The following is a 144,179-nucleotide window of genomic DNA, read 5'->3' on the forward strand; positions in this document are numbered from 1 at the left end:
TGCTCCTTTGGAGCCCTCAATGGATTGGATGATGACCACCGTCATTGGAGAGGGCCACCTGCTTTACTCATTCCACCAATTCAAATGCTAATCTCTTCCAGAGACACCCTTACAGACACATTCAGAAAAGCTGTTTAACCAGCTGACCATCCCATGCTTGGTCAGTTGGGTTCACACATAAAATCAACCATCACAAGTTACCTTAGATAAGTCATGTAAATTCTTGAGCCTTGGCTTTCCTGTCTATAATAAAAGGATATTGTTCCTTAGAAGCTTGATTCCTTCTGCATGGCTGGTATGTAAATAAAGATGAACATGTATTTGTCTAATATCAAAAGTACTTGTTCAATGTAGGAAGTATGAAAAACCAAGAGAAACACCGCATCTTGCTCCCTTTACTTTCATCTGTGCCCTTCAGAGAGAATCACTGTCAGTATTTTGGTGTGTGTTCTTCACATTACACTCTGAGCATGACTATATTTTTACATTCAAATGTCTTCTAAGTTGACAATTAGATGTACAAAAATCTGTTAATTTGAGAAAATGGTAGGCATTGCAATTTTCCTTCCTTGGTATTAGGCATATTTAAATAGCAATCTATCAGAAACAATGATATATTCTTTGATGGCTAACTTTCCAAAAAGTAAACCTAATGTGGGAATTTCTGAATAGATTAAAGGTTCACACTTGCAATAGGAAAGAATATTTTTGGAAAGGAGGTTCTTGGGAGAAGACCACTTACCCAACCACAAATGGGGACTTTCCTTGATAGGGTTAAGTTGTAACATGCTCACCAAAGGTTAGGCAAGTTCCACTAGGTGGTAGCCTTGCCATGTAGCCCAACAAGGCAAGCTGCAAGAAACTGGCTGAAAATTATGTGACCATTAAAGACAGAAATTTGGATATGAATACTAAGCCTGCTGAGGGCTGAGCAATATGACTATTTAAAAAAATATTTTTAAAATTTATTTTCAGAGAAATAAGAAGGGAGAGGGAGAGAGAAACATCAGTGTGAGAGTGAAACATGTGTCCTGACCAGGAATCAAACCAGCAACCTTTCGTATACAAAATGATGTCTAACCAACTGAGCCACACCGGCCAGAGCAAGCAATATGACTTTTGACCTGTCCTACTTGAGAGCCAGCTGAAGGCTTGTCTGGAAGACCACCACATCTATCACATGTAAGCTTTCAGATATATTTGTAAACACACACACACACACACACACACATACACACAAGCGCACACACTAGAACTAGGGAATTGTGCCATCTGGTAACCAAACTAAAAGAGCAAATTTCCCTCAAGGAGGTAAAAAAATATAACATATAATATGATAATTACATAGTGCACACAAGATGTGTTTTGAACTTTACGGAAATAAACCTTTCAGGCTCAAGTTCTGGTGCCAAATAATAATAATAGCCAGAAGAGAACTATGTCTTGTGGTTTTCCTATAATCCTTTCCAGTTCCTAACATACACCAAATTTGCTCAGAGAAGTAGGGACAACACATACTTTTTCGGGGGAAGTTCAGTAAATTGAACTCTTTGGATCAAAACACTTGCAAAACAACGTTGAAAAATCACAATATTTAACTTTCCTTTCAGAGTACATACAAACATTACAAAAGAATGAAGATCCCCTCACTTAAAAATTATTTTAAAAGTTCCATGTTTGAAATAACAGTTGGAGTTTGGCTTTCTCAGACTTTGTGGATTTTATTTTCAGGCAAGTCTTTTTTTATGGGTTATTCAATGCTCTAGTATCTTTTTTATTCTCTACATATCAACAACATTTTGTTTTTCATTATCATCAGATCTTTCTCCACAATGATATTTATTTTCCCCTTTGTACTGGAAATAAGGTAGGTGGAAAGGGATGAATTTTTTTATGATTTGATTTGGTCATATTTCTCCACAATAAAAAGATAATGGAATTAATTTAACACAAAACTCAAAATGAAATTAAAACATGCAACATAAATCCAAATGACATTGTATGTTGACCCCTAGAAACTGTGTAGTAAGTATTTAGAGTTAGAATGAGAACCTTTAATTTCCTTCTACTAGCCTTACCCCCACTTGGCTTCTGTGGATGGAATATGCCCCTGTGGATGGATGGAATTTGCCCTAATATTTGTGACTCCTTACAAGCAACTCAAATTTGTGAGTCATAGATTGTTGACTTCCCTGGACCTTGGCTGACTGCTCTGACCCTGGGACATTCCCAGGTTAAAGGATGCCTTGGAATTTAGGTGGTGGCCTTACTGAGTCCAGAATTTTATACCTGCAGTGAGGAAAAAAACAACAACAGGAATAAAGATCTGTCAAAAATTTGGAGATCACTTTGGAAGCAGCCAAGAGCCTAAATATTGTCCTTTCGGATTAAGGCCAAAGCAGGTGCAAATTGTAGCCATGCCTTTGTGAAGTCAGCTCTGGATGACAGGAGTGGTATTTGCTCAAAGTGAGCTTCAGTGGCCCCAGCTCTCAGTGTGTATCTATGTGTACATGGAGACTTAATCAAGAAGCTAGGATTGTGGCAGTAATTTCTCTTGAGTCTTCATCCTATATAATAAATCAACCAAAGGACTTGTATGCATGCATAAAAGCCTAACCATTGGACAAAGACAACAGGGGGATGAGGGCATGAGTAGGGGGGTTTGGATAGGTATTGGAAGGATGAGGACAAATATGTAATACCTCAATCAATAAAGAAATTAAGATGAAAAATAACAAAATAAAACCCTAATATGCAAATCAACCAAATGACGGAACAACCGGTTGCTATGATGCACACTGACCACCAGGGGGCAGACGCTCAACACAGGAGCTGTCCCCTCGTGGTCAGTGCACTCCCACAAGGGGAGCACTGCTCAGCCAGAAGCTGGGCTCATGGCTGGCGAGTGCAATAGCAGTGACGGGAGCCTCTCCTGCCTCTGAGGCAGTGCTAAGGAGCAGCAGGCGAACATCCCCCAAGGGGTCCCCAACTGCGAGACCTGGGCTGAGGCTGGGCTGAGGGACAGCCCCCGCCCCCCCAGTGCACGAATGTCGTGCACTGGGCCTCTAGTTTAAGGTGTCACATATGATGTTAAATGCTATTAACTTCTGAGGTGAGGAAAGGAAGAAAGGAAGTAGAAGGCTAATTTCTGGTATAGACACATATGAAGGTGGTTCTGTGAGAAAATTTGAGAGTCACTTTTAGATCCAGATGTGATCTGAATTATCTTCTTGGCCATTTTCCTTCTTGTATTGCAAAACTTTTCGATTATAGTCTGTATCTTGCTTTTGTAGAAATTAAAAAAATTCCCCACCTTGATTAACTTCAGCAGAGGCATTTGAAACCTACCTGAGATATCATAGACTCATCTGCGCTTGTTTCTTTTGGAGCTAAACCAAATATAAATAAATAAACACAGGTATAAAATATTTCTGGTCATATTTAACTTATTTGATTGTTCAGGTAAGGAAAAAATTTCAAGATGGCAAATATCATTTTACTCTGCCATAAATTAAGAAGATAATTACAATCCTTTGTCTATGGATTTTTGCATTTTTAAGAGAATGAGAGAACTGTATTATATATTTGCAATCACGGTGGTCTCTTTTTCTTTAAATTCTGAGAAGGATGACTTAGCTGCCAATGGATAAAATTTCTTCTGGGAGTAGAGATAGGCTTCCACACAGGATTACCTTGCAGTAAAGTCAAATGTGAAGCACACGAATTAAATGGTTAAGCAGTGCTTGCAAGCTGTGATATCAGAGGAAATAACTGCTATTAAGTGAAAGCTGAACAGCAGTGTAGAGAGGAAAAAAATTTCTTCATTTTCATCAGCTAATAATCAAAACAGTTTGACACTAGCCAGAGAGAGCCCAAAAATATGGAAACAATTATTGAGTTAAATGAAATATCACAAAATTATATGTTATTTTGCATTTTTGGTTTTTAGGTAAAAGCATTTCATGAAGATTCTGTTATGTATTGACCAAATAAAACAAAAAGGTTAAAAGTGGGTTTAGGGAAACAAAAACCATATAGGTTCCACAATGCTAATAAAATATGTTGATGAAAAAAAATAAGTGAGTTTAAAGGTAAAAGTAGGAAATGTGATACCTTAAGATACCAGTGGAAAAATGTATGGATTACTCTTACTTCCACATGCACAATTCTACTTTAAATCCCACTGCCGACTGCCTTTATTATTAGGTTAGAATAATCCATTCTACGATGGAGTAAAAATGGTTTTCTGACAAGAAAAAGATGCCTTACAAGTCTGGCTGGGGGTTTGATCAAATGCATATAGTTACTTGTCTTAAACAAAAATGTAAAGGTGATTGTCATTAAATTTCAAGCTCTGTTTTTACTTTTATGAGACTATTACACACCCTAACTGCATTAACACTACAATAACAAAATCACGTTTCCTTCTATTTTGAGAAACCTGAAATGGTGATGAAAGACATTTCCTACCAATGATGTCAGTGGTTACTTAATTGCCATTAGGAGGTAATGAAACTCTTTCTTGTCACTTACCCATGATGAAGTGTTCTTGATCAGATCGTGTTGAACAAAATGGCTGCCATTATACTCGATGTTCTTTCTGTAAACGAGGCTTTCATTACCCTAATAATGTTAGCAGAGCAGGCTGAATTATGTTTGGCATTAGCTCGTTGAGTTATTGCCTCTAAATAGTATTTTTTTAAAAAATGGGATTACCTTAGTTTTCCATATTAAAGGTAACATATTTTTTAATATTAAGAAAAAGCCCACTTTTTATTATTTGAGATAAAAATAAATTGCCTACCCTAGATCTCAAATTTTTCTGTTTTGTTAATTTTAACTACTAGTATCATTTTTTCCCCCCTCTGAAAACCAGACCCTGGACTTAGGTCACATCCATGGGACATAATGCAAATTAGATATTTTTAGGTGCTTCTTGCTTTTTGGCTTGAGATATATAAATAAAGGGATACATTTGGTTTTGTCTTTTCTCACATTAATATTGATGTTTCCCATTACCTGGTTAACTGCTCTCTTCACTAAATATACACATATATTCTGGGGATGGTTGGGAGACAAAGAATAAATTAAGACTATAAAACAAGAAGAAATATTACTCCATCAATTCAGAAGTTAAGAACCCGCATTAACATTGGAATAAGAACAATTTCCCTATACCTCAGATCCTAAACAAAGATATTGATTCTTAAAGTTGAAGATATTGTAGTCAGTTGAAAAATAGAAGTCACAAATACATCAAAGTTGAGTCTACTTTCTTTACCCTTGAATCTAGTGTTGATAATGTGACTTAATCTTGGTTAACTGAACTCTGGGAAATTTGATTCAAGTAGAGCAAGCAAATCAAACTCAAAGACTAACACGGGCCAGATAAACAAGGTTTGAGTTTATGTGGGCTGAAAAAAAACAAAAGTTTCAATTTTCATAGAAACGTAGGTTTATTTCGATAGAGACATGCTGAATACAAAGGGCTGAAATAAATGAGTAATTGTTAACAAAAAATAATAGAACACTTTAATAAAAATTAATATTTTTTCTTGAACATTAACTTACCAGACACCAAAAAAACTGCGCAAATTAATAAGCATAACACAAATAAACCTATTTTTCTTGTTCTCCGAAAGCGAAATATTTCCTGTTGCACACACCAAACAAGTCAGTACAAGACTAATGACGTGGCAATCGGCTGCTAAAATATTCGCTGCTAGTGTTAGTGGAGGGAAATGGTGCACCTGCGAATAAAGTGCGTAAGGGAAATGAATGCAACACGTTTATAGTGATCAGTCATTAGCAAATGTTGTAGTTCATTATTGATAATTATGTATAACAGGATATTGTAAAAATTAAGTTACAAAATTTTTATTAAAACGTTTCTTACATACCGTTATATTGGCTGGGCCACAAAAATATTTGTTGGGGGCCACATGGGGCCCACGGTCCCAGAGTTTGCCATGCTTGAAGTAGAGGTTTGAGGCACACTTGCATGTTGGAGCTTACCCTACCTCGCTGTTCATCGAAACCTTGAGACTGCTGTGTAAAGAAACTCTGACTATCCCATTGAAGGATGAGATACCGCATGGAGCAGATATAAGCTGTTCTAGCTCTGGTCTTTCCAGACCAACAAGCCACCCAACTTCTGACATGGGAGTGAGCCATCATAGATTATTCAGTGCTAGCCAAGCTGATGTAGGCCAGAGGATTTGCTCATCCACCCCACAGAATCATAAAGAAATAAAAATGCTTGTTACGTCAAACATTTGGGGTAATTCTATATGTAAGCAAAAGCGAATCAATTCAAATATAAAAAATAAAACATTTGCTTTTAGATGAAAAGTATTATTCTAACTTTTTTTTTTTTGCTGCTTTTAAATTTATTTTTGAAAAAGATGTTTCAATGGAGAATTTAGTTTCAAGTTTTATGAGCTCACTAAGGATTGGGAAGATCTCTTTAAAAAGACTTCAACTTGAGTCATTCTAGTTGAAAAGTACACATTTCTCTCGAATTCCTTGGTGCTTTAGTTAGCTTTGTAAGAACTGGTTGCAATAATCTGTCAAGATATCATCACATTTTCTATTAGTCTTCTCATTTCAATTTAGCCATTATGTTTTTATACCATTTTTTAAATGTACACTTGAGAACTTTTGGGAACCAGACACATTAGCTACTGATAATTTAATGTGACACATAGTAGATGTAAGTAACATTAGCACTAACATATTTTTCACATTTCCGTTGGAATTTGTAGCAAACACTTAAAACTATCCAAGAAGGACGTAAGCTGTATTTACTGTCAATAAGAATTATATATCAGGTGTGTGTATAGAGTACATCTTCTTTCTATCGACTGGGGAATATCAGGATGACAAAAATTCATTTATATTAAAATATGCTCCCTGTTTTTTAAAATAATTAATTGATTGACATAAATTGTTGACTGAATGTGAGACTATTGTGGTGCTTAGAAATTGTAAGTAGTCATCTTATCCTAGGGCTTTTTTTTTTTTTTTTAAACCCATCGGTTGCAAATTTTCCTGAAATTTTGGTCAAGTATATGAACTAGGTTCCTTTTGCATAGGTTGATTTGAGGCTCAGATTATTTAGGGATGACCAGAATGACTTTTTTTTTTGGTCCAAGATGTTCAGAGTTGCAATCTGTTCTTTTGGACACAAGTTTTACCAGATGATCCATATCATTGTAACCAGCTTGCTCTGTAATGTTCCTTGTTAGAGAACAAGTTTTAATATTGTCATTCAAAATTAAGAAGAATTACCCGTCCAAATCAGTAACAACTTTGCATTTTCAAAGACTAAGTATAACTCTTGCTGCAAGTCATTATTTTGGGGAAAAGTATAGAATGCAAAGAGAATTCTTCCTTCAGAAATGAGAAATAAGAAACATAAACTTTCATATGTCCAGGTTTTATTGATAGTAATTTCAGATTAAATTCTTTAGTTGTATATCAAGGTACGTGAGGGACCAAACAGCCTCAAGTATAGAGACTGTCTCAGTATGGAGAAAGCAGGTCCACTTAGGTCTGGTTTCATGTTAATGACTTTATCATTCTATTGTAACACATTCTTGTCAGTTTTGTATGAAGCAAGGTGATATTTTCTCTATAGTAGGTTTAGACTAATTCTGTTGCCTTTTTATTAAAAAGAAAGAACGTTTTTCCTTTGTTTTTGGTGGAGGAAAGGATGATCTGTGGTCATTCTTTGGATAAGAATGAATTATTGGCCAATGAGTACATCATACAATTCTTCTAGTATTGATGTAACAAATCCAAGAGAACTGTGCTTTTTTTTTTTTACAGTGGAATTTAGAACTAGGTAATTTGGACCCAATCTGCTGATTTGTTGGGTAGCCTTTGAAAATCACTTAACCTCAGTTACAACATGCTTTGAAATATTTAGATAAAAGTCCCTGTGTTTAAAACAGAATATTAGACTGGATTCTTATTTTATATAATACTCAGGGGAAATTTTGAGAGTGTTACATAAAATGAGAATTTGGTACAATAGTATTATGGATTTGGGAACTAAGTGAGCATGTTCAATATATATGATTCTTAATTATTGCCAGGCTCCAAATGCATAGAAAAACATTCATTTTTTTGCAGACTTTTTTGACTTCTGGAGAAACTACATGCCATAGAGAGAAATGAATAAAGCTCCTTAGCAGTCTGACAATGAAAAGAGTAGCTTATGTGGTGATTTTTCAGCTTGTATCTCCAATGAGTGACTTGGAGATAGTAAGATGCATGAAACTATCATGTAAAGTGTCTCCTTTTATGGATACCCTGCTTTGGCTATGTCTGATTCTGGAGGAAGTGCACTGAAGTGGCACTTGTCTTCCCATTGTCAGACACATGAGGCCTGGAAACCTGAGGCAGATGCAGAGGTGCTTGAGGCTTTCAGGGAGCCCTTTGGAAAGAGGGACACTTTTGAGAGCTGTAACATGTCTTTGGCTGTTGTAAATTATCTCTTAGATTCTCAAACCAAGGTGTGATGATAGACAGGATAAAATTAGGTTGACATTAGATTAGACATTCATACAGGGCTGTGACCAGAAATGTGTAAATGATAATTCCGAGGCAGAGGCCTGACACTAAACTGTTCATGGAGTTAGCCTGGTTGTTCTGGAAGCCTGGACATAATTTCATTCCGATCATATAGAAGAAGCTCAGTGGACAGAACTGAAAACATTTCGAAGTTGAGTCCATCCCGCAAATGAAACTGTGCACCTGTGCACCTGTTCTGTGGCAGGCACTCCGCCTGGTTTGGGGGGATGTGCTGGTTCAGTGGACAGATGCTTAATGGTACTGCGGCTACAGTGGGCAGCTGCCCTTCTGAGTAATCGTTGTTTTCAATAAATGCATTTCATGTAAATGTAAGCATTCTACATATTGTGCTTCATTTAAAATGCTTTATTTTACTTTTTTAAAGTTTTCTTTTATTTATTTATTTTTTAATATTTGTTATTGAAAGTATTATTATGTCCCTTTTCCCTTCCATTGACCCCTTCTAGCTCACCCCTGCTCCCCACCCCAGGCCTTCACCACCCTATTGTCTGTGTCCATGGGTTATGCATATCCTATATAATAAAAGTCTAATATGCAAATTGTCCCCTCGGGAAAGTTGACCGGAATTTGACTGCTCACTATGATGTGCGCTGACCACCAGGGGGCAGTGCAGAACATGGCTGGGATCTGTGATGTGCTGTGACCTTTCACTGGCTGCCTGGGGGCAGGGGTGACGGGGACGAAGATGTGGTGAGAATATGGGTGTCTGACAAGCTTGCTCTCACTCCCCCTACTGCCCTCCCCCGGGATGCCAGGGCTCGCACGCCAGGGAAGACCCCACCCCCCTATGCTCAGGTGCTGGGTGCCTGTGAGGAGCCCGCCCTGCACCCACACAGCCTCTTCCGGGTTAGCTGTCCTCTTCCGGGTTACCTGGGCTGCAGCCACTGGGACCACAGGAGCTGGTCGGGCCCCCCATGGGTTTGCACAGGAGCCCATCTGCAAGGTTGGCTGGGAGAGAGCGTTGCTGCTCACCTGGCTTCTGTGTGGCGCCACTGGGCGGCCAGAGGCCCATGCTGCTCCCCGGCCTGTGCCATCCGGCCACACTCACCACATCTCCGTTTGGGGACTTGGGTGCCATGACTCAGGCGGCGGAGAGTATGCTGGGACCTGGGGGCCCAGGTGCTGCCTGGGGCCCAGAGGTCAGCTGGGACTTGCCCTTCCACGCCAGATGCTCACGCTTTGATTGCCGGCCAGGGCTAGGGACCACACCTGTGCATGAATTTCATGCACTGGGCCTCTAGTATGCATACAAGTTTATTAGTTGACCTTTTCCCACCCACCTACCCTCCCCTGCCTTTCCTCTGAGGTTTGACAGTCTGTTTGATGCTTCTATGTCTCTGGATCTGTTTTTGTATTTTACTTCACCAAATATTGCAATCTGAGGTGTCCCTAAAAAAAAAAACCTCATGAAATCAACTTATTTTTGGTGTTCAATAAGTGTTCATTTAATTAACCTTTATTTTGAGCCCATTTTTAAGTGCTAGGCACTTTTCCACTGAGTTCAACTTGCAGACATCCTTGGATTAGCGCCTGTACCTGCTCCCCCAATTGTGAGGCTGCTCCTGAAACTTGTGACCAGCCTGAAGAATTTGGTTTTACCTGTTCTTGTTGGTTTGTCAACATTTATGTCTTGCCTGGCATTCAGTATCTGCTTTGGTTCTATGTATTGTTCATTATTTTTCCATACTCTGTCCAACAGAGCCATCTTGCTGTAGACAACAAATTCACCCAGGGTTTTATTGTGCACCTGACATGCTCTGCTCTGGGAAAACCCAGTGCCTGCCTTGAAGGTGCCTGCAATCTAGAGAAGGGACAGATAAGTAAACATTTACAATAGAAGATGATAAATGACACAGCAGATATAAACATGAGATATTGGGGAAACACAGGAGGCTCACTTAACTCAGACTGTAGAATCATCAAGATAGAAAGGATAAAACCCACTTGTATTAATTACTTATTACTGTGTGACAAGTTGCCATCAACATGGCTCAAAGTAGCAAGAAGCATTTCTCTTTCTCTCTGTTTCTCTGGGTCAGGAGTTGGGGAGCATTTAGCTGGGCAGTTCTCGCTCAGGTGTCCCTCAGGTAGTAGTTGAGATTTTTCCCAGGCTGATGTCCTTTGAAAACTTGACTGGAGCTGGAGGGTTTACTTTCGAGGGGGTTCACTCACATGGCTTATACATAGCTTGAGCTGTTGGTGGGAGACCTCAATTCCTTCTTAAGGAGAACTTACCACAGGATGGTATGAGTGTTTCCATGACATGGAAGCTGGCTTCTCTCAGGGTGGTCCAAGAGAGACCAAGGAAGAAACCCCAATGTCTGCTGTGACCCAGTCTAGGAACTCTCCCAACCATCTTCCCTAGTGTCCTGTTAGTGTCACAGGCCAGCAATTCTGTAGCATGGGAGGAGGCTACACACAGTGTGAACACTAGGAAGTGAGGGTCATTGGGCCCCTCTTGGGGGCTGTCTTCCACACTAGTCTTCAGGAATGGTTAGTGTCTGTGATTTGATGCTAGTCCCTGGAGCATTAACGTACTTGGGCTTTGACAACCACCACTGATAATGTGGGTTATTGAATTTCATATGTTATACAGGTTTCTGTTACTCTTCCTCTTACTCCAACCATGTGGAGTTACAACAAAACACTGGATACAAATGCCTCTTAATTCAATGCCACTGAAGAATTAGTTGTGTCACTGACAGTTAATAGGTTTCAGACAACATCACAGAAAAAACATATTTGCTGCTAAACGTGGGGATTACAGAATAATTAGTTTTCCTGATAGTGTTGCTGAGACATTATCATGGGGCTCCACGTGGGACTTTCCCTGGAGGCTAGAAATTAGCCATTTGCATAGGTGGGCCCATTTTGTTTGTAGCTCTAATGTGAGTTTCAAGCACATCATGCAATGGACCATTTATAATAAGTAAGCATTCTCTGGGTCCTGTCTCAGAGAAGTGATGAAGCCCATATGTATTTGGGATTGGAGGCCTGAAACCTTTCTTCAATTGAGTAGGGGATGTGGATATAGATGATTAAAAATTGATCTTCATTATATTTACTAGATAATAGTATTTGCTAATGCTGTTTCCAGTTCCGTGGTTGTATCAAAAGGTCATTTAGAAAGGGGCTTCAACTCTTTTTAATCCTAATTAGTCCAAAAATGCCATCTCATCGAAGTACAATGTGCTTTTTAAAATTCCACTTCAAGATTTTGGATTCAGTGTTTTAATCCCCTTGTATATAACAACCTAAGGCTGCCACTATTCCACTCAAACCACTGCCTGCCTGTGTTACCATAGCTCAAGCTTGTATAGCTCAGACTTTGCAGCTTGTTGGGTTTTATCATCTGCATTTAACCACGTAGTATCTGGCTCCCCTTTTTCCAATTTGTCATAATGGGTGAGCACTGAATTGATTGTGATTACAGAGCATTTTCTGCCTGTGTCTTGCTTGCAGCACAAATTGGTTATTAGCCTTCCCATTTAAAGCAAGACTTCCTGCTTTACAGCTACTCTGACATGCCAAGGGAGTCTACAATTTCAGTACCAAGCTTATTAGGCTCAAATGACCTTATTATAGTATTTTCATAGTTTGTCATTTGATGGAAGCAGAACTGCATTCACACACAAGGTCCAAGATGCAGAGATTGCTGTGTGTGTGTGTGTGTGTGTGTGTGTGTGTGTGTGTGTGTGTGTGTAAATATTCTTCCTATAACTCATCTTCCCTTAATCTGTATAGGCACCCACACTTATACCCCTTTGTATATAGCCATAATGGTCTCTTCTTTATTCTGTTTTTAACACAGGCCGGGGGACACGTGCTCATCAACTTGAATTTGTTGTGTAATATTGACAATGTTCAATTTCATCTCCTCATAGTCCTCCCAATATGATTCTTCCATTCTTTCCTATCAAAGACCATATTCCCTCTTCCTGGGGATACTACTTTTTTCTATTTCATTCCTCTTAACTGCTTTCATATCTGTTAAACTTCTGTCTTAAGCAATTTTGAGAAAATGAGTGGGGCATACAAGGAAAAAATGGGGTACCCTTTTGATATTGGGGGTCTGAAGACTCTGAAAAGGGGGATGCTGAGAACTCTGAAAGTTAGAAATAGGATATTAAGGAAGTCAAAAGCTCTTAAGAAAGCTTGAGAATTTTGATATGGATTACATCCATAAACTTCTTCAGCTCTTTCACACCCCTAAGATATGTGTTCCCTCTTTTCCAAATTCTCTGAACTGCCTGCACCTCCTCCTCCTTTTACCCTCTACTCATTTGTACTTTCTCAGGTCCCTCTGAGATCCCTCAATCTTGGGCAGTCTGACCCTCTCAGGTATTTCCCCTCAGTCTATATAGCAGCCTAACAATATTAGCCAGGAAGCCAAACTCTAACATCAGGTACTTAGTGCCCCTGGCCATGTGCAGGATCCTTTCTCTGCTGGTGAAAGAGAGGGAACTACTGGGGGTATCTCAGAATTATCCTGTGTTCCTCACTGGCCTGTTCACTCTCAGGTAGCTCTGGGGCCCTTTCGGATGCCCTGAATTACCTAGCCAAGTCTCTGATTTACCTATTAGGTGTTGCTCAAATAATATTTTATGACTGGGTCACTAGTCTTTCCTTTGCCTATAGCAGTCTTCCTTAAAGCATGATCTCTATTTCCAATAGCTGGCTTATTTTCAAAGTTTACCGAGGTTTTTGGTACATGATATTCCATCTTCTCCACCCCTATATCTTAGTTTCTTAGTGCAACGGGAAAATATCTTGAAATGATAAGGTTTGGAGTCACACAGATTCCCTATTTTTCTCCTGAGTTACATTCCAAACTGCCTGATCTGCACTCAGAAAATTTGAGGCATGATCCCAGTTGTCACGAGTCCCCTGAAGGTCCTATCCCACCACCACTCCAATCCCATCAGTAGCTTTCATGGAGGTTTACACTCAGATTCACCACTCCTTTATACCTGTAATCACACAGTCACCTGCATCTGTACTGATGCTTTTCTCCTGTTTGGAGCAAGGGGGAGTGCAGTGTACACTATGTGGTTTGGCACCATGCAGACAAACCTTGAAACATGGCCCTGCAACTTCCTAGCTAAGGAACCATGGGTGAATTATTCATAGTCTGAAAAGTATCCTCATGTGCAAATTGAGGATAATACCAATTTGATGTGGATGATTAAATTAGATAATATATTTATATTCCTAACTGAATGCTTGCAATCCAGTGTACAGTCAATAAATAGCTTTGTTCCTCACTCCTCAACGCTTTCCAACTGAGACTCTTATCTCTTCTGGGGTCTTGTTCCATTAATCCTAGCACTTAAAACCTTACCCCTCAACTATAGCCTCTTTCATCTTAGAAAGTTCTTTCTCTACCCTGATTTTCCATTTAGCTAGTGCTCCAATTCCCTCTTCTTCATGTCCTAGCTTATTGAAAAGATTGCCTATATTTTATCATGTCCCATTTACTACTGCATGGATCCATGATTGTTTGCCTTTCACCTTCCTCTGACCATTGAAGTTGCTCACACTGTAGTTTCTGGTACCTGCTGAATTGCCAAATATAATGGATACTCTTCAGTCTTTACCGTCCTTGATTTATTTATAGCGTATTATAACTTTTATTATTCTTTACAATTCTTTCTTGTTTTAGATTCTTCTTTACCTCTCTGAATGTTGCTATATCTCCTTATAAACTTTATCTTCCTATTTGCCATTTTAATATTAGTATGCCGATCTCTTGTCTTCTTCCTTCTCTCTCTTCTCTATCCCTCTCCTTCTCCCTCCCTCCTGTCTTCCCTCTCTTTATTTTACTTCTCATTGGATTTTTTTTTCTGACCAACAAATGCAGAATACCAAGTACATGTGGACTGTCCATCAAAATAGACAAAAAGAGCCTGACCAGTGTGGCTCAGTGGTTGAGTGTCGACCTATGAGCCAGGAGGTCCCGGTTCCATTCTCAGTCAGGGCACATGCCCAGGTTGTGGGCTTGATCCCCAGTGTGGGGCATGCAGGAGGCAGCCAATCAATGATTCTCTCTCATCATTGATATTTCTATCTCTCACCCCCTCTCCCTTCCTCTCTGAAATCAATAAAAATATATTAAACAATAGATAGAACAAACTATGATTACATAAAACTGTATGGATGAATCTCAAAAACACTGTTTTGAACAAAAGAAGCCAGACATTACCAAAGACTAAATACTATATGATTCCATATATATGAGATTCATAAATTGATAGAATTAATGTATGGTGTTAGAAATCAGAACAATGGTTGACTCTGGGGTCTGGGGATTGACTGGAATGGTTCCTTGGTAACTTTCTGAGGTTGATGGACATGTTTTATATTTTGGGGTGTTGGTCTACATATTTTTCAATATTTATTGAATTATGTACTTGAGACCTGGGCATTTCATTGTATGGTCATTGAAAAAAGTCATTGAGAGAGATAGAGATGGTGGTAGAAAGCAAATGTTATCCTCTCGCCTCCACATTCTCCCCCACCTCCCACAGGAATTTCAAAGTATTCTGTGTGAAGTAGGGCAGCTCTGCTTCACCTGAGGCTGTTTTTGACGATAACACAGATTTTGTAGTTTAGAAGGTTCACCATCAGGGTATGTCCCAGAACCGAAGATGTATGAAGGAAAGATACTTCCATGTGGTAGTCCTGAGAACTGACACAATGTCAGATATTTAATTTCATAAAGGGAAAACTATTTTCTAGCTTTTTATGCAGTGAACTGTGTGCTTGAAGTACTTAGTTTTTATATTTTCATAATACTAGGGGTAGTAGAGGGTTGGAAAGGGAAATATACCAGCCTGCCAGATTCTATAAACACAATTATTTGAGAAAATCCTAGTAAAAATGCACTAATGTATGAGTGCATTTACTGACATAATTATAATGCCAATAAGCTCTGATCTAAACCAGGCAAAGTAAATACATCCTTACCCAAATGGGAAAAATTTATTTGCATCTTTCAGTAATCAAAGCACATTTCCTGAAAGTCAAGATACCTTAAATTGTATGCATCGGTTCAGTATCCTCAGTTCAAGTCTGATGTCATGAGACAAAGCATGCTGACTGGCTCTGATGGAGTCTCTCCCCATGAGGGTGTGGACTCAGGTCTCTAAGTGGCCTTTGCCATACTCTCAATATTGACTGTTTTTTTTTTTTTTCTGGAAAGAGGAGCCTTTGAGTGTGAAAAAAATGCTATTTTTTTTCACACTCAAAAGTGACAAGTAGTTACATATGTGTATTTATATATTTTTAAAACTATACATTGTGATTCTGAAAAATTCACTTATTTATGTTTCCTGACAAAAGAGGGTTCATTTTCTTTAAATTTCATGGAGTAATTTAATTCATTTATATTTTATGAAGACACTCTTGATTATTTCATTGGTTAGCAGAAGTAGGGACCAGATTATTTCTGTCAAGATGCCATATAGGTCCAGGAAAACAAGGAGAATGAGAAACAATTTTCTGGTTCAATCCTTTCCTCCCTTTATTCTAGTTGTCTTACTGAAAGATGTGTATCCAGGTTGAGCTGTCTTCCTTGCTGTGCTGTTTTTGTCTTCTCATAATGTGACCTCACTATGCTCTGTTTAGGGCAACATTGTCCTTTCAATTGCTATGGGAATGCTTTCAAAGTCAGAGATCTGGCAATTGGCTACACTTATTTACCAACAGGCAAGGTGTTTCTGCTTAATCGTAAACCCACATGGCCATCTCTAAAACGAGGAAGGTATTGTAGAGACAGGGGCCTCAGAGGGACACTTTAAACTTCTAGTTTACTCCATGATGAATATTTGTAACATATAAGGTTTTCTCATAATGATTAATTTCAAATAAATCAATAATACACTTTGAGAACTTTTACTTGTTATGATTGAGATTTATAAGGTCATTTTTATACCACACAGCATAGTTAATGGTGACTTATAAATACCTGCTGCGTGTCTCTCTCTCCCTAATGTGCCATGGCCTTAGACATGTGTACACGAAAATCAATGGGTCATGTACAGTTGTTTGGAAGGGCCTCTTTTGTGCATGTTTTCTTGGCCTCTCTCTTTCTCTCTCTCCCCACCCCCCGACATTTTATGTGCAGATGTGATATATGAATGTGACCTAAAAAATAGATTGATTACACAGCAGCCTCAGTATTTTATTGCTTCCCCCCTTCCTTTCTTGTCTGTGTCCTTCCCTTCCCTTGCCTCACTTTTTTCCCCCCATCCATCCTTCTGGAAGAAATTTAGTGAGTAAATATGAAGAATTGGTGTGATCATCACCACCATTAAGCTTAATGAGTTTTTGGCTCTGTCCTTCCACACGGCTGTTTTACACTTCTGCAGAGCTGGTGCTGTGCGTGCAGATGGGCACTTGGCGAGCAGGAGTACACCCGACGTGCTTTGCTTCGCATACCTGTGTATTCGCATTGCACACAGAGACGTGGTTCCCAGCTCCCCGTCACAGGAAATGTCCTGCAACATATTAATCATAAACATCCTAAAAATTGGAACTGATCTCCTTAATATCCTATTTACTACTGCAATGGAAATATTTCCTAATAAACGTATTCAAGTCTGCCAAACCAATGTACTGATCTCCAGTGTAACGTATTACTTTCCAAGTACTCTACAATTTTACGATACTAATGTCATGTCGCCAAACTTGGCCACCAAGCTTGCTCCAAAATGTTGAACTCCTAGCAAAAGTGCTTTTATAATAACTCCCATTCCCTTGCCCAGACGAACTCTGAAATCTATGAACGTTTCCAAATTTATTATTAACTTTTTTTGTTGCTTCTCATTGAGTGTTCTAATATAGAATTATCCATGTTAAGTCTCCTCATCTTTTTAGTCTGTTTTGTTTTGATTCATTGTCTTCTGCTTATTTTGTTCTTTGCAAATTATTTTGAGTCCAGTGGAAAGGCAAGTTAAGGATTCATATTCACAGTCCTTTTTTCTGACCACTGTTTGTATTTTCTTAGCACAGTGAGTCAGTGTTTATGGGGATGGCATGTTTTTGCTTTACTGAGTGGATGTTTTGGTCATGCACGTGTAAGACATTGATTTGCGGTGCTGATGCCTATTATTCCTCCTTTGTTTTTAATGCTCTGTATCCTAATTTAAATATAATTTTCTCCAGCTTATTATGAACATAGTTGTAAGTGAAAGCAGCCCCAAACACACAAAATCCCTAGAAGCAAAATGGTGGTGTTTATAGGGAGCAGATATATGAATTTTTAAGTGTTTTGGCGACTGAGGTGGAGGAAAATTAAAGAATGGAGGGAAGGCGAAAGAGAGAATTAAACTGTTTTTGTTAAAATTAAAGTTTTATGATTTCTCTTCACTATTGGAGTTTATTGTAAATATGTACAGAGGCATATAATAAAATGTGCCATTTTCCTACTCAAAAAATAGAGGTGCTGCTCCCCCTGCAGCACTGAAATTTCTGACCATGAGCATCACTCCCTCTAATCTCAGAGAGGCTGCATGCTTGGGAAAGACCACAAACAACTGTTTTGGTCTGAAATCACTTTGGGGTATTGCAGTGTCTCCATGCTTATTTGTTACACTTACTTGGAATTATTCACTGGAATAGTTCAAGGACAAGAAGTTTGATGAGAAAAAGGGTGACGCAAAGGGTTGGCTGGTGCAGGTGGGTGTAGCTGGGGATCGGCTGAGGCACTGACAACTGTTGGGAGTCCTCAAAGAGGAGGGACCTAGAGAGGAAACAAGGACAAACTGCCTCACTCAAGATTTTGCCAGAGGCCAATTTTTCATGAATTTATATTCTTTTATATATCTTGCATAGTGTTGAGTTGGCCCATTAGTCTATGTAAGACAGTGTGGAACTGAGTTTTTCTGACATCAATGTAGAGATGCATTGCAAATTTTCAGTTTTAAAATTATCATTTATGAATTGATATAAACCTTCCTTGAAATTATCTATATTTTTGGTCCTTACCTATTCTGGTGATTTTACTACTTACTGAGAGAAACTTTCTCTTATTGATCCCCACATTACTTATTGCTGTGCCAAAGAAGCACTTCTTGGCTTCAGTGTTCAACATGATGGATCTGCATTCACCCTCGCTAGACTTGTTTGTAACATTAACAGTTTGATAGAGTGTTATGCTTATGGATATGTGGCAACAAAGAAAACATGGACCACCTCAGTCTAAGAGACTACCTCACAATGAGGGAGACAACATCTAGGAATAGAATATGAGCAAGGCATTGGATACTGATAACAAGTGCATGGTACAGGGAATCACTGGAATGAATTCAGGAAGGGAGAAATCCTGGTGGATTAGGCAGAAGAGGAAGGAGTCCTGGGGAAGTCAGCCCTGGGTTTGCCTCAAATGTGCTCCTGACAGTTTCAGAAATAAAGGCTTTCATCTCAGCACAGTGTAATAATTCTTCTCTCTCGATGCAGCTGAGGTATACCCTTTCTTTTTGCTCAGATAACTTCCTTCATCCTGGTAACACATTTAACTCAAGTCTCTTTTAAGATTTTATCTCTCCTGGATGGAATTCAGTTTTCAAGTCTTTATCAGCCACTTCATCTCTTCAATCATTTGTTATATTTAGGAAGACTCTCTCCCTGTTGCTTTTTCTTGAAGTATGGTGTCAACAGAGGTGAATAATAAATATTATATGGGTTTTTGTATAGAAGAACATGATATGTTCTGTTTTATTTCAAATGCTCCTCTTTGATTATATCTTGAACTTTGATGTACTTTTTTTTTAATATAAAGAAATATTGAGTTTATTCTCAGGTTCTTTCCTGGGACTGCAAATTCTATCTCAGAATGTAGTATCTATTAAATATAGATTAGATTTGGCTTCTTACTTTTCTAAGTTTCAAAGTAGCGCAGTGTCATCTGAAATCTTAGAGCTTCCTTTGTGCACATTCTTTTGAGATTATTTGTAACTAAGATCAATTCAGGATGTCTTCTTGCAGACCCTATTGATTACCCCCCCCTTTTTTTCTATTCAAAGAAATAGACAGGTCTTTGGCCAAAACAAGAAAGGTAACCATTTATCTTCTTGTTAACTTCTCTTTAAGCCAGTTCCCTATCCATGACAAATCAGTCCTCTTCACAACCCTTCCCTCAAAATTAATTAAAAAGTATTCTTTGGTGTGTAAATTGGTCAAAGACGTTTCGAAAATCATCATTAAACATAGTACAGTGTGTCTAATAGTAAAATTGTGGTAAATATGAATAGTACTTAAGCCTGACTGGAGAGACATCTCAGCAGTTCTCAAGCGAAGGGGGCTTTTCATTAGGATAAGAGCTGGATAATGCCAAATAAGTCAGTGTTCTATCCTGACAATCTCTAAAAGTTGACTGACCAAGACAACTATATTCCACACTTGTGACTGGGAAAGAAATGAGGAGAAAGGAATGCTGAAAAGATAAAATACCAGCTAAGAAAGGCCAAAAGCTCTCGGAAACGGATAGAGAAGGGATAGATGAGTATTATAAGACTGAAGGTATCGTAAAAGAGAAGCAAAATTTAGAAATATGTAGTACTTATCTCTTAAAGTATGCATTTATTTTTGTTGATCATTTAGTTTATTAATTTTGAGTTTTAAAACTGTGGGTCAATTTTTTTTAAAGGGTTTAGAATGACAGTTTAAAGTTCAAGTCACAATGTGAACCTATTCTGAATGGACCCATTTGGCATTCCCTGTACAGTGAAGCCATCAAGAAAATGAAGATAAAATAAGAGGACTGAACAGTGGAGAGTGGGGTACCACAAAATTTACTGAGAAAACCTGCCTGTCCTTGCTATCTCTACGTGCTTAACCCATACTCACTTCACAGCATCAGAGACTCTGTCTTTACTACCCCTTTCAAGGTAGTTTTGCTGTGGTTAACAAGAGTGCCCTCTCTGTAACCTATGTTGATCCAGTTCAGTTCTACCTGACAGTGTATAGATGTGGGGGTTAGAATAAAGTTAAAGTGACAGTCACAAATTAGTATTTCGGCCCTGAAATTGAAGGACATCTAAAAGTCCATCAAGATCATCTGGGCCCAAACACTAGACCCCCTCTACCCTTCTCTGTGGTGGAAGGAGATGTGACTTTGGGTGGTAGGCACACATTGCAGTATACAGGTGATGTGTCAGAATGGAACACTTGAAACCTATATTATCTTATTAATAGATGTCATCCCAGTAAATTTAATAAAAAAGATCATCCTGGGAGCAGTGCTTCCTGTGTGCTCTGTTGGACCATTCAGGACTACCTGTGGTATCTGCTGTTTTCCTCCTTTGCTGCTAAGAACAGTCACCAGGCCTGGAGGAGGACATAGTCATCCTTGCCACCTACCCAGAGGCCCCTGTTTCAGCCTGCTTATGTCTCCCTGTGTCAGGTGTGATAGGAACCATGCTAATTAGCTGCTGCTAACTGTTGTTGCCAAAGCAGAGGGTTGTTGTTTTAGTCCCTGTGTAAGTTGCTGACACTTTCAAATATATATGAAAATTATCATGAAACTGGGCATGAATCCTTAGGGATTGGATCTGGGAACAATCCTGAGTCATCGCTCATTAGCAAAATACAGCTTTATTGAGATACTAAAAGCCTGATGCATGCAATTTGTGCAAGTGTAGGCCTTCCTTCCCCTGGCTGCCTGCACTGGCTTCCCTCTGGCACCCAGACCCGGGCTTCCCTCATAGCCCTGGCTTTGTCTGGAAGGTTGTCTGGTCTAATTAGCATGTTATGCTTTTATTATTATAGACTAGAGGCCTGGTGCACAAATTCATGCACGGCTGGGGTCCCTAGGCCTGGCTGGTGATCAGGGCTGTCTTGCCCAGTCCCGATCAGGGTCTGCTGGCCAGGGGAAGGGCTGCAGTAGGTTTGCCAGCCACAGGAGGTTGGCTGTGGGAGCGCACTGACCACCAGGGGCAGCTCTTGCATTGAGCGTCTGCCCCTTGGTGGTCAGTGTGCGTCACAGTGACTGGTTGACTGGTCATTCTGGTTGTAATGGTCACTTAGGCTTTTATATATATAGACTAGAGGCCTGGTGCACGAAATTCGTACACTGGGGTGTGTGTGTGTGTGTGTGTGTGTGTGTCCCTCAGCCTAGCCTGCACCCTCTCCAATCTGGGACCCCTCAGGGGATGTTTGAATGCTGGTTTAGGCCCGATCATGGCAGTCGGACATCCCTCTCACAATCTGAGATTGCTGGCTCCTAACCACTCACCTGCCTGCCTGCCTGCCTGATTGCCCCTAACTGCTTCTGCCTGCCAGCTTGATCGCCCCCTAACAGCTCTCTTGCCAGCCTGATTGACACCTAACTGCTCCCCTGTTGGCCTGATTGCCCCCAACTGCCCTCCCCTGCGGGCCTGATCACTCCCAACTGCCCTCCCCTGCTGGCCTAATCACCCCCAACTGCCCTCCCCTGCCGGCCTGATCGTCCACAACTGCTCTCCCCTGCAGGCCTGATCACCTCCAACTGCCCTTGCCTGCTGGCCTGGTCACCCCAAACTGCCCTCCCCTGCTGGCCTAATTTCACCCCCAACTACCCTCCCCTGCCAGCCTGATTGCCCACAACTGCCCTCCCATGCCATCTTCTGGTGGCCATCTTGTGATGACTATCTTGTAATGATGTGAGTGTGTCACGCGAGGGTGCAAGGGTGTGAGGGTGTGAGGGTGCGAGGGTGCGAGAGTCTCCTAGGCTTTTATTGTATAGATAATTCATATACCACACATTTCACCCATTTAAAATATAGCATTCTAGTCTTTCCATCTCAATTTACCTTGGCTCCTTTCTCACTAGTATATTCACAGAGTTGTACAACAGTGTAAACACTCAATTTCAGATTGTGTCAGCATCCCAAAATGAAATCTTGCACCTATTAGCCATCACTTCCTATTTCTCCTTGATTCACAGACCTAGGCAATCACTGATTTACTTTTTATCTCTATAGATTTGCCCATTTTGGACATTTCATATAAATAGAATCATGCAATATGTGTTCTTTTGTGACTGGCTTTTTTCTTTAGAATAATGTTTTCAAGTTCACCTGTGTTGTAGAATATATCAATACTTCATTCTTTTTTATTGCTGAATAGTATTCCATTGTATAGATATACCACATTTCTTTTATCCATAAATTAATGAACATTTTGGTTGTTTTCACTTTTTGGTTATTATGAACTAGAGGCCTGGTGCATGAAATTCATGCATGGGGGGATGGTGTCCCTCAGCCCAGCCTGCACCCTCTCCAATCTAGGACCCCTCTCATAATCTAGGATTGCTGGCTCCCAACTGCTCACCTGCCTGCCTGCCTGATTGCCCCTAATTGCTTCTGCCTGCCAGCCTGATCACCCCTAACCACTCCCCTGCCAGCCTGATTGATGCCTAACTGCTCCCCTGCCAGCCCGATTGCCCCTAACTGCCCTCCCCTGCCAGCCTGGTCACCCCAACTGCCCTCCCCTGCAGGCCTGGTCACCCCCAACTGCTCTCCCCTGCTGGTCATCTTGTGTCCACATGGGGGCAGCCATCTTTCACCACATGGGGGCGACCATCTTGTGTGTTGGAGTGATGGTCAATTTGCATATTATCTCTTTATTATATAGGATAATGTTGTAAACATTTGTGTACATGTTTTTGTGTGGTCATATGTTTCAGACTCTCTTGGTAATATACCTAGAAATGGAATTTCTGAGTTATATGGTAGCCATAGGGTTAACTTTTTGAGGAACTGCCTGATGGTTTTACAAAGTGGCTGCACATTTTACATTCCCACTAGCAATGTAAGAAGGTTTCACTTTCTCCATATCCTCATTCACACTTGTTTATTGTCTGCCTTCTATTACAGCCATCTGAGTGGCTGTGAAATGGTATCTCATTGTGGCTTTGATTTGCATTCCACTGATGACTAATGATGATGAGCATCTTTTCATGGGTTTGTTGCCTATTTCTATATCTTTTTTGGAGAATTATCTATTCAGAAACTTTGCCCATTTATCAGTTGTAAGAGTTCTTTTAATTATTGAGTTGTAAGAGTTCTCTATATATTTTAAGTACAAGTCTCTTATCAGATGTATGATTTAAAAATATTTTTTCCTGTTTGTGAGTAGCCTTTTCAATTTCTTGATGGTATCCTTTGAAGCACAAAAGCTTTTCATTTTTTATGAAGTCCAACTTACATATTTTTTCTTTGTCGCTTGTTTTTTTTCCATGTCATAGCCAAGAAGGCTTTAACTAACCCAAGGTCACCAATATTTAATCCTATATTTTCTTCTAAGAGTCTTTTAGTTTTAGTTCTTAAATTTAGGTTTATGATACATTTTGAATTAATTTTTGTGTATGGTATGAGGAAGGAGTTTAACTTCATTTTTTTTTTTTTGCATGTATCTATCCAGTTGTTAGCACCATTTATTGAAAAGGCCATTTTTTACCCATTAAAATGCCTTGGCATCCATGTTGAAAATTCCCAATCCATTATTCTTACGCCAAACTTCTGTGCCTCTAGTCTCTTGCTTAAGGATGAGGGTCTTCCTCCTCACTCTTCCCCCCAACCCCCACCCTAAGGAGGCTTCTCATTCCTCCTCTAAATACTAGATTCCTCATCAATCTACACTGGAAGGTCTCCAGATACTCAGATTTCCATATTACCTTCTAGCAAACACTTCCAGATACATCCTGGTTAAAAATGCTGTGTTCCTTACCCCCTAGCACACTGATCATTTTTTCTCTTGGTTCTCTAGTCTTTCCTTCTCAGTTTACCTTGGCTCCTTTCTCACTGTGCACACAATTCAGTTCACTTCCTGATTTCTGTGCTGGCTCCCAAATCTGTAATTTCAGTCCAGACATTTATTCTGAGTTCCAGACCCATATTTCCTGGATGCCCAGGGTTGAAATCAAAGCCAACACAAATAAACCTGAACTCATTGTTATCTCTTCTCCCCCAAAGCTGCTTCATCTCTTTAATACTCTATTTTGATTAATGTCACCACTATCCATGTAGTCCTCACCTTGGAAATCCTGGGGTTATTATAGTCACATCTCTGTTTCATCTGCTAGTCATCAAGTTCTGTTGATTCTACCTTGGGACTCTACTATCTGCTCCCTACTGTCCATCTTATGCCTTCCTTATATCTTGATCATTTTCATTTTCATTTTTCATTGGCCTACTTAACCTTCTTGCTCCTAGCTTTACATTTTCCAGCCCCTTCTTCATGATGGTACAGAGTTATTTTTCTTAACATAAATCTTATTAATTTGTTCTTCCCACAAACACTAAACTTTCATGGGTTCTTATTGCCTTTCCAGCCAATTTCCTGCCACTTTCCTCCCTAATCTATAGCCTCTAGCCATATTAAGCTATTGAAATTTGCTGAATAGATTCTTCTATTTTTGTGCCTCTATTTTTTTGTATATGCTATCCGTGCTATCTAAACTACTTTGAATCCTTAAAGATGAGGTATCATGTTTTTCCTAACTTTTCCAGGTAGTTAATTACTCTCTCTTTTTGTACATTTCCCTGAGTGCTTACTGATATTATAGCAATTACTCCATTGAACAATTGTTTGATCATTCCTAAGAGATAGAATATAAATCAGTTTTGAATCAATATCTATTGCTTTAAGTATATGATAAATAATTTAATTATTGATGAATAATGAATTCTATGTCAGATTTTCCTATGATTTAGTTTATGAGAGAACTGTTTTTTCAATCTCACACATTTTATAGAAATTTGCTGAAAACACAAATTCAAGGGAATTATAATTTATTAGACAGATTTCTATCAAAGAAAAAGTGTTCTAGTGGGATTTTTTTCTCTCTCCCTTTATAATGTGAGGTTTGGACTTTTTCTTTTTTTAAAAATTTACAATACAATGAAATCTGCAGAATTTAAAATAAGACAGAAGCTGACTAAAGAAAAAATTTTAAGTGTATATAAAAATTTATTCAAGTTTTCAAAGGCCCACCCTGAGCTGAAATTCTACCTCAGATGTTCTATATAAGTAGTTTCATGACTTTTCCCTTCGTGCTGTTTAAAGTGTCATATAAAAGTGGCTCTTTAGGTTTGTTTCCTGATTTAGCATTGGCCATGATTTCTGAATGAGTCCCCTATGGTCTGACATGTCTGAAGCTGAATGTCCCTGGAAATCTTGAGCTGTCTTCCTCACATTTGGCATTGAAATGGAAGTAGATTATAAAGATAGGGCGTAGTACTGACAGTAATAACTGTAAAAACTCTTCATGGCAATCCATGATGAAAAGTAATTGAATTTACACTAAATCTACCTAGAATTTATTCTCAGATGCTAACTGCCATACTTTGATTAACTATAGTTTATCTTTTTCTAGTGTTTTAGTTCAGAGCATTTTATGCCTATGGAGAAATGATATAATTTTATTGCTTGTTTCATGGAATTTTTGGCAAATACCAGGCTCATATTTAGCAATCAAATTTTCTTGAGGAAGAAGATCAGTATTTAGTATCCTGAGTGATTGAGGGTAGTTTTATTGGATTAACTTTCTCTTACATGCTGCATAAAATTTGGTTATCAGCTCTCAGAGTAGAAGAAATTATACTAAGCGAAATAAGACAATCAGAGAAAGATAAATATCACATGATCTCACTCATTTGTGGAATATAATGAACAACATAAACTGATGAACAAAAACAGATCCAGAGACAGAGAAACATGGATAAGACAGTCAAACCTCAGAGGGAAGGTAGGGGAAGGTGGGGGTAAGGGAGAGAGATCAACCAAAGGACTGTATGCATGCATAGAAGCCTAACCAATGGACACAGACACCAGGGGTGTCAGGGCATGAGTGGGGGGTGGAGGGTGGGAGGGCAATAGTGGGATAAAGACACATATGTAATACCTTAATCAATAAAGAGGGGAAAAAATAGACTAGCCATTTTTAGGCTTCATCAAAATAAACAAACAAAAAAGAAAATAATACACACTTAATTTTTAATTTTGACATGTATTAATAATAAATTTTACTATGTGTCTGACCTGTGCCAGGCATTATGGTAGGAGTAAGGAGTAGTACATGAACTTAATAATTCACACACCAGAGAGTAAGAAAAGGGCATTAAGCAAATGAATTCTAGCATAAAGTGGTGAATGCTATAAAATTATTTTTAAGAAGAGCTTCCAGGTAGTTGGATAGGACCTCAAGTTAAAGAAGACTCTACAGAGAAGGTGTCTTTGAGCTTATTTTAAAGGATGAATTGGAATTTGTCAGGTCACAAAAGAGGAAGGTTATTTTATGCAGAGCGAACAGCATGCTCATAAGCTTGGATTTCTTATGAAATAAAGAGATTGTTGAGGGTGCAAAATGTTAAATTACTACAGTGACTCCTTGTTTGTTGGAGCAAATCTAAATACTTCAACAAGGCATTCAAGAATATTCTATTTAACATCCTCAGCAAATGTGTATCCATTATTAATTCTGCTCGCTTCCTACTGTAGTCCCTGAGTTTCAATGGCATGGTTTCCTTAATGTATTCCACATGTGTTTGGAGACTTTCTTGACAAATCTAACACTATTCTGAGTCTTCCCTTACTTTGGATACCCCCTCATAGTTCTATAATTTCTTGACATGTGTACTTAACAATATGAGCTTCTGTGGGCAAAGACTATGTACCTTCTATTCCTATCATTTATACTGCTCAGCAAAGGGCCATTAACCACAGGAAATGTATAAATCCTTGAGGACTGCTATTGTAGCTCTAAACACATTTTTATAGATTTAAGCTCTACATTAATTTAAAAAATTGCATTTATTGTTGAAAGTATTACAGATGTCCCCCTTACTCCCACCCCCCACTGACCTCCTCCACCCTCCTCCCTCATCCTCCTCAGGCCTTCACTATACTGTTGTCTGTGTCCATGGGTTATGCATATATGCATACAAATTATTTGGTTAATCTCTTCCTGCCCCTCCCCCCTCTACATTACTTTTATTTGGTTTAATTTTCAAGGGAATTTGTGCTTTGTATATACACATGTAGGGAAGAGTTGTGATGCCTACCTTTGAGACTTGTCCCTGCTGCTCATTTATTGCATGATGTACAATTAAATGTCATGGAATGGACTAAGTGATATATAGAATTCCTTCTAGTTCAGAATATTCTTGTGGAATAGGGTAAGGAGAACTGTGAATGATTTTCATAAAGGTATATATTTATATTCTGTGCCCCCCAACTCCCATGCCCCCCATTTAGGATGATTCCTATATTCACTTTTGTGATTGGTTTTCCAATATCTGTAATGATCTTAAAGAGTGCCATGAAATTCTCAAATCAATGTTGCAGTTAATTCATTTAGATCTTTCAAGAAATATTCCCCACAGTGCACTCCATATATATAAAACCCAGGAAAAAAAGATCCAATAGACAAAGTTACAAGAAGAGTTGGGGAATCAGCATTCTAGGTTCTAGAGAGCAAAGTAAGATGCATGTGGCAGGTGCCAGTTTTGGTTTTGATTCTGGTCATCCATTGTTGCATAACAACCCTCCCCGCTCCAACTTAGGTACTTAGAAAAGAACAACTATTATTTAGCTTTCAAATTTGCAGGCGTCAGTGGGGAAGGCTCATGTTTTTGCTCCACAGAGTGTTAGCTGAGATGACTTGATGGGGGGGCTGGAGGATCACTTCCAAGATGAGTCACTTATATGGCTTTGACTCAAGTTGGCGGGGAGCTCAGCTGGGGCCAAAGGCCAGGCACCTTAATTCCTTCCCATGTGGGCCTCTCTGTCGGGTACTTGAACTTCCTCACAGAATGGTGGCTGAGTTCCAAGAAAGAGTGTCCCAAGAGCTGGGAAGTGGAAGCTGCCAATTTTTTAAAGTCCTGGTATGGAAACCGGCACTGCATTAGTTCTGGTGTCTTCTATTGGTCCATCAGTCACAGAGTCCAGGTTTGAGGGGAGGGAATGTGGACTTCATCTCTGGATGGGAGGCCAGCAAAGTTATTCAAAAGAACGAAAACTGACATAGGATTCTTCATTGAAAACAGTCTGACTGTTTTTATTCTGATATTTATTTTTATTGTAAAAAAGTAAAAAAAAAATACAGGAAAACTTCAGGGCTCATTTGATATGAGATTTGGGAAAACTCTAGATCTACTTTAGTAAACTTTATCCTGTGTCTAGTCATCTGTCTAGTCACATCTACCTTAATGCAGCCTTGAATTAGCTAACCACAATTTGTGTTTTATGAGCAAAATATTTATATTTGAGATTTAGCATATTATTCTTCATGCTTCCATTCAAGGCTTTTTGTTAATTTCAGGTTAGGCTTGGTAGTGAATGTGTGTGTGTTTGTGTGTGAACACACATGTGCACGCTGATCTTTATGGATCACTTTCATTCTTGCATTTTCAATTTTCTATGACTTTTCACTATCTTTAAGTCAAGTCCTCTTTTCTACCAGGCTTATAATAGGTACTCTGAGGGAACAGTGGGAATCCCATTGTAGGGAATATGGTGAAACCTCTGAGAGTATAGCATTTCTATTTTAGAATTCAGAAAAAGTACTTTAAAACTCATATAGTTCAGGTATTCATCAACCAATTTCTCGAATTCCCTCTATAACATTTCTGCCAAGTAATTACCCAGCCTACACCAGAATAGCTCCATCAATAGAAGGTCTACTAGTCTCATGTGGTGGCCAGTTTCATCTTCAAACATTCTTCATTTTAAAATATTTTCCTGTAATTGAGCTAAATTTGTATCCCTGAAACTTCTTAACATACCAAAAATTCTGAACCCTCTTACCCATGAAAAGCTTTCAGAGTTGAGACTATTTCTCATGGATCTTTCTTAATCTGCTGATTTTTCTTACTCTAAACAATCTTATCTTCACCTGTTCCTCTTGACATAGTTTCAAATGACTTTCCACCTAACCACTTACCTCTGACTATATTCTGGGTTGTTGATGTTCTTAAGTATTGTCTAGTCTTTAAGAAGTACGTAACACTATTGTTAAATATTAAATAGTATTTAAGAACTGAACACACATTCCAGAAGCAGTAGGATGGGAACCTTCCATGATGCTTTTCGCTGTTTATTTCCTATGTAGCACAAGTTGCAAGGTACCTGCTTGGAGTTCCAATCGTCTTAGCAACATGTATGCCTCTTCCTCACTTCTATCTTCCTCACTTTTTGTCTTCAAAACTGTGTCTGGGTTGTGGATTTTAAATCTGGAAGAGTAAAATAAGGTTATGTCTTTACTTCAAATGTGATAGGCATCTAATTTTCTTCTAGTCTGTCCAGAATTTATCAATTTTGAAAGGTAGTGAAGCATTTAGTAGGCTAAATGACTTTCCAATTCTGTCATTCTTTTCTTTGTCAGGTTCTTTTAAATAATTGTTTTAAGGTATATAGACAACATAACAACAGGCATACTTTAAAAAACTTAAAGATAACTTAGTGAAGGACCTTAATAAATATATAAACATTTTATATATTTTCAAGTGACCAGGTAACAAATAAAAATAGTGAATAAAGATAAAGGAAAGGAATAATATCTGTATGTTGTTTTCAATGTTTAATTATGTAAATGATTATTGAGTGACTGGTTGGTCCCATGCTGGAATATTGAATATTGAACCTGAATTGTTTTGATGAAAGACAGGCTATATAACATTCATGCATTCAGGCTGCCTTCAACTCCCCAGGTCAATTAATTTCTAATTATTTAAGTTAATGAGTTAAATTCCCTACGTCAGTTGTGGATATGACCCTTTATGGAGACAACATGAAGGAAAATTTTTCTTGCATATTTGTAATGAGTTTATTTCAGTTTGCTTCTTTGTAAAGTTTGACAGTCCATGCATGTGATATGTGTGTAATGCTAATGTTTCTTTTTAATATATTTTTAGTAAACTTAGGGAACATAAAGTCTCTTTCTTAATGGTTAGTTGATTTTGAGGTCTATTTTTAGCTACAAAAATATTAAAATTGGTAGGAAGAGGCAAGGAACAGAATGGTTAGTTTAGGACTGACATTATTGTGGCTGCTTGCAGTTGCCAATCCATGTCTCCTTTGCTACAGTAACGTGCTCGACAGAGTTAGCATTGATTCTATGCGTAGATTGCATCGCCAGGGTCTTTTGCGGTGTGGATAGAAAAATATTATGACACTGTAACAAGTTAAGCTGTTGTTATAAAACAAACTTTTACTGCGCCTTAACTGCCCATGGAATGCAGAGACTTAAATTTATTACTTCATCAGCCACTGATCTGGAAGCCCCTTATTAGAAAACTTGCATAAAGCATGTGCCTACCACCCTTTGTAAATACTATAAATGTAGAGCTAAAATCTTCCATCATGGAAATGATGATAGAAAAATCTGTTCGTGTTAATATGAAAGCTTTAGCCAATAAACTGTTCCTGCTTCTCTGAGATGAGACTATCTTGGATTTGCCAACCCAAAGTATAAGTAAGTAAATCTGCCACTGTGTCCTGGACGGCTTTTTCCCCCTGCTTCAAAATGGTGACATATATTGTAAACTGCACATGGAGAATTAATTATGTTTAACATAGAAGGCTTAAATCCAAGGAGCCCCGTTTTAGAAAGGAAATCAAAAGGCAAACTGTACTACGTTTGGGGGTAACGCCCAGACGTTCCTCTGTTTCTTTCCACACACGACCACCTTTTGCATGAAGCATACTTTAGTCATAATAGATATTAGCCAGCATTGTTCTATGAATTTTGAAGCAGAAGAAATTAAATTTTTGTTTAAGGTACAAAGACAGATAGAACCTAAGACTTGAATTCTCTAACCTTCCACGCAAATGTCATTTATGCCTCTTCTTCCATATTTCCAGAGGTGGGGGACTTTCTACCTGTGCAGCTAAGTTTTCTTTTTTTTTTTGGGAAATTGTAGTAGAAAGGCATTTCTCGCATGGAACTAAATATGGCATATTTAATGCTCAGTTTTGACCTTTCTACATATTTGAAGATCGCCGTCATGTATTCTTAAATTTTCTTTTGCCTAAAATAAACAAATTTCCTTCAGCCCTTTTCCTATGACAGTTTTGATTTCTGTTTTATCTCTCTGGCCACTGTTCCTCTTAAAGTGTTTTACTAATATTATTGTTGGACTTTTGGGATAGTACCATGAAGAGTTAGTGATTTTCCTAAAAAACCTAATTCTCATTCCAATTAAAATGAAAAAAATTCTAATTAGTATTATGTAGCTCCGTGTCTATCTTGCCAAGGTTGGAGACTGGAAATAGATTAACACCAAGGAGAATTGAGGCTATGTGTAAGAGAGAATTTTAACTGGAAGTGACACAAGATCCGTGCTTGTAGTTTCTCTAAAATCTGAAGTAGAGGCTGCCTGCTGCAAAGACAGTGTAGGCCATTGCCCACATACAGTGATTTTCAGGCAACTGATAATGACTATTCTTGATTCAACTGTCCTCCTTTTGTAAGTTTAAATTCTTTAGTTGCAATAGAAAGAGTCTCTGGGAAATAGCAAAAAATGGCATTTGTTGGCCAACTATAGATTCAGAATTGGACACTACAAGTGCAGGAAGCAGAGAAGCCGTGGAGTAGACAGGAAGGAAAGCACATCCATTCTAGGGTGCTTCTCTTGGCATTGGCATGGAAACCACAGGTGGTCAGCTTTGGAGACACTCTGCTGAAAACATCAACTCTAGGGGAGCCAAAGTGATTGTGTTGGTCCCACCACACCTTTGTTCAAAGGTAAGGGTGGCATTTCATGGCAAAATCTGAGCATGGTACACAGAAAAGCAACCTGTGACCACTAGACTCCCTGAATTTACTTCTGGATACCGCCAGTACCTCCCATGGGAACAGAGCCTTTAGTTGTATACATCTGCATTGTGTTTGAAAAGGAAATTCACATAAGAAAGGAAATAGTGACACATTTGCTCTACATTTTAAGTAAGAGCTAAGAGAGCCTCTCCTATGAATTTTATTATTAAGATCAACATAAAGGAGGAGAAACACCAATGTTTGATTGCTTCACATGTGGTGCTCCGGCCTTTCTGGAAGGGCTCCACCGGGGAGGCTTGGGTCCTCCAAAGAAACTTCAATTGGTCCAAAATTTTGCCTTGGCCAGCCTCTCCTAAAGCAGCTCTTTACTCTTAATATTTGTGCTAATTTAAGGGAGACATGTAAAGCCACCTCTAAGGAATTTATCAGTGTCACTGTCTGTTGGCAGCTCTAGATTCTACGTCTGCCGGCCAATTGGTCCGGTGCAGGAGTCTGGCTCACTTTACCCCTGCAATGAGAACTGGGGTTGATCTGGAACAGAGAGATCATGGATCAAATGATGGGCCTTGCATTTCTAGCTGGGGAAAAGCCATGGGGAGTAGATCAAAGACATTGTGTAAGAACATAAGAATGGGCTGGGAGAATATTTTCAGTGACTCCTGATTAAAACAGTGGTCAGATATTGATGATCATCAGGTACAGCAGCTGGCAGGCACAAAGATTGGAATTTATTCTAGTTTGAAAAGGGCCGCTGTCTTTAAGACAGGAGAAAGGCTATGGACAGAGGATAAAGAAGCACTGTTTTAAGTAGATTGAAGGTAAAAAAGTAGTTATCTTAGCAACTAGTTTTAATAATTAGGTTAAGTAAAATGATGACATACATGGCAATGAATGAATTATAGAAAATGATTATGTACTCTCTGAATTCAGGGTAAAATTGTACAGCACAGCATGAAGTTCTACTGTGTGAGTTTAAGGAACTGTAGAGTAGCCACACAGGAGACTTATATCTAGACCTGGTAAAGACAAAAGGTAAATGTTCCTTTAGTAATGATAGGGAACTGGAAAAGTGTATCGATTTCATGCTGCCTAGTAGCAAATAACCGGCATGGGAATGGATCTGTTATGCTCTGTGTTTATTGGTGCATTCTTCTACTGTATTGGACCCCAGTGGGCCATTTTGCTTGAAATATTCTTTGTTCCTGGGAAAGAAAATCAGTTTTACTTTGAGGGAATATATGTATACATTCCTCACTATGTTCTCTTGAAATAGAAAAGAAAAAGAGAACATTTTTAGTCATGAAAATTTCTGACATCCAGCATTCAGTCACTGAACTCACTATTAATTGTCACTCCTATGCTTTGCTAAAACTTTGATAGATGATGTTCACCGTGACGATCAGAGTCAGTATAATATCCCCAAATTTCTGTATAATAATGAAGACTGATTGAATTGTGTGTCAAAGTATTAGCGTTAAGTCTATTAACTATTTATGTTCTAATTCGTTGATTATTGTTATGTCATGTGAAAGATAGATGTAAATCAGTCTGTAAATGTCTATAAAACAGAACCACTAATTAAAAATTTTACATTTCTTGCCCATTTTTGGTAACTGAGCTTACTAGAAGTATAAGACAGCTTAAGTCCTGGGAGCTGGACCTATCTGAGATTGGACATAAATTGTGTCTGATATAAATCTACATTTACTCTCCCATGATATTTAGCTCCCACATTATAGTGTCTCTATTTTTGAGAGAAAAAGGTGCTTCTATTTATCCTTATAAGGAGAAGTACAATTCCAATTAGTATAGTGTCTTCTTCAAAGCAATGGCCAGTTGCCATCATCTAAAAATCTTGAGTCAAGATGATTAGTGAAACAAACTATAGCTCTTGGTACTTAAGCTGGTCTCAAGGTCATAATTGATATTTATTACTTCTTTCCTCCATAATCCAGTTTAGTTTTCCCTTGCCTTTGTTCAAAACTTTAGCTAGTCTGGGTTGTTTTCCTGGTAGGGTGACCTAGAGTAAAATGAAAAGGAATAGCCACTAAAGGGGCTGTGTTAGGGAACTACATTTAGATAGATCCCTGCTTCTTCATAACACTTATCATTACTTGACATTGTATTGTATATTTTTATTTTGTCTTTCACATAAACTATAAGCTTCACGGTGGCAGGGATTTTATCTGATTCATTTATTCATCATATTTCCAGTGCCTAAGATTAGGCTGGGCACATGGTAGGGGCTGAAGAGATATTTATAAATATGAATGAAGGCATGAATTTCTGAACAAACTTAAGAGCTTGGTTAAGACTGGGCAGTAAGAGAATATAGTGGGAAGTATGACCCATATCTTAACTCTTTCATAGAATATTCTGTAGCCTGGGTGCATGAGAGAAGAAAAAGGTTTATGTAGTTTATCCATGACTGGAGAATAGCACCGAGTCCAGTGCCTGGCACTTGGTGAATGGTAAATACAATGTTAATTCTGCATGGTGTGACGTGGTAGAGGACGGATGGTGAGGAAGCCTAGTATGCCAGCCGGGGTTGCGTTGACATGACTAACCACTTGGTTCTGGCTAGAGGGATCAGTTGATTAAAGTGACTTGAAAGTTCAAAGTAAAGCTACATCAAACCAATATGATGCTGAAGGCTTGGTTTTGGAGTTCACAGCATAGTTGTCTAATTTTGCAGGAGAAAACATAAGTACCACTAGATAAATTACTTAAATCTAGCTTTCTTTAGGTAAAGGTAGTAATCATAGGGCAAAATAAAGTCATAAGGAGATCAGGAAAAAAAAAGCAGTGCAAAGACTCTTAAAAACAAACACAGTGGGATGTGTGCAAGCATTGTGAGTCTGGTGATGCAGGGACCTAAGGGGGTCTGTTATTAGGCCTTACTGGAAAGATGGAGAAAAGGAACAGTGACAGTTCTGATTTCAACCTGCACTAAAAACATACAAATAGAAAAGCAGTGGAAAGAATTCATGAAACTGGGTGTTGAGTTTAAATTTAGTAAGTAGGCTAAAGAAGGTTCAAAACAATGGCCTACACTGTGGTAGCTGCTTATTTTTACTGGGTCTACTGGCAAAAGTCTCTCATTTCTTCACACTTATTTTTCAAAGGCCCTGGAGTCCCAGATTTCATTTAGCAGAGTAACAGCTTTCAAATAATAATCTGGTGTCTGTCTCAGCCTCTGGTTCTCCCTTTCCTTTTCATAGCTTTGCCTTTTTGTTATTTTTCTTAATTTCCTCCCTCAGCTATTCCTCTTACTGCTTCCCCCCCCCCCCCACCTTTCTTCTATTCCATTTATCACCAGATTACAGATGTCAATAAAAATTGTCTCACGCGTGGGAAACGTGTGATATAAAGTCTGGAGCTGTCACAGGGGATTCTGTTCCAGGGTGGCGAGCATGACCCTGCTATAGCGCATTGGTTTTGAGGTTTGGGATCAACTTGACGGGATTGAATATAATTAGTCTCTTGGAACCTCTGGAAACCAGCAGCTACTCTGTCTTTCCAGACGGTGTTGTAATAGAAAGAAGTCCTTGTGATTAGACAGAGCCAGTTCAAGTCCTAGTTTCACTTTTTATTAGCCATATGATATTGCATAAGTAGCCGCACCTATAGGCGTCTCAGTTTCCTCCTCCGTAAAATGAGGATAATAATACACACCTCATAGTAGTTTGTGAAGAGTAAACGGGTAAAGCCTGGAGAGTGGTTAGTACAGCATGCCTGGCAGGGGCCAAGAACTGACCAAGTGGTAGCTGCTCTCACTGTTCTCTTGGGTCGATTCATGTGTCACCCATTCTCCTACCAGAGTCCCGAGTAGGCCGTCTCAGTGGCGCCGCTCTTCTGGAAACAACCAGGACTGAAGGGCCCAAAGTGTGTGCTGCCGGGGCTCCTGGGCAGAGGGCTGTGCTTCTGTGTTAGAGAGGATTTGGAGTCGGAGCGAGTGCCCTTCGGGTGAATTGTAGGCTAGGCTGCTCCTCAGAATGTCCTCTTTCAGTTTAATTCATTTCTGCTCAGAGCCTCGCCTAGTCATTGTTGCATCAGTTCATTTCCTCAGTACAAACTTATTGAGCACTTGGCTGGTGTCAGGACTGCATTCACAGTGATGAGCAATACATTTTCCTCTTGGGTAACATGGAGCTTATGTGGCCTCACTGTTGAACTGCAAGGTAGATGCACCTGCACAGCCAGATGGTGTGACCCTTTTGGCCAGGGCTGGTGTTAATCGCTTTAGTAAGCATTCTTCTAGAGCAGTGGTCGGCAAACCGCGGCTCGCGAGCCACATGCGGCTCTCCTTGAGTGTGGCTCTTCCACAAAATACCACGTACCCTAATTAAGGTAATAACAATGTACCTACCTATAGAGTTTAAGTTTAAAAAATTTGGCTCTCCAAAGAAATTTCGACCGTTGTACTGTTGATCTTTGGCTCTGTTGACTAATGAGTTTGCTGACCACTGTTCTAGAGTCTTCATTGGCATCTTAGTTTCTTTTTCATGTCCCTTTGTCACTATCAGTTTTTCATCATCAGGTTAATTCAGAGGGCTTAACTCCTAATCTTGCACGGTTTACACTAGCAAGTAGTGCATCTTCCTACGGAGCCACTACATTCGGAGCCTCTGCAGAATGTAGAGCTCTATATTTTACTGCAACATCCCAGGCAAAAAACATGCTGATATTAAAATATGGGAAAATGTAAGCCCTATGAGCTTCTTTACCGTTTTAGTGTGCAGGCTGAGTGGCATAAAATTGTAAGGTCATCCTGGTAGGTTTAGATATATTTTCTCATTTCTAGGTTTTCCAAGAGATGAGGGGTTACACCAGAAGTTGCCAAACATGGGGCATAAGTGCATATTGAATTCATATTAATAAGACACTGTAGTATTTTTCTTTCTTCCATGTTTTCCTTGGTGTACTTTTTAGATAAACCAGGGTAAGATTATTGGTGAGGTGTTCTGTGTTAGCCTTGCTGATAGTGAAACCAATATTTTTTTCCTATTTTTCTGTAGGAAAGTCTTGACTCTTGTTTGAAGCTCAGTTTACCTCCCCAAGCTTTATATCTCATATGTCAGTATTGCCTGGGAAGGGGCACAAAGCAAATTCTTGTTACTTTTGTTGATGCAAATGCTGTCCTGGTTAGAACTAAATGGCAGGAGCACTCCAGAATCTTGATATAATTGCGAGTTTATTTGTTTTCAGTACTCAATGTTTATTTTTGAAGTGGAATTTGACCTTTGAGGAAAGTTTTTTTGGTTTTAGAAATTCATGATTGATGAGAAGTGTAATAGTTTGCCTGGTTTCCAAAACTCACATTTTTATTAATCTGCTACTACTTTATTCCCTTCAGTTTTAGTCTTAGAACTAGTTTACATTCTAGGTACAATCCTTGTGTAAGGCAGGGGAGCTTAATAAGAGCTATAAAAACAAATCAATGGCTAAGGCTTGAATAAACATTGCCCTCTGTTTTTGGCATCCCGGTGTCCAAATGATTTGGTTTTCTTTTAAAAGTTCCATCCTAAAATATTTGGCTGGTGATACGTATTCTGTGCCCTCCAGGGTGTGGGCTCTTGATTTGTACTTACCTCTGTGGTGTGCCTTGAGTTGAATTTCTTATCCTGAACCTGAGTCTCCCAGTGACTTAGTTTCTGACATTTGTTGTTGGCCATCACCAATGCCAGCTGCCTTTCTGTGTGAATGTCTGCTCTCTGTCACCTTTAGTGTGAGCTCTCATGCCTGATCCACCATGGCTTGGATACTAAGATGAGTATTTTTGCTTATCAGTATTTATATCCCATCTGTTGCTTTTTCTCTTTGAATTGGTGCCCAGGGCTTTGCCGAGCCATGTGGGCATGCATGGTCTTCTCCTATATGAAATAAAAATATTCCCTCAGAGCCCAGGCTCAGCATTTTGTTGCATCGCCAAAAACTTCCATCAAAACAAATCCAATAAGCAACATTTTCCTCAAGCTCTGCCATCACAAAGGCAATTCTGAAAGTATTGTCAAGTGCTGTAGCATTTACTGACATTCTCATGAGATGACAGAAGAGCGAGCAGTGCAATCACATACCACAATGCAAAGTTTCTTAAAATCTTCTGTTTTCCTTCTCCCTCCCTATTCGACCTATTCTTCTTTCTTTCTCCACAAGCTACACCACTAACTTCCCCCATGCAGTGTCCGTCTATTTCATTAAGCATTGTAACTCTTCCCCTCAGTGGGAGTATGTCACTCAGCAAAGCAAGAATCAGCAACATAGAACTTTCCTAGCCTGTTCCTTAGGAACCTTGGTATGTCCTACTTTAAAGAAAAGCCCAAATAAAACTGCAGGATGCTTATGATCCCGAGATAGGTGCCTTTTGCAAAAATGTATATTATTCAGTCTTTAGGAGTGTATGTCTACATGTTTAGATAGGAATGTACATGCATGCATGTATGTGTGTTTTATAACACTGAGATCATAAAACATATATCATTTTATAAACTTCCTTTTTACTTAATAAAAATATCATGGACCCATCCTCAATCTTCAGTTGTCTTCTATTACATATTTTTAGTGGTTTTAAGAATTGCACTGTATGGATGTTTCATGATTTAATTAATATGCTATCCTGTTGGCTTGTTGAGTCTCTATACAGTTTCTTTACTGTTATAAATTCTGCAATGAATTTTTGCTTCATTATTTCCTTAAGATAAACTAATGCAAGTAGGATTTCTAGGTAGAAATGCCTGAGATGTTGAAAAGTTTGATACATCACCTAGGACAAGAGGAACAAAGGAAAAAAAATAAACAAATGGGACTACATCAAAACTAAAAAGCTTCTGCATAGCAAAAGAAACCAACATCGCAATGAAAAGGGAACCCACTGTATGGGAGAACATATTTGCCAATGATACATCTGATAAGGGGTTAATTTCCAAAATATATAAAGTACTAATACAAATCAACAAAAGAAAGACAAACAATCCAATACAAAAATGGGCAGAAGACCTTACTAGACACTTTTACAAAGAGGACATACAAATGGTCAAGAGACATGAAAAGATGCTCAACATCACTAATTTGCATCAGAGAGATGAAAAATAAAATGACAGTGAGGCACCACCTCACACCTGTCAAAATGGCTACCATTAAAAAATCAACAAATAACAAATGCTGGCAAGGGTGGGGAATAAAAGGAACCCTCGTGCACTGCCAGTGGGAATGCAGACTGGTACAACCATTATGGAAAACAGTATGGAGTTTCCTCAAAAATTAAAAGTGGAACTCCCATTTGACCTAGTGATCCCACTTCTATGATTATATATTAAGGAACCTGAAACACCAATCAGAAAGAATATATGCACCTCTATGTTCATAGAAGCATTATTTACAATAGCTAAGATCTGGAAAAAGCCCAAGTGCCCATCAGTAGATGAATGGATAAAAAAGCTGTGTTACATTTACACAATGGAATAGTATGCAACAGTAAAAAAGAAGGATCTCTTACCCTTTGAGATACCATGGCGGGGGGACGGGGACGGTTGGACCTGGAGAGTATTATGCTAAGTGAAATAAGCCAGATAGAGAAAGACAAGTATCACATGATCTCACTTTTATGTGGAATCTAATGAACAAAATAAACAAAATGGAACCAGAGACATTAAAGCATGCAACAGACTGACATATTTCAGAAGGAAGAGGGCTTACGGGAAGAGATTAACCAAAGAAATTATATTCATATATGCATAACCTATGGACACAGACAATAGTACAGTTAAGGCCTGGGGAGGGGGAGGAAATGGGGGTGGAGCGGCTCAATAGGGGGAAAAAGGGGACATAATGTAATACTTTCAACAATAAAGATAAATTTAAAAAAAGCAAAGTTTGATCCATGGAATGATATTGACTCCCAGAGTGATAGTACCAATGAATGTTCTCATGTACAGTATGTGAGAGTGTCTATCCTATGTGCCCTAACCCACAATATACATACCTCCTTTTTCATCATTGTACCAGATGGGGAGGAATGGGATATAATTATTACTTACATGTTCACTGATTTGATTATTGTTGAGGTCAAATTTATTACAGGGTTTGTCAAGCATCTCGTGCACTCCTTTGTTCCCTTGCCAGGGCACATCCCCAGAGAGGACTTTCCTGCTTGTGCTTGCTTCTCTGGTGTCTTACAGGTGACTTGTGATCTGATTCCATACCAGTCTTTGCTTTTGATTTACTTACTTTGTTTCACAGTCCTTTCTCATACTCTGCTTATTTCTCTTTCCAACTTCATTAGTTGACTACCTCACCTAAAGCTTAAAGATCATCTCAAAGATAATGTGAGAAAAATGAATTTGTTTTTCTCCTCTCACTAAATTCATATTCAAACCACCCATTTAAGATTCTGAGTCAGTGGGTAGACTGAGTATAAATGGGCTTTACTGGATAGGTAGAGGCAGAGATACTGATCAAGGACCCTTGTTCTGGCTCTGACTTCTTCCTTAGATAAGGTTGTGGTCTTGCTGATGCTGTTTAATGCAAGAATCAAAATATCCTATTGTTATTATTTGGGGCGGGGGGGAAGAAGGGAAACAAAATAGGAGTAAAGATATGGTTAGTGTAAACTCTTTTGGCGTGGTAAACAGTGGTGGTGTAGCATCATTCAGTTTCTCAGAATCAATGCACATGCTGATGCTGACAGTGAGTGCTGTTGTTCCTCAGCCCACCCCAAAGAAGGTGAGCTCTGAGCTCGGCTGTGCTGCGTTGGGTCCTGCTCTCTGTGGTCATCTTTCTTCCAATAAGATCTTAGATCCTTGGCTTATTAGGCATGAATGTAATTTAATCTCACATGGTGAGTGCATTTGCCTTTTTCTACCAACCCATAACTTATCAAGTTTAATCACTGCATAGCAGAAAAGTCATTTTAAAGATTTGAGTGACTGATAAAATGGTAACACTTGGGTAAATAAATGGGCAAATGTTTGGACATTTTACCAAAAAGCTATATCTGTGACAATAATGCCATGGAAATATACTCAGTATAATTAGTTAGAGAAATACGAGGCCACAATTAAATGCCATTACCAACCCACTAGAATGACTAAATTATCATATTCTGTAGTTATCATATGACTTGCTAATTCCTTTCCTAGATATTTACTTAAGAGAAATGAAAATGTGTCAATGCAAAAACTTTTGTGACTGCTTATAGCTACTTTATTTATAATAGCTCCAAATGTCAGTCAACTGGTGAATGGATATATAGAGTGTGGTATATCCATATAATGAAATACTACTCAGCAATAAAATGAAAAAAAAAAATCAATGATGCACACAGCAACATAAATCTCAAAACGTTCTGCTGTGTGAAAGAATATAGGTACAAAAGAAAAGGCAACATGAGATTTTATTGGTGTGATGTTTTTAGGAAAGCCAAACAGTGACAAAAAGAAGATGGAGAATTACTGATCTTCTGCGATGAGCCTGTGGGAAGGGGGGTCTGACTGCAAAAAGGCATGAGGGAATATTTTTGGAGTGATAGAAATATCATATGTCCTGATTTTCTTGGCCATTACATGACTGTGCATTTGTTAAAACATTGAATTATACAGGGTGGGGCAAGAGTAGCTTTATGGTTGTGGGTACATGAAATACAGAGCTTATTCTTATATTATTATTTATTAATTATATTATTTTCCATATGGCCAACTGTAAGCCTACTTTTGCCCCACCCTGTATATACCTTTAAACTTGGTGAATTTTATTATGTAGAAGTAATGTCTTCATAAAGTTGATTAAAAATAATAGGAGAAAGTATTTCCATAGTATGTTTCTTTGAGATACTATTTTGAAAGCATGTTAAAGAGTATTAAAATGCCTTCTTGTGTAAACATTGGAATCTTACTATCCTAATGTAAGAAGTATATTTGATTTAAAACCAGTGATACAGTTTCCATAAAGACTATAGGACACTCTAATTAACTAGATTCTTTTACTTAGGCAGCACAAAGACCCAGGCCAGAGAAATTTTGAAGAGAATAGTGACTAAAAAGAAGACATTTTATGAATTAGGTCAAATGAGAGGCAGTAGGTCACTATTTAGAAATGACAACTAGAAAAATAATTTTTGTATCAGCAATTAGAAACACATTTTGTAAATGTCTGTGCTAAACCACAGTAAGATATTAGTAGAGACAAGCATGATGAGTGAGGGTGGTTTGGTCTTTATAAGATATGAAACCCCGATATGGGTAGGCCATCTAATCTTAGGAGGACACGCTCGAGATGGTTTGCCAAGGATGGCTTGACAAGCTTTAGTTTGAAAATCTTGGTGAGGAAGCTGGAGCGAAGGCTGTCATGACAAAGAGAACTGTCATCCTTCTTTAATTCACACCACCAGCTGTATCCAAGTTTCCAGCCACACTGTCTTGGGCTTTAGCCCAATTGCTGGCAACTCCATTTTTCTTTGCTGATATACAATCACTTCAAGTTATTTGTGTGGATATATTTTTCCTTTCCATTGGCATTTTTGAGTTTTAGATTATTAGCTTCTATGCCTCGATGTGAACTGCTTAGTGGTTTATTAGGGATGTGTGGCCACTGCCTCTGAAAGATGCCAGAGTGGTATATGTGGATCATGATGAGGTTTCAGCAGAGGATGGATGGTATGTTAGCTTTGGCCTTGAGTTCTTGAGGGATCATGATTAAAAGTTGTTCACAGAGACATATTGCTCTTTTTAGGTTGCCAGTTTTGTGGCTTTCCTGTGGAGTTTGACTATTTTTCATCAACAGCTATGGTTAATTTCCAGAAGCCAGTAGTAGCCATTTTGGAGGTGAATCTTCCCCTTTCTCTGAATGTGAATGAAGTTTTAGACTATTTGATTGCTGTGGTGTGTACTTTTTTAATTTCCTTAATTGAGGGCTGATTAGAAGTGATAGGCTGGGACTTTGTGTAAGCTAAGCAGAGGCCTAAGGGATAGATGTTTTCATGTAACCAATGAGGAGCCTCACATCAATGGTTGGGAAGAGGCCATTCTAAATTGGGGTGTACTAGTATCTTATTGCAGTTTTAAGTAAGGGTATGTTGAACTTGAAGGTGATCTGGGAGAGCCCTTTCTTTTCTCTATAATCTTAGCATAATGCTGACTCTTGGTCAAAATAAGGATGAAATCTCTAAATAATGATTTATAAGTTGTGGTTTTAAGCCTAATACTTTCCTGGAATAGTTTCAAAGTATGCTAAAAATTATTTGATATGCCCTCTTTCAAGACATAAAACTTAATTCCTCTGCTCCTTAGCCCCCCCCTCCTAAAAAACTCAGTAGGCTGGCCTTAGTTATTCACTTTAAAATATATTTTTATTGATTTCAGAGAGGAAGGGAGAGGGAGAGAGAGAAACATCAATGATGAGAGAAATCATTGATTGGCTGCCTCCTCCACGCTCTCTGCTGGGGATCCAGCCCACAATCTGGGCCTGTGCCCTTGACTGGAAACCTTCAGTCAGCAGTGCTCTATCCACTGAGCCAAACCAGCTAGGGCAAGTGATTCACATAATGAATAGCACATGATGGAGTTGATGGTGTGCAACACTGAAGACTAAAAGGCATGTGGCTTTCTCCTTGCTGCCCTTTCTCTGGGATCACTCTCTCTGGGGAAAACCAGTCAGCTATCATGTTGTAAAGACACTCAAGAAGCCCTGTGGGAAGGGGGGTCTTTGTAGGGAGAAACTGAGGCCTATTTCTGGGAACCAATAGGGTACTGAAGCTTCTTGCGAAGAGTCACGTGAATGAGCCATTCTGGAAGTGGATCCTCCAGCCTCAGTCAAGCCTTCAGATTATTGCATCACCAGTCAACCTCTGGAGTGCTAACTCATGGGAGATCCTGAGCCAGATCTACCCAGCTAAGCTGCTCCTGAATAACTGATCCATAGAAACTATGAGATTATAAATGTTTGCTGTTTAAGATACTAAGTAATGTGGCAATTTGTTACACAGCAATAGATAACTAATACAGATTTTGGTATTGGATTTTGGGTGCTAGATTTTGTGTAACAAATACCTAAAAATCTGGGTATGGCTTTGGAATCAAGCAGAAGTTGGAGGGACTTTGGCAGTGTCTGGGGCACTCCCAAATTATTGTTCTTGCATTTTAGCTTTGGTGTAGATATTAGAGTCTATCCGATTTTAGTGTCTTATAAACAAATAGGTTTTACAATGGATGACTAAAATTTTGTACAGAGGACCATTTGTTTTAGGACTTTAAACATATCATATAGTTATGAAGTAAAATCATAAATCACGAAACACCCTTATAAAATTTCTTAAATATCTCTCTTTTTAGTGATTACTGTAACAGTAGGAAGTCCTTGTCTCAATTTTTGTTTTAAATTTTAATCTCAGTATGAGGCTTTAAAGTAAAACTTTGGATGGAAATAACTGATTATTTGGTTCCATAGGACATTTCCAAAAGAGATCTTTTGGGCATAATCCATGTACCCAAGTTCTCACAGAGGAGGAGATTTACCACTTAAGGAGTTTAGTATCATTGGCGGATATTTTGCGTGTACATTCTTTAAGCTTCAAATTTAATTTCTTTGGCAATGCAAGCTATTCTCTGCATAAGAGAAGCCAGATTCTTCTTCATTCTGGAGGCCCTAGGCTATACTAATATATCATACCTGCCTTCCATCAATTCCATTGTGCTACATAAATAGTTGAATTCTGATTTTGGCTTTTTCTTAGCCAAGGTGTGAAGAGGCCCAAGAGAGAGAGGAAAGTAAATCAGAATGTGTATACTGTCTTTTCCTCTCTAGAGCTATGTCTGACTTAATCCTTGGCAGAGCCGAGGCACCCTTTTCCCCATGGTTGAGTCTTATTTCTTTCTGTTCTGGGGCTTTGATGCACATATTTAAACTTATATTGCATAATTAATATCCAAAATTGACAGAGGAAGGGAGAAAAGCACTGTGGAACAGCTACCGTATGCCATATGTATATCAGATTGGCTGGCATAGTTTGGCCAAACCTGTGGTATTAAGTATTGATCAGGATCTCAGTCAGTCCAGCTATAACTATCAGCACTTCTCAACTCAACTTGGAAGAAATGGTTGAAGGTTATTCTCATGGAATATATGAAACTGATCCTTTGTACTTAGAAAACTCTGGCTTGTTTCCTACGAATCTCTGGCAGGACATGGTATGCAATATTCAATACAGTTTGAATATTAGCTCTGGGACCCTGGTGGTCTATTGAGGTAGGCATCCAAGGCAGGTTTGCTGGACCCCTGACTCTGCTTTTGTGGGAAGTCAGTTTATATCATTCCTTTATTGTCATGAACTCACTGTCACTTAATGCCTTTTTCCAGTGATGGGTTTAGTAAATAGCAAGAATACCTGGCACAAATAAAGCCAATACATACAAGTGTGGAATATTCTGGGTTAGTTGTGCCTCATAATACAGTGTGCTTGCATGATTTTCCAGTCTAGTTTTCCTAACTTTAAGGTGGAGTTAGGAGTGCAAAAGGTTTATTTGGGTCTAATAGCTATAAGAGGAAAAGTCCTTCTAAAGGAAGCAGAATTGGGTAGGGTGAGCCATTAGATTGGGAAATGGACCTGTGAAAGTTTCTGCCAGCCCCCTGGGGACTTTATCAGAGGAGGTATCATCTAGAATCCTACCTCAGATAGAAATGCCTAGGCCAGTGGTCGGCAAACTCATTAGTCAACAGAGCGGCAAACTGCGGCTCGCAAGCCACGGTTTGCCGACCACTGGCCTAGGCCCTTGTACCATAGCCTCAATCAGTCATTAGTTGGGTGCTACCTGGAGAAGAATGTGACCGTGATTCTAAAGCTGAGGCAGACCCTACAGAGCTAACTGATGATGGCTATCAGGCAACACCCTTTTTGGGCCCTGAGATTGAGTCTTTTCTTGAAAAGGGATCTGAGCAGCAGCACATCTCTGTGTCTGATACACAGGGCTAAAGGCAGATCTTATTCCTGCTGTTAACTAGACCTTCCTTACCTTAGTTAGGCTCCTGAGACATATCTATAACTATTGCATAGACACATAGATTTAGAGATAGTAGTTAAGCCTTCTTTAACTATAGTTTATGAATAATTAAGTAGAGGCCCATTGCATGAAATTTATGCATGGGTAGGGTCCCTAGGCCTGGTGGGCAATCAGGGCTGATCGGGGGGGGGGGGGGCTTCTGGCTGCTGGCCCAAGCCTTCCTTCGTTCCACGCCACCCTCTAGTGGTCAGCGCATGTCATAGCAAGTGGTCGAACTCCCAGTTGGTCAAACTCCTGAGGGGACAATTTGCATATTAGCCTTTTATTACTAGGTATACCGGTTAATAATGTGGATTTTTTTCCCAATAGATGGTGTTACACACATGTTGATATATATGCGATTTGATTTGTATGCTATTTTGTTGTATCGACAGCAAGCTTCAAAACTTCATATGTCAAATTTTCTGAAGGTGTTAACATCATAGATATACTTACGCTAAAAATGTCGAATTTCATGCAAAAAAAAAAGAGCATTTGCGGGAAGTTTTAATTCATTATTTTATTTTGAAGAAAAGTGCTGCTGAAAGTTATCATATACTTTGGAAAGTTTATGGTGAATATGCTCCATCTCAAGATACTTGTGAATACTGCTTTAAATGCTTTAAAAATGATGATTTCGATGTGAGAGACAAAGAACATTCAGGTCAATCGAAAAAGTTTGAATACCAACAATTACAAGCATTATTGGATGAAGGTACGTGTCAAACTAAAAGACAACTTTCAGAAAGATTAAACATTACTCAGCAAACAATTTCTGGTCGTTTACAAGCAATGGGAAAGATTTCAAAGGAAGGAAAATAGGTGCCACATCAACTGAACGAAAGACAATGGAAAACCGAAAAGTCATCAGTAAAATATTGCTTCAATGGCATGAAAGAAAGTCTTTTTTGCATTGAATTGTGACTGGTGATGAAAAGTGGATTTATTTTGAGAATTCCAAATGCACAAAATAATGGGTTGATCCAGGGCAACCATCAACATCGACTGCAAGGCCAAATTGCTTCTGAAAGAAGACAATGCTCTGCGTTTGGTGGGATCAGGAAGGTGTGGTGTATTATGAGCTTTTAAAACCAGGTGAAACCCTTAATACTGATCGATACCAACAACAAATAATCAATTTGAAGTACACTTTGATTGTGAAACGACCAGAATGTGCCAGAAGACCTGGCAAAGTAATTTTGCTTCATGATGACGCACCATCACACACTTCAAAACCAGTTAAGGACATGTTAAAAGATCTTGCCTGGGAAGTATTAACCTACCCCCTGTATTCACTAGACCTTGCTCCTTCAGATTACCACTTGTTCTGATCGATGGCACACGTACTTTCTGAGCAGCACTTCAAAATGTACAAAGAAGTGGGAAATTGGGTCTCTGAATGGTTTGCCTCAAAAGAAGAAAAATTCTATTGGGACAGTATCCACAAATTACCTGAACGATGGGGCAAATGTGTAGTTAGCGATGGACATTACTTTGAATAAACCACTTTTTATGTTTCTCTTGAAATTATCCTGTTTTCTTTGATTACAAAATCCGCATTAGTAAGTGGCACACCTAGTATATAGGACAGCTTATAAAAACAAAAGTCAAAGTAGACAATGATAAAATATTAAAAATAAATATTTCATTTTAATTTAATTAATGTTATTTTTTCTGCCAGTCTTTTATGTAGGGACAAAGCCTTTTCTTTGAGTATGAGTCTTTGGATTAGAATTCCATTTTATATTCTACTAGAGGCCCGGTGCACGAAAATCTGTGCACTCGGGTGGGGGGGGGGGGTCCCTCAGCCTGGCCTGCACCCTCTCACAGTCCAGGAGCCCTCGGGGGATGTCTGACTTCGGCTTAGGCCCGCTCCCACATCCTTAGTGCTGCCTCAGAGGCGGAAGAGGCTCCCGCCACCACTGCTGTGCTTGCCAGCCATCAGCCTGGCTTGTGGCTGAGCAGTGCTCCCCTTGTGGGAGTGCACTGACCACCAGGGGCAGCTCTGGCCCCGCACCCCATTGCTCTGCCGCTACTGCCCGTGGCTGCTCCCCCTGATTGCCGTCCCCTCCCTCTGCCCGCTGGCACCCGCCTTGGCTGGCCTGGCACTGCCTGCTTGCCAGCCCTGTCTCCTACAGACTGGTCGTTCTGCCGTTTGGTCAATTTGCATATTAGGCTTTTATTATATAGGATGTACAGAGAATACCAATAAAACATGGTCTAGAATGGGCAGTTTGTTTTTTATAAAGCAAAGCACAAGTTTTGTTTTGAGACAATCTAAGTACAGGATTCCTTAGATTTTCATGATTTTCTGCCAGTATTTTATAATTGTTCTCTTACAAGTTTAATCCAATTGTGTTTTAAAATGATTCACCTTTATGTACACTTTTTAAGTCATTTGATCTACTTTTTATAGAAATACCTTTATTTTGCCCTCATTTTTGTTCTGTTTAGATTATATTTAATAAAATTCATTGCACAAGGTATAAATAGGTTGGAGAAGAAGCAGGTTACACTTTGATATGTGTCTGACCCAGTAGGTGAGCACAGCAGTGCTCTGGCTTATGGAGAGGGGCTGTAGCTCTGGGCCTTCAGTGGTGAGTATTGGTCAGTATCTTCTGTAGAGGGGAGACAGAGTGCCAGTGAATCAGGCAAATCAAAAGAGAGCTTTTACAGATAAATCTATAGCTATATCTCTAAGTAAACCTGTAATTAAAGCTAAATTTGTGAAAGGACATTCCAGAACAACAAGCATTCCATTACTAAAGAGGAATATGGGCCCTAGCTGGTTTGGCTCAGTGGATAGAGCATTGGCCTATGGACTGAAGGGTTGCTGGTTCTATTCCAACGAAGGGCACGTACCTCAGTTGCAGGCTTGATCTGTGGCTCTTGTCGGGGCATGGCTTGGCAGCAACCAATTGATGTGTGTCTCTCACATTGATGTTACTTTCTCTCTGTCTCTCCCCCTCCCTTCCACTCTTTCTAAAAATAAATAGAAAAATAACCTCAGGTGAGGATTAACAACAAATAATAAATAAACAAACAAATACAATAACATTTATAGAACAAAGAGGAATATGGGCCTGTGTCATTGCCTAGTATCTTTGGTAAAGTGGGCTGGGCTGTGAGATGCCTTTTGACCTATTAGCATAAAGCCTGGACTGGGGTAACAGTAATCAGGTTGTTAGATTCTTTCTGCTGCCCTTGCCCAGGCCCTGTTCTCTTTCTTGTTGGCCATCCTAGGGCCTCCCTTTAAGTGGGAGTCTTCCCTGCGCTCATTTCTCAGTGCCAGCTGCCTGAGATAAAGTGAGCCAAGTGGGACTTTTAGAAAAGAGATGAGTCCAAAGAGAAGAAAGCCTTTCTCCCAGATCAGTTCTATTTACTAGTATAATATCTTTAATCATTTACCTAAAAAGTCCATCCTCTACTTTCATCCATTAGTTTTTGTGGATAGCTTGAATCTGGTTCTTTGAACAATGTTTGCAAACATCTGGCTAGAACATCCCACTAACCTGGAATAACAGTACCTACCAGCTAATTTTCATTTGATAGCAAAACACTATGGAGAGCAGGTAGCTAACAATATGGTTCAAGATTTCTGAATGATGGTTAGTTAAGCTAGGAAGAGTCTACGAAGTCTGACATCAGGTGAAGATGCAACAGGCATGAAAGCTACCATGTCGGATTCCCTTTATCTGTCCCAGAGTTGATTTCTGGGAAGAAATTTATTCTCAGGGCCAAGATTTCAGTCTTCACTATATCTTCTCACTTTGTGGGCACTGCAGTTTACATTTTCCCCTTTATTTACAAATATGTGAGTATATCATTGGGTGGCTATTGGTATCAAATAGAATGTTGTAGCAGGAAAGGGAGAATAATAGATGTTTAAAAATATGTTTTTATTAATTTCAGAGAGAAGGGAGAGAGAGAGAGAGAGAGAGAGAGAGAGAGAGAGAGAGAGAGAGAGAGAGAGAGAGAGAGAGAGAGAGAGAGAAGAGAGAGAGAAACATCAATGATGAGATATAGAAACATCAATGATGAGAGAGAATCATTGATTGGCTGCCTCCTGCACACCCCCTACTGGGCCTTCACAACCTGGGCATGTGCCCTTGACGTGAATCGAATCTGGGATCTTTCGGTCTGCAGGCCCACATTCTATCCACTGAGCCAAACCTGCTAGGACAGATGTTTTTAAAAAGAAAAAGGAAAACCTCCCCAGTAACTTCTTAAAAAAAATTTTTTTTTATTGATTTCAGAGATGAAGGGAGAGGGAGAGAAAGATAGAAACATCAACCATGAGATTGGGCAACCCAGGCATGTGCCCTGACTGGGAATCGAACCATGACCTCCTGGTTCAACCACTGAGCCACTGCAGCCGGGCTCTCCAGTAACTTCTTGATTCTTAATCTTTGAACTGATATTTAAATAAAACATGGTGATTATCATGATTGGGTGGAAAGATTTTATGTTATGTTATTTTTTGAAACATATTTTTATTGATTTCAGAGAGGAAGGGAGAGAGAGAAACATCAATGATGAGAGAGAATCATTGGTTGGATGCCTCCTGCACACCCCCTACTGGGGATTGAGCCCACAACCCAGGTATGTGCCCTTGACCACAATCAAACCTGGGACCCTTCAGTTCGCAGGCCAACACTCTATCTACTGAACCAAACCGGCTAGGGCGGTTTTATGTTATTATTATTACAATGGTCAAAGTGATCACCTGCTGTGTAAAGTTCCTGTACTTATGTTTAGCCACAGGGATTTTAAGACATTTATAGGTGGAGTAATTCCTAGGGTCTACATGTGTGTGCCTGAGGGACCTATAGCAGGTGTTCTTTGGGTAGGGAAGAGAAAAATGGAGAGTTTTATCAGAGTTGCTATTGTGTTACTATTCTGGTTGTTACTATAGTTTTTTTTGAAAGGGGTTTAGGAGACCCAGAAGCAGTTTAAACCAATGCACAGCTTGGGGCTTTTCAATAAGTTTCACTCTTTAGAGAGGGGCAATTTTTTCCTGTGCATTAAAGGGTAATTGTTCCATAAGCCACAGAAAATCACTAGACAGTTTTTGTTTCTTCAGGAATAAAGGACTTTTGCAAAGTTAACAAAGAAAGAAAAGCTTGTGTTTAGAGGAAAGGGCTAGGAGCCACGCCTGTTACTCTGGATTTCTATAAGTGACAGCCAGACCCTGTTCCTCGCAAGAGCTGTTGTCTTTTTAGACATTTGACTCCCATCCAATGTCCTTGGATGGCCTTTTAGTCATTACTTTGGTCTCAAGGCAAGAGAGCACTTTCAGTGGACTGCTTTCTTCTTCCTATAAAATATTTTAATTTTCTGCCTCATTTTATTTGTAGTCAGTATTTTCTTTTTTCTTTGGGTTGCAACATTAATTACATGTACCTACTTAGGGACAGGTACATAACAAAGGTTTAGAGGCTGAAGTCGTTAAAATGAAACAATTTTTATGTCTTATGAAAATGCACAAGTGAGTCATTCTTTATTGGAATTGAAGGCTCAAGTTAACTTTTTTTCCACCCTATAATCTTTTAAACATGTGTTCAGCAGAGAGAAAAAAATCTGTTTAGACTGGAATCCTCTACTAAGTTAATAAAATGTTAATATGTTCCCGTGTTATGAGTTCAGGCGTTTCTAGAGTCCTAACGGCACAGTGTCTAAAACTCCAAGTGAGACAATAGTAACAGAGCAGCGAGGACTGGGGAAGAAGGAGAGGCCCTCGAAGGTTCCTTTCCATCTCTGCCATTCTCTCTTTCTCACATCGGGTCAGCTAGGCAGTTTCAGTTGCATAATTAGTCTCCTCTCCAGGATGTCTGCTTTACTCATTACACAGAGGAAGATTAAACAAATTGGTGTGTAGCAAGGGATTTGGTGTGTGTGCGTGCGTGCGTGTGTGCGTGTGTGTGTGTGTGTGTGTGTGTGTGAAAGGATCTTATATAGACTTTGGAGTAAGAGAAGTTGGCATTACATGTATTTTTTTCTAGGAGTGTATAAGAATAATGCCCTCAGCTATAAAATTCTCTAAGTTCTAGAAGTTAAAGTTTAGAATTTAAAAGAAAAATTGATGGTAACGTCATTTCTTATGATTCCTTTCTTTGTTGGATAACAATGCTTTTTTTTTAAATGTAAGACTTTTGTTTTTAATGTTGGTGGTAGAATTTCCCCCCTCTCTCTTTAATTTAGAGAGCTTTTGATACTTATTGATAGCTAAGACTATTTTTTATCTTTCATCCCATATAGACAGGATGGACACTTTTGAGATGCCAGGCACACATATACCCCCAAATCTGCACAAAGCTTTTGGGGCCACTCTGTCATTGGGACACCGAATTTCAAGATAAATAGATGAGATAATGTCTGTAAGAAACCTTGAGAAGGCTAAGCACCAAAAATAAAATGTTTTTATAAGTTATTTCTTTGAATAGTTGTGACCTAAAGTGTAATATAAAACCAAGTGAGAATGGCTGGGTGCTGGGACCTGAAGAATAAGAAGGCTGCGTGGAAGGTACAGAAGAGAGGAGAATCAAGGACTAGAGTAAATGACCAGGTAGAGACCAAAACAGCTTGGGAAGGTAAAAGATCGCAGCGAATAGCAAAAGAAGTAGGGGGTACGCTTCTCATTACCTCACTTTGAGCTCCTACTTCCACCAGTGTAGTTTAATTTATGGATTGTCCCCAAACCTATAGGTTTTCAACTTATTTTCCTAACCAAAGCTGGTTCTCTTCTGTATTGGTTAGTTTTTGCTGCATAACAGATCACCTCCAAATTGAGTGGCTAGCTGGATTGTTTGAAATATGGGCTGGCTTGGGTGACCTCTGCCGGGCTCTCATGTGTCTGTGGTGGCTGAATGACCTAGGATGGCTTCATTCATCTGGCAAGAATGGGTAGACTGGACTGGTTGTTTTTTAGGGTGAGTGGCACTCAGTGGAACAGCTTGAATATGCTCTGTTTAGTCTCTCATCCTGTAGGTAGCTAGTCTATGCTGGTCTCAGAGTTCCAAAAAAAAATCACAGTGCTTAAAGAACTTTCTTATCCTCTGCTGTCACAGTTGCTAATGGGAAACTGTTCACATGCCCAAGGCCAAGGCCATTGTGGGAAGGGCCAACTCCAAGAGCGTGAGACAGTGAGGGAAGGTGTTGTGGTCATTTTTGCAAATACTTTACCACCCCTTCCTAAGAAAAAAATTAATGTCAACTGCTAAATGCGTGTGTTTTAAACTCGGATCCTTACTCTTCCCTAAAGACTCCATTTTTCACTTGATCAGGAAGTATTATCTACTTCTTTTGTTTCTCTTTTGAAGTACATGTACAAAAGGACATATTTGCTTTTGAATTAACTTTCGTCTTCCTTCACTGCGCAGGGAGGTAATTTTATGGCAGAGGAAAAGGAATACTAGACTAAGAGGAAACTGAGTTTCTGATCTTATCTGTGCCACACTCTGACTGCATGACCCAGAGCAAATCACTAAAATATTCTGGATTTCTCACCTTAAAGTAACAGAGTTGGGTGAGATGATATATAGCATAAACTCATTTATGCACTTATTTCCCTCATCATTCCACAACAAATTTGAAGTGGCATGAAAAATGCATAGGGCACAAAATAAATATTCGAGAAAACCTAAACAAAGGAAAACAAGAAAGGAATAGATAAGAAAAACTGGTCCACATAGAACATACTTTGAGAACCCATATAACTTGTAGAAACAGACCTCAGGTTTGGCTGTAAGTTTCCTAGGAACCTAAGAAGAGAGAGGGAAACTTGATGGTTACAGGAGTCACAGCCACTGTACAATGAACATAGAAGTTGCTCAGGTGAAACAAAGTATTTATTACTGCGATTTGAGAGAAGGTTATCCCTTAGGGTGTCATAAGGCTGTGTGGAAGACCATAATCTTGAAAATGTCCAGTAGACATGTTAAACAGTTTCTACAAAGTGACTTCTTATCACATTTCTCAATGCGAATTGCTGCCATAACACCAAAGGGACCAAAACAATGACCTCTGAATATACATCTCTGTTGATTTGACTTGTCTCAATGGTAATATGTAGACTATTTTCCGGAAGAATGTTCTTAATAGAGGTCCTTCAGGATGCCCTCAGTGAATATTATTTTTCTCAACTGGGTCTCATTGATCTCAACATCCTTTCTACCTCTATGGTTATAACATGTTTTGGGAAGAAAAAAAAAGACTCGTGGCTTATATTAGTCTGCTAGGGCTGCCTTAACAAAATACCACAGATCGGTGGCTTAAGCAACAGAGATTTATTTTATCTTCTGGAGGCTAGATGTCCAAGATCAAGGTGCCATCAGGGTGGGTGTCTAGTGAGGCCTCTCTTCCTGGCTTACAGACAGCTACCTTTTCACTGTGTTCTCACGTGACCTTTCCTCTGAGTGGAAGGAGAGAGAGACATACAGAGAGAAAGATCTCTGGTCTCTCTCTCTTCGAATAAGGACACCTGTCCTATCAAATTAGATCCCCACCTTTATTTATGACCTTATTTAACTTTAATTGCCTCCTTAAAGGCCATGTCTCCAAATACAGCCTCCAAATTGAGGCTTCAAACATCTGAATTTTGGAAGATTCAGCTCAGTTAATAACATGGTTCCTTAATAATCAACTGGCTGAATTACTGAGGGTAAGGATACATGTAATATAGATTTCATATTATTTCTTTGTTTATCTTGGAACTTTCTGTTTGAAGTTAACTCAATCATTTAATTTTTTTTCCCACTAACATGCTCTATTTTGTGTGCACATGAAAGAATTCCAGTGATTTGACATCTATATTTAAAATAATAAATGCAAATTATTGTAATCTGAACCCCGGTGAGCCAGTTGAGGTAATTTCACCAATTGTAGATGAAAGTCACCCTTTGGCCTGCCTTGAGAGGACTTCATGGAATTACATGACTTTTGGGATACCTGGGAGGCATTCATATCTTAAGAAGCATATATATGTGCATATGTATATATATATACATATGCTTAGACATTAATACTAAAAGCACAAGTGAAATAAGTGCACATAAATAATGTACTGTTTATTGAGGGGTGATATACACCTTTGCAATACTATTTGGCAAAGGGCAGAATCTAGTTCATGGTGTCATCTTTACTTAATAACAGACAATACGTTTTAGGGCAAAGCATAAACATGCTTTTTAGTTTATCCCAGTGGCAACCTCATTCTCTATTTCCCCAGCAACAGCTGTGTCAAATGAAACCTAAGTAGAGAAGAAGAGAAAGAGGGGAAGAGTTAGGGTGGAGCTGGAGGGGGGGGTAGCAATAAAAAGAGAGAGAAAGCATAGTTATGAAGAAAATCGACTTAGGGTGGTACTTTCCTGAGTCTTTATTATATTTATGTTAGGGTATATTTTATTGGCTCGTAAAATTCAGTCACATGAGTAGATTCAGAAGGAAAGCGGTGAGCCTCGGTCTATTTTTTATCATTATAATAGTGTGAAAACCTTGTCTATCGCAGGTGTTTCAAAGACCCATACGGGTTACATGACTTAAACATTAACATATTATTCTCATAACATGAAGCTGCTACCCTTTGACCCATAAGCTTTTGACTTTAATAATTTCCAGGTTATCCCTTAGCCAAAATAGGTTTTCCCTTCCATTTTCACACTGGTGCGCTTTCTTTAATATAAAGTACTGATATAATAAATTATATCCAGATGAAAGCCTGTCATCTGATACCTCATCCCAGCACAGTGCCTGCAAACGCTAAAGGAAGCATTTCCAACACTGGGATGCCTGTGTCAGGGACAGAACCCTGGGAATCTGGCTGAGCAGGTATTTGATAAGCGGGAGAATGAAACAAATGGAGGAAGTCAAAGAAAGATCACCTTGGATAAAAGTCTTAGAGGTTAATACTAAGTTTTTAAATTTTGCCATAATGTCAGGGAAGGTGTTGGGATGAAGAGAAGAAAGCAGAGTTCATCACAGATTGAAAACCTCTGTGTCAGATGTGGAAACCGCCCCCCCCCCCCCCCCCAAAGTGAAGTCTTGATCACGAAGTGCACCCTGCACAAGAAAAAGAATGAATGCATTGGCAGCGATTGGGAGTTCTACTGCTCAGCTCCTGCATTTTGTTTTGATGGCTGCAGTTTGGTTTTCTGATTTGGTAGCCATTCAGTCTGATTTCTTAAAGCTGTTACTCCTCCTGAGGGATTTCATCCCCAAAAGCATAATGCATATCTAACAAGATGCTAATTACTCAGGTTTAGCAATCTTGCAGTCAGTGATTTCTAAGAAGGAATGCTGACAGGTATTTGAACATCTATATATATAAAAGAGTAATATGCAAATCGACTGAACAGTGGAACAACCAGAACGACTGCTTGATCAGTCACTATGATGCGCACTGACCACCTCTTGGTTCCTCCCCCTGGCCGGCAGGCTCTGATCCCCTGATGGTGAACGGGGAACCAGGGGTGGGTGGTGGTGGAGGGCAGGGCTGGCTGCCAGCAGCCGGGGAAGATGTCCCTGATCAAAGGGCAGGTCTAGGGACCGTACCTGCGCACGAATTTTGTGCACCAGGCCTCTAGTTATATAATACTCTGCATGGATATTCTGTTCATATTTAATGGTTATTATATACTTTCCTCTTTTCTAGTCAGACAACCAGATTCTTCTCTTTTCTCTGCTCTTCTCCCTCTCTTCCTTCTATTCTTCCTTTGATTTTTCCTTCCTTCCTCCCTTCCTCCTTTCGTCTCCCCTCCTTCTACTTTTTTCCTCTGTTTTTGGTCAGGTAGCAGCCTGTGAGCTGAGGGAAGATGAGAAGGATTACCCATGTTAGTGAAGAGAGTTACAGAGAGAAATACATGTAGGCCTTTGTTTGTAATAGCTTTTGAATGGATTAGGCTTTACACACACACACACACACACACACACACACACACACACACACATCTGTGATACTGCTCTAGGAATGTGCATTGTCAGAAGGCAGAGGAAAAGTCAGAGGATTAGCGTTCACTGAGCTTCTATGGACTAGGCCAGTGATGGTGAACCTATGACACGCGTGTCAGCACTGACACACGTAGCCATTTCTGATGACATGCGGCCGCATGCCGAGGATGAAACATTTGCTGCTCCTGAGGATGAAACATTTGCGACTAGAGTCTTGGAGTTAGTTTTTTCCTCAAAGTGACACACTACTTTTGTTAAGCTCAGTTTTTTGGTGAAGTTTGACACACCAAGCTCAAAAGGTTGCCTATCACTGGACTAGGCTCTCTTAGATTGCTTCATTTAATCCTCATCGCAACACTAGGAAGTTCTGATGAGATAGTAACAGCATATGGATAGTACCAATGTCTAAAAACTACTTATTCTTTTCACTATATTAAGCCTCTCAGCATATAATTAAAAAATATGTGCTAACATAAATATAGTAGTACCAGGAATTTATGGTTAAGTAACTCATTTATCAAGAAAGTATTGATGGATTTCCTACACCATCCAGGCAATGTTTTAGGCATTAGAAATACTGTGATCAAGAGGGTAGTTATGGTTATTGTGTTAAATGAGTATTTATTTGTGTGTGTGCATGTGTGCATATGTGTGTGCATTTATTTGGCTTATGAACACTACTATGAAATTACAATATGGAGTTATGTAATAATAACGATAAATAACATTAATGGGGCACTCCACTAGTATATGTCAGGGGCTCTAGTCTGCTGAACAGTGACTGCATATTAGACTCCTGAGAAATGGGAATTTCTATGTGACTTTTATTTTAATTAATTAAATAACTAATCATAGCCTCCCTCATTCTGAAGGCAACTTAAAAAAATTCAAATAATATGGCAATAAAATGATGAAAAATAAACAAGAAATATGAGGTAATGGAAAACCACGATGAAGAAAGTATGTAGAGCTGGGTGTGAGGCTGTGAAATAAATTACAGGCCACAAATCTCCATGCACTTCCCACCAGAGACGTGGGAAACATGGTAAGATTCCGGGCCCATAAGATAAAAATGAACTAGTTGTTGAGGGAACACATGGTGTCTGATGCTGCGCCTGAGATTAAGTTCTTTTGTTGGCTCTCATGCCCAATGCCACATAGTCAACAATGTACTCACTGAAACCACAGCTCATCTTTCATTATAGACTGATGGCCTCAGTGCATTTAAGTCATGAGCAACTCAGTAAATGCAGTTCCAACAGGACAGCAGGAGTGCTTGAGTGTAGGAGTAGATGGAATTGAAAGGATGGAGCATGTAAAGTTGTCCATTTATGAAATTTTATGATTTTCTGGCTTAATCCAAGAATAAGATTGTATCAGAGGAATGTGTACTCTGTATACTCTCATGTGATGCTTCATAAAATTGATCTCTTTTAGCCCAGTGTTTGAAAGGCATCCACAGTGAATTCAAGTTTAATTCCAGTATCAAATATTTGGAATGTAGATATTCTGGATTAGCTCAGCCTGATGCTTTAATAGTCAGTCAAGCTGGGGATAGAGTTGACATCTTACAAGTGGGCATTATTTATGAATTCCAAAAAGTTCTCATTACAGTGTCCCAATTCCTGCAACAAACTCTAATCATATTGCTTATGCTATTTTTACTTCTGTATTTGTGTTTGTATTATGTGAGTCCCTCATCCGGTTAAAGTTGTATATGCTTCTAGCCATGAATCTTGAACAAGATGGTATTCAGTCAACAGTAGGCTATTAAGTCTTGGGGGAGTCAGAAGTTATATGTGGCTTTCGACTGCATGTGTTAGTGCCTCTAACCCTTGTATTGATCAAGGTCAACTGTATGTAAACGTTGAACCACTGTTGTACACCTGAAACTAATATAAGAGTGCATGTCAACTACAATTAAAAAATAAAATAATTTAAAAAGTCCTAAACTCGGATCTAATATAATCCAACTTGGTAAGGTTTGGATTTATTTTTAGAATAGTTGGAAATTTCCACAAATTTCTAAATGTAGGTACACTTAAGACAATTATATTTATTAGTATTTGCAAGAAGCCACTGTCTTGGAGGAGTTGTGTTGGATATTATTATCAACTAGAGGCCCGGTGCATGAAAATTCATGCACTGGAGGAGGGGTCCCTCAGCCCGGCCTGCTTCCTCTCATAGTCTGGGAGCCCTCGGGGACAGGAGGCAACCCAGCAATCAGGGGAAGGTGGCATCCCCATCACACCTCTGCTGCTGCCACTGCCGGCAGCACAAGCCTTGGCCGGCCCTGGTTACCTGTACCTCGGGCCAACCCTGGGCGACTAGGCAGCTGCCATCCAAAGCTTGCCTGCGCCTTGGATGTTGGCTGGGCAACTGCCATCTGAGGCTTGCCTGCACCTCGAGCCAGCCCTGTTTGGCTGGGGGGCTGAGGGGATGGGGGGCTCTGGGGGCAGGTGGGGCTGAGAGGACTGGGTGCTGCCATCTTGTGGCTATGGGTGCCGCCATCTTTGAGAGCAGGGCAGTCAATTAGCATATTCCCTCCTTATTGGCTGTGGGCACTGCCATCTTTGAGGGAGGGGCAGTCAATGAGCATATTCTCTCCTTATTGGCTGTGGGTGCCACCATCTTTGAGGGCGGGGCAGTAAATTAGCATTTTCCCTCCTTATTGGCTGTGGGCGCTGCCATCTTTGCGATGGTGTGAGGGTAAATTAGCATATTCCCTCTTTATTAGATAGGATAATGGAACTGAACTTACAAGGTACTTGAAGACATTGTAATGAATTGTGACTCTAATAAAAATGTGAACCTGGTCAGCCACATTTCTTTTGTGACCTCTCTTGTCTAATATATTTATAGCAGAACAAAATAACTATTAGAACGGAAATGTTACCTAAATTCAGATCTCAGTTTTCCCTAGGCTGCAGTGGACCCTTCAAGGTCTAGGATGGGACAACACATTTTTTCCTGATAACTGTTTCAGCTCTATCCCACAAATTCTGACATGTCCTCAAGGTTACAGTGAGGATTAGAGTTAGGTTTAGAAGGGCCAAATGATACAATTTACATTTCAGAATGATATTCCGGCTTCAGTGGAAAGGCAAAGCCATGGCAGGAAAACTGGTAGTTCAGGTAAGTGACCATGAGAACCTGAGTCAAGGCTTTGTTTGGCTCAAGTGATGGAGAAGAAGAAATAGTGTAAATATTTTAGAGGTAGATTTGAGAGGATGCAGTGACTACATAGATAAGAGAAAGACAGGAAGAATAAAAATTAGTTCTTATATATAATTCCAATTTCAATTACAACATGTGGGGGTTTCACTCTCCCACCAAGCAATTCTCCTGTACCATCTGGGTTTCCTAGAGTTCAGCTCAATTCTGACACGATCTACCAGGAGATAGCCTTGGATTCCATAGGTTAAGGGTTCAGTCCTACAAGACTGCTCCTCACTCCAATTTCAGATGCCAATCACCTTAGTCTAGATTCTCACCTGTGCTTCTGATTGAATATACTATAGATTGGAGGTTCCCTCTCCTTGGGTTTGATTAATTTGTTAGGGCAGCTTACAGAGCTCAGAGAATCATTGAACTTACTAGGTGTCTGATTTATTAAAGAAAGATATAACTCGGAACAGCCTGATGAAAGAGATGCATACTAGGAGAGTAAGATATAGGAAAAGGCTGTAGAGCTTCCATGCCCTCTCCAAGTGCACCACTCTCCCCAAATCTCTGTGTGTTCACCAACCTGCAAGCTCTCTGAACCACATCCTTTTGGATTTTTATGGAGGTTTCATTATATAGTATAATTGATTAATCCATTGGCCATTGATGATTGATTCAACCTCCAGCCCCTTTCCTCTCCCCAGTGGTCAGGGAGGGAGGGAGCACATGGTTGGTTCTCCAGGTAGCCAGCCTTCATCCTTAGGTGTCCCAAAGTCACTTCATTAACACAATGAAAAAAACACCTATTTTGCTCTCCTCATGAAGTTTCAAGGGTTTGAGGAGGTCTGTTCCAGGAACAATGGACAAAGGCCAAATATACACTGAGTGGCCAGATTATTATGATCTCTGAACGCATAATAATCTGGCCACTCAGTGTATATCCTATATAATAAAAGGCTAATATGCAAATTGTCCTCTTGACCAGGAGTTTGACCAGCAGGCAGGCCAGCCAACCACCCATGTCCCCTCCCCCTGGCCAGGCTGGCCGGACCCCACCCATGCACGTATTCATGCACCGGGCCTCTAATATATATACATATACACACATATATGTATATATATATTTATACACATATATGTATATATGTGTATAAATATATATATACACACATATACATATACACATACACACACACTGAGTGGCCAGATTATTATGCATTCAGAGATCATAATAATCTGGCCACTCAGTGTATATTTCCTATTATAAATCACAGAATCACATGTTATGATTCTGCTCTATTATCCAAACTGGGGAATGCAGGAAAAGAAGCAAGTTTGAGGGTCAAGAAGTGGTGTGTGGGAAACGGGAAAGTTTGGTTTTGAGCAGGTTGCATTTGAAATCCCTGAGGGACATCTAGGTGGGAACATCTAGTCAGAAACCTTATTCCAGAGCCCAGGAGCTAGGTGTGAACTGGGTGTGCGGTTTTAGACAATAGTTGCAGCTCTGCCTGCTCACGAGACCTTTCCCGTCTGTGTATGGCGAAAAGCAGGCCGTGGTTGGAAACAAGGCTCCCAGCCTAAATGCAGTATTTTTGTGTGCAAAAACCCCTGTCAGGATCACAGGCCCTGAGAACACAAAGAGAAATGCCGTCATCCCTGCATCTTTGGAGAGAGGGTGATCTGTTTAGTGTCCAAGGCAGAGGAGCTTACTTTGAATGCACTAATTAAGTTAGGAAATGTAAATAAAATTTAATTGGTGGAACCTCAGAGGAAGTTTTATCCCAAATAAATCTTGATTTCTTGATGAATTGGCTTGGCGGGATAAGAAGGGAAGAGTAAATAGATTTAGGTTCAGATTCCTCTGGGTTAGTTCTGCTGGGATGTCATAATCCTTATTCAAATGCACAAGTTGAGGGAGTGTATCACTGGGAGGGAATGTGCTCTGGGGACTGAGAACAGTTGGGAGGGGTGAGCAGTGGTGGCCAATGAACATTTAATGTACCCCTGATTGTTTGGAGCTTTTGTTGGACCTACTTTGATTTGGGGATTGAATTCCAAAAGAGGTCCTTGGCCAGTCAGTGCCTGGGTATCTGGTCTGAACTGCCTCCTCCTATGCCATGAAGCTCCAGGGCCGGCGACACAGCACAGCAGCCTCATGGCCGCGGCGTGCGTCTCGTGCGGTGGAGTGAGGGAGGACTGGGAGGCGTGCTTTTTACTATGGTGCAAAATAGGGACATCTCTAAATATAAATGGTTGTTGTTGTGGTTAGTGTTCTCAGATTTTCTCCTCTCAGCATTTCTTATCCCATTGCTCTTTTCTTCTTTCATCTGGTACATCTGGGAGCCACAAGAAACTAATTTTCTCCAACTTTGGTCTTTCTGAATCTTTGGTCCATGTGTTAACAAACACATTTGTGTGCGTACTGTTCCAGTCTCTCTCTTATTTCATCTTCAGACTCACCCCATGAGGAGGAATTATCAGTCTCACTTGTTATTTGAGGAAGCCAAGTCATAGGAGATGTTAATAACTCAATTAGCACTCAACGCTAGTGAGGTATAGAACTGGAATTAGCCTGGAGATCTGAAGATAACACTCATTACTCAACTGCATCTACCTTCATTCACAATGGAAGCAAAGGTGAAGAGAAAAGCGGAAGGGAAACACTTTATCCAAAGGATTTCTAAGCATCAGAGAATGATTATTGAATGGCCAGAAACTACCGTCAGTTTTTCTTAGAAGAAATTCTCATATGATTTCTTGGGCCTTATTATTTGGGAAAATCACGTTGCTATGCTCTGTTACAAGGTCAAATCCTTAATAGCTGAAAATAAAGGGATGCTCTTTGGGGTAGGGTCAATGAATCTCTTTTAACTTTTCACGTCCCCTTAAAGGGGCTACAGCTAAAAGTGCGGAGGTGAGGGAACCATAAATCATGGATGTTGAAACAGTGAAAGCTGCGAACATAAATGTTTCAATAAATACCAAGTGGTATCAGATTCTGTTGTGAAATTCCAAAGTGTAATACAATCCTTTCGCGTTGAGGAAAGAAGTCTCCAAGCGAGCAGCAGCTGAAGGTGGTCGCCTTGGCTCCTGCACTTTGAAGAGGGGCAGAGCCTGAGACTGCTGCGTGTCTGTCAGCCCAAGAGCAGCGAGGGAATGGCCTTTTCATACCTATGGGCTTTTTGTCCTCCACCCCCCCCCCAACTTTATGCCTTGCTTTTCATTCAATATATATATTTATACATTATATGCCTATTCCATACACAGAGGCCTTTTTGACATCAAAGATTCTGGTTCTGCAGCTTGGATAATCTATAAGATTATACCGACCATAACGTAGCAGGCACATGCCAGATACTTGACCCCTAAAAGGGAGTCACAGGCCATGGCATATTTAAACACAGCGAGAAGTGAAGCTAGCAGCCAGCATACTCTTGAACAAATGCGCATTGTTGTGACAATTGAAACCACATGCTGAGCCATATAACATAGGTGCAACCTAACTGAGAATGTGTGGACAGTTGGAACCATGAATGTATTATTATTATTTTTCTTATTTATATTATGTCTGTGCGTCTCGGGACCCCTCACTCTGTTTTCTTAGTGGAAGTTAGCAATGCAAGCCCAGCTGCATGGATGGAGCTGGGCGCTGAAGGACCGGGTCTACTCTAGCTGTTGGGACCTTAGAAATATTTCAGCTGCTGCAACAAAAGCTTAAGGACCCCAGCTTTCTGAACCATGTCAAACCTGAACTTACCTAAGGGGCTAACTAGCAGCCTGCTGAGCCAGACATTTCTGAACACAGAACTATTTCAGTGGCTGTTTATTACTTTATGGAAAATTCAGCCATAGGCAATTGTATGAAGAGATATTCACCAAGCTAAACGTTTCAGGCTTCATTTAGTTTGATAAAACACACATTTCTTCTTCTGCGTTCCAATTTTTAGCTCCAGCACATCCCCTTTTTTTTGTTTATTAGCAACCCAAATTAAGCCAGGTTAGAGAAGTTGAGTTTTCTCTGCAGGCAGATGAGAATGATGAAATAATGATTTATTTGTGTGCTCTTTGTGCAGTAACAGAGTGCTCTGGAAATCCCATTGGTGATTTCTTCCTGCTTCTGTTCTATATCTTTACTTGTAGTCAGCGATAGAAAACTTGAGGGGAAAGAGGAAGAGAGAACACAGGGCGTGTCTTCTGTTTATTGGCAGCATTCCCCTCCTCTTGGAAGGAGGACAGGGTGTGTGGGAAGAGTATAAACTCCTGCATGGGAAAGGAACCAAAGGTACCACCTGCTCCCATTCAGCATACTTTCTGCTCACATATTTCTATGATTACCACTTTCTCCACGTAAAAGCAAAGGCTGAAATGAAATAACCAGTCTCCCTGGTAATACAGTATTCTGACTTGATTTCATACAGATAGCCCATTTCACACCCACAGATAATATTTACCACTCATTTTAAAATCTCCTACATGGGCCTTTTCCTGCTTTCTAAGTGTTCATTTATTTATTTAGCTATTTATTTATTCAACATATATTTAAGGATCTACTTTGTATACAATAAGTGCATTTTTTTTGGGGGGGGGACAGAGATAAGGAATTATAACAGTATTTTTATTCACTTATTTTTTTTAACTTAGAGGTAAAACAAAAAACCAAACAAACCCACCCCCACACACTTATAAGGATAAATTACATTAAAAAAAATGAGTTCCCATAGGAGCACTAGGTGAATGAAATAGAAAATACATTAGGTGGATTCAGAGACAAAGGAAGGACAGGAAGGACTTGGAGCAGGAGGGGCCTTGTGCTTGCGTGAGCGGCTCAGTGGGATGGGATGGGAGGAGAAGACTGAAGTTCTTTCCAGGAATTAGGAGAGATGGGAGCCAAATTGCAGAGGTGAAGAGAGCATGGCACAATCAGCGAAGGTGAGTGGCTACATGGGAAATTTCGCCAAGGGGAATATCAACTTATTCTTTAATTCCAACAAATATTTATTGAGTTCCTACTACTCTTTGTTAGGTGCTTTGGATATAAAGATAGAACAGACAGACCATGAAATCCAGTAGATGATGTGGACAATATATAGGGGAACAAAATTATGAAGTAATGATAAATTAGGGAAGAATTATTAGGAAGCATACAATGGTCTATGAGTGAAAACAGGAGAAAACAAATGGGAAGTAAAAGAACTTTTTGTGTCTTATAGCCCATGGAAGGCAATGTGATATTGTACAGATAGTCAGTTGACCTGGGTTCAAATCCCAGCTCTGCCATTTATTGGCTGTGGGACTTGGTAAGTTATCAAAACTGTCTGAGCATACGTTTCCATCCTTTGTCAAATGGGAATAATAAGGACTATCTCATAGGATACCATAGAATCTAATGAAGTGATATATACAAAACAGCATGTAGTTTTTGACTCGTGGTAGGTAGTATTAAAACATATCATTCATTCATGCCCAAAATACCAGAGAAGTAAAGGAATGCTATTTTTTTTTTTTTTTAGAAAAAGACTCTGGAATCTTTATAATGAACTAGAGGCCTGGTGCATAGATTTGTGCACATTGCAAGTAAATTAATTAGAAGGTGGCTGGTGGGGCGGGATTGGGTGAGACGGGCCAGACACACCCTGGAACCAACCTCCCATGGTCCCTTCCCGGCTGGCGACACCTGGGGTGGTGCTGGGGCTCCAAGGGCATCTGTGAAGTGAGCAGGGTCCTTCTGGCAAATGGGGTCCCTCAGCCTGGCCTGAAGGGATCAGGCTGAAACTGGCAGTCTGACATCCTCCATGGGGTCTCGGAGTGTGAGAGGGCACTCTGCAAAGTTGCTGTTGCTCAGCAGCTCCTGTATTGAGTGTCTGCCCCCTGGTGGTCAATGTGCATCATAGCTACCCACCGGTCAGCTGGTCAGCTGGTCAGCCAGTTGCTTAGGCTTTTATATATATAGATATGAGTTAACATTGTTAGTTAGACAGTCACGGACCAGGCCTCGTCTTCACTGATTATAACTGTTGGAATGGCGGTGGCATGGCTAATAGCCAAGTCTTAGTCAACAGCTTTAGAATATGAACACTTTCCTCATGGAGGCCATACTCACGCTTTTGGATTTGTCTTTTCTACTATTATTTTGGTTGTGAGAAGTATACACTTTTTTCATGAATAAATATAAGACATTTTGGTTTAATGACTAGAAAGTGACAACCAATTCAGCAGGTGCAATTTTCCCTTTGATCAAAATAATAACACCGTATAAAACTGCCATCCTGAAGTCCTTTCTCTGGTTCAGGAGTCCCTGAATCAAGTCCAGGTTGTATTAGGACACTGTATCCTTTAGTGTCCTTTCTTTTCTCATTAAAGTGGCGACTCTCAAAATTTGGTGGAAAAACTTCATCACTTTGTCCAACATGACCTGTTGGGTTCCACTAGTATATTGATGGAAGCCTTGTGATACCAGAGGGATACTCACGGTGGTGGGTAGTATTAGGAATAGGATGTGGTTTCTGATGCGCTTGGAACAATAACTTTATCCCTGAAGGAAAAATTCATACTTTCCTGTGTGAATATTCATGGTGCCATTATTTTCCTTTAGTGGTATCTTACAGGAAGTTATTGTGTCTTGGCACACATGGTTCTGTTGTTGTTGGAGGTACCATGAAATCGGAGAGGCAATTTTATAAAATAGTGGGAATTTAAAGAGCAATTAACCTTCAAGAATCCCTGAACTCATGAATCTGGGAGAAGGTATTATGGTTTCCAAGTGGTCTGGACTAGAGTTCTCGAACTGGATGTCAAAAATCAAAACACTAAATCAACAAAATATCAAGTTGGAGCCATTTTATTGTCAAAAGAAACCTTCACTTGTCCTTCACACAGTAAGATTTTAGTCTTTGCTGATGACTATTCTTCTGTTTTCATTTAGTTCATATGTGGACATGACACCTTCTTATTCCAGAGAATATTTAAGGTAGACAGTGGACATAAGTTTTCAAGGCTGTTACCCAGGAAAAGACAACTCAGAACTTCTAAAATATTCTGTGACACTGGATCCTGGGCCTTAGTCATATCCTTGCTGTTATGCCTCATGCTTTTATTTCTATAGCTTTCTTCAATGGTTTCCAGCTGTTCCCTGTCTCTTTGGCTGCTTCCCTGCCCTTTCCATTTCATGTGGTCACTAACCACGGTCACTGGACTCAGTAAAGGCTTTGTTCCGAGGAAACGGGAAGAGTTCTGAAGTGGACATTGACACTAGACCGAAATGGAAATGAGCAGGCTGTTCTTGCTTAACCCAAGAGAAATAAAACCAGCAAAACAAATGGTACTTCTAAAAGTTCATACTTATTCTGACCAATTATATCCATAATAATTATGCTACTGAAATCCAACTTGGAGAACAAAATATGCATTTGAAAATATTTTAGACTAACTCCACCTGCCAAGAAATAGATATAATTTTCCATCAGTAAATGAATGTGCTTCACCAGGGCTCAGTCCTGAATTAAGGCACATGCAACTTTTCACTGACTGTCTGCCCTGAAGTGCATTAGTTCAAGAAGGCAGACTTGAAGTCCATTCACTTGAACACATCTCCCTCCCATGCAAATGTTAAAATGAGAATTAGGTAATGACAATGAAATAAACACATAATGAGAAGAATGGGAAGGGGTTTCTTGAACAAACAATTTTAACAAGTATCTGGAAGGCAGAAAGCAGGTGGAAGAGTGACGATTAGGAAAACGGAATGGAGGAACTTTAGCCTAGAAGACAAGCTAAGGGGCCACAGCTTATCTTTGTATTTCTAAGTAATACTTTTTATGGTATCTGGAAGTCTTCCTTGATTTTCCCCACAATAACAAAGGACCCATGCTTCCTGCTTTTAGCTCCTCAACATCAACCAGGAATTGTCCTCAAACACCTCCTGAACTTTCCTCTTCTCCTTTATCATGTCATTGCCCCACCTTAGTTCAAACTTTCCTTGTCTCCAGTTTTGATCATTGCAGCAGCTTCTGTCTAGTTCCTCTACCTTGGGTCTTGGTTTACACTAACCTTTCAAAATGCAAGTCTTACTAACTAAGCCACCCTCCTGGTTAAAACCATGTAATACCTTCCTGTGGCTTTCAAGAGAAGCACCTTAGCAGAGAATGTTAAGTCATCATGGTCTTCACCTTCACTCCAGTGTCATTAACGCCAATCCATGCCCACTCTCTCCATCACTGTTCATACTACTTGCCCTTCCCAACTACTACTGCAGCTGCACATCTCAGTGCTTGTGTTGGTGCCACTTATTTTGATTAGAGTGTCCTCTTTTGGACCAATTCTCCATCTCTATGACTTCTTTTCCTGCCAAATTTCAGTTTATCTTAAAAAATCCACTCAGTGGTTAGAGCATCAGCCTGCAGACCAAGGAGTTGTGGGTTTGATTCCGGTTGGGGCATGTGCCTGGGTTGTGGGTTCCTTCTTGGGCCCTGGTCAGAGCATGTGTGGGAGGCAACAATTGCTATGTCTCTCTCACATTGATGTTTCTCTCTCTTTCTCTCCCTCACTCTCTCTCACTGTCTCTGAAAAATCAATGGAAAAAGTATCCTAGGGTGAGGCTTAACAACAACAACAAAAATCCTACTTAGCTGTCACCTTCTCTGTGAAATCTTACCTCCTTGTACATTTTTCTGTTATTGCAGATATCACATTTTATTGTGCTTATTTGTTTAAATGGGTGATTCTCTGATTAGAATGAGCTCTTAGAGCAGGACTATATAATTGCAGTTCCCAGAACCTAGCTCTTTTTTTCCTTCAAATTTAGAACAATTTTAACTATAATTTTAAAAAAATATTTATTTTTCTGTTCTCTCCGTTTGCAGACACTCTAGCTAAACCTATATTAGGCCAGTTGAAGCTACCCACAGCTCTCTGATATTGTGTTTTATTTACTTTATTCCTTTTTTATTGCTGTGTTTAATTTTGCATAGTTTCTATTACTATGTCTTGAAGTTTACTAATTTTTTTACAAAATCTAATATTTAACTAACCCAATTCAGTATATTTTCATCTCAGACATGATGGTTAGCATCTCTAGAAGTTCAGTGTGCATCGTTTAAAAAATAACTTCCATGTCTCCACAGAACTTTCTGAACACATGGAATGGTGTTATAACTGTTTTAATGTTATTATCTGCTAATTCAAGTATCCTTGTCAGTAGTGTTTTGCTATCAGTTGTTTTTCTCCTCATTTTGGATTGTATTGTTCTGCTTTTTTGCATGCTTGTTAATTTTTTAATTGAATGCTAATCATTGTGGGTTTTTACTTTATTGAGTGCTAGGTATATTTCTTTTCTTTCTTTAAAAAAACCTTTATTGAAGTATAATTGATATACAGAAACTGCACATATTTAATGTACACAGTTTGGTGAGTTTAGACATATGCATACACCCATGATACTGTCGCTACAATCAAGGTAATGAGCATATCCATTGCCTCCCAAAATATTTTTTCTTTCAGTACTCTGACTCCATCATGCTACTTTCTTCTGGCCTGCAAAATTTCTGCTAAAAAATATGCTGATGGGGGTCCCCCTATCCAAAACAAGTTGTTTTTATCTTGCTGGTTTTAAGATTCTCTCTTTATCTTTAAAACTTGACATTTGAATTATAATGTGCCTTGCTTTGGACCTCTGTATTTTTCACTTAACTTTGCTGTGAACCTAAAACTGGTCTAAAAAATAAAGTCCCCTTAAAAAATAATCCAAGCTCATCAACCAAAGAAAGTTTAAACCATTTTAGGGAAATAATTGTTTTTATTTGATTTTATGATTTAAAAAATACCAATTTCCTATTACATCCCTGTTACAACCATCCACTTACTTCTCTCTCCCAAACCTAATGCTAGAAGAAATATTTTCTTTCTTTTGTCTATATTGACACACAAAAGAGTAGAGAATATCATGTTTCATTTATGCTGAAATCTGATGAAAGACATCAATCATTGATTTTACCTGTTTCTCATCTGATTCTTTGGTGTAGGTTTCATAGAGGGCATGCTATAAATAATAGACACACTATAGGTAAAGGTGGAGTTGGGTATTCTGTAAAGCATATTGATATGTAGTGTGACTACTGATTGGGTAGTGCTGAGGTAGCTTAGTTGTAACTCAACCACCTTTGCATGCTGAATATTGTAAAGTGGGGTTGAGGGGGTGTTTTGGTTCAGCTTCAGCTCAATAGTTTAGCTTAATTTCATGCATGAATGTGTCAGCTGAAAACCTTTCTCGATACAAGATCAGAGTCTGCCTTGCCTCTGTTTTGTTTTCTGTTAACAACTAAAGACAGAAGTGGCTGTGAGTGAAAGAAGAAAATAAATACAGGTATACCTCATTTTATTGCATTTGGTTTTATTGAGCTTCACAGATATTATGGTTTTTACATATTGAAGGTAAGATCCTTCACCAGCAAAAAAATGACAACTCACTGAAGGCTCAGATAGATGATGGTCAGCATTTTTTTTTTAGCAATAAACGACTTTTAAATTAAGGCACATACATTGTTTTTTAGACATACTGCTATTGCACACTTAATAGTTTACAGTATAGTATAAACATAGTTTATATGCACTGGGAAATCAAAAAATTTGTATGACTCACTTTATTGTGATATTTGCTTTAGTATGATGGCCTGGAACTGAACCTGCAATATCTCCGAGAACCTGTGAAGAGAAGTAAAAGTTTTAGCCCATAAACAAACCTAGAAATGGCTTTGTGCTGACAGCCAGCTCGCACGTGTACTTAAGAAGGAGCTATCTCAGTCTCCCTATTCAGGATTAATCTGGTTAGGCTGTTGGAAAACTAGCTGTGTATGTGCAAGGTTAGGTGAGTTTCTGAGTTTGTAAGATTCTGAAATACTTTTGACCACTATTGAAATGACTACAATTTGTGACATTATATGGTCTTATTTACTTTGTTGCTGAATTCTTATAAAAAAAGTCCCTAAATTTTGTGAAAAATAGTAATCATCAGAATCTTTAACCAGAATAACACGGGAAGATAATTTACGTATTACATTGTAGAATTGTTAATATTTTGTTTTGCTGATCATTGTCTACTTCACAAGATACTGGATGATAGGGACATAAAATTTTGTATTGATTAATTTAATTAGTGTTCTAGATGATAGAGTTTAGCCTATTTTATGCTTGAATTTACATTACTAAAATAATTTCATGGAATATGATTTTCTAATGCACATTAATCTCTAAAATAATAAGCTTTTTTAGACCAAATTTTGAAAAGAGAAACAAAATTGACAAACTGTTAGCTAGTCTCCCCATGGAAAAAAGAGAGGAACTCAAATAAAATCAGAAATGAAGAGGAGATGTTACAACTTATACGACAGAAATACAGAGACATTATGAGAGATGTTATGAACAATTATATGCTAATGAAATGGACAACCTGGGAGAACTGGGTAAGTTCCTAGAGACAGACAACCTAACAAGAATGAGAGACTTTGGAAGGATCATTGGTTGTATTAGTGTGATCAAATCTTGATTGTATCACTTCAGACTCAGAGTTTGGCCTTCAGATTTTAAAGCTCTTATCTCAAGGCCAATGTTAATTGATGTTTTCTAATTGCAAATAAGTCATAAACTTATTTTGGAGTACAGTATTTCCCAGTGACTGAAATTGGGAAAGGCTTTGAATGCCAGGATAACCTTATGTAATTGGGGACCATTAAATATTTCTCCGTAGGTTTGTGGAATATAGTTATCTTGTTATTTCTTTTTTTCAAAATCAAGCATAGCCATTGGTTCCACAAACTTCTGGCTGTTTAGGCCATGGAGAGGACCTATTATATTCATAATAAAAACATTTGTGGACATGAGCTTAAATTCAATCCTTTTAAAACTTCCAACCTACATGAGGAGCTATTTTCTTAGGTTTTAATGAAGAAGAGTATATATAAATGAATTGCTTTTTAATCTTTGACATTTTTTACAGTTTTTGTGATGTCACTGTTTACATTTTCGGTATTAATCAGAGAGATAGTAATAACCTTACATTCCATTTTATGGAGGAATCAGAATAACTCTGGAAAGAGCTAAAATCTTTAGGAATGAACTTAATGGGTCTTAAAAAGTTCTAACTAATATTTTTTCCCTCTTTCTATGGATTAGTTTTCTTTCATCTGAGCCTCTGCTGTCTTTCTATAATAATAAAAAAGCATAATATGCTAATTAGACTGGACAGCCAAACGACCTTCCAGATGTCATTCTGGACATCCTTCCAGATGAAGTCGCAGTGGTGGGGGCCGAGGCAGAGGAAGTTAGGGGTGATCAGGCAGGCAGATGAGCAGTTAGGAGCCAGCAGTCCCGGATTGTGAGAGGGGTGTCTGACTGCAGGCAGTTGGCAGTTGGACATCCCCTGAGGGGTCCTGAATTGCGAGAGGGTGCAGGCCGGGCTGAGGGACCTTCCTCCCCCCCATGCGCAAATTTCGTGCACCGGGCCTCTAGTATTAATAATAAGTGCTAAAAATGGTCTTTCTAATATTTTGTCTTGGAGGCTTGGGGGGATCTCAGAAATTAAAATAAGCTGGAGTTTATGTGCTTATTTTGGAATGTACTTCTGCATATTAAGAAACCTTTAAATTTCTCTTCTTTTCAAATCATCCTAAGGTTGAGACTATATTAATAAACAATAACAAGGATGGAAAAGGGATGAAGGAGGTGCTAGTTGGGATAAGTAATGACCAAAATAGAGAATGGGTGCTTGGGGAGTAAGGCATGTGATACTGTTGATAGAAGAATGGGAATACAATTGTGCTATAAAATGGTGCTTTCAGGCTTCTTTGTAATTAAAATATTGTTTTGTATTTATAAGACTAGCCCAAGCTCATTATAAACAGTAGGGAAAATGCAGAAGTGATAAGGATGAAGAAAATATCATTTATAACTGTTATCCACAGGTAACCATTGCTATTATTTTCCTGCATTTTGTTTTCTATTTATCATTTTTATAACAAACATATATGACTAACTTGCATCATATTGTACAATCATTTCATACCTGACTTTTAAATTTTATTATATTGTGAGCCTTTATTTTCATGTCATTGAAAAAATTTTAAGAACCTATTTTCTAGTGACTTCATGATATTCTATCAGATTACTCCTGGCCCTCCCATACTTTGTTGGGCCATTTCCTTTTTATTGTTATTAGGATGCTTCCAATTTTTTTTTCTGTGACACATATGATGAACCTATACATATAGGTTTTATATGTATCACAGAAAACCTATACATATAGGTTTTCTGTGATAAATATGATGAACCTATACATATAGGTTTTATTATTATTATTATTATTATTTTTAAAATATATTTTATTGATTTTTTACAGAGAGAGGAAGGGAGAGGGATAGAGAGCTAGAAACATCGATGAGAGAGAAACATCGACCAGCTGCCTCCTGCACACCCCCCACCAGGGATGTGCCCGCAACCAATGTACATGCCCCTGACCGGAATCGAACCCGGGACCCTTCAGTCCACAGACCGACACTCTATCCATTGAGCCAAACCGGTCAGCTACATATAGGTTTTATAGATGAATATTGGTCAGTTTGTTTGATTCTTTCCTTTAGGGATATAAGCTATAAAGTCAATTTCCATGTCAAAATTCATGGATTTAAATACGGCCTTTAATATATTTTTTAAAACTATTTCAAGAAAATATTGTTCTGAAGTGTGGATCTGTAAACTCTCCCACTTTGTTTTCACCAACAAGGAAAGGGCATTTCATCTTACTCTTGTCAGAACTTTTGAAAAATCTGTAATTATTTTATTACATTTATTTGAATGTCTTTGTGAATATTTTTGTTGGTAATCTTTAGTTGTGTGATTTTGAAAATAATTTTGAAGATAACTATTAATCAAATGAGTTACGTGGCTTGTTTTACCTAACAAATATTTTTTAAAAATATATTTTTATTGATTTCAGAGAGGAAGAGAGAGGGAAAGAGAGATAGAAACATCAATGGTGAAAATTATTGATTGGCTGCCTCTGGCACGCCCCCCACGGGGAACAAGCCTGCAACTTGGGCATGTGCCCTCACCGGGAATCGATCCGTGGCCTCCTGGTTCATAGCTCAATGTTCAACCACTAAGCCACACAGGCCTGGCAAACTAACAAATATTTGTAATGCAGAAATAGGAGATCTTAAAGAGTTTCAAGTAAGACTGTGGTTTATTTCTGGATCCAGTAACAAGTTCTAGGTAGCAGTCCTAATTTTGCAAGTAAACTAGCTTTATAATATTAAGGAAGTTACTTGGCTTCTTTAGGCTTTCCTTTTGCATCTGCAATATGAGGAACGTGACTAGAATATCCAACGATGTTTTTATCTCTATAGTTCTATGACTGCAAGATTTTCAGGGAGTGACTTCAAAGTAATGCTGTTCAAATTTCTAACAGATAGTGAATTGTCATGTTGCTTATTTTGGCAAAAATCTTCAAGGGAGTCTTATGTGGGGAGAGGAGGAAGATCCATGCTTCACAAGGGTCCAGGTTTCCTGAAATGGCCCTGCCTGCCATTAGGACAGGTCACAGATGCAGTGTTGTGGGCTGGTTTGGTTGCTGACTATGCCAAAGCTACTCACTGCTTCCAGGGATGGCTGGATCCCTGGAATAAAGTAGATTGACTGTGACCAGGATGTGCCAGAATAGAAAACAGAGAAAACTAGGTTTCTGTAAATTTATGTAAAATGCATAAACAACATTGTATCTCATGGGTATGCTTTAGAATAAAGCAATAACTAAAAGTCAAGGAAACAGACAATGGATGTAGAGTCTGTTTTAAGATAATAATATAAAACCAAATGTGGAAATAAAAAGCATTAAGAAAAGCATTGAGTAAAAGGGGTATCACTGGGTCTTAATTCCTAAGTTGATGAAAAAATCATAAAGATAGTTTTAAAAAGGCTATTATGTGCATTAGACATTAATACCATATTATTGAAGTTAAGTAATTTCATCTCTTTGAAAAAATACCCAGCAATAAAGATTGAGATAAGCTTTGGGTTTAAGATTTAAACTGGACAGCCTATATAATAAGAGAGGAATATGCTAATTATCCATTATGCCGTGATCAGCAGGAGGGTGGGGCAGTGAGCTACAAGCAGGCGGTGGAGAGCTACAGGAGGGGGTAGGGTAGTAAGCTATGAGGGGGGGAGTGGGATGGGGGGAGTTACAGGAGGGCGGGACAGTGGGCGGAGAGCTACAGGAGGGCAGCAGTGAGCTACTGGCTATAAGCGGGAGGCGGAGAGCTACAGGAGGGGGCAGGGCAGCAAACAAGTGGGAGATGGAGAGCTACAGGAGAGGGTAGGGCAACAAGCTATGAGGGGTGGGCAGGGGGAGCTACAGGAAGGCGGGGCAGCAGGCGGAGAGCTACAGGAGGGTGGCAGCGAGCTACTGGCACACGGATTCATGCGCAGGGCTACTAGTTATCTCATAAAATGTCAGACTAAGAGCCATGTTTTAGAGAAATGATTAATAAGAGTTTAGGAAATTTGCTAGTAGCTGCCACAAAGCCAGAAATCTGTCCCTTATTTTTTTTATGAAGTCCTGAGTAATATTAGATGTGCTTTATTTACCCCTTTTAGGCTAACTCACATAAGAAAGATTATTTTAGGAAAATAATTAAATTTTTTTATTTACCATTTCCACATATTTATATGAAATGTAGGTTGTAGCTCAACCAATTGACTGAGGCTTAGAAAAAGCCATATGTGTATGTAGAGAGCTTGTTCAACTAACAAAACTATAACTCATCAGGATTATCTAAAACCATATAAATTAACAAGATATCTTCAAATTGGAAATAGGGGAACAGACATGAGGTGTAAAGGTATGGAAGGAGAATTTATAACCACTGAGGAGTGAGAAGACGGACAAAAAGATATCTTTAAGTAATTTGGCAGTGACCGAGAACCACACAGGAAGAAAAACCAGGAGGCACAGTAAAATTGGGGAAAAACCAAGGAGGAGGGGAGCTGTGAGCACAAAGCAAATAGGGGAGTGGATATGTGCTGACTAAGCTGGTACCTGTTGACTGGACGTGCTTGTTTGACATCAGAGATGGAGAAGTCCATGCAAAAAACACGTCGCATGTGGTGGAGAGTAGTGGGTGTTTATTTATATTAAGCAAAAATATCACATGACATCCATAAAAATCTGAACACATAAGCCAATGTAAACAAAAGTATACTCTATGGGTTAATGTAAAAGTTAGAATGACAATAAAATGTTAAGACAAAAAGGGCATAGTTAAACGTCAATATGGACCCCATATGACTCCAGTGCTTACACAGAAAAAGAAGTGCTTTTATATGAGTAACTTTGTCTCTACAATGTGACAGGAAGAGAAGAGAGTTAAAATTTTGATTCTAGACCAGAGTTCAGTGGAGTAGTTAACAGGACACTCAAAAGGGAAAAAAGCTAGGTTTCTTCAAGCAGTCATTGTTTCTGGTTTATTGACTAGAGAGGCTTTTTTTTTTTTTTCCCCCAGACCACTGAAAATCTCTGTTATTTATTCAGGGGCATCTGTGAAATCACTTTTCTCTTGAAAGACTTTCCAGAATAGTGTGTAGAAGAGAGTTCTTCTAAATGGAGTACAGAATTTCCTATTCAACATGTGCTTTCATGTCAATTTTAAAAAATGAGAAATCAATAGAATGTGTGCTTATTAAGTGTTAAAAAAGAAACTTTTATCTCCTGCTGATTTTCAATGATGAATATCAGAGCCTTAGATGAAGTGGTAGATTCTGCGGCTTAAATTTGGTTATCTGTAACATGCAAATACTCTTAGCTTTGTTAACTTAAGAATTCCACCTGGAAGGAAGTTATAGAGCTGCCAGAATTTGTCTGGTATTATAATTTCACTAGAGGCCCAGTGCATGAAAATTCATGCAATGGAGGGGGGGCGTCCCTCAGCCTGGCCTGCCCCCTCTCACAGTCTGGGAGCCTTCAGGGGCGGGACATGACCTGAGCACAAGCCTCGGCCAGCCCTGGTTTCCTGAGCCTCAGGAGGCCCATCCGAGGCTTGCCTGCGCCTCGGGCCGACCCTGGGTGACTGGGCAGCTGCCATCTGAGGCTTGCCTGTGTTCTAGGCTGGCCCTGGGTGGTTGGGGGGCTGAGGTGACTGGGGGACTCCAGAGGCAGGTGCCCGAAGTGGTGGGGCCCGCCCTGGGGTGGGCCTGGCCTTGCTGTGTGCCCGCTGCCCCGGCAGGGCTAAGGGGACTGGGTGCCACCATCTTGTGGCTGTGGGTGCTGCCATCTTTGAGGGTGTGGCAGTCAATTAGCATATTCCCTCCCTATTGGCTGTGGGTGCCGCCATCTTTGAGGGTGTGACAGTCAATTAGCTTATTCCCTTCTTATTGGCTGTGGGCACCACCATCTTTGAGGGTGGGGCAGTCAATTAGCATATTCCCTTATTATTGGCTGTGGGTGCTGCCATATTTGTGACAGCGTGAGGGTCAATTAGCATATTCCCTCTTTATTAGGTAGGATAATGTCTTCATAACATCAACATTTTTTGGGATGTGTGTTGAATGTTAAATTTAACTCCATACTAAATATTGCAGATGTAGCCTGGCCGGTGTTGCTCAGGGTTAAGCATTGACCTATAAACCAGGAGGTCATGGTTCCATTCCCAGTCAGGGCACATGCCGAATTTGTAGGTTTGATCCCCAGTTGGGGGTGTGCAGGAGGCAGCTGATCAATGATTCTCATCATTGATGCTTCTATCTCTCCCTCCCTCTCCCTTCCTCTCTAAAATCAATTAAATATATTTAAAAAAATAATAATATTGCAGACGTAAATTGTATTCAATTTTGGTTGAAGCCCTGCAAATTTATGAATGAGATAGAAGACTATCCTGGTTTAGATCTCTCTGGCTTCCTGGGAGTGTTTGGAGAGCAATTCAAAAGCAGGTCCTTGTTTTCAGAATGACAACATGCACACAAACACTAAGTCTCCTCTGTTAAGAAGTCCAAATATCTTAAATAGAGTAGGATGAAAAAAAAAGGCTTCCATTTTAACTTTTTAAAAAATATATTTTTATTGATTTCAGAGAGGAAGGAAGAGGGAGAGAGATAGAAACGTCAATGGTGAGTTTGATTGGCTGCTTCCTGCATGTTCCCCACTGGGGATCAAGCCGGCAACCCAGGCATGTGGCCTTGACTAGAACCAAACCCACGACCCTTCAGTCCGCAGGTCAATGCTCTATCCCCTGAGCCAAGCCAGCTAGGGCAAGGCTTCTATTTTAGACCCAATAATTTGGACAAATTGGCTGAGCCTTGTATTCCAGAGAAATGATAGATTTATCTATGATCTAAAAGAAAATCTGTCCTTTCATTTTTCAATGTGTAGTACAAATGTGTTCAGAGTATGCGTTATGCATTTATTTTTGGGAATATTTATTACTATGCCAATGGGCATGCCTTATATCAAAGAGGGGTGTGTCAGCAGCAGATGCTTAAATTAAACTTTTGCTCTATGGCAAGTAAAATCATTTGTGAGTGTCAAAATAAATACAACAGTTTGATATTTCCAAACTAGAATCTAATCTGAAAAACTTTAACATAAGACAAAAAGAAACTTAACAGGTTTTCTGGCAAACATTATAGGAAGGAATTACCTAACACACATAAAGGATGGCCTTACTCAGTGAGTCTAAGTAGGATGGATACATGTGATCTGAAGGGCACTCAGTGAGTGACAATCTGAAATTGGGGGGAGACATGTAAAAGGATGAGAGTAGGACAATAAAGATAGATTAAAAAATATTGGAATCATTTTTTGGAATAGTCACTGTTCTTGTACCCAACATATATGTTTCCTTTTCCTAGTGGGTACTATATGAAAGGATTATTAAGCTAAAAAAGTAAGTTGTTTCTATATTATTATCAGTACAGTTAGCTCTCCATTGTTCATCTGTGCATTATCCATTTAGGTATTGCTAGTGACTATATTTCACTTGTAGATGTAATTGATCCCAATGCTTAAGATGCCCCCAGTCACACTCATCTGCTCACAATATGCTGTATACTATATTGGATCCATTATTTCATACCAGTATTTATCCTTGTGTTTCCTTCCAGACTATGCAAATTGAAGACTATGCAGTATGAATGTTTTCTTTACTGGGATCAGCAATACTTATATTTAGAACTGTCAGAAAATTGACCTCTTCAGCAAATTCTTTCACTTTAATTCATTTATGGTGGCCATTATCCGAGTAGGTTTGGTTTCATTTATTAAAAGAAAACTCCATGGACACCTAACTGAACTTTGTTTCCATCCTGGCATTTGCAGGAGGAAATTGGAGCATTACAGAGTTAGGATAGGAAGAGAGTGTGTAGGTGGTAAGACCCAAGGCTTAATTCTAGTTCTGCAGCAATAAAGTCCCATTTCTTTTTGATCACTGGTCATTGTGATTGCTTTTATAAGGAAACTATCATGAATACAAATTTACGGGAGAAAAAAATACTACTTTGTAAGGACAATGTAGAAATGATGTGGGGATTCTGTTCTCTTTTGATTGAGACTAGACATGAGAAACATGCAAACAAAGAAATTGTTCTAAAATGATTATTAAATGGTAATCCATAATGGTGATATTTGATGTATAATTCAGGGTGTACTTATGCTGGTGACATAAATTCCAGTGACTATTATAAACTGTAATTTTGTAAATATATGTGTATATGAATGTGTGTGTATTTATTTCTTAACTAGATACCCAATGCACGAAGATTCGTGCAAGAATGGGCCTTCCTTCCCCTGGCTGCCAGCTTATGGAGGGTGAGTAGTCCAGGCCCAGGAGAGCTGATGATATAGTTCCAGTCAAGTCCAAAGGCCTGAGTATCAGCAGAGTTGATGGTGTAAGTTCTAGTCAGAGTCTGAGTTCAAAGGCAAGACGAGTGTCCCAACTCCAATCAGCTGGAGAGATTCTTTTTGACTCAGCCTTTTATTCTACTCAGGCCTTTAATGGGGAGGGCAATCTGCTTTTCTCACTGCACTCATTCAAATGTTAATCTCATCCAGAAACACCCTCATAGACACACCCAGAATAATGTTTAACTAAATATGCTACTTGAGCACCTGGACACCTGACAACCTGAATATGAGAAAAATATATATATACTTCTTATATTTTCCTCTGGAAATATGTAATGAACAAAAAAGTGGCTATGTTTGTGCTACATTCAGTATTAACTACCATCTAAAGAATCTCTTTTTAACTTTTAGAAACTTAAACCTTAATGCTGAAAGGTTTTTCAATTCAAATTTAGGAAGAAGTTTAAGACCAAAGAGAGAGAGAAAAGGAATGGGTGAACTTGGTTGAGTACTGGGAAAGAATTGATACAGAACAGAGGGTGCTGGTCCATCTTTCCCACTCTGAAGTTGGGTTTAATCATGTGACTTGCTTTGTCCAACAAAATTTGGTTGAGTTACAAGCCTTGGCTTCAAGATGCCTCAGGTGTTTCTGTTTTTTTCTTAGCACCTCTGTGATCACAGGAACAGGACATGGTGAGGCAAGCTCCGAGATGGCTATGGAGCAGGGCAGTTTCTCCCCAGAAGTGCAGCTTTACTCTGCAGATCTTTAGCTGAGCTCAGATCCAGAGGCATAACTGATCTTCAAAGCCACTGAGTTTTAAGGTGGCTCCTTATGCAATAAGAGTTCACTGCTAGAGGGTATAAGTTCCTTCAGAACAAGAGCATGTTTTGCTCATATTCAGGTTATCAGGTATCCAAGTGATCAAGTAACATATTTTGTGAAAAATTTAATAACTCCAGAAAATTATAAGAATAATATGTAGAATTAACAAGCATTAATTGTTTTCATTTTTTTCTTCCAGTTTTATTATTAAATAATGCCCCTTTGTTTTTCTTCCAGAGTAAACTACTATTGTGAATTTAGAATGTGTCTTATGACTCATGTTTTTATATTTTAAACTCTTTTTATGAATCTGTAAATAATATAGTTGTTTTTAAAAATTCATTCATTTTATTGGTTATGTAATATTTATTTGTATAACTAATTTATTTATCCATTTCCCTTTGGATGAATATTTAGGGTGTTTCTAGAGTTATGTAAAACCAAACAAGGCTACAGTGACTATTCTTTACTTGTCAGGAAAAGACTGTTGGTTGGGACATACCTGTCGGAGTTTCTCTCGTGTAAGTATCTGATTAGAATTGCTGGGTCATAGGGCATTTCCATTGTCAACTATATTAGGCAGTGCAAGACTGCTCTCCAAAGTGGTTGTACACAGCCACCTGAATATATAAGATGGTTGATGACCCCACATCCTTGCCAAATATTGATAGACTTTATAATTTTTGCTAATACAGTGAGTCTGAAATAATATATGGTTTATTTTATATTATTTCTGATTATTAGTAAAGGCAAGCAACTTTCCAGATAAATATTTGCTAGATATATTTGGGCTCTTCCATTAATTTGCTCATTTCTCATTTGGGTGGTTTGCCCTTTTCTTTTTGCTTTCTTGGAATTCTTTATGTGTTCTGGATACTCTTTGTTTGCTACACGTATTGCAAATATTTTCTCCTTGTCACTGTCTTCTCTTATAATTTTGTAATCTTGTCTTTGGTAGGCAGCCTCTGGCATGACTCCCAATGGTCCCTACCTCCTATTATTCATGACCTTTGTAGTTTTTCCCCCTTGAGTATGGGCTGGAGTTATTGGTTCACTTCTAATAAATGGACCATAGAAAAAGGGATGGGATATCACTTCAGGAGTGGATTATAAACAACTGTGACTCCCATGTCAAGAGTAGTCCTATGCAGGGACCCCTATGGTGAGGAACTGAAGCCTTTTGCCAAACATCCGTGTGAATGAACTTAGAATTAGAAGCACATCTCCAGTTCCAGTTGAGTCTTCAGAGACTATAGCCTGGCCAGCACCCTGACTTTAAACTTATGAGATTGCCTGAGCCAGCATCACGGAACTAAGCCATCTGTGATTCCTGATCCTGAGAAACTGTGTGAGATAATAAATGTTTGTGGTTTAACCTGCAAAGTTTGGGGGATAATTTGTTGAACAGCAATGGATAACTAATACAATATTTTTGCTCATAGGAATTTTAAATTTTGGTGTAATGAAAGAAATCAGTATTTATTTTATGAACTTTTTTCAGGTAAATAAATTTTAGCCTGAAATTTATGAAGATATTTGTCTGTATTTTCTTTGAAATTTTTTTCTTATGGATTTTTTTGTTATGTTGCGCTTTCAAATTGATTATGGTATAACAAGGTTTTATATTTTTTTCAGATAATGTTGTTGAGTTGTCAACAACAATGTTGACTTTTAAGAAATTAAATTTGAATGCTTCTTGATAGAATCTCTTGGGGTTTCTATGTAAACAAAGGTAATCAGCACATAATGACTATTTCAGATCCCTTTAATATATTTAAAAAAAAATCAGCTCTACTGAGATATGATTTATATTATAAACTTTAATTTTAAAGTTTTGATGAGTACAGTATCTGATCATTACTATCATCATGATATAGGCTATTTACATAACCCCCCAAAAGTCTTTATTCTCTTTTTGCAAGTAATTGCTTCTCCCTGCCCTTGGCTCCTGGAACCACTGATCTAGCTTTTAACACTATAGATTTAACTTTTCTAAAATTTCATATAAGTGAATATACAATATGTGGTCTTTTCTGTCTGACTTTGTCACTTAGCATAGTGTTTTCAGATTCCCCTGTTACTGAGTTTATCAGTACATGGTTTCTTTTTATTGCTGATTAATATTCCATTTTATGGGCATACTGCAATCTTTTTATCCACAGAAGATTGACATTTGAATTATTTCCAGTTGGTGGTTATTATGAGTAAATAATCTATAATAATTCAAATCCAAGTCTTTATGTGAACATACATTTTCCTGTCTCTTGAGTAAATACCTAGGAGTAGAATTTCTGGGTCAAGTGGTAAGTGTATGTTTAACTTTATAAGATACTGCCAAACAGTTTTCCAAAATGGTTGTATATTTTGCATCTCTACCAGCACTTTGAGTTCCAGGTGTTCCACATCCTTGCCAAACTTTGGTTTTGTCAGTTGTTTGAATTTTATCCACTCTTAATGGGTGTATCGTAGTATCTCATTGTGGTTTTATTTGCATTTCCCTAATGACTAATGATGAGTGTCTTTTCATGGTTTATTTGCCATGTGTTTATTTTCTTTGGTACGTTGCCTATTTAAATCTATTACTCATTAAAAAATTGTGTTGTTTGTATTCATAAAATTGAGTTGAAAGCGGCATTTATATTTTATATTTACAAGTCTAGTTAAATGTATACTTTGCAGATAGCTTCTCCCAGCTTGTGGCTTGCTTTTTCATTTTTGAAAGCAGTGCCTTAATAGTGTCTATAAAAGAGCGAGACATTTAATTTTGGTATAGTCCAATTTATCAATCTTACATAATTTGTGCTTTTTGTGTCTTATATAAGAAATCTTTGACTAACCCAAAGTTATTGAGATTTCCCTGTTTCTTCTGGAAGTTTCATAATTTCAGTTACACTTAAGTTATTTTCATTTCAAGTTAATTTTTTGTAAATAGTGGGTACTATGGCTCAAAGTGCTTTTTTGTTGTTGTTGTTGTTGTTTGTTTTTTTTGCATAAAGGTACTTGTGCCAGTACCATTTGTTGAAAAGACTCATTTTTCCTTTGAATTGCCTTGGCATTTGTCAAAAATCAATTAACCATGGAAGTGTGGGTCTATTTCAGGACTCCCTATTCTGCTCCGTTGATATGAGACCAAGTATGTGTTTTTAAACTGTCAAAATATAAAAAGAAAATTATGGAGGTCCCTTTAAGTCTCTCCTTCCATACTTATAAAAATATTTTTCTTTTTAATCTTTCTGGAAATTATATTTGTCTACAATGTGATGTGAGGCTCTTAAAATTTTACTTATATGCAATTTTTATTTTCAATGTATTGATTTCTTTTAACTTTGATTTCAGATGTCACCCTAACCAAACATTTAAATTTATATCTGTATCTATCACACGTCATAGCACACACACTGAATAAGTGTATTTCTGTTTCTAGGCTATCAGTTTTGTTCTGTTGCTCTCATTTTCTCTTTCTGCTCCAATATCATCCTGTTTTTATGTAAATCACTGTAGTCCTGATTTATGGTAGAGCAAATCTTGTAAAAATATTCCCTTTTTCAAAAAAATGTTTGGTTATTACTTCACATTTACTCTTCCAACTAATCTTTCTACATCTTGAAAAAATATATTGCTCCATAATTTTGTTCCTCAGTAGAGGATTGCTAACACTTTCCTTTTGATTGAATTTTTCAGCTTATGCACATTGAGAGAAAGCGACTCCACAGGCTATAAAGGAATCAGGCAGAAGAGGTTTGGGCATGCCTTCACAGTGTAAATAAATCCGTCTACAGATGTGGTTCTGAAATAATGCATTTAAAGTATAATACACTGTAACTCGGTGTCCTATGGCCCCTAGGCATCCAAAGAACTGTAACTCAAGAGTGCCTTTCAATGCAAAGGGCAGAAGGGTTTAATAAAGACCAGAAGTCTAGAACCGCTTGATTTCTTACATCTCCTACCACATGATTTATAAATATCATGTAAAGTATTTAAAACCAGAAGATATTTCATATCTAACCAGCATTTCCTGATCAACTTTTGAATTTGGGGCTTTAAACATCAGTAGGTGCAAATTGATCTTCATTAGTTCTTTTTCATCATTCTTCAAAGATAGGTCTGAAAATCAATAGGAATTTTGAGTGGTTCACTGAGTCTTAAATGCTGTGCTATCTCTAATAACAGTGGTTTTTTTGACTTGAAATTCCATGGTGTACATCCTTTGTCAGTATGGATGCCCACCATCATACACTGATCACCATGACGTACCTTCTGAGGCTGTTGACCTTCAGAGAAGGGGTCGATTGTGCTGCACTCAAAGGCAGGAGGGAGGCAGGAAGCTGAAGTAAATGAGTTAGATAGAGCCTTGTAGGCAAGACTTGCTCATTAACTGAGAGTGGAAGCCGTGGGAGGGTTCTGAGCAGCGGGGTCATGTGATCCACCTGACATGACCAAAGGATCCCTCTGGCTGCTGTGTGGAGAAAGTCTTCAAGGGGAATCAAGAGTTGAAGTAAGTAAACTAGTAGCAGGCTATTTTAATAGGTTAGGAGAAGAGATGGCACCTTGGTCCAGAACAGTAGCTGTGGAGGTGGTAAAAGTGTTCAGATTTTGTATATATTTCAAAGGTAGAGATAAAAGGGTTTTTTTTTTTTTTTAAGATAGGTTTAAGAGAAAGAGGAATGTCAGGAATATAGGGAGGTGCTATATCCCATTTGGGGGAAGGTGTTAACGAATTCAAATAATCAACTTGCCATTTATTGGGATGAGGAAAACATTCATACTAGTGTATTTGTGGTGTTGGATAAGGAAAGTAAAAGTTTGGTTTTGGATACACACATTATAATTTAGATGCTTATTAGATATCACAGGAGATATTAAGAAGAAAATGGGATGAGTCTGGAGTTCAGGGGAGAGGCCTGGACTGGAGGTCATTCACATAGAGACAGACTTTAAAGCTAAGGAGCTAGATGAGATCACCTAAGAAATCAGAAGAAGTCCAAGTACTGTGTGTGTGTACCTTTATCAACTAAACAATTGTACAAAACCAAATACTATGTAATAAAATGAAACAAAATGGTCCATATTGGGCCTGTATAAAAATTGATTAATTACTGCTATTATCTGTATTCAAGACACCATCTTGTAAAATTTAGCCTATGAAGCAATTTTAGAATTACAGAATTTAGATTGGGAATGACTTTGGAGATCATTGTTTTATAGGTAAGGAAATTAAAGCCCAGGCAGATCTTTTTTTCTCAAAGTCACATTGTAGAACACTTTGTACAATAGTATTTCTCCTTTATGCTTTTAATCTTTATTGGGGATTTTAACATTTGAGGATATATGTGATTTGGATGCAACAGAGATAAGAATAGTTTGAAAGCAAAATATAAATATGTTGCTAAATTCTTTCAGCCCCATTTTATATGGAGCCAGTCTTTAAGAGTTAGTCATCTGGAATTCATTCTAGAATTCGATCCATTACCAGCTCCTGCAACTGGGTTACTATCCAATCTCCTCATTTGTTGGCCTTTATTACCTCCCAGATATGTCAGCAATTGCATTAATTTTCCATTAAAAAGAAAACTGCATACCTATGATAGTAAATGTATTTTGTTCACTGTATTAGGAAGAGAAACTAAGATGTATAATGGATATCAATATCTAGTTATATTTGACAATGCAACATTACTTTAGAAAAATCTATACATAGAACAGGATGGATCTTTGGGCAACAAATGTACTAAGGAAAATTAAGTCTGAAATTGATGGTCGCAAACTCTTCAACTTGGTTACTAAAGAAAAGAAACATATTTTCTTACTGCTTATTCTACTATTCTCTGGGGGTGGTGGTGGGGAGACATATTTCTTCCAGCTTCCGCTCTGTTCATTTATTTCTCTGGGAAAGCCCACTCTTCATGGTCCCTCCATTGGCTGTGGTTATTATAGTGCTTGTTGGATGCAAGCATTTTTTTTCTCTCCACATGGCAAACAAATGGTTCCAAGGGCTTGATTAGGGGGTACCATGATGGAAGAGCATACCAGAAGATGTGTATTTGGGGGTGATCTTTTATCCCCTTTCTCTGTGTCTGTCGTACAAATTAAAGTAGGTGGAATCCCTAGGGTAAGAATGTGATCAGTTAAACCCATGAAATAAAGTTTCATATTATCAATTTACGTGCTATCCTACATTTTTTGGACATTCTGTAAGTGTGAGATTATTATTCAGTGGCCGGGCCAGAAAACCCAGGCAATCATCCCTTTGGTGAGTCCCTGAGGAGTGGGGCAGCCACATTGAGCAGCCAGAGTTGGCAGAATCCTAGGCTTGGTTCTTATTTGACAGACATTAAACAGAAGGGTATTAGCATGGATTGTAGAGAAAATCATGTCACCCCCCCAAAAAAATATTAAATATAATAGATTTACTGACCACATTTCTTTTTTCTTTCTTTCTTTCTTTCTTTTTTTTTTTTTTTTTACTAATGTTGACTTTCTTGACTTCTGAGTGAAATATAAAAAATCCTGATGTTAGGAAGTTAGAACAACATTTGGAGAGAAATGTTAGGGGCAGGAGAGCAAAGAGAACAAAATGTTTGGTAACATTCATGGCAACTTTTATAAGTACATTTAAATAAAATAAATAAATAGAAGCATATCCTACTACTCTTACACAGACACATAATTTCAAACCACCTCTACTTGAGAAAAACATTGCTGAAGTTGGAGTAGATAGAGGGTGATATTGCCAAAAAATGTGCTTCATAGCGCCAATGATTTTGAGTTATAAGTACCCAAAAAAGGATTTTGAGTATTTTCTTGAGTTAGAGAATTACCTTTATCCTTTTTGCATTCTTATTATACTTGAACATGTTGATTATAGGGCCTAAGCTATACTGTTTTGTGGTACCATGAGGATAGGAGCAGTGTGCCTCGAAAAGAGTAAATTATTATTTCATGTATGGTCACCTACCTCAAAATATCAAGGACATTGCTCTGTAGCATGTAGGCTTTGAGTTTGAAAACTTCAAGGAGCTCTTTGAGTTCACTGTCTTCATGTCTTGGTTGAATTCAATGGGCTGTCCTTTGAAGGTGCTGAGTGGGCAGCTGGAACTTTAATGTATTGTTATGTCTACAGGCAGTCCTTGGGTTTCCTTGGAGCTCTGTTCCTATGGCACGACGTCACGCAATTTTCGCCTTCAGTCGGAACCCACCTACATAAGCACCTACGGCACTCACATGGAGCACATACACAGCAGTAATGAAGTGAAACAGTAAAACAAATTTAAAAGAAAGATAACAATTCCTGACCTTTACTTGTGGTAAATAAATAATAAAAAACATAAAGCACATATGTACATACATCGAAATGACGGAACTTTTTTTTTTTTTAATAAATACTGTAAATGAGAGATGGTGACGTAACCACAAAACGACATACGTCGAGTCCGACGTAACCCGAGGACTGCCTGTATAATGAAGCTTTCCTCTTTTTGTGGAAATGACCACTTTACAGCTCTTGCTCCAAAGTAACCACTATGTAATACACATGATACATCAAGGATGGTGCAGCACAGCAAGTTGTTAAAAGTTCCAGTATGGCCCACCTGGTGTGGCTCAGTGGTTGGTCAGGCCATGAACCTTGATTCCTGGTCTGGGCACATGCCCAGGTTTCAGGCTCGATCCCCAGTAGGGGGCATGCAGAAGGCAGCTGATCGATTGCTGTTTCTGTCTCCCCCCTCTCTCTTCTTCTCTCTCTAAAAAATTAAAAAAATGAATGAAAACATATATTTTTTGAAAAGCTCTAGTATGTTGAGAAGAGCTTAAGGGTATTCATACAGTATTTCCTCAGGAGATGCAAAAATCTTTAATTTGTATGAGCTAGAACTTTTTATTTCTCTGAAAGAAATCAGCATGTAGGAAAGGATATGCCTTATATGGGAAATCAAAACTATCCAAATTATCTGAACTGTAACAGGATATATTACTATCTTGGAAGGACTTCTTTATTATTGGTGTTATTGGCTAGCACAGTGGTCGGCAAACTGCCGCCCGTGAGCCACATGCGGCTCTTTGGCCCCTTGAGTGTGGCTCTTCCACAAAATACCACGTGCAGGCGTGCACGTACAGTGTGATTGAAACTTCGTGGCCCATGCGCAGAAGTCGGTTTTCGGCTCTCAAAAGAAATTTCAGTCGTTGTACTGTTGATATTTGGCTCTGTTGACTAATGAGTTTGCCGACCACTGGGCTAGCAGAACCTATTTTCAGATAGAAACAACTATTTCCACGATGGAGCAAACATAAGAAGCTGCTTCATTTGTTTTGTTAACAATTTGAACCAATCTATTTCTTTTAATGGTAAAAACCCAAAATTTTGTTTTCTCAAAAAATTTTTTGTCATGCCACTTACATTGAGGATTTTTAGGATGATTACCACAAAGGAAAATGATTTCAAAATTTATTTTAGTAACTGTGAGGCCCAAATGAGAGAAGAAAAAAAAAATCAACTTCTGCATTTTTGTTTCAGTGGGAAGTGGGGAGTTCTATTCATAAGCATATCGACAAATGTATTCTGTTAAAGAATACAGCTGTGGGGATGTTGTGCCCATGTCTTGTGCAGCATTGAGTCTGAACAGATTGAATCTGAAAGTTATGGAGACGAGGTCAAATCAAATTTCAATGGTAGATCATTAGAGTTCTGCTCATAAATTTAACCAGGAATGGAGGAGGTGGGAGTCAAGTTAGATTTCTCTGCTCACAGCTTTTTATTTCAGGTATGTATTGCATAATATAACTGCATCTCTATAAAATTAGGGAGACTAGAAAATCTTTGAAGATTTAGATTTAAGATGCTATCATTCCATGACTCTTTAACCTTTGAATGAATTTGAGAAATAAAACAACTGGGAAACAGATTGCACTATTGTCACTTTACACTTGTAGAATGTTAGAGCTTGAAGTGATTTTTATATCTGACATTTCCTTTTTGGCCCAGGGTGTGTTGCTGTCTAAATGACCTTGAACTCATGGGTTTTATACCCTTTTGATAAAATTGTGTATCAGTGGAGTCTTCACAGCTATTCTTGGCAACACACCCTAGTGCCTCATAAATCTTAAGGTAAAAAGGTCTTCCAATATGTTCAAAGGCCAAGTTAAGTGCCTTTGAACATATTGCCATTATCTACACTTTTTGGAAGCTCCAAAGCCCTTTTGAAAAAATATAGACAATCTTTTTTTTTTTAAATCCTCATACATATTCTAGTAAGACACATAATTCACTTTATAGCATTAAAATGTATTGTTGAGCTTCTGAATCTAAACACCTTATACTAATTTATTAATTGACTGAAAGTTATATTCACTCTATTTTGTTTTTGAAACTTTTAGTGTTCTTTCTTGATCTCTTTTTAAACCTAGGTGGGAAGTTGTCAGTTCAGAACTAAGGCAGCTTTTAAAAACGGATAGACTAATAAAGATCATGAGAAGAAATTCATTCGCACTTAACGGTTGAAGGCCTGTGGGGTTCCGCGGGTCCGCATGAGCCTAGTTTACATTGGTCAGCGTTACAAATACAGATGTTTACTGTAAAATCCAGGGCAATACTTTGGATGGGCTTGTTAGGTGACATCTTGAGAACCTGTGAGCCTGCACTGAGCAGCGGCGGGCAGCTTTCCCTGTGAAATGCCTGTTTCCACGTCGCACATTACTTCTGTCGCCTGCCTTGCTGGACTATGGGGTTGCTTCTCACACCATTTTCTCATTTTCTTCATGATAATGAGCAACATATGGCAAACGTCAGTCCCCCTCCCTCGAGTTTCAGTGTTTCAGTGCAGCTGAGGTGACTTGCTAGATTTTCTTGTTTGTCTGTCTTCCTTGTAGCCACATTTAGGTTTTTCTTACTGCTTTACAAATAGAAAAGAAGCAGCAGTGGGTACCAGCATTGGCGCCCACAGTTCACGTGTTGGGCTGGTGACCTCGTGTTGAGCAGTTTTCACTCCCTTCTTCCCTGATTCCGTGCAGGGGAGGGAATTTGAGCAAGAGCCAAGACATGTGGCAGCCCTTAAGTTTCTTCCAAACTTTATGAGCTCAGAATCTAATGTGGAGTCCACCCTTCTATCACTGGCCTTGACATCATAGAATTTATACTACCACTCTGCCCTTGAAACTTGGAAATTGCCTATTATCCAGGTCATTGGAGGAGTTTGCTTATTGATTCTGAAGCTGTTATTTGGTAACAATTCAAAGTGTAAAGTAGAGACCCCACCTCCCAAATCCTGCCTTGTGCGCTCTCTCCTACGCAGCGGGGTGTAATTTTGCTTGGGTATACGCAAGCACCTTTTCCCAGCATGCCTCTTCTGAGCATGCCTTTCCTGGTGCCAGACACTGTTATGCTCTATCAATTTAATATTTGCAAGCCTTTAGTTGTGTGGCTGTGCCAGGTATGGCTAATTTTTCTGTTCATCTAAAAAATAGCTTCATGTTATTATGAATAGAATGCACATTTGGAGATGGAAACACACTGTTCATTAGGTATACCAGTACAAACTATTGGCCTCCGGCCATGCTTCTCTAATGGTGTAATTTCCATACCCCCGGGGATATGGTTATGTATCCTCTCTTTATTTTGAAGGCTGTAATTGTAAACACATGTCGTTGACTGGATACCTTATATCAATAGCCTTCATCCACTCTGCCAGAGGACGTGCACAGCGCAATGCAACATCAAAGGAAACCCAATGAAATGTTGGTTTATTATTGGAGATATATTTGGGCTAAGTTCATACTAGTGTTTTGCTAGATTTGAAAATCAAACCTTAGGCTAAGATGGAGGGATTTTAGGGGACCAAAGTTAGTACCAAATAGATGAGATAAAAAATTATACACTTAAAAGAGCCCATTGTAGTCATCTGCATGGCAAAACCTCCGACTCTAACATACATAAGCCAGAGTCTGTTATCAGTCACATCTATTTAGTTTATTTACATTAAATTTCCAAGATCTGTCCATACTAATTTGTGAATTTTCAGGGGGAAAGTTCCTCTGGTTTTTCTATTTACTTTCATTTAGAGGGTATCATTTGCAAACTTAGGGCCTTGTTATGTTCAATAAAAGCTAGTTACAAGTAAACAAACAAACATCAGATTCCCTAGTGGTCACTCGGCTTGGAGCGTGAGTTTTAATAGTTTATTGATGATTGATCACTCTGGATATTGTTACAATCCTTTTTCATGTAGAAATGTAGTCCTAAACAAACCCTTACTAAATTATTTTCTTAAAAGGGAAAAAAATCTATTAATAGTGAGTAGTAAAATCTGAAATGTATGTTTTGCATTTACATAAAAATAAATTATTCTACTTTCTCGTTTTTACATTATAAATTCTTATATTAGTTAATGAGACAGTGCCAAAGCAATTAAAAAATTTAAATATATTTTTTTCTGAATGTAAATAGTTCTCATCATAAAACCTAAAGAACTTATGTTTTTTGGGGGCTGTATTTATTTTTATGCAATGCTCTCAGAGAATTCGAGCAAATGTGCCATACGCTATGGAAGTCCTGTCTCTAATGTTAGTGCTTCATGCTGTAGGGAGGTGCCGTGGGAACCTTTCGAACAGCAATGTGGAAGTTAGAGTTTAATGGCATGCTGACACTCATGTGGAAGAAGGTGGGTGGGGTGCCTTCCTGATCCGTGCCAGAACAGCAGATGTCCTGAGCCTTTGTTCATGGGACACATTTGTGTCAGCTGGCCATACTACGCGCTTCAGAGGAAGCTGAGTCCTTATTCCCCCACCCCCACCCCAGGGCCCGCACATATGATTTAAGAAAGGTCTCTTTTAACCAAGAGAAAGGCTTTCCCCCTCTCTCCCCCCCAATATGGAAATGACTTCAGAATGACTGACATTCACCAATGAAGATACTATATTCTCCCAAAGACTTAATGCGTTTTTTTCACTAGTATGAAATCAGGCTGAGTAACAAAAGCTGTAAGGATTTAATCACGTTGTGGCTAGAAGAGAACACGCACACATAATTTAGTTATAATAGAGAACAAATACAGTCGGTCCTTTGTACCCACAGGTTCCATATTGGATTTAACCAAACACGAGTACAAATATTAGAAAAGTAGTTACGTTGTTGCTGATGTGAACTGTGTAGTCAGGCTTACTAGAAGTTGGGTGTTTGGGTCAGTACTGAACGTGTACAGACCTTTTTATCCCTTGTCATTATTCCCTAAACAATACTATATTACAACTATTTATATAGCATTGAAATTGTATTAGGTATTATGAGTAACCTAGAGATGATTTAAAGTGTACAGGAGGATGTGTGTAGATTATATGCAAATACTGCACCATTTTATATGAGCATCCTTGGGTTTTTGTATTCATAGGGGTCCTAGAATCTATCCCCCATGGATACCAAGGCACAAGTGTATTTTAAAAATCCAAGTGTTTCTCAGGGAAATTTAAGGGGATTCACAAGATGATTAGTTTTGATGCACTAATACACCGAATGAAACTCACCCTTTTTTGTATCAGTGTTTTCTTACTTTTTTCATGTTATGGAACCCACATAAAAGAATACTATATCACCCTGGCTGGTGTTGCTCAGTGGTGAGAGCATTGGCCTTCAAACCAAAGGGTCTCGGGTTTGATTCCAGTCAAGGGCAGGTACCTGGGTTGTAGGTTCTTCAATCCAGTTGGGGCCAGTGTGGGAGGCAACCGATTGATGTGGCTCTCTCACATGGATGTTTCTCTCTTTCTTTCCACCGCCCACCTGGCCTCTAAAAAGAATCAATGGAAGAAATATCCTCCAGTGAGGATTAAAAAAAAAGAATACTCTATGCCACAGTAAACAAAGAAACAAAGTCTGGAGTGGATTGCTGCCTGCTTGCCCTAGACTAGAGAGGACTGGTATCTGAGTGCTTAGACACATTTCTTTATTTCCTTATTGTAACTAATTTCAGACAATCAGCAGGAAATACTGATACACTTTTTATTCTTGAATTCCCCCCTAATTTCAAGCAGTATAAAATTAGGCAAATTATTTTCAATTTCAGATATTTTTTTCCAATTAACAGGAGTTCTGTTGGTTTAAAAACAAATACAGCTTATTTTTTAAAAACCAAGTCTAACTGTGCTCTGGTGAGCCCTCAGTGCCTAGCAGAATACCAGTGGCCTGATTAGTATTCACACTATAGAAACTGATGTTGAAAATAGCACAAGTAACCCAAAGGTTGGAAATAAAAATAATATGCTGAAAAATTTGCAGTAATTCAGCTTTATTTGCTCCAATTTTAATCAGTGCTCTATTGTTTGCTATTTTGAATCATAAACATAAACACTTCATTCTCAGCTAAGGTTCAAAGCTAGGTGACCTAGAATTGGCATTTATTGTATTAATTCCAATATGTTGGTTCTTACAGATATTTGAAATCCCCCCTTTCATTTTTCTTTTTTCTTTAAACTTTTTTCTTTACCCCTTCACTCCTTCCTGATCTTTCCTTCCTCCCTCTCTGTTTTTCACAGAAAAAGTTTCTAAAAATTTCAGCCAGTCCCTAAACACAAGAGCCAAGGCCTAGCATTTGAGACGGGGTACGTGCAGGAGAGTCGTTATAAATATGGCAGTATTTATGTTTCTCTTCATTTTTTTTGGTCTTTTTATTTCAGAAAGTCAAAAAATATTGAGTTCATTAAGGAAGACTTTCATGTGGTTACCTTCTGTTGTAATAAAAAAATTCATAAAGATGGAAAGCCATCCAGAAATGGAGTTTTATTTAGATTCTGAATCAGGTTAATGTTTTCAGTGTATGTTTTAATTAGCGAGGGTAACCCTTGGCCACAGTTTGGATTCATTGCGTTTCTGTTCTTCAAACGTTTTACATTTAGCAACCTCTAGAAGTTATTATTTGTTTATTTGATTTATAAAATGCACTCATCACCCTGGCCCCTGGGTGTATTTACAATAGTGATGCAAATCTAATTAATACAACATTGCTTGGTTCTCCCCCAGCAAGTGGATTTCCTCACCTCCCTCCTGCAGCCACCACGAATCAGGAGGAGGGCCAACTGGAACAGATGGGTCATGCAACGGGGCTTTAGAGGAGAGATGTAAATGGCTGTTACACTGAGAGAGGAAATGAATTTGTACAAAGTATCTCTCTCTTGCTGGTCAGGTAGAAGAAATTGCCAACAAGCATGTGCTACTTGACCTACACAGTTAAGGTTACGCATCCCTCATTCCTCTGGGAAAGAGCCAGGACAGCAAAAATATAAATTTTAGAATACTTCCTTTACATAGTAGGTGGCCAAGGAACACTGGAATGCAAGTAGCATGAGCGCTACACAGTGTCTTTCCAATGTGGCTTTTTGTTGTATTTTACAGATTTCAAGTCATGGTGAATGCAGGATAATATGATTATTAAATGAACACAACGGGAGTCTTCTTGCTTTGTCTTAAATCCAGATCTATCTAAGGTTTTGATCTGTAACATGAGGACAAAAATAGTACCTAATTCCCTGAATTGTGCGTGGATCCAATGAGATAATATGTACAAAGTGTCTCTAAGAATGTTAGTTTTAGTTTTCCATGGAATTTATAATCAGAGAGTTGCCTGTCTTGGAGGAGGCCTAAGTGACCAGTTTTTGGACCCTATAACTTGCATTAAAAATGGAAGTAATATGCTTCCACCATTGAAATGTTTTCTGTGACTGATGAATACTGATAAAGATTTCTGGAGAAATCTTTAGTAGGATTTTAACGCAGTGTTGACAATGGTTTTAACAAAATGTGAATGTAAAATCTCTGGGCCATATGGTATGGGCAAGTAATGCTGGTTACCCTCATAAGCCATTTGCACCGTCCTCATCCACCCAGTGAAAGAGACATATATAGATGTTTCTCATAAAATGATGATTTGGGGGCTATATAAAAATTTATAGCTAATAATATGAGGAAAACAATTTTATACTTTTTGCCCATATATTTTTATGTATTTAGCCATGGTTCTATTTTTTTCTTGCTTCCATATCAATTACATAGCATAGTTGACCCTTGAACAACTTGGGGGTTGGGGCACTGACAGCCCCTCAAACAGTCAAAAATCCACATGAATTTTGACTCCCACAAAACTTAACTGTTAATAGCCTACTGTTGACCAGAAGTCTTACTAATAAACACTCGATTAACACATATTTTGTATGTTATATATATCATATACTATGTTCTTAGAATAAAACAAGCTAGAGAAAAGAAAATGTTACCAAGAAAATCATAAGGAAGAGAAATCACATTTACAGTATTTATTGAAAAAATCTGCATATAAGTTTACCCACACAGTTCAAAACCGTGTTGTTCAAAGGTCAACTGTATTCCCATATCAGTAACGTCTCTCATTCAAACTCCATGATTTTCTATCTTCTAGTGGTAGGTTTTTATTGGGATTTAAGGATAACTTGTTGCTTTTCCCCTTATGTGAAGTTGAGAATAGTTGATTAGATTATTGTCAGCCCTTTTGACCTCCAAGGGAATTTAGAGGCCTTTTCTGCATTCACCCCAAGAACCACCCAGTTGGTCACATACCACATTCTACAGTTAAGTGGAATGCTTGCTCTGGAGTGACCCAAAAAGCAGCCCCTGCAAGAAAAGGGCGCTCTCTCTTTTCCCACGAGCCTAGGTAACGTAAGGCTGGACGCATCTTCCTTGGCATCTGCCCCTTCCCTCACTCCAGAAGAAAGGTTGGGGTATGTAGTATGGGAAAGCCCACTCTCCATTTTAGGACAAAGTCCTTGTGGCACTTTATACCTTATGAGAGAAGGTCTGCCCTTCCTGCAGATGGAGAGGTTTGAGGTTTGGATCTGGGCTTTGCCTTGAAGGTTGGTTCCTTAGACCCACCTGGGAAATTGGGTTCTTTTGTGAGGTGTGGGCCATCTGAATGAAATTCTAGAATGGGATTTGGGGATCAAAGTGTCTTCTAGTGCTAAAGAGTTCCTTTGGCCTGTCATAATCTTTGAGGATTGTGTTTGTTTGTTTGTTAAGGGGTGGCTGGTAAGGGGCAGAATTGGGGTATACCATAGGCTTAACCAACTACCAACTTTTTTTAAAATTTTTTAAAAAGTATTCTTTTAAATTGATTTCAGAGAGGAAGGGAGAGGGAGAGAGAAAGAGAGAAAACATCAATGATGAGAGAGAATCATTGATTGGCTGTCTCCTGCATGTCCCCCACTGGGATCAAGCCTGCAACCTGGGCATGTGCCCTGACCAGGAATCGAACCATGACCTCCTGGTTCATAGGTAGACACTCAACTACGAAGCCACACTGGCTGAACCTGACTACCACCTTTTAATGTAACCTCCCATATCCTCATCTATCACTGTATTAACAGTGAACCTCAAATCCTACGGAGTGAGGTAGAATTTTTTTTTCCAGGGTCATTATTTGGAAAAATAAGACTAAAATTCACTGGTGATTATTATTTTCTCTTGCTCAATAGTCTGCAGAACATGATTGGTCCCACCCATTTGATTTCCTGTTATCTCCATCTGCGTAGAATAGGGCTCATTACCTACATAAAGGATACTGTGTGTCTGAACTTACAGAAAACAAACCAGTGGGAGGATTTTTATTAAGTTGGAAAAGTCTGCAATATACTGTATATATAGCCATAGGAATCTCTCTTGAGGGGTGTGTAGATTACCTGCTCGGTGCAAAGTCTCAGAAGATAGAGGGATTAAATTGTTTGTGAAAGAAATTGTGGAAAATCCCCCTCCTGGAATTTAACATTTTGTGACACTCCCAAACTCAATAGAAGACAGAAGAAAGATTATACGGATTTATGAAACAAAATATGTTTGAATGTATCCCATGTCTAACAACATATATACGAGGTAAAGGAAAACATCCTAATACCACCAAAAATGCATTTCTTTAGCAAACACTAGTTGGGAGAGGATGTGACCCTTCAAGGGTTCTAATCCAGACACTTATTGTAAAACGGGGTAGTCGAATGTCTTCCAAATTCTCCAATTCTTTGGGGTGCAGTTGAGTTGTGGTTTTGATTTTTCATGAGCAGGGGAATGCTGAGATGAAGCCTATCCCGTGTCTTTCTGTCAGCAGGAGCTTTCCCACCGTGTGCACTGGAGGTAGGCCTGTTGTTGCCATTAATTCTTTTGCCATTATAGTAGCTCTGTGTTAATCCTGACAGGCCGGTCCATGTCCTGTTTGTTCCCAGCCAATCCCATTCTTAGAGTCTTAGGCACTAGGCAAACGGGAGAGATGGTGTGATGCTATAGCCCCCTTTCACTGAATTTTTATTATTGTTTAGATATTTACACCCATTGGCATGTATGGAACCAGACTATTCTCTTGTGGTCTATAGAAGACAGGGTTATGGAAAATATGAGATACGTTTTATTCTTTAGTGAAGGAAACTATTTTTCACGTGAAACTTGCGTGGAAGCTTAACACAGACCAAATGATGGGTGTGAAAATACGGGGGCAAAGGGTCACTTCTTGACCCTCTCCTTGCATCCATCCTAAGAAATGTTTTCCCTAAATTGATGGCAATACTTTGAACACTTGAAGGAGGGTGGAGTTACTCAGTTCAATGTTAACCATTTTTACATTGATTAATTTGTCATTCAACAAATATTTATGGAAAGTCCAGAATGTGCCAGTGTTTCTTGCTCCTGCTACCAATAATAACTAGTATTCACTGAAAGTTTTTTGCATATATCAGGGATGGATAATCTCAATTCTCATATTAATCCTGTTAGACAGGCACTATTAGTACCTCAATTTTACAGCTGAAATAACTGAGGTTTAGGAGTTAAGAGGGTGCCCAGTGTCAGCCAATAGTAAATAGAAGTAGAAATGTTGGCTCTGATATTTTCTGCTCCCTCCCTATGATAATATCAGACACTGATTTAAAGCTTACTATGTCAGCCTAAACAATTTAACGTATGTTCTCTTTTAATCCTCTCACCATTCCTATGTGAAAACATTATCTCTTTATTTTATGCTTAAGGAAACTAAAGCAAAAAAGAAAAAAAAGGAAAAGATAAAAACAACTTCCTAATGTTACAGAGCAAGTGGTGGCAGAGTTAAGCTATTAACCCAGGAAATGTATGTAAACTCTTAAATACCATTCTCTAATAAATAGGAACAGTTCAGGTTTTCAGGAAGCTTATAAGTATAATTTAGATATAGATATGCAAATTTTAAAAATCCAATATAAAAAGGCAGTTGCCCCAAGGAGGTGTAGGCAAATATTTTGGAAAATGTTAATTTTAGCCTGGTGTCCTAATGACTCCCTCCCTTATCTTTAACCTACAGAAAGCTTTTACAGATACCGTTTCACTAGCTCTGGGATTCCCCCATTCTCCGTGTCCCGCCTTTGCTAGTTTTTGGCTTGGTTTTTCTTATTTCCCTTCTATTGGCTCATACCCCCAAGTTTTCCTTTTTGCCTGTTTCATAAATACACACATTTTACCAATCTGCTTGATCTTACGTGATGGCTACAGCCTTTCCCAATCCACTCTGGCCTGTCTCCTGTGCCACACTCCTCTCATGGGATGGAGCGCTCCACCTGGGCCAGCAATTTGAGTGGAGTGGGCTCTTTTATTTAGAAAAATATTTTTTATTGTTTTCAGAGAGGAAGGGAGAAGGAGAGGGAGAGAGAGATAGAACCAATGATGAGAGAGAACCATTGATCAGCTGTTTCCTGCACGCTCCACACTGGGGATCAAGCCCACATCCTGGGTATGTGCCCTGACCCAGAACTGAACCGTGGCCTTCTGGTTCATAGGTCAATCCTCAACCACTGAGCAACACTGGCTGGGCTTGAGTGGGCTCTTTGAGTGGCCTCTTGTTACTCAAAGTGTGGTTGGTACAGAAACATAGCGATCACCTGGTAGCTTGTAAGAAAATCAGAATCTCATCTCCACTCCAGACCTGCTGAATCAGTGTGAATCTTAATAATATCTCGGGTGATTGGTGTCCTTGAGAAGCATTGGTTTAGAAGGTGAGATCTTACTGGAGCAGGGAGGGAGTTCAAGTTCACCTGGCATTGTCGGGGAAGCTCTCACAGTGGAAGTAGTGTTTTGATGATACTAAAGGAAATTAGTAAGGATTTTCCAGGGAGGGAGGGAGAGTATCTGTATTAGTCAGGATTCTTCAGAGGAAAGAACCCATAAAAGATGTAGAGGAGGAGATTTAGTAAAAGATATTGACTGAGACTTCCCATGATCTGCCATCTGCCCCTGGAGACCCAGGGAAGCCAGTAGTGTAGTGGGAAGGCTGGGGAGTCAGAGAGCTGATGATATAGGTGCCAGTCTGGGTCTGAAAGCTAGAGATCCCAGAGTGCGAGGGGCAGACCAATGTCCCAGCTCAAGTAGTCAGGCAGAGTTAGTTCATCCTTTCTTGCTTTTTTGTTCTAATCAGACCCTCAACAGACTGCCCACCCACATTGGGGAGGGCCATCTGCTTTACTCAGTCCACTGCTTTTTGTGTTCATGTCTCCTGCAGACCCCCTCACAGGCACATCCAGAAATAAGCTTTTGCTACAATGTGTGTCCATGGCCCAGTCAAGTTGATACATAAAATTCACCATCACCATATCGCACTCTGGGATAGGAATTTGTGCAATAGAATAATTGGGAAACTACTAGTTCACTTTTTTCTAGAGCATAACATGTGAAAGACAGAGGTGGGTATGGTGGTTTTAAAACACGCTTGCAAATTCTTTGACACTCTTCCCCTCAAGTGTCCCTTGAATCTGGGTGGGCTTGTGACTGCTTTGTCCAATAGAGTGAGTGGGGGTGATACCATCTGGTTTCCAAGGTTAGGTTATAAAGGTCCATGCAGCTTTTACATGCCTGTGACACCTTGAGCTGCTATGTAAGATGTGTGAGTAACAGGCTTCCACACTCATATGCAATTAGGATTCATTGAAGGGTTTAAATCAGGAAATAACTCATTTAAAGGACCATTAGCAAAGTAACTTAGTTAACAGCTATTGTAATACGGTTGAAGAAAAACTATAAGATTTGGGGCTAATAAAATGTTATTTAGAATGTAGAGAATAAATGTGCAAACTACTTAGGAAGTAAAATTTGCAGGATTGATTGATTAGATGTAAGGGTGAGACAAAATACTATGTCATTTGGATGTCTGGATTATTGGTATTGTCCTTTATAAAAACAGAAATGTAAAGAGAGGAGGAGACACTTGAGAAGAGAACGAGTTTATGTCTCAGAACATATTCAGTTAGAGACATGTCTATGGCAATTGGGTTTCCATTGGTACCACAATTTCAGAGGAACCCTTTCACTCATGCTATCTCCGAATAATTGATGGGGGCTGTCTGGAAGGTTGAGTTGAGGATTCTGGGAATGGTCTTGGCTTGATGGGATGAAGAGGCATCATCAGTAATTGATGTTAACCTGGGACAAGGCCAAAGAGAATGATCATTTGCCTGATGTGTGTTTGCCAGCTTTGATAGTAACCGTGGGAAGTGTCAAGGTATTATGATATTAAGAGGCAATGATAATCCAGTGGAGGTTCCATGGGAAACACCAACATTTATCTCTCTTTTTTTTAAATTACTTTATTGATTAAGGTATCACATATTTGTCCTCAAACACCCCCCCCCCCCATTCCCATCTCAAACCCCTCCACACGCATGCCCCCACCCCCCTGTTGTCCGTGATCACTGGTTAGGCTCATATGCAAGCACACAAGTCCTTTGGTTGATCTTTCTCCCTTATCCCCACCCTCCCCTACATTTATCTCTTTTGGAACCTTTTTACCTTTTCTTGAGTGTAATGAAGTCTGAAAAAATGTTCAGAGAGCCATCATTGTTTATGGTGTGATGCTCTGTGGTGACTGACCCATGATGACTCTTGATAATTACAAGAGCTGGCAATGGCAAGGGCATATCTTAGGCTTCCTACTCAGTAGAAGCAATGGGAAGAAGTAGAATCATGGAATTATGGAATTGGACAGAAATTTGGCGTTTGGTCATTCCAACCCTTTCATGTTTCTGAGAGGAAGATTGAAGCTAGAGAAGATGTGTCTTGCCTAAGATCATGTAGCTTTTATTAGCTCTGCAATTGCTTTGAAATCTATACAATAAACTTTTCTTCCCAGGACAGAGCCAGTACTGGAAGCTGGCCTACCTGCACTGTAGTAGTAACATTGGCTTATAATGAACAAGATCAGTTGCTTAGCAGATAGAACGTACTATGTAAATGCCCAGGGAGAAGCAGGGATTCCGTCCACAGTGAGGATATCCACTCCCACCCGTGGCTGTCAGAAGCTGGTAGCCCAGAAGAGACCTTCAAGTTTTCAGGGAAGGATAATAGATGTTTGGGAGAGTTTCCAGAATGGCGGTTTCTGTAACATCTGTAGCCTCAGAACTTAGGAAGAGCAAGCACAAAAATGTGTTTTTGCAATTGTTTTTTATGGATTTAAGACTTAAGCTGTTTAACAGATTGTCCTGCTTAAAAAATATGATTGCTTTTAGCTGACAAGCTGGGTTTTTATGAACTGATTGATGCCAGCTGCCAGTTGTCAAGGCCAGTGGATGTTCAAAATTGGCAGTCCCCAAAGACCTTGCGTTGATTGGTTTAAAGGAGAGAAAGGAAGATCTGGGGGTGGAGGACATAAAGTTTTATAAAGCTAATATGACATGGTGGGACCTTTTACATGGATAAATTCTTGAGTGGTAAATGTGGCAGTTGTTTGAAATTCAGTTTTTTAAATTTTATTGTGAGATCCAAGTCCATAGTTGAGCATATCAACAATGCTGTGAAGACGTTATCTCTTTATTTTATGCTTAAGGAAACTAAAGCAGGAATAGAAAGAGAAATACACTTGCACTTTTCTAGTCTGAGAGACCAGGAAGAAAATGGTGTTAATAGTAACAGAAAAGTCAGGAGGTATGTTTTGGGGAAAGAGAATGAGCAGGATTTAGATATGTTGAATGGAAGTGATTCAGTTCTATCCCTGGCATCTTTTATTTTTATGTAAATGTTTACACCTGCTTCAATTCCATGGCCATTTTAGGTGACCATATAAACATATAGAAAAGGAATTTTCAAGATGGTTGGAGGCAGAAGCTGCCAGCGCAGTGGGGGCAGGGGAGCAAAGCAGGGTTCAGACCTGGGGTGCGAAGGAGGGCTGCACAGGAGCAGTGGAAGAATGTTTGCAACACTTTCCCAACAGAAGTGTTAGTTCAAGTCGGGAGAGATGGCTGACACTCCAGGGGGATTCTTGGTATTTAAAAGGGCTATTTCAGGGCTAGCATTATTGAAAATCCGGTTCTATTTATGATTTTTATCATTTTCCAAGTTCATAGGCATGAACTAGAGCCAATCCCTGTCCAGTTCTTTCTTTTTGCATGGTTTTTCGCAAATTCCCCATTGCTTGGAATCACAGCATCCATTTTTGTCTGTTGCCACGGCCTAGGTTTATATAGCCAGGAATTTGATTCTACTCTTGTATCTTTAAAAGATGATTCCAGGATGCAACCAGCAGTGTTGCAGGCAATAATAGCCTTGAGCCTTAGGGGAATGTAATGTAGAATTTAGCTTTGGGGAAATGATGCTTTATGCATTTACTACTGCATTTAGAATTCACATATAAATGACTGATGCCACATATTAGAAAAAAGTCTCTTAGATTTTATGAACTACAATAATGCTTTACGAACTGCCGGCAAATTACGTGTGTGGCAGCGACGGAGTCAAAATACAGCGCCTACCACGTTGCTCTGGAACAGGTTCCCAGGAGAAAGGCTTTGGGTGACCATGATGGTGTGTATTTTCAGGAGGACTTCCCACTTCAGTCCCACCCACCACTCACCACACACGTGCTGTGACCACTTATTTCATCACGAGACAGAAATACAGCGATGCTTCTTAACAGTTTATAGGAGAGCAAGTGTTTAAGTGTGACTTTTAAAAAAGAAAACACACTGTAATGATGCCTCTGGAGACCTAAAGAGCTATGTTGAATTCCTGCCAGCACTTTCATTCTCAATCGGTGGATTTAAACACAGTGCTTTCTGTGGATGAGACAGAGATGACATTTTTTGTTGTTGATTCTTCTTCCATCCTCTTTGCGTTAGGTAGAGTAACATTCTCTGTGCCAATATCAGCATTTCCTGAGCACTCAGTATTTGTTACCGTGTGTTAAAATGAGATGGAACACAATTGTCCTGTGGCTCCTGATCCCCTTTTGTGCATATGCCTCTTCATGGCCTGAGCAACCTTTGCTCTGAGTCAATGCAATTGTTCTGATGTGTATATTAATCTGCTTAGATTCATTGTATATTCATGTTTTGTACTCACTAATTAGATTACTGGTCTGTAATAGATTATTGTTCTATAGTATTAGAGCATTACTTTGCTTGGGTAACACAAAATGCAAAGCAGTATTATTAGGGCAACAATTTTCAGTAGGCTTATTTAGCCAAGTTTGTCTTTTTATAGTTTCATTTCAGTTTTGTCCTCACCCCTAAAAGTTTATAACTCAACTCAGTCATGAAAAGTGACCAAAGCAAATGAGCATGATGTTAAAGCATGGGCCTGGAGTCAGATCCTACCCCTGGAAGATGCCCCCTCTGTGGGTAGTTTTGTTGCATTTTGGCAGTTACTTAAATGTGCTTTAGTTTCCTCCAATGTAAAATATCCATAAAATAATAAATGTTTCCATGGGTTGGGAAAAATAGTGCCTAGTATAGAGGAAGTACTAAGTGAATATTAACAAAAACAAATAAATGAGAATCTTAAGCATCATCTCGGAGGCTTAATCACAGATTCTCTCTCTGCATGAAGGTGGGATGACCATCCATGTAGGGTGCTGTATCCGTTATCATGAAAGACTGCTCCATCAGTTATCTATTTCTGCATAAAATTCACTCCCAACTTTAGTGGCTTAAAACAACAAAAATGATTTTAAAATAAAAATCTGAGATGGCAGTGTCTGTGGTCAGAAATTCAGGAGGGGCCGAGCCAGGCAGTGTTGGCTTGGGTCTACCATGCTGTTGTGCTAAGATTGTGGCTGGGGCCAAGGATCACTTGAAGGCTCCTTCAGTCACGTGTCAGGTGGTGAGGATGAGGGCTCTCAAAGTCTGGGGCTGGAATAGTAGGGTCCCTTGGATGTCCCTCTGTCTGCGTAGTCTCTTCTTGTGGCTTTCCCAATATGCCAGCTTCAGGATAGGCAGACTTCTTGAATGTTAGCTCTGATCTCCCAAGTTATGTATCCCAGGAGAGAGAAAAGGCAGGTGGAGACCACTTCACCTTTCATGACCAAGCCTGGGAAGTCGGTGTCTTTTTCAACATAATCTATTGGTTGAAGTAGTTACAAAGGTCACCAGGTTCAAAGAGAGGGAGTGGGGACCTCACTTCCAGGTGAAGGAGTATGGGCATCACACTGTTAAGAGTGTGGGTAGGACTCAGATTGGTGCATTTTTGGAAAAATACCATGTGGACAACTGCAAAGCCTCTGTTTTTGAGATGATTGTGTAACATGGATGGATGACTTTTAAGAATGTGGCCTCCAATTCTCTGCCACTCTGTGCTCATCAAAACCTTAGTTGTGAGAAATACTATTCAGAAAGGATTTTTTGAAAAATCCTGCTTTTTGTCTCTGGTTTAAGCCAAATCATCAGGGAACTCTTTGAGTCATTATAGAAATACTTTACCAGGCTTGACCTTTGACCTTAAGTCACTGGCAGGTATTGGAGAAATGGCCTTATAAAAATCACGAATGCACTGAATAGAGAAATATTTAATCACCATCACCCCCTCTCCCACCAAGGCTCATTTTCTCAGTTCTTATCCATCCACTTCCCTAGGTCACCTGTGTATATTCCTTGACCTCACCCTTTACTTCATATCTAATTCATCACCAAGTTTTGATGTTCATTGTATTTCAAATCTGTACCCTTCTTTTCACATATACCTAGGAATGGTCTTGCACAAGGGGAGATCAAAGCTCAATTTGGTTTTAGTCTCTCATTTTGGGATTAAAATCAATGAGAGAAATGAAGAAAAAGAGCACATTTTAAGTAGCATGTATCTTTGATTGTTTTCCCAACAAATTTTTTAGGGTCCTGAACCACAGGCATAGTAATCATTGGCCTGTAATAATTACATTTCATGTTGAACTATCTTAGCATCTCTGTTTTTTTTTTTCCTTCCCTTTGTTTTTTTTCTTAACTTTTTTCTTATATTTACATATAAGCTTTATTGATTGTGACTATAATTTTTGGACTCTGGTACATAAAGCTGATATAATTAGATTTCCTAGCTCATAGCACAGTGCCATCATTGATCCATGCAAGGTTTTTGTTTTTTTAATATCTGAAATTCAAACCACTTCTATTTAAATTGAAAAAACCCCACAATTATTAAAACTGCATTAGTAGTCAAAACCCTTTGTTATAAAAACCCTAAAAACTATTTCTAGATAAGGCAGAAGTTCTAGGTTAATAAGACCAGATTTGACTTGAGACTATGCTTTAAATTGTAGAGAATGGAAAATAGGTTATTTACAGAAAACATTATCTACATATGTACTCAGGTACAAATTTGGTGACAAAAGAGACTTTAAAAAGCATGTGGAAATCTCAGACGCAGTTCTCAAAGAGCTTATAGTTTTGTTTTCTTGGATTTTAAAACCGCCTTCATCCTCGATCTTGGGAGCCAGATAGTACTTTAAATGTCCCATATCAGCAATTTTATACTCTACAACAAGGGGTACATCTGCAGACATACTGAGTGTTACTATAGAGGGGAGAGTGGAGTAGCTTTCGTAAAGAAGTTCAGATATTTCAGTACAAACGTTAACTGAACTGGCTCATTCATCTCTGGCAACAGCTTCCTCTTCTTTACCAATATTACTTGTTTGTGACAACTTAATATTTCCATTTCCAAGTTCCCCACTGGCAGAGAAATTCACTCCATGTTTTGCACAGGAAATGACAACAGCATCTCCAATTTGACTGAGATCCTCGGCATGCACCGCAAATTCACCAGAAGGCATCTTTCCTACACAGCTATACTGCTGTTCTGGAATTCCAAGTCGTTCAACATCCAAATCCACTAACTTCATTTCATAGTCTGAAATCTTTTCTTGGTTTGGAGCTTCAAATACTAGCGCCAAGGTGTCCGCATGATCTTCAGCCCTTGGGGTAATGATGTCTTCGTTGCCAGCACATGTTAGTGTCTTGGACATGCTGGCGAGCTTCACACCCATGGCCAGGCTGCGGTCCCAGCGGTACCTGTTGAAGCCCTCAGACCGCAGAGTGAGCTGCACCAAAGAGACGTGGGCCGAGTCCCTGCTCGGCAGGTTCACGCTGCTCGAGCTCATGTCCCAACAGGCCTCACTGATGAGGTTCTCAAGCGCCTCCAGCACCTTTCTCAGGATGGAGCCCTGGACCAGGTGCTCTTCGCACGTGGTAGCGGAGTCGCAACGAGCAGCTGGAGGCGAAGTGAAGGAGGAGAAGCCGGCCGAGGCTTCACAGTGGAGCGGGCTACCGCAGCGGTGAGAGCCCGAGACCTAGGAAGATCACAGGAACGCTCCGCTTGCAACCATTTCATACCTCTGGGTCTCTGTGTTTTTTTGTTTTTTTTTTGGTTTGTTTGTTATTTTTTTGTTTTTGTTTTTTAATGTGTTATCTCTCTATCTCCATTCTCCACTCTTACTGCCTCGCTCACTCTCACAGATAGTTATTCTAATGCATTCACTGTGTACTTTGATTTTGGTATACACTCTTATTAAATGCTTATTGTTGTTTTGTGTACATGCATTTTACAATTACATAAATGATATTCTGCCATAGACCTTGTTCTACTTATTACACTTAAAAGTTTCATTTAGGACTGTGTTTAAAATATATCCAGGTTGTTAATAAAAAAGGTTCTTTTCTTTAGCCTCAACTATTCTGATATTTTCACAAATTAGGACAGAAGTGTGGATTTGTTGTTCTTTGTGTGTAGTTTAAACCTACAGTTAAATTGAAAACTTAAAGTTTATAACAGCTTGAAAAAGTATCAATCTTCTCTTTTCAGGTGTACTGATTTTGTGCTCATCTTTGTATTTCGAGCCTATTGTTAAAAAAATAGCTATTCTTTATTCCTAAGAAGTCTTCTACTCTTCCAGACCCTTCATTTAACCCTTCTGACTAAGCAAATATTAAAAAAATGGGTCAAAAGCAGTGTTTCACTTAACATAGGGATCTGACTATTAATATCTGAAACTGATTTTTGGACTGTACTTCACAAATACTCTACAAATTTGGGTCTGGTATTTTAACTGAATATTTTTCTAATTATAGAATTAAAGCATCAGCAATGATGTGTTTATTCATTCTGACTATTTACCACCCTCTTGACAGCTGACATGGGTAAAGGGAGGTCATTTCCCCCTTTGGCTTGTCTTGGTGTGTATTTGCTGGCTTTGATTAGCAGCCCCATTGAGCAATCTGAAATAAATTAGGATCAATGGAATGGAAATCTTAGTCGTTTAAGCAGCACTGTTGTATACACAATGTGTCTGAAGCCCTACATTCCTCTCCTGGCTGCATCTCCTTGTTCCTTGTCCTTCCAAGGTTCTGTTGATCAAGTCCGAAGTACTGGACTCCTTGCAGGAGAGCTGGAAATAAAAGAGAGATCCAGCTTGGGATACAAGGATCATTTTGTTGACCTGCTGAAAGTTTAGGTCTTGGTGGGTTCACACTGAAACAGATTTGAGCCTTAAGTAAAAAATAAAATTTTCTTACTATTCATCTTACTCTTAAAAATATTCTTTTTTTGAGAGAGGAAGGTGTGTGTGAAATAGAGAGATATTGATTTGTTGTTCCACTTCTTTATGCACTCATTGGTTGATTCTTGTATGGGCCCTGACTGGAGATCGAACCCGCAACCTTGACATATTGGGATGCCACTCCGACCACCTGAGCTAGCTGGCCAGGACTACTGTTCATCTTACTCTTATGTGGTAGAATGTTACATGCATACTCTTGTATCATCCAGACAAATAGGCAGGTATTACTTAAAGACTTCATTGTGGGTAGTATATGGGCAGAATCAAATGGAAACACATTTTTTTTTTTTTTTGGTCTTGTACTTGGCAAAGTTTTACTAAAAATAGGCAGACAGATGAGCTTAGGCTTAGTACTGTTGACATGGATCCATTGTGTGTGCCCTTCATCTCCTCTCCTTCCTTCCCTGGGCAGTTTTCCATCCCTCCACTCCACCCCAGGCCTTGCTGCCTGGCATCGAACTCTGGATGGTCATCAGTGAGGGATAGGTCAAGTTAGAATTGGTCATGGTGAGGGTATTTGTTACAAACATGAGAAGCCATAAACACTGGGATGCTGGCAAACAAGAAGCTGATGGAAAGGAGAGGGATGCTGTGTGTTCATTAGTGCTCTTCTTACTCAGAAAGCACGAGACCGTTGTCAAGTTAGGAAATGCACCTCCCGCCTCCTCTCTTGCCAGGAAAAACACAACCTTTGGAGAACAGGGGCATAAGAAACTGCTGGCTAAGATTTTTCTGCGCCTGCTGGCACTTGAAGTCCCCATTGCTGTGGTTAGTCTTGCTGTTCATTCTTGGTCTTAGTGCGCGTGACTTTGGCTGATTTATCTGTCATTACTCCAGAGCTACACCACTCAGGAGGATTTGAGTACAAAAACTTTCTCCTGAGATTACTGAGAGGTCTTTTCCTTTTGAACTGAAGCAGAAATAACCTTTGAAGGCTTTTGAATTTAAACAGTATTCCCACTGTATCATAGCAGTCTCATTTTACCAAAACAACAGCAACTTAGGTCTGGAAGTGTAAGTTTAGGTTGCTTTCAATTGAATTTATATTATTTCACTTTATTTTTTAATAGGTTTTGTGATATCTATGTGAACCATGGGGCTAGTTAGCTCTTTCTCAGGTCAAAATGGAAGACTTTTCCCCCCAGGAAAGGCTATGCAAGAGAATATAAACATTCAAATTCTTAAATAATCAGAATCACCCATTATTAGATTTTTTTAACCCTGTAATTAGATAAATAGGTGAAAGGACAATAAATGCCTATTGATGATGACTTTATATGAAAGCCTCATAAACTGTAACCTGATGTCAGGGAAGCTCTGCCTCTATTTCTTTTTTTTTTTTTAAGTTTTATTTTTTATTTATTTTTAAAATATTTATCGTTGAGATTATTACAGATGTCCCTCTTCCTCCCCCCCATTGCCCCCCTCCCCCCAGTTCCTGCCCTGCCTTAGGCCTTTGCCACCCTATTGTTTATGTCCATAGTAATCTTTTGTTTAATCTCTTCCTGCCCCCTACCCCCCTTCTGTCTGAGAATCATCAATCTGTTCCATTTCCATGCCTTTTATTTTTATTCACCAATTTATTCTATTCATTTCTTATTCATTTATTTTAATTTTAAGATTCAATTGCTGATATGTATGTATTTGTTGCCATTTTGTTGTTAATATTTTTTATCTTTATCTTTTTCTTCCTCCTCTTCTTAAAGAATATCCTTCAACATTTCATATACTACTGGTTTGGTGGTGATTAACTCCTTTAGCTTTTTCTTGTCTGTGAAGCTCTTTATCTGACCTTCAATTCTAAATGATAACTTTTCTGGGTAGAGTAATCTTGGTTGTAGGTCCTTGCTATTTATCACTTTGAATATTTCTTGACACTCCCTTCTGGCCTACAAAGTTTCTGTTGAGAAATCAGCTGACAGTTGTATGGGCATTCCCTTGTAGGTAACTAACTGCTTTTCTCTTACTGTCTTTAAGATTCTCTCTTTGTGTTTAGCCCTTGGCATTTTAATTATGATGTGTATTGGTGTGGTCCTTGTTGGGTTCCTCTTGATTGGGACTCTCTATGCTTCCTGGACTTGTAAATCTATTTCTTTCACTAGGTGGGGGAAGTTTTATGTCATTATTTCTTCAAAAAGGTTTTCAATATCTTACTCTCTCTCTTCTTCTGACACCCCCATGATGCAAATGGTTGGTACGCTTGAAGTTGTCCCAGAGGCTCGTTATACTATCTTCATATTTTTGGATTCTTTTTTTCTTTTTGTTCTTCTAGTTGGGTGTTTTTTGCTCCCTCATATTTCAAATCATTGATTTGATTCTCAGAATCCTCTACTCTACTGTTGAATCCCTGTATATCATTCTTTACTTCAGTCAGTGTATGTTTAATTTCTGACTGGTCCTTTTCCAGGTGTTTGGCATTATCACTAAGATCCTTGAAAGTCTCACTAAGTCCCTTGGAGGTTTCTAGAAGATTCTTGAGTAACCTTATAACTGTGGTTTTGAACTCTATATGACATGTTTCTTTGTCTCCGCATTTTGACTGCTTCCCTGTGTTTGTTTCTATGTATTGGGTAGAGCTATTATATCACCTTGAGTTGGTAGAGAGGCTTTGTGTAGGTATTCTAGTGGCTCAGCCTCCCCAGTCACCCGAGCACAGTCTTGTTGTAGTTGAGCCTTGATTGCTGTTTGTGTCACTGGGAGAAATTGACCTCCAGGTCAATTGGCTGTGAGGACCAGCTGCGACTACAGTGGGAGAGCTGCTATGCAGGAGACACCCCTATGGAGCAGGACTTGCTTTGGTGCTCACTAAGTCTGCCCTTTGAGTGTGTCACTTACGGATGTGTAGAGTTGTAATCTGGTATGGTCTGATACTGACCACTGGGTACACTGGCTCTTGGGTCTCCCAGGAGGTGCAAAGTCAGCCACTGCCTGGGGCCACCCAGCAGGAGCTACAGAGAGATCTTCAGATTCCTCCTCTTTGTATTGGGTTTGGAAGTGCCCAGACATGAAGCAAGGCATGCTAGTGATGGTTCTGATGCCAGGTCTTGGGCCTTTTATTATAGGTTTGGGGCTCCCTGACCCAGCTGCAGCTTATTTGAGAGAATTTAGCTTGAGCAGTGACAGGCCATTCATGTGCAAAAGCTTCTACAGGCAGTTTGGGTGTGGCTATAAATTAGATGAGGTGGGGTCTTAGGGAATCACCAGGGCGGAGCAAACAGAAATGGCTGCCAGTCAGCCCTGTGACCAGGGAGGTCTCAGCACAGGAACAATGATCCCTGCGAGCACCTCCATCTGGGAGAAAGCTGCCCCCAAGTTCTTGTCCCAATGCCAGACAAATGTGTCCCCCAGAGCCTCGCCCTGGTGCTGGAGCTCAGAGGAAGTGGGACTTGGTAAGTTCAGTTCGTGGTGCCGGCCTTTTAAGAGGAACAACTGGATCTCCAGCAGCCCCTGTGTCACTGAGCCCCCATCTGCACTGGTTTTCCCAGCCTGTAGTTATGGGGACTTCTTTTCCCAGCTCTGGGACCCTGAGCTGGGCTTCTGGTGTGGGGCTGGGACTCCTTGCTCCTCAAGGATAGACTCCACAGAGAAGATCTCTCTACTTATTAAAAAAGCGGCACAGGTGGGTGCCGGACCAGCCCGTTCTGCACCTCCTTACCTCCTACCAGTCTCAGTGTGCTTTCTTCCTTACTTTTCTAGTTGTAGGACTTCCATTCAGCCAGCTTTCCAGCAGTTCTGGATGGTGGTTGTTCTGTAGTTTAGTTGTAATTTAGATGTGGTTGTGGGAGGTGGTGAGTACAGGCATTTACCTATGTTGTCATCTTAGTTCCCTACCTGCTTCTATTTCTTAATAGCACCAAAGTAACTGATCCCCAAAGTATGACCTTAGGGACCATAAGTATCTGGTCATCAAATAGAGATGGAATTATATTTCCTGTGCTGCAGTTAATAAATCAGGAAAATAGACAAATGCCTTTATAAACATTTTTGATCCTGAGGGTTGAAATAGAAAGGATTTTTCTATGTAATTGTGACTTGACCAGAAAAATCCAATGACCTAGAACATCTCCTTCCTTGAGAATTCCAATCAATTGTGGTTTTTGAAGTATTTACAAGGGGATCATGTTGCATGCACCATGTGGGATCAGACTGAACGGGGTCATGGCCTCATACGTCAGGGAACCTAAGTCTAAAGCTCAGTTTTCCAAAGGTGAGTAAGATTAAACTTCTGCCTTTGGAATCAGACCCATATGTATAGTAACACCACCAGGATTCAGCTGTCCTTCCCCGCCTCCCAGCCCCAACCCAGCATGGGGGAAATACCAAATCTAGCTCCAATTTAGGCTCCTTTGGCCTCTTTTCTCCAGGACTCTACATTTTCTCTCACTAGATCACTTTCTATAGAGATATTAAACCCCCAATGAAGACTGTATTAGAAACCCATTACAGGATAATGTCCCAAGAAAATTATTCTTTTGAAGTTTGATTTGAAACTTATGCTCCTCATTGATACAGGCAGCAGGAGCATGGGGAACCCATCTCTGAAAAGGACTTGTTATGAGTTGGGGAAGCAGCTTGAATCCTCAGCATCAATGTATAGACTTAAAAGCAAAGCCAGACAAGAAATGAGATCAAGCCTGGAATTCGGTATCTGTTAGTAATTTCAGAGCCACATGTCTGGAGAGTGACAGCATGCTTGTTCTCTAGCAGGTTTTTTTTTTTTGAAAGACGGATCAGTGTAGAGTTGAAACAGGATTTTAACTTTTGATTCTTATTCTCATTTCAAGATTTTTCTTTTTCCCTAAATTTATCCATGCAGTTACCCCTGTGATATACTTGAGCCAGAGCACAACTAGCTATTTCACATATCATCAGATTCTCTCCTCGGCATGAAGAAACAGCAGAATAGGAGCAAATTCCTTTAGGGACAGAGCATGCTTTGTAGTTTTCTATTTTAAACGCAAATCATCCAGGCAGAACTTGGTTGTCAGTAAAGATGTTTGTTTTCATTGGCAATCAGCATGTTTAGTCTGAGAGTCAGGGACGTGGGGCTCAGAGGTAAGGCCTGAAGGTGCATTGTCTAAGCTGAGAGAGAGCAAAGGCAGCGATGGCTCTGGTCTCTTTCACAGAACCAACTGATGCTTACCTACTCAACTGGACTTGGTTACGAGTGTGAAATGTGCACGTGTTTTTCTCGTGTCACAGGCAGAGCTTGAGGTCGAGGTGGTGAGAGGGGATATACAGCAGCTCTTGATTTGGAAGCTGCGCTAGAGCTTTTCCAGAGTGGAGAATGGAGTGGATCCACACCCCTCCCCAGAACCCTTCCTGCCTTCTCTTCCCATGTTATCCATCTCCTCCCTTCCACATTTCACCCCTTTCAACAAACATTTGTTCAACCTATGAAACTCAGTTTCCCAACCACTAAATCCCAATCCCAATCTGTTAAGGCTCAGTTTTCTTGTCACTAAAATGGAGATAAAAATATTGTCTATTGCAGTGGTTATAGTGAGGATTAAATGGCATGATCCCAATTCAGCATTCGGTGCCTGGTAGATACAAAGTGCTTAATAGTTATGGTACCTGTTTATTTATGTTTAAAATTTTTATGATGAATATATATACCTATCAATATATTGCATAATTAACTAAAATTATTATCAGTCTGAAGTATGGTTTTCCATAGAAGTGATTTTTAAATTGGGCACAGGAGGAAGAGGGGTAAGAATTTAGGTGAAACTTCTTTTGACTGGAGTTTTCTCTGGGAAATCTCTCAATGATGAGGAATGTTAGTGGGGGAAGGTGGGGCACCAGTGCAGTTGTCCTCTGTAGACCAGGGTTGGTAAGAGATACTGCTGTGGGACTGAGCACTCTAATAGTAGTGAAGGTGATTGGATTCCAGAATGGCAAAGCCAGGTGCTGACACTTAACTGTCAGAGGCAAGGTGGGCATAAATACCATGATGGACCAGTTGGCAAGAAGGCTAGGGTGGCGACCAGGAGACCTTGACCCTTAGGGATCTGTGGAAATAGCTAGTATGCCATACTGTTCCTAGGAGTGAGGTAGATGGACAGCCAGCAAGGGCACTGCTAACCTATATAATAAAACAGGCAAACAGGCAGATTGACAAACTATGGGGTAGCACAGGAATAATGTTAACTACTGTAATAGGAAAAATTCAGTCCTTCACTCACATTCTTAACTTGACCCGTATTTTACACCCGGAGCCTTTTGGATGAAGGGTGTTATCCTGCACATCAACACACTTTATATTAATGTCTCTCTCTGTCTTACTGACTTACTACTGTTTGCTTCTATGAACCAGCCACTTAAGAAAATGTACCTTCATTTTGTGTGTGTGTGTGTGTGTGTGTGTGTGTGTGTGTGTGTACGTGCACACCAGTGAATGTGTGATTATTTGTGTTGAAGGACTGGCGTGAGTTTACGTATCCATGTGTCCTGGGTAATGCTGATCATCCTATAATGTTGACATAAATAGTTATTATACACTTACCAAAATTTTCCTAGCTCAAGGATTGCAAAGTCAAATGCACATAGGGAACAGTGAGGTAAGAAAAATGAAGCGGGAGTCAGTGGGAAGTAGTGGGATCTCAAATGAGCCAAAGGGTGTATGTCAGTTGATAGCAATCCTTCTGATTCTGCTTTCCTAGGCAAATGAGAAGCATGATTTTAATGTAAATTTTTGTGATTTTTAAAAGTTGGCAACTAATTCAAAATTATAAAAATCTTTCTATTGGTCTATTCCTGGGAACCAGCCATTTGCATCCTCTGATGTCATCTAGCTAGACTCTGGGCAGATTCTCTGATACTGTATTTTGGGTAGAGTCAGCTTTTCCTGTAGTTTTCTTTTTATATTACAGCCTAATTTAGAAGTTTTAATTTAATGCAGAAAACAAAATTCATCATCTTATTTTGTTTAATTTAGGGTGTCGCAGCAAGGAAGCCAAATTTAGTAGAAACCGTCATGTAAAAACCCATGGAAGAGTTCACTGTGCATTCTTAGTCTTATATGATGTACAGCTGAGAGAACAGATTGACTCATTGCTACCAATACCCTTGGAATATGGTTTAAGAAAGAGTTGATTTAAACCTCAGCTACCAATATGAACTATTGTTATACTATATAATATGTATAAAATTAGGCATTAAAATATTGACTTACTGATGACTGACTGCCTAAATCCAAGGGGTTAATTCAGAGCAGGTTCTTTATTCTGTTTCTCCACTTTTAATTGTGGGTAGGGCTTTAACTGATTTTCTTTCCTACTATGAACTAAGGCATATACCAGAAATTTCTGATTTATAATTTTATAACATTTTTTATAAATGAAAGTATATTTGACCAAGGATCCAGGAATGGCAGGCAACAATGAGCTTCAAAACTAAAATTGTTGCAGTCACTGGGCAATGCCAGGTATCTCTCATAGGATGGACCTACATTCTTCTGCCTGGTCCTCTCTGTACAAGGACTTTCCAATAGAACAATAATGCAAGCCACATGTATAATTTTAAATTTTCTGGTAGTTACATTAAACATACTAAAAACAAATAGATGAAATTAATTTTTTTTTTTTTAAGATTTAAAAAAATATATTTTATTGATTTTTTACAGAGAGGAAGGGAGAGAGATAGAGAGTTAGAAACATCAATCAGCTGCCTCCTGCACACCGGATGTGCCCACAACCAAGGTACATGCCCTTGACTGGAATCGAACCTGGGACCTTTCAGTCTGCAGGCTGACGCTCTATCCACTGAGCCAAACCGGTTTTGGCCATATAAAGATTTTTAAATGATTGTTTTCTGATTGTAGAAAGTAATTTATACTAATTTCAGCAAATTTGGAAAATATCTAAGAGCATAAGGAAGAAAATAAAAATAACTTGCAAATCCACCATGTAGGGATAAATATTTTAGTTAGATTTTTTTTTTTTAATGAATCTTTATTGTTCAGATTACAATTGTTTCTCCTTTTTCCCCACATATCTCCCCACCACCCAGTTCCCACCCCCCCTCTGCCCTTACCTCCCCCCCCCCCGTCCTTATCCATAGGTGTATGATTTTTGTCCAATCTCTTCCCATACTCCCCACACAGACACCCCTTTCCCCCTGAGAATTATCAATCCACTCCCATTCTATGCCTCTGATTCTAATAAGTTTACCAGTTTATTCTGTTCCTCAGATTTTTAATTCACTTGACTTTTAGATTCACTTGTTGATAGATATGTATTTGTTGTTCATAATTTTTATCTTTCTTCTTCTTTTTCCTCTTTTTAAAGAATACCTTTCAGCATTTCATATAATGCTGGTTTGGTGGTGATGAACTCCTTTAGCTTTTTCTTATCTGTGAAGCTCTTTATCTGCCCTTCAATTCTGAATGATAACTTTGCTGGGTAGAGTAGTCTTGGTTGTAGGTTCCTGCTATTCATCACTTTGAATATTTCTTGCCACTCCCGTCTGGCCTGCATGGTTTCTGTTGAGAAATTAGCTGATAATCGTATGGGAGCTCCCTTGTAGGTAACTAACTGTTTTTCTCTTGCTGCTTGTAAGATTCTCTCTTTGCCTTTACTCTTGGCATTTTAATTATGATGTGTCTTGGTGTAGTCCTCTTTGGATTCCTTTTGTTTGGGGTTCTGTGCGCTTCCTGGACTTGTAAGTCTATTTCTTTCATCAGGTGGGGGAAGTTTTCGTTCATTATTTCTTCAAATAGGTTTTCAGCATCTTGCTCTCTCTCTTCTTCTGGCACCTCCATAATTCTGATGTTGGTTCGCTTGAAGTTGTCCCAGAGGCTTCTTACACTATCTTCAACTTTCTGAATTCTCTTCTCTTCATGCTTCTCTAGAGGAGTGTCCTTGGCCTCTTTGTATTCCAAATCTTTGAGTTGATTCTTGCAATCCTCTAGTCTGCTGTTGGGTCTCTGTATAATATGTTTTATCTCAGTCAGTGTATGTTTAATTTCTAGTTGGTCCTTTTTCATATCCTCAAGGGTCTCATTGAATTTATCGGCCTTTTCCATGAAATTCTTGAAAAACCTTATAACCGTGGTTTTGAACTCTATGTCCAGTCGCTTGTTCTCCTCCATTTCTTTGGTTTGTGATCTGTTTCCTTGCCTTCTCATATTCTCTGCTTCCCTGAGTTGGTAGGGTAGTTTTGTGTACTAGGTGTCCTATTGGTTCAACGGGTCAGCCTCCCAGTTACTTGAGGTGGACACTCTTAGTGTACCCTTGTGTACTGTGCGTTCCCCAGCAGGAGCTACAGCAAGGGCTAGTTTTCTCCTCCTTTGCTTGGGCGGTTTTGGAGCAGTCTGGAGCTGCAGTTGGTTAAGCTGCCACAGAACAGGCCATTTATATGCAAAAGCCGCTGTGTGGAGCCGGGGCGGGTTTGTAGAATGTGCGGGGCAGGGCCTCAGGGCTGGGCCTCAGGGCGGGGCGGGGTCTCAGGGCGTCACTAGGCTGGGGTGTGGCCAACGGCGATGGCTGCCTTCAGCCGTCTCTGCCTTTCCCGTTTCCAAGTCCCTGTGCCCCACGCTCCAGCGCAGTAAACAATGATTGCTGGGCGCACCACTGCAAAAGTCACTCTCACTTTCCGACCCGATGGCCGAGAGTCCAGCCTCTCCCCGTAGGTGTCTGGGTCCCCCGAGTGTCCCCAGAAGCTGGATTTCAGAGTGATCGGGAGCTTGTCTCCCTGCGGGTTGAAGAAAAGCCGCGCACCCAGCCGCCCGCCGCCGGCCCGATTCTCGTGCCTCTGTACCTCAGCTTTTCAGCGATTGTGCTTCTTTCTCTTCTTAGTTGTAAATCTTCCACTCAGCCAGCTTTCCCGTGGTTCTGGGTGGTAGACGTTTTTGTCTTTTAGTTGTGTTTTTGAAATTGTTGTGTGAGGCAGCAGATTGGTTGTTTAACTATGCCGCCATCTTGGTTCCTCCTCTGAAATTAATTTTAACAATGTTTTATTTAACTCAATATATAAAAAATAACTTCAACTTACAATAAACATAAAAATTATTGATGATATTGTTTGCATTCTTTTTTCATACTAAGTATTTGAAATGTGGGGTGTATTTTACACTTAAAGCATGTCTCAGTTTGGACTAGCCTTATGACACATGCCTAATAAACACAGGTGGCTACATTTAGTTCTCTATATAGATATCGATCAGCTACATTTAGTTCTCTATATAGTCAGTCACATTTATCCTGTAGGTTGTAAAAATTTATTATTTTATTTTTGCACCAAGGGCATTGCCACTTTGTGTTTTATGTTAAATAATACTATGTGCTATTCGGTGAAAGTATATCTTAAATGAATATTGTGAAGTCCTTAATTAATAAATACTTTGTTTTTGAGACTATAAGCAAGTGGATAGGTGGTGGATGACAATGCTCTAAATTTTTGCCAAGAGTGAGACAACCATGGTAACGTTAGAAAAAGGTAAAACAGCATTTTCGTAGATTGTGTTGTAAGTAGGTCCTTCTGATTTAATTTTTTCATAAGGTCTTTGGTTCCTATCCTGTGAATGCTCCAATCAGGTTTTTTAGGAGCATAAACACTATGGTTTGAGAGGGAGTGCTTTAGCTAAGGGATTTCACTTATACATAGTAGGTGGTCAATAAAATGTTATTGAAAGGAATAAAATTGACTTAAGGTCAACGATTCTAGGTATTAGCTATTTACCCTTGTGGCAGTGAATCCTTGGGCATTAAAACAAGTTGTTTTCTAATGATACTGTCTCTTTAGTGATTAGGTTATAATGGGTATAAAGGAAAAGGAGGGGCCCTAGCTGGTTGGGTTCAGTGGATAGAGCATTGGCCTGGGGACTGAAGGGTCCTGGGTTTGATTCTGGTCAAGGGTACATGCCCAGGTTGTGGACTCGATCCCCAGTAGGGGGTGTGTAGGAGGCAGCCAATCTGTGATTCTCTTTCATCATTGATGTTTCTATCTCTCTCTCCCTCTCCCTTCCTCTGTGAAATCAATAATCTATCTATCATCTATCTATCTATCTATCTATCTATCTATCTATCTATCTATCTATCATCTATCTATCATCTATCTATCTATAATAATAAAAGGGTAATATGCTAATTAGACTGGACGTCTCCCGGACGTCATTCCAAACATCCTTCCTGATGAAGCCGTGCCTGCCAGCGGCCAGAGGAGGGAAGCAGTCCAGGTCCCAGGTGCCAGAGGGAAGCCGGTGCCGGCAGCTGGGGGAAGGCCTACTCTTGCACAAATTTTCATGCATTGGGCCTTTAGTATATATATAAAAGCAAAAGGAGCGTTTTATGTCTAATGATTTGACACCATTAATTTTAGAAGAAATAGTTGAGGATTCTTGGGAAAATTAGGTAGTTTTGATGACTGCTCATTGCCACCTTCTGGCTCAAGGATTGTCGGTATAATGTTTGCATTTCAGTATTACCCACATTCATTTTATTATTTCTCTGGAGCTCTTTGCAAGCAGAGGAGAGCTTACTTCTTCAGTCCTAGTATTTCGATGTTAGATTTCATTTTGCTCCTTATCAGTTTTAATACTTAGGTGTTTTTTCCTTTCCTTCTCTGTTATCTGGGATGATAACAGAGGTTACATCTGAATCCGACTCATGGCAATTTTATAATGTTAGCTCATTACTGTTGACTTTTAACAATAGAGTAAATTTCTAGATCCATGCCTTTCATGTTAATAGAAATATCTTTTCTTTCGATTTTCTTTTTTCTCTCTCAATTGAACTTTTGCTCTATTTATATATCACTCTAGATTCCTCTCAAATCCCTTTTTTCTCCTTAATTAAAACATCATGATGAAGCATAATGGTCTAATATATGTGTATATAAAACTCTAGCCTGGTCCACAGATAAGATTTCAGTTTAATTTCACTTACTTTGAATTCCTCATGTTTAAAATTAAAATTAAAATCCAATATAGCTCATATATAACAAAGAAGAAAAATAATCCAACTTAATGGTCTCAAAACATTCACATCTAATTCAGAATAGTTAAAGCCTATTAAATTCTAAAGATCTGACAGGCTTCTTAAATTTTTTCTCTTTCTCAGATTGTATCACCTAATGTGTTTTGTGTGTGTGAAGAAAGTAAGTGACACCTGGAATCTACCTTTCATGCAGGACTCAAGGATTTTATTTATTTTTAATTACTCACAGGGCAAGTATAATATGCATGGCCATATGTCTAGTATTTTGTTGCTACTTCAGTTGCTGAAGGAGATGACTGCCACCTTTGAAATACTTTCAAGGAAGGTTTCAGGCTTGATAATAAAAATCCCAGACATTTAGGAAATAGTGTTGTAGTCTAAGGCCGTGGTCAGCAAACTGCGGCTCGCGAGCCACATGCGGCTCTTTGGCCCCTTGAGTGTGGCTCTTCCACAAAATACCACGGCCTGGGTGAGTCTATTTTGAATAAGTGATGTTAGAAGAAGTTTAAGTTTAAGAAATTTGGCTCTCAAAAGAAATTTCAATCATTGTACTGTTGATATTTGGCTCTGTTGACTAATGAGTTTGCTGACCACTGGTCTAAGGGATGTGGAGAAAACAGAGATGAACCTAAACAAGAAATAGATTATTGTGGTCTAAGTGTCTGGTAGTGTTGATAACTGTTAATAACCTGGTTATTATTATTAGGAAAAGAGTAAAGAGAAGGTGAGATAATATAGGCATGCCATTTATACAGCTTTGCCATAAAGCTACAGTTCAATACTCTCCAAGTCTGTTCCTCACAGATTGATGGGGAAAAGGACTGGATAAGGGCAGTTTAGACACATGCCCAGTAAAATCTGGGTGATGTGGGAAGATACTTACTGATAAGTCACACCTGAGAGCAAGTCAGTGGCCAGAATAGGCATGGCCACTGCAAGGGCACACAATATGAGATACTTAACTCATGAACAAAGAAAGTTCTCTCTCTTGGCCCTTGCTCTCTTGCATTCTTGGTCCTTTTGCTCTCTGGGGACTCCTGTTGCAGGGGGGCGGGGGGCACACAATGGACTGATTACAAAATCTGGCCTAATGCTACATCAGACTCAGCTTCACCATAAATGAAAACTCTGGACATTGTCTCTGCTTTTAGCTCTGTTGGAGCCCCAGCTACATATTTTCCAGAACTGGTTTAAAGACCACGGGACTTTACAAACCAAGAAATATAATTCCATACAAATAAAAATCATTCATTCTCTGGTGCGAGTCTTAGAAAATTCCTTTTCTGAAGATATGGCAAGAATCCCACACCCACTAGTGACAGAGGAATTCTACCCACCCACTCCTTTGGCAACAGTGTGACTAACTCTCAATTATCCATGGTATTGAGAGGTACATAGATAATTGACATCTACTCATAATCCAGAAGCCTCGGTTTAATGAGCAGTTTCCATATCCTCTTCAATGAGAACTACTAACAAGGAGCAGAACAGGCTGTGTTTCAGCAGATTTTATTTCTCCTGCTCAGCTTTGGGTGGGGTTGCTAATGAGCAATGTGTTGTCTATAAGGCTGGGAGCCAGAGGGGAAATCAGAAGAAATCAGTGGCTAGTAGAGTCCACAATTGGATAATCAGCCTCAGAATAATATAACCATGTGTCCACGAGGAAGAGAGAAACAAATAAGCTCCCCTGTGATCCTTGATTGTTAAAAAAAATCTGCCTTCTCCTCAGCATCTTCTCATTATAGAAACATGTATTCCATGTATCCCAGTGGGTTGGAAACCAGAAATAGATCCTATGTAGTATCCTGGTGAATTTGAAGAGCCACTTACTCTTGGAGTTAGCAGCACTTGGGTTCTGCACCTTCCGTGTTCACAGCCCACATCATGGCTGGTTTGGTTTGGTTTTGAGACCCCACCATCACCACAATGAGAGTAAGTGATGCAATTTACTGTGAAGGGATTCCCTATTGGGAAGCAACTGGCGCCGGAAAGGCTTTCCTGAGCCTGGATAAAGGCAGTTAAACATTGTTTTTGCCTCAAAACAGGGTGAAATTCCAAAATACCACAGAGAGAGAAAGCCATGTTTTGCATTTAAGGGTAAGGGCAGTACTGCATAATCTGTGTACATTCAAATAAACATTTTCCACATTCGAACAACTGCTCCATAATTAAATGTAAATGCCCCATTCCCGCATAATAAGCCATGCCCGAACACACCAATAATATCCCCATGGAGCCCTCCGACATTCCCTCCTTTTCTCCATCTTAAACTGGATGAGGAACTATAAAAACATTCCTGAAGCAGTCATGCAATTATCTCAGGTCTTTGGCCTCCAGCCTGATAGAAGCGAGACCATGTCTAAATGAACTCAGACTCCAAGCAAGTAAGAGACATAGGCATTCAGGGCACGGAAGAGTAAAATCTGAATGTTGAACTGCTTCACAGCCATTCAATGTAAAGTCAATACACTGGGGACTTGAGTTGAAGAATTACCAAAAGCTTGAATATAAAGAGCTATTTTTTTAGGTTTATAAGTAAAACCACACGCGCATTGAAAAACAACAACAACAACCTCTAAATCCCCACAAAAGGCTGACTTTCTTGTTTAAACACAAACCATGAAGTGAACTCTGGTATGATACATAGTTTATTTTTGTGAAATTTTAATAAAATGCAAACTATCTTCAATAGAAATGCTTTATTAATCCATATGTTTTTTGTTCCATTCACTGTTCCTTGAAAATATAATAACTTGTAATTAGAATAATGGATAATACATTTATAATGACCAAATTAAACCTGGAAGTAATTTTTTTCCAAGACTCCCCCCCAAAGAATTAATCATATAACAAAACTTTTAAAAATGGCACATTTCACGTTATAGTTGGTTCTTGAGAAAGTGAAGCAGAAATAGATAAGTTTTGAAGGGCACATTTTATCTATTTGACTACTCTGTGGTCTACTGCATCACAGACAGTGTAGAGATTTATGTGAAGTGGATGGACTACAGAGGATGAAAAGAGGGGGAAGTAGAGATGGAAAGTATAGCTCTTTTAAGGAACTTATTTGTGGAGTTTTTGTGTTTTTTTTTGGCGGGGGGGCGGGGGGGGGGGGAGAGTAAAATATCCAGAATTCTTTTTACATTAGAAGAAACTTGCTTTTTTTTTTTTTTAAATTTTGGGAAGTAGCTGGCATTAAAGGATAGGTTGAGTAGAGTGGAAATGAAGATTGTGTAAGGATCACTAAGGGAATATGGCAGGACATGAGATTCAAGGCCAAGGTGGGCAAGACTGAGTGACCAAAATGATGCTGCAATGCTGGAAACCGAACATAGTCACTTGTAGTTAAGTGTGAAAAGGGAATCTGGAAGGCTGGTCAACCTTTATCGCTCTGAATGGTCAGAGCTATTCACTCATTGTTTAGTTGAGACATTGGTAGTTAAATGTGAAAAGGGAATCCCAGAAGGCTGGTCAACCTTAATTGCTCTGAATGGTCGGAGCTATTCACTCATTGTTTAGTTGAGACATTGGAAGTTAAAGCAACTCTCACATGTTAATCATATGTAAATTTTTGCTGATTGTCTATTATTGGAATTCCCTGCCTAAAGGATATGGGTGTATCTCATAACCTCAATAAAAGGGATAGCAAGGCCAGAGCAGTGGTAGTCCTGCCCCTAGAGGTGGACTCCCTCCTGGCCCCCCATTTACCCAAATTAACTCTTTTCCAGTCTCTTCATTTTGATTGCGGCCTTTTCCAGAAACCGGACCTGAACGGGAACCCTGAAAGGGATCCCACACTGCAAGACCATGAAATCTCTGGAGAAGGGGGTGTTTGAAGATCCATCTGAAAAAATGAGCAGGGCAGAAGTGAGGTAAGGGCATTAGGATGATGGTAAAAGTTTAGAGCACATTACAGAGACCTAATTAGAGAAAGAGACAAAATTTTATAACATCAACTCAGGATCTCTCTGAAACCTCGCCTGGAGGTAGACAGTTGGATTGATCTATGACAAGGGCCTTGTCGGGTAAATGTGGCAGGAGGACAAACATGATAGAACATGAGGATGCTAATTATAAAGATGTGGAGAGAACTAAATGGGGAAGACAAAGGGAGGATTCAGGGGACTGAGTTCTCCCTGAAGTTCAAGTGGGTTTAGTGGGAGTGAAATGGCAATAGGATTGGCAATTTTCTTCCGAGTAGAACACTGATGTTTAGGAGAAGGAACTGGGTGATGACAAGGGCCAGTGCACAGCCAAGACAGTGGGTTGCTTCCATCCGCATTCTCTCACAAACATATGGAAAAGATCAGGAAGGAGGAGCTTGACATCATCTGCTTCCGTCAAGGCTCCATGTACAGCACCCTGGAAAAGTGCAGGGAAGGCCCAAGTGGGTCCTGGCTCCGCTGCTATGCAGTTCTCGGTCCCCCTTTGACAAGGTGAGTGTGAAAATATCTGTTACACGTCTGTTTCAGGTATGGTGTGAAGAGCAAGATATGTATGTGCAGGTTCTTTGAAAACTGCAAGATTATATATACATGTTGAGTATTGCTAAGGAACACATTTTTCAAACGTAAAAGTGTCCTCACTGTGAGCTTGGGCAGTTAGGAAACCTTTTAACAAAGAAAATAAAGATCTTAATTACTGGAACTTAATTATTTGATTCTGAAACCCTGCCTGGGAAGTCCTTTGCCTGATCTCTGATTCCCTACTCAAGATCCCCCAAGTGATGGTGAAAGGCTTGTTAGTAACGAAGGGAGATCACCTGAGATTAAAACCCTACTGCCTGTTCACTTGACCCAGAGTATTGCCTCTTCCTGGAAATTGTTTTCACAGCCAAATTGCTAGACCCTACCCCAGTATATAAAGATGTTGCCTTGGAATTGAACCCAGTTGGTTATGATAGATAGGTTGGTCACTTGTATGGAACCCTTTTCAGAGACGGCTTCCCCATGCTCCTGCTGCCTGTAGCAGTGTGGAGCATAAGTTTCAAATCAAACTCCTGATTATCTTCCTTAATGTCAGCTTCACAGCCCAGTTTCCAGAACTGAAGTCCCGCTCTCTCCAGGCCTCCTCCTCGGGAGGTGATCTGAAGGCTTCAGCGAGCTTTGTCGTGGTCCTGCATGGCTATGATATTAGAAAATTTAAATAGTAAAAAAACAACAACAAAAAACCAAGCCAAGGAAAAATAGCATGGATCAGTTTCCTCGAAAGGGAGAGTAAAAATTAAGGCCACAATATTGTTTTTTTAAAGTGTACATTTCAAAAACTGATATAATTAGTTTTATCTGGTGTATATGTTGAGACAGATATTACTCTATTTATAGAAATAATTTTGCAATGGATGGAATATTGCAATGTTGTCTTAAGGCATATTTTTCAAAGTAGTGAAAAATACCTGTTATGAGAACAAAGTTGGGATGAAATCCTAAAAAATGTTGACCTTTTATAGATGTCAATGAAAATAAGAACAATGAAATTGCTTTCTCTGACCTATTCTGTCTTACAGGCAATTTTACATTAGTTTGCAAATGTTATTCCAGAATAAACCAATTATGTTTTGTGAAACACATGTGGAAGTTGAGGCCCTGATACTCCATCTCCCTGTTTCAAGCCCCCTCTTCCCCCCACCCCCCAACTTACATACACAGAAACCACCAATAGATTCCAGCTGGCTATCTGTCCTGAAATAGTTCAGAAAAAGAAAATCCCAGTTCGAAAGCCTTTCTAATGATCTGTTTGATAACGCCATGAATTGTCTCTCACATGCAAAAATAAATAAATTTAAAAAATTTAAAAATGGCTCAGCCAAGTTTTATGTGGATGAAGAGAAGTTTAGATATCTCTTGGACTTGCATCTAACATCAACAATACCACAATTATTAATAGCAAGACCTGCGGAGCTAAACTTTACCTCACTGTCAGCCAAGAATGTGCTTGCTGCAATGTATTAGACTTTTCTTTGACAAGTTTAAGACACCATAATGAAGCAGTTGCATGGGACAGACAGATAAAGTAATCCATCAGATAAATCAGTTCTTTATCCTATTCATGCTCGTATTCAAAAGCTAATTCCATAAGGAGAGCAGGGTTGGGAGACATTTCTTTGTTATAGTGTTCTAGACAGTTTTCTCTTTTTTACGTTCCAAGTCTTTGTATGCATTGTAGAAAGTATGATAAGGCCCAGGAAAGAGACTTATAAACTCTAAAGTGCTTTGCAAAGATAAGTTAGGAGTAAAAAGCCATAATTAAAGCAGATTTCTGGTCCTGCTATTCAGTTCTACTATGGACTGACTGAATTGTGTCCCCAAAAATCCTTATGTTGAAGTCCTAAACCCCAATGTGACTATATTTAGAATCATCTGTGAGGAGGTGATAAAGGTGTAATGAGATCATAGGTTGAACTCCAATCCAACATCCATCCATAGCTGTGCCTTTATAATAAGAGGAAGAGACACCAGGGCTCTCTCTGTGCACACTGAGGAAAGACATCTGAGCATGGAGAGAAAGCTCCTATCTGCAAGCCAGGATGAGAACTCTCTCCAGAAACTGAATTGGCTGGAACCTTGATTTGGGATTCAGCCTCCAGAATGAGAACAGAATATTGTAGATATATGGCTACTAAAGGTCATTCTGGTAAGGTCTCAGAACTGAGGAACAGGTTATTGGCAGTTAATTGGAGGAAAGGCATTTCTTGTTATAAAGCAGCAAACAGTTTGGCTGAACTGTGTTCTAGTATTTCATGGTAGGTAGAAGTCACAAACCATGAAAGTGGTTATTTAGTTGAGGGCATTTCAAAGCAAAATGTTGAAGGTGCCATCTGCATCATTCTGACTGCTTACACAGTAAAATGCAAGAGGAGAGAGATGAATTGAAAGAATTGTTAACTTAAAAGGACCAGAACTTAGAGATTTGGAAAAATTTCAACTTGTCCATATTGCATAAAATTGAGAAGGTGTGTTTAGAAGAGAACACCAAGGGTGTGGCTGGACTATCACTTGGTAAAGAGTTTATGAATGTCTGGCCCAGTGTGTCAGGAGTTGGACTTAGGCAGAGCTGTGGGCTTGATGCTGCTATCCCAGGAGGGCAGAGCATTTAAAGAAAGAGGATTTGCTCAGCTGGGTTTTGAACTTGCTTGGGAAACATCACTCCTACCATTTTTGGACCTCTCCCTTTTTGAATGAGAATATCTATTTGCCTGTCACACCATTGTATTATCTCCAGATTTAGATAATATTTAGATGAGACTTTGGACTTTAGTGTTGATGCTGGAATGAGTTAAGACTTTTGTGGTGTTAGGATGAAATTAATGTATTTTGCATATGACAAAGACATGAATTTTGGGGGGCCTGGTATGGAATGCTATGTATTAAATTGTGTCCTTCCCCCAGATTCCTATGTTGAAGTTCCCAACCTCCAGCGTGACTGTATGTGGGAAGAAGGCCTATGTATGGGTGATAAAGTTTAAATGAGGTCATATGGGTGGGCCCCTAATCAATAGGGCTTAAATATGCCATATCTTATAGAATATTTAAATATGTCAGTATTCAACATACATGAGCTAAAGGAAACAGAAAAAAGTAAATAACATTACTTTAAAAAATCAAGCAGTGTATAATTTAAATTAATTTCTCTTGATTCCAGATGTTAAAAATTCAATATCCCTTGCTTTGGTACTATATTAAATCTTAAGCAGTCTTTTGCATCTAATGAAAATTTTGACCCACTAGTATAAGAACTAGTCCTCTTTCTGAGCATCAATGAAATCCTTGAAAGCAACCCAGTACTTTGAAAGAGCTCTGGATTTGATCTGTCCAGGCTTCATACTCCCTTATAATGTGACCTGGGAGAAACCTCTGGCCCTCTTGTTGCCTCCGTTTCCTTATCAACCAATGTGATGAGTGAATAAAATATTTATAGGTCTGTATCCTCATCTCAAAAATATGCTTCTAATATTAAATGTAGTTAGAGTCCAATCAGTTTTATCACTTTCATGGTACTACCTTGGACAGTAGTTCTCAACCTTGGCTGCACATTGACATTACTTTGGGGAGATTTAAAATGACCAATGTTTGGTCCCATCCATAAGTATTTTTTTTTTTCAGTTGCTCTGGGTTTGGCCTGAGCATTGGTATTTTTTAGAAGCTCCTTAAGAGGAGCCAAGGTTGAAAAGCACTGACCCTTGATCAAGTCACCATCTCTCTAAACTTCATTATTACAGCAGTTGCTATTGAGTTTCACAGCTTCCACTTTTCCCTCTCTAATTGCAGCCAGGATTATGTTTTTAAATTTACATGACTGTCCAATGGTTTCCCATCAGAAAGGGAAATATGACTCCTGGCCGTGGCCAACAGGATGACAAGACCTGACCTCATTAGCCATTTGCCACTTCCTCCTCTCTCACCGTCCTCAGGCTTGCCTCCTCGTGGTCTCCTGAACAACCGATCATACTACTGCCTCAGGGACATTGTGCTTGTATTTTCCAGGCATCCACATGACTCTCTCCTCATGTCGTTCACATCTCTATTTTAATGTCACCGTTTTTCCCCAGAGAGGCCTTTCCTGAACACCTACTATGAATAGCTGGTTCTGATGGGAAATGGCAGGATAAAATGTTAAAATGGACCTTTCAGTTTATGTAGGTTGCCTTTCATTAATCGGAACCAGAGTCCGTAAGAAGAGTGATCTTTTATAGGTCACTCAGTATCTCTGTGCTTCAGTTTCTTTATCTGTAAAATAAGGGAAGCTTAATTCACTTTGTGAATATTTGTATGCAGTTTGCCTCCTTGTTTTCCAGTCCCCTTTCTCAGTGAAAGCCAATGGTTCAATGCTTCCTTCCATGCATCTGTGAAAGAGGACTGTGTTTTTAATATTCACATAATCTAAGAATCCAATTCTTGAGTTCTGTAAGAACTATTGTGTGAGATGACTATTCCCACTGAATATGTTACCCACTTTTTTCTTCCTCATATGCTGGCCATATTGTTTTCAGGTGATTACATCAGTTATGCCATCTAGATTATAATAAGTACTATTCAGATGATGGTGGATATTGAACAACTTGAGGATGGAATGTATTAAGCCCCTAAAAACACTGAGGAACTGCTATGTATAACAAATAATGTGCTCAAGTAATATGTAAAATGTCTTTGTTTATGTGGTCAGTTTTGTCTTATTATAAGTAGGAATTTAATACTGCTATTTGGTGCTGCTATAGCAGAAATTACTTGAAATTATATTTACTTCTGATTTGGAGTCATGAAGATTTTTGTAATTCATATCAATGTTCATGTCTATCAGTGTTTCTGGGTATAATTATAAATATAACCATAATCAGAGGGGTATTCTTTTTTTCATCTATTTATCTATTAATTCCATAAATATTGACTGAATGCCTACTGTGTGGCTTTGCTAAGTGCTGCAGATACAGAAATTAAAAGGTACCATAAATAAGTATAATACAGAGATGTAAATGCTGATGAATCAAGTCACTAAGTACTAGAGGACAGTGGTGTGATGACCTCCTGGAAGGAGCCAGGGTTTTGTCAGTCTTCAGAGAGGATGTAATATCTGACCCGAGTCTTGTGCAAGATGCAGGAATTTGCTACATGAAAAAAAAAAAAAAATGGAAAAGAGGAGAGCAGAAGATAAAAAGCTTGTAAGAAAGAATTTGGCAGAAATGATTTTTTAATCGAAGACCTGAAGGCCTTTGGTACCAGTTTCTTCATCTGCATTTCCAATAGGAAGTCACCAACCTTGAGGACCTTACAATGAAACTCAGTATGATGTTGATGAAATGATAACTGAGCCATTACTAAGATTCATGAATATTTTCCCATGGAAAATCCCCATAAAGTCTGTTGTTTATCACAGATTCATGAGCCTGTAAAGCAAAAGGCCTATAAAGAGAAATGTTTGTGCTAATGAGTGTAAAATCTTGTACCCTCTGCTATGATTATAGCAGGTTGACTTGAACCTGTTTGTATACAATAAGGGGGTGTACATGCTACCAATGTTGAGCTCCCTTTTTCAGTCCAGGAGTCTTGCCTGGTTGGTCCTTTTGTATTTGCTTTAAGTGATGTTGAAGATAGTGGATCAATGTGGGAGGGAGTATGTGTCATGTAGATTCCGGACTTTGATGCTCAAGTAATATGTAAATTACTGACTCAGGCACTTTTCAAGTTGGATTTGTTATACATAGCAGTTCCTCAGTGTTTTTAGGGGCTTAATACAGGATGTTCTTTTACTAATTTTTTTTACTCTGCTGCCAAATTTTTTTTCCGAAAAAATCAATTTAATGCTTTGCAAGTAGAAATGACAGATGGCTTTATTGGCTTAATTTAGTTGTAACAGAGAGAAACGAGCTATTATACACTGGAAATTATATTATAATTTTGTTTCTTCTATCATAGCAAAGAAAGTTGACAACTAATGAAAGAGAAAACACTATATATTACACCTAAGTGATTCTTCTCCATATTGGTATAATGAAAGTCTTGGTAATTCTCACAAAGTTGTTTTCATAATAAATTACATTTTCCTGATGGAATTAAATGGATTTTTAAGGTAAGGCTTAACCAATTGATCCTATGAAGAAATATTACAATCCTATAAAGTGAGAAGTTAGCAAAATGCCCAGTTAGAGAGCATAGTCCACAAGATTAGAGAGCATAGTCCTGACACCAATTGCAAGTTTGGGGGTTCCCAGGACCTCTTTCAGGTTCAGTGATTTACTGGGACTGACAGAACTTCCCTAAAACTGTTATACTCAATAGTTGTGGTTTATTACAGACAAAGGAGACCAATTAAGATCAGCAAGGGAAGAAGTACGTGGGACAGAGTGCAGGAGGGTTCCAAGCATGGAGGTTCCAGTGGTGGTCTTCCTGCGGAATCATGGGCAGCATTACTTTCCCAGCAATGCGGTGCAATAACACACACAGAATTGCTAATCAAGGAAGCTCACTGAGCCTTAGGGTCCAGAGTTTCACTGGGGCCCCATGGGTGACTTCCCACGTGGCTGACCTTTAATCTCCATCCTTCCTAGAGGTAATGCAGTTCCTACCTGGCCCAAAGCCCCCATCATAGCTCTCACTCTTAGACTGTCAGGTGGCCAAGGCCCCAAGTAAACAAGACATTCTTCCTGGACATCACTTTCCAGTTGAAGAGGCCAAAAGCAGACCTCTCTTTGAGTAAGGTTAATTCTTTAATACACAGAAACCAATATGAATAACTGTGAAAAGAGCTGGACATTTTGAAGGCAAACTCTTTTAAAACGTGACCATTTTTTGTTTGTTTGTTAAAGAAGCTTCATGAATAGTCAAAAGTGACCTGCTAGGAACCAGATCTCAGTTCATGTGTCCTGGTTTGGGTGTGCATTAGGCATATAATCCAAAAAGTTGTTTTATTTTCCTGTGCTTTAGTTTCATGGACGATAAAACCAGAGCAATGAACCCTGCCTATTTCACTGGATCATTTTGAAACCTACATAACAAAAGGTGTGTAAAAGAGCTTCGCAGAGATTCATAGAAATGTAATTTATAACACTCAATATCTCTGAAAGAGAGCTGGCAGTTATGAGTGACCAAACTATTTGAGTTAGCAATTTTTGACTTGAAATTGTAAAGACTATTGTTAGCCAGGGACATGATTATTATAAGACAACAAATAAATGTATAAATATTTTATTTCAGATACATAATTCCTATTAATAGACTTCAGGGAATTTTTATAGACAAATCTCTTATACTCTACAAAAGTAAATGAGGGCTAGTTCAAGAAACATAGATCAATGGAGGACAAAGTATGCATGTGATGCATTGGTCACACATTTTATGTGGCTCATGTTATCATTAACAGTGAAAGATTTAACCATGACAGGGCTATTTTATGCTGATGTATTTCATTATTTAAGAAATAATACCAAATAGAATTAGAACTAGTAGGAAGCTGCCTTTGAACAAGGCCTTGAGCTCCTTCTGTAATTAGGCATTATTTAAATTTGTGTAGTAAAATGCAGCTGCTGACAAACAACACTTGTCCTTTTCTGAGACTGTCATAATTTGAGAAATTGAATAACCATCAGTTACATTCCAGCTACATGCAGAACATTTCATTTAAAGAACACTTGTAGGAAAAGAAAATATATCCGTGTAACATGCATTGACTTTTGTTAGCAGTTATAATCATGATATATTGTCCTAGTTTGTTCCTTTTGTTGAAAAAAGAAAAGGGAGGAATTTCCATCTGGCTTTTGTCCTGAAGTTGAGCCCAAGAGGGAGGTGACGTAGGGTGAAGACTTAGAGTCCTTGCACCAAATCAGTGTCCTGCTGACATCATGAAGCCAAGGTTCTCTGCACGGTTCCTGTCACCCACCTCGAACTCTTTCACACACAAGGTCTTCCAGATGTTCCTCAGGAGAATGTGCTTCTTTATAATAAAAGTTATGTTAGCCCACATATTCCTATGGCACCCATTTACAAGAATTTGTAATACATTCTCAAACATCTGCAGATAGTATCTTCACAATTACTTCTGAAATTACCAGCCACCTGTCAGCACAGGGATTGCTACTATGAAAGATGTCAAATGGGAATTAAGGTTTTCTTTTTTTTAAATTAGGTCACCAGCTTTTTACCATAGACATATTGTGGGCAGATAGGAGCATTTCAGCACACAGTTTTATTAGGAACGATAAATTTTGAGGCTACGTATTTTGCTGTTATTGCATATGCATATTTGCTCTGTGCATATGTATGCCACAGCCTCAGCAATCCCTGTAGTCTCACCTAAGACAAAGGACATGCTAACCTGGCTGAGTTGTGTGCCCCTGGGACCTGGGAGTCAACCTTGGAATGCAGTCCATCCCTAGTCAAGAACTAACTAATATGGAAAGATTAACAATCTTGTTGCCCAAATGATGGAGTCCCATCCCAGCTCCCCCCGAGCCCACCTTGCCTACTTCTAATGTAATCTTTGTCTACCCTATATAAGTAGCTGGCTTATTGGGGGGCTGCTGAGCAGATTTTTGTGGATGACCTGCTGCTCTCCCATATTGCCGGCAGTGTTGGAATAGATGCTCATATGTGATTAAAGAAATCTTATCTATTATAGTTATTTCCATTGCAAGTGCTATACCACCTTACATATCCTGTTCAGGCTCTTTTTATTTCTAAGGCCGACTACTATTATATTGTATCACACAATGGACATTCTGGCTTGTGCACAATAGAGCTACATTATTTTTTCTACAATGCAATTTTAAAGTTTATGTGGAATATACTGAATCCTGGTAAGACTTATGCCTCATGTGACTTCTGATTAAGTGAAGGGAGAAACTGCATGGTGGAAACATTGGGTTCCTGGCCTACAGTGGGGCATTTGGTGTGAGAGCAGCAGGTTAGGATGCCTAAAAACAAAACAAAACAAAACAAAAAAATTCCAAAGTCAGATGCACAGTGTGGAATGTAACAAAAATAAAACAAAATAGGAGGTCTCATGCAGCATCAACTCAGGCAAAATTAGTTTGGGAGAATTTACGGATCAGAAAATCTTAGAACAGAAAGACGGGAAGCTGTGGTGTTGACTCTGGATATTTAAGCAAGAATTATTTTGTGAAGCAACAAGTAATTCCTCTCTGTGGAGTCATCTGCTCTCTGGGTCACAGTGTACAGCAAGAGGCACAGTTCCCTGTCTGTTTTTTCTTTCATCCATAGACTACTTTTTACCTCAATGGAGCCATTGGTCCGAATGAAAACATCATTTATATAATCGATTTACAGCTTGACTTCAAATCAATTATTTGTCCAGCCATTGATTTAGGAAAATCTATTGTTGCCTGGTGCTTGCTGTAGAGTGACAGGCTCTTGGCTCTGGAATCTGTGTCTGACCTGAGTGCATAACTGGCTGCTAGTCATGTGACCTGTGCTTGGAAGGGACCCCCATGTGGTTTAATGCTTTGCTATTGCCATCTTGAAATTTTTATAAATTTTGAAGACATTTTTACCTTGCACTGGGTTCTACAAATCATCTAGCCAGTCCCGGCTTGAATGAACCTTCCATGCAAGGACCCCTTAAAGGACAGAGCTGGGACTTCATCAAGTGCTTACAACACGTTGAAGGAACCCTTGTATCTGCTTATTTAGTGGATGTCTATGTGGGGCACAATCTGGTTTGAAACTTGCTTTAGTTAGAACCCAGGAAGTTGTGGGGAGTAGCTATTTCTCCTCTCCCTTTGCTGACTATGATTTTCTACCAAAAAGTACCTAAAAGTGTACAAGGAGCAAATTGGCTTAGCTCAGTTCCCAATAGCAACATCTAGGTTTCAAGGGCTCCATGGCTCATCAAAACATAGAGAAATAAAACATCTGATACAGAACTTTTTGTGAGTCTGGTACAATTGAACTTGTGTCAGAGTATTCTTATGCTATTAGAAGGTTAAATAAAATCAAATTAATTATCGCATTAACTTCTTTTGCTAAAGGCTATAATTGTTCATCTCATCCCCCTACACCAAGCACAATATCTCTATATACAGTTCAACTGGGAACAGTAGTTAGGGTTGTTTTTTTGTGTGTGTGTTCTTTAAATATATTTTCATGGATTTCAGAGAGGAAGGGATAGTTAGAAACATTAATGATTAGAGAGAATTATTCATCGGCTGCCTCCTGCACACTCCCTACTGGGGATCAAGCCTGTAACCTAGGCATGTGCCCTGACTAGGAATTGAACTGTGACTTCCTGGTTCATAGGTTGATGCTCAACTACTGATCCATGCCAGCCAAATTGTTTTAAAATAGAGCACATAATCTTTGAAAGAATCAGCTCCTGGATTAAGCAGTACTCCTAAACCTCAGCCTTTAGATCGAGATTTGATTGAAAACCTTGCACATAGAGGCCAGTTACTGCCCAGGAACAGTGACTGAGGACTGGCCTGTGGGTCTTACAGGGATACTGGGAGATGTGGCAGTACTGCTAATTTTAAAAAATTTTGTGTACGCTATATTTTTTGTTCCTCTCTGTCGTGACTGTGTTTTCCCCTTTGATTTGCAGTTGGAATGTAGATATATTTTCCAAATGAATGAAAACTTAGTTTGCAATGAGATGGCAAAGCCTCCTTCATGGAGAGGTACAACCTAGGGACTCACAGAGGCCTCTTTCAGGCTGGACTGGAAATAGAAAGATTTCGCTTTCTGGCCTTGAAGGCACATCCTACCTCCTCAAAGCTTTTAATCTGATTGTGCAAACGTATAATTCCTCTTCCTACAGAACCATTAGGGACTGTTCTCCCTGTGGGTCATGGATGCCCTCTCAAGTATGTGTTGCTTTTGTTGCCTTTAATACGTTTCACCCTCATGGAGCAAAGAGCACAGCCCTGCTCTTCCACAGAGTATTTTTAAACTGAAACAAAATTAGAGTATTTAAGAAAGTGGTTGCCCCAAAACTACCACAGGGTCTTTTTGTTTGACGGGCACCCCAAGGCCTTTCCAGTGGTGACAGTGTGGTGACTGTGATGGAAGGGCTGGGCAGGTCTGACCTGCGCTAGGAAATGCTTAGTAGGATCCATGACTCTTTTCTCATCCCTAAGACTACCCAGCACTTGCCATGGGACTGTGGCTGGATTTAAAGGACACCCGGCATGAGCAATGCACTGTGAACATAAGGAACTATAGGTTTTATAGAGACCTTTATTTACTGCCTATGGTGTGAGCTGTTTCACATTTGAATGAATTAGGCAAACAACAGGAAAACAAAAGAAAAACTCAAGCTTCATAATTCAATGCTCTCAATTTCTTCTACCTTTTTTTTTTTAATCCTCACCTAAAGATATTTTTTTCCATTGATTCTTAGAGAGAAGGGAAAGGACAGAGAGAAATATTGATGTGAGAGGAACACATTGATTGGTTGCCTCCTGCATGCTCCCAGACCAGGGCCTGAGCCAGGGAGGAGCCTGCAACCAAGGTATGTGCCCTTGACTGGAATCAAACCCGGAACCCTTTAGTCCGACGCTCTATCCACTGAGCCAAACCGACCAGGCTATTTCTTTTACTTTTGATTGGAGTTATTGTGTTGGGTTCTGGGTATTTTATTAGAATAAAGTAATACTCTGGGTTTTATAGCTAGAGCTATTTTTTCTCCTTAATCAGTTTCTGTAGATATTAAATAACAACATTTTAACCTTGTGTTCTTATGTTAGTTTCGGAGGTAATCAGCACTAGGGTTTTCTTCTAACATGCTTCCACCACTAAAATGCCACACAGTTTATTAGCCCTCATTCACAGGGTCGTGCAAAGAGAAAGTAGAGTGCTTTATTTTAGATAAGGAAGGGCCACAATTTATCGTAAGAACATGTCACATGTTGTAGTCAGCAATTCTAATAGCAGTAATAAATATGGCAGTAAGTTAACGTCAAACACATAATTTAATACTGGTAATTATATACCCACAAACCTCATACAAGCTAGGCTCATACTTTCAGTTCCAACAGGCACATATGCATCATTACATGACTGTGGGTTTTCAGATGTTTCACCAGAAAAGTATTTTTTATCCCATTGCTATGTGGTGTCAGGTCAGAAGACTTTCTTCAGGGGTGCATTTTTTGTTGTTGTGTGTGTGTTTTTTTTTAAAGGAAACCTTAATTAATAGATTTTATGAGAAAGTCACAAAGCTGGATGTATTTACAACTCTGAACTGAGACCACGTTGAAGGAAAGAGCCAGTACTAATCACAGAAATGAGAAAGTACAGTTGGACAATATTCATGGTTTTCAAAAAAGTGTTTTTTCACCTATTATTGAAGGTTTTAGGCCTTTCTTTAAAATTGAAAAAAAAAAACCAATAGGAGAATGTAAGTGAACAATACCATAATGGGTTTTCCTAATTGGTCATTTATATCTCTGTGGAATTCAAGACACACACAGAGAAAATTGAGGAGGGGGAGATAAATACTGCTGTTGTTTTTAAACATTTTATTGAGAAATACTTTTCAAACTCTCAGAAAAGTTGCAAAGATGGTACAAAGAAATCTCATTTAGCCTTCATCCTAATTCCCCAGTTGTTACCATTTGAACACATTTGCCTCTTTTATGTATGTATGTATGTATGTATGTATGTATATCAGTCTCTATCATTTATCTTTTCTTACCAGTTGATTGTATGTTGCAGATGTGATGCTTTGTTATCCCTAAATATCTGTGTCTATAGCCTCCTCTTTCATAATCAATATACACACAGATACACACACACACACACACTGGGGATGGACCCCACAACCTGGGCATGTGCCTTGACAGGGAATCAAACCGTGACCTCCAGGTTCATAGGTCGACCACTGAGCCATGCCAGCCGGGCAACTTTGCAAATATTTTCTCATAGCTTGTGACTTCTCTTTTTATTGCCTTAGCAATATTTTAAAGAGTAGAAGCTTTTAATTTTGATGAAGTCTAATTTATTGATTTTTTTCCTTTTATAATATACTAGTGACCCAGTGCACAGATTCATGCACATTGGAAGGAAATTAATTAGAAGGTGGCCAGCAGGGCGGGACTGGGTGAGATGGGCCAGACATGCCCTGGAGCCAACCTCTGTAGTCCCTCCCAGCCTGCCACACCTGGAGTGGCGCTGTGGCTTGAAGGATGTCTGCGGAGTGAATAGGGTCCCTCCAGCAGGTGGAGTCCCTCGGCCTGGCCTATGGGGATCTGGGTGAAACCGGCTCTCCAACATATCCTGAGGGGTCCCGGAGTGCGAGAGGGCACTCTGCGAAGTTGCTGTTGTATAGGGTATGGAACACAAATGCAAGTGTGCAGTAAACCAGATTCGGGGCTGACAGTGCTCCAGCAACAACATAACCCACAGCCAAAGGTGAAATTGCGCAGCCCCACGAGGAATCAGGCAGGGATCCCTCCTCTCTGGTTTCGGGGTGTGTCACCTGAGAACCACCACTGCCAAGTCACTGCAGCTTGGCAGCTCCTGCATTGAGCATTTGCCCCTTGGTGGTCAGTGAGAGTCATAGCTAATGGTTGGATGGACACTTAGCATATTAGCCTTTCATATAGCATATAGATGTTTTCTGTGTTTTAAGAAGTTTTTGCTTAATCCAAGGTTGAAAATATTTTCTCCAGTGTTTTCTTCTATAGTTTGTTTTTAGTTTTTGTACATGGTGCAAGGGATGGGTTGAGGTTATTTACTTTTTATTTTATTGTATATGGATTTTCAATTGTTCCAGAATCTTTTTTTTTTTTTAATCTTAAAGGGGAAGCATTCAGTTTTTCTATTAAGTACGACGTTAGCTTTAGGTTGTATAGGTGTTCTTTATTAAGTTGAGGAAGTTTTCTTTATTTCTAGTTTTGTTAGTTTTTATCATGAATGGGTAATGTACTTATAAAAATTCTCCTTTTGCTTCTATTGAGATCATTATTTATTTTGTTTGGTTATATTTAGTCTGTTTATATGATGAGTGTCATTGATTGATTTTCCAATGTTGAACCAACCTTGCATTACCAGCATAAACACTTGTTGGTTATGATGTAATCATTTTATATGCTACTGGATTTGACTTGCTAGTATTTTTGTTTTGTTTTGTTTTTGCATCCATGATAATAATTGATAATAATAAATAATTTTATTGTAATATCTTTCTCTGGTTTTGGTCAAAGTGAGTTGGAAAATGAGTTGGAAAGTCTTACCTTCCTTTTTTTTCTATTTCTGGAAGAATCTGTGAAGAACTGTTATTATTTCTTTCTTAGATTTTTGATAGAATTCACCAGTGAACTACATGACAAATAGCAAAGCTCAAAGGCATTTAGAGACCCCACTCATCTTTTTCTACTTTTCTACTTGTTACTTAGAAATATTTTGCTTGCTTATCCCTGTGTTTCCATCTCCTGGACTCTGAGACTCCATTTATGTTAATACTTCTCAAATTAACTTACGATACTTTCATTTATTCTACCTATCAGTTAGGTGCAATCAGATTATTGCTAATTACATGTTTAATACTGGTTAATTTCAGAATTCTCTACCATTTTTTAAGTTTAAGTGAATTGCTCATAATGACAGTGATTACAATGCAGGTAGTTTTTAAACATTGGACTTTAGCTCATTCCATTAGACTGTGCCATCTTTCTGATCTAGAGCTACTGAATAAGTTAAGAATTTGCTCCTCTTTGCTTGTATAGAATGATGTCTAGATTTTGCATACATTTAAGCATTTAATTTTTGGGCTGCACTTTCAGAATTAGATTTACATGTGCATTATTAAGTAAGCCTAGTTTTGTGTGTATTTCCTCATAAAACCAGTTATCAAAAAAATCAAAGTCACAGAAGAGATAACTGTGCTTTCTTGCTTGAAGTTGAGGTGTTTAATGCTTGAATGATTTAAAAGACTCCTTAAAATGAACCCATCGCTTGTTCTGGAGACTCATGATTCAATAGCAAGAATTGTAACTGTACAATGTAAAATGCAGAACGTGGTGGCACTAAATGGATAAAAGTATTTCCTTCCTCATATTGTTAGAATAAACTAAAAAGTTTGCTTATTTAGTCTACATTTGAGGTTTGGCTTTGAACGAATTGCTCATGTATGTTGGAATGCATGGCCCTGCTCTTTCCTTCACCCCTCATTTTTTTTCAGTATTATAGAATGATCCAATCTATATTTTCTGGCTTGCTATGGATATGTTATTATTATCATTTTGTACTCTTGTAACTAAGAGTGAGGTAGGTGATGTTTGGCAGAATACATAACAATGACTTAATAACTAGAGCAAGTAAAAATGCCACGAAGTGATTCTTGTTTAAGAAACTTGACAAATGCCCTAACCAGTTTGGCTTGGTGGATAGAGCATCGGCCTGCGGACTGAAGGGTCCCGGGTTCGATTCTGGTCAAGGGCATGTACCTTGGTTGTGGGCACATCCCCAGTGGGAGGTGTGCAGGAGGCAGCTGATCGATGTTTCTCTCTCATCGATGTTTCTGACTCTCTGTCCCTCTCCCTTCCTCTCTGTAAAAAAATCAATAAAATATATTTAAAAAAAAACAAAAAAAAAGAAAGAAACTTGACAAAGTCCTTGGTTTGAAAACGGTGAACAAATCCCTTTCATCAGCAAGAATTTTCATGTAATCCTTGACAACATAGGTAGATTGGCAATAAATAAGCTCGAGATAAAAAGTAAATCAAAGTGATTGTTTCTAAGGAATTGAGGCATTAGGGTGTGAATTTGGAATCTCTGTCCTCGTTTTAGGTCAATTACTAACCATCAGGGTGACATCATGATCATGCTTTGACCAAGTTCCTAACTATAAATTAAAGGAGAATAATGAATGTTACTCTCTTTTTAATAAATGCATTTAACAAATTATTTTTAACAAAAGTAAAGTATTGTTAAGACAACCAAGTCTTATAAATGTGTCTATGACCATGTGACTAAAGGAAGAAAGCAGTAATGTGAGTAGTTCTAAGTAGTTTGTAGTGGAACCTTGGGTCAATTTGTATAATGAGAAAATTCATATAGTGGATTTCAGTGCTACTTCCGAGTTATGAGAAGGGATGAGAAGCACTTTAGGTTTCTCATCCATCAGTGTGGATCTCCAGTCTCAGCCTAATGGGAAGACGAGAAGACCCATTGTCTTCATCACTGCCTTAGAATTCTAGCCAGAGAGATGGGGCCAAGTGGGAGAAATATTTGTGTATCCCCCCAAGTTTTCTTAAGGCTCCTTAATCTTAAGCTTGGTATTACATCAGGTATACCAGATTTTCCCTATAAATAAATGTGCTTGTTTTAACCATGTCCTGAGTAAAAACCAAACAAAAGTAAGAGGAATGTACTCTTTAAACTTAACTACTGTGATAGCAACACATTTTGTGGGGGATGTGATATTATTTCTGCATATAAAAAAATAAGAAAGAAAATAAAATGGTGCTGGTGATGGTGTTTCCACCTGTATGACCTTGAGCAAGTCTCTTAAACTTTTGGTCTCCGTTTCCTCACGTGTATTCTAAAGCTTTTGAACTTCCTGATCTCTGCAGCACCCTGTGATCTGAGCATGCTGTGTTCCTGTGCTTTAAGAGCCCAGAGAACTTTAAGACACCTTGGGGATTTGAGGTGAGAGACATGGGGGTGTGACTTGGTACAAGGAATTAGACTGAATACCAAAAGGGAAATATATTGTCCACGAAAGACCTGGGTTGTGGCTGTTTTTGCTGGTCAGTAAGGGAGGAAAGTTTTACAGGGTAGGAATTTTCTTTATTTAAACCACAATATGGATGTTTTAAAAATGAAATCATGTTTGGAAGATTTATATTCTGGTGAAGAGAGAAGATCAGATAAGTACATGTGTATGATTCCAAATGAAATGTGAAAGGAAAAATTATTAAAGGTCATGTCACCTTCCCCATATATAACAAGAAGGGCAGTACGGGAGGGGAATCCAACTGTATTTTAGGAGAAACAAATGAAAAAGAACATTCCTAGTCTCAGAGTATATAAATACGTGTAGAAGGGCATTTTTTTTTTTTTTACACTTGACAGTACTACAGGGGCCTGGGTTGAGTTCATTCTTGATTGTACATAATTTAGATATGTGTGAGCCTCTCTGGGAACTGGTGAAACTTGCCTGCCAGGGGCTTCTTTGTAAGATGAATTTAGGATTCTTGTGGGAAAGAACCCATCCTAAGGGAAGAAGAAGTCAGCCTGCTGAGCTGACCCAACTACAGCCCAGTCATCCAGAGAAGGGGGCTCTTTTATGTTTATTGTGGTACCAATTATGGAGACATGTTCCTGAATGCAGAATAAAATGAAAGAAGCTGTTTTCACTCGTCCCTTTCTGATAAATATGGTCAATGTAGCACTAAGTGGGCTGTATCAGATGAGATATTATGCTAAAGAGGACACGTTCACCCTAAATTAACTTCCAATAGAGTGACTCCTGTCCATCTTTGGCTTCAGCGGTGGTGAATAAGCTGCAGCATTGAGGAGGTGACAAGAAATGCAGATGTGGCTTGTGGGAGTGGGAAGTCCAGAAGAGGCAATAACTGAGGTGACTGACTGACAGGCTCAGAGGGAGTTGATGAACCTTAAAACACTAGATGCATAGAATGCCTCAATCATAAGGATCTGCAAAGTTATCTAGCTGCAAGAAAGTAACAGAACTTATGAACAGAAATAACAAAGGTTTAAAAAATGGAAAATTTATGAACATATGCTACAAGAAGTTTATAACTAGAGCTAAGACTATTAGAGAATAATGAGATTATTGAGCAATAATGAGAGTATTAAATGCTGAGATTTTATCGTGTGACAATACAAAAGAAGGGACAAGCATGGTAGGATTAAGAATGAAAACAGAATGTTAGTCATAGCCCCAAAATACAAAGGTTATAGTTTCTATGAAATATGCTGTAAGAAAGAGAATTGTACTGAAATAGAAGGCAGCAGTTGACAAGAAATTCTTAAGCACTAGGCACTATTTTAGAAGCTTAAAATATAGTGTTACCTTTTCTCATCAAGCAATTTGCCAGAAGCACAGCTACAAAACGTCAAACCTGGCTTTGAACCTAAGATGTGCTGGTTCTAAAGGCAATCTTTTTCTCTCCTGCTCTTGGAGAAAGAATGTGACATATGCTGAAGTTTCAGTCAAAGGCTACAGATAAGAAGCAGGCATCTTAGTTCAAGGAACACTCGTGTTGTGGAAGAGGGGAAGTGATTCTGGCATTAATGCTCTTGTTTCTGAGTTCAGAGAGACTTTTGAGTTTTGTCTGAACAATTTTTTGGCTGCTGTTTTCATGGGAGAAAGGTGAAACAACCAACAAAATGAAGTCAGGAGTTTTAACCAAATATATTTTTCAAAGGAAAAAGGGAGTGGATTAGAAACTAGAGGGTGATAGCATCCAACATGGATCCTGCATTCTCTAGGAGTCTGGTTTGAGAGACAACCAGAGGGAGTGGAGCAGAGCACAGGAACCCCAGGGAGGGGTGTGCAGAGAAGGGCTGTGTGAGAGAAGGAGGTACATGTGTCTGCTCTGTGACTGCCTCCAACAGAAGTATGTAAGAAACAGTTTTCATGGAGAAATTATGTGCCCGATTATCTGCTGAAAAATAAAGACCATACAATCAATGTAATCAGTTTTACTACAGTTAGGTAAAAATTGACAATTTGATTACAAAATTTATATAAAAATACAAAGAGCAAAGAAGAGAAGAGTTAAGGAATATTAAAGAAAAAGAAAAATGTTTTAAACTTAC

At 39.1% G+C, this 144,179-nt stretch overlaps 1 long non-coding RNA gene and 1 pseudogene across 1 annotated transcript; both read right to left on the reverse strand.

The window, feature by feature from the left end:
- Positions 1 to 16,846: 16,846 nt before the first annotated feature.
- On the reverse strand, positions 16,847 to 88,267 carry LOC114231539 (uncharacterized). Its single transcript, XR_008556248.1, has 4 exons — positions 88,147 to 88,267; positions 71,126 to 71,187; positions 29,707 to 29,810; positions 16,847 to 17,096 (listed from the first exon to the last, which is right to left on the reverse strand). It is a non-coding gene; the product is annotated as an uncharacterized LOC114231539 (long non-coding RNA).
- Positions 88,268 to 106,726: 18,459 nt separating this feature from the next.
- LOC103290312 (proliferating cell nuclear antigen-like) lies at positions 106,727 to 108,657 on the reverse strand (annotated as a pseudogene).
- Positions 108,658 to 144,179: the final 35,522 nt, after the last annotated feature.

This window comes from Eptesicus fuscus, chromosome 6 (assembly GCF_027574615.1).
Source record: "Eptesicus fuscus isolate TK198812 chromosome 6, DD_ASM_mEF_20220401, whole genome shotgun sequence".
In the NCBI taxonomy this organism is placed as follows: Eukaryota; Metazoa; Chordata; class Mammalia; order Chiroptera; family Vespertilionidae; genus Eptesicus; species Eptesicus fuscus.